This window comes from Phyllobates terribilis, unplaced genomic scaffold, assembly GCF_046119375.1.
Source record: "Phyllobates terribilis strain yellow unplaced genomic scaffold, ASM4611937v1 Scaffold_5__5_contigs__length_657084704, whole genome shotgun sequence".
In the NCBI taxonomy this organism is placed as follows: Eukaryota; Metazoa; Chordata; class Amphibia; order Anura; family Dendrobatidae; genus Phyllobates; species Phyllobates terribilis.
Window position 1 is genome coordinate 179,724,887 of NW_027362765.1, and position 114,029 is coordinate 179,838,915.

The following is a 114,029-nucleotide window of genomic DNA, read 5'->3' on the forward strand; positions in this document are numbered from 1 at the left end:
TTGAAACAGACAATACGGAACTGCAGGATCCCAACGTACTACATTGCTTCTTGATTATTTGTAATAAGGGAGCCTGTCTCTGATTCCTTCTGCCCATGGTATAGGCAGCATGAATCGCATATACCTGCGCACCCTGTGAAGATATTGAGAAGGTGATCACTTCTCTATAATAAGCACATACAGACGTAAGAACACCCAATTTATACAAATATCATTTACAAATATGTTAATAGACATCCATAATCAACATGTTAGAAAAAGAATGCATTCGCAATAATTGTCCCATGATGAACTGACTTTTTTTTTTTAAGGCTGAGTTCACACGATGCGTTTTTCATGCGTTTCCGCGGCGTTTTTGCAGTTGCGTAAACGCCGCGGAAACGCATGAAAAACGCATGGTAGAAGGGCAGCAATGTTCCCCAATGGAAATCCGCATGTGCTGTGCCCATGATGCGGATTTTTCCGCAGCGTAAACGCTGCGGTCAAAAATCCGCAGCATGTCAATTAATTTTGCGGAAACGCTGCTCTTTTGCCGCCATTGACTTGCATTAGACCGCATGGAATCCGCATCACTGTATATGTTGATGCGCTTTTCATGCGGTCTAATGTGCGGATGGTACCCGGGTGTGGATGAGAGGACTCTCATCCAGACCCAGGTACCATTAAAAAAAAAAGAATAAAATAAAAAATACATATATTCTCACCTTCTGACGGCCCGCGCTGTGTCCTGCCGGCTTCCCGCGCACTTCGCGGTTGAATGAAGGACCTTCGCTGACGTCAGAGTCATGTGACTGGTCACGTGACGCTGACGTCGGAAGGTCCTACAGTCTTCACTGCCGGCAGCCGGGACCGATGAAGCAGGACACCGGGGGCCATCAGAGGGTAAAGTATAGATTTATTTTTTATTTTTTGACATCACACACTATATAAATCCATGCCGGCTGCATGGATTTATATAGTGTGAAGTTGACAAGCACTTTCCAAGTGATGCTAAAATCGCTTGGGAAGCGCTTGTCAACCCGCATGCGGAAATGAAAGTGAAGACCGCTTCATTTCCGCATGTCCCTGGCAGGAAACCGCATGTACAATCCGCATGCGTTTTTTCCTGCCAGAGAGATGCAGAAACGCTCAGGAAAAAATCCTGAGCATTTCTGCATCGTGTGCACATACCCTTACAGTTGTCCAACCCTAAATCTTGAGGGAAATCGTTCCATCAAGGTGGTATCAGACATTACTTAATACTGACAGATATATGTAAGGGTATGTGCACACGATGCAGAAATGCTCAGGATTTTTTCCTGAGCGTCTCTGCATCTCTCTGGCAGGAAAAAACGCATGCGGATTGTACATGCGGTTTCCTGCCAGGGACATGCGGAAATGAAGCGGTCTTCACTTTCATTTCCGCATGCGGGTTGACAAGCGCTTCCCAAGCGATTTTAGCATCACTTGGAAAGTGCTTGTCAACTTCACACTATATAAATCCATGCAACCGGCATGGATTTATATAGTGTGTGATGTCAAAAAATAAAAAATAAATCTATACTTTACCCTCTGATGGCCCCCGGTGTCCTGCTTCATCGGTCCCGGCTGCCGGCAGTGAAGACTGTAGGACCTTCCGACGTCAGCGTCACGTGACCCGTCACATGACTCTGACGTCAGCGAAGGTCCTTCATTCAACCCCGAAGTGCGCGGGAAGCCGGCAGGATGCAGCGTGGGCCGTCAGAAGGTGAGAATATATATATTTTTTATTTTATTCTTTTTTTTTTAATGGTACCTGGGTCTGGATGAGAGTCCTCTCCTCCACACCCGGGTACCATCCGCACATTAGACCGCATGAAAAGCGCATCAACATATACAGTGATGCGGATTCCATGCGGTCTAATGCAAGTCAATGGCGGCAAAAGAGCAGCGTTTCCGCAAAATTAATTGACATGCTGCGGATTTTTGACCGCAGCGTTTACGCTGCGGAAAAATCCGCATCATGGGCACAGCACATGCGGATTTCCATTGGGGAACATTGCTGCCCTTCTACCATGCGTTTTTCATGCGTTTCCGCAACTGCAAAAACGCCGCGGAAACGCATGAAAAACGCATCGTGTGAACTCAGCCTTACAAGAGATTTTATCTGTTGTAAGACTGGACTATGTAACATTGAGTCGTCATACTAGTGTATTAACCTCTTCCCAACATGGAAGTTTTCTGTTTTGTTTTGTTTTTTTTTTGCACTTTAATTTCTTCCTTATCCTCTTCCAAGAGCCATAAGTTTTCCATCAACAGGTAGAAAATTCCAAGTTCGGTGAAATTGAGAAAAAAAATGCAATTCCACAATTGTTTTTTGGGTTTTGTTTTGACAGTATTTATTTATTTATTTTACTCACTTATATAGCGCCATTAATTCCACAGCGCTTTACATTCATTATCATCACTGTCCCCATAGGGGCTCACAATCTAAGTTCCCTATCAGTATGTCTTGGGCGCATGGGAGGAAACCGGAGAACCCGGAGGAAACCCACACAAACACGGGGAGAACATACAAACTCCTTGCAGATGTTGTCCTTGGTGTATTCATGGTTTTTGGTCCTGGTGGAAGTTTGGGTACTGTTCTGGTACCCGAACCAAACTTTCTCAAAAGAAGTTCAGGACATGTACCAGAACCCGAACTTCCAGCGGTTCGCCCATCTCTACTTGTAACATATTAATTTTTATATTGATGGAGCTATGTGAGGGCTCGAAATACCATTGATACCATTTTTGGGTAGATATGATGTTTTCACCATTTTTTATTCTGGAGTTTCATTTTTTTTTTACCACGTTTACTGACCCTGTTCATTAATTTTATATTTTAATCAGACTTTTACAAATGTGGAGATACCAAATATGTTTAGTTTATCTATTTATTTAATTGGGGAAAAACGGGAGTCGGAAATGCTGGGTGCAAGGAACAGCACGGTTCCCGGCATTTAAATGCTGCTGTCAGAGATTGACAGTGGCATTTAAGGGGTTAGCAGATGTGTCTGGAACTCAGCTCAGCTCTTTGCTGTTAGATGCAGATGATGGCTGTGTAACACAGCCTATATCTGACTGGAATGATGCAAACTCAGCTCCTGAGCATGCATCAAAGACGGGGACCCGACAGTGATGAATAGTATGTCATATGTCGGGAAGGGGTTAAAGTAACCATATTTTCACTTTGGTGAATCCATGAAAATACAGGAGAAAAACAAATTAAGCTCTGTTCACAAATCCAAGAGGTATTTCTGTTTTTGGATCCATTTTAATATAATAATAACGGAAATAAAACATTTCAGAATAGGATACATTATTTGAATAGGAATGGAAGTGTTATAAAATGTCTTATAAAAATCATTTTTTTTTAGCTGGATCAAAATATATAAGCCCAATTCATCAAGACCAGCGATTTTCACCCTGGTCTGGATGAGGGAACGTGGTGGAGTCAGAGGCGAATCATAAACGAATCATAATGGATGATCATTCATTATTTCATCCATTAACGGATCAAGCCCAAATGCAATGCGGCCAGAACAGTAGAGGTGTTAGGCTATGTTCACCTCTGTATATCTATTCTACATGGAGTAGACAAATGGAACAGATAAACAGAGTTTTTCTTAACATAAACAACAAACAGAAAGGAGACAGAGCCCAAATAAATCAATGGGGGTCCTCTGCTTCCATTGGACACAGGAATGCACAGGATGCTAATTATGTTTATCTGTTCCATTTGTCTGTTCTATAAGGAATAGACAAACATAAAAGATATATGGACATGTGAACACAGCCTTGGAGGAAGAGATACCTCTAGTTAAAATAAATCAAATGCAAACAGACGAATAAGCAGAGAATGGTAAACAAACTGATTTTAAACACATCTTGTTTGTTCATCCATTAACACACAATGACATACAGGTATGACCAGTGCTCCTGGCGCAGGGTTCATTCATCAACTCCCTGCTCCGTTGTGCTGTAATATGGCGCGGGGCGGTAGCCATGGGCGAGGTACTCATCTCTTTCGCCCCGGCACGTTACACGAATGTGGGGGTCCTGGCAGGCTGTGTGAACTTGTGCTGTGAGGGCGCTACGCCCTTGCAGGCCGCATGTGACCAATGACTTTGGTTTGCCAGGTCCAGATGTTTAACAGTTCAATGAGGGAGACCACCAGTCAAAAATTAACTTTTTACTCAATGATAACTTGGAGTTGATTGTATACAGTAGAAAACAGGTGCATCATTTAATGAATGTTTCCTTCACAATACTGAGCATTTTCCACACACAGTTCCAATTCCTTCCTCTTTACTCTCTTTTCCTCGGTCTTCACCGTTCCTTTCTACTTCACCACAGCCCAGCTCAGTACTACAGTCCAGTTAGCAAGAGTCCTATTCTCAACCCGTGGTTCCGCGTCTTCCTTCCTCTCTAGGGGACTATATTGCGAGTATGACCAGTACTTATCTTCTCTAATGCTGATGCTCTGGATCTCCAGTCCGGGGCACTCTCTTCATCTCACGTACTCTTTCCCGTCTGGGCCCGTAACCTTTATGAGTTATAAACTATGGGCTGTATTGCAAGACGTCCTGACTCAGGATCGGTCTCCTATCAGTCACTCCGTTCTTTCGGTCACTTTTCTCTCTTTCTCTCCATTAGGATCTCACTATCCTCTCTCTGTCTCACCTCTCCTTTGGGACACCCACGCTATGCGACACTGCTTACATCAGACCTTTAGGTTTTCTTTCTATGCTTTATGGACCCTTTTTGACGTTCTGACAGGAAACCGCCTCTGTCCCTTCAGTTTAGCCCTTCCCACTCTGGGATAGTCCCAACCATTAACTCTCACTTTCCCTTTTAACTACCTGTTGCTGGGCAGAATGCAGATTATTACACATACAAACATCATTAACGTATATCACTATTCACATTACACATAACATTACACTTGTTCTTCAAAGGGGAACCTGGGCAAAATGTCCATCTCCTTACAGTGCAGCAGGATAATGAATTCAGCTCATCTTGCTGCTGATGACACTGATGCACTGCAGTACGCTGCTGGGGCCACATACAGTTGACAGAGCTGTGCGGTGTAGCTACGCAACTGAGCAGTTCTGGCTGCTGCTGTCACAGCTGATTGGTGTGGGTGCCAGATGTCACACCCCCACCGATCAAACTTTGATGACCTATCCTAAGGCTGTGTGCCCACTATGCATTTTTCAAGCGTTTTTGATGTGGCATTTCCGCAGCAGAAACGCTTTAAAAACGCTTGGTAATCCGTGCCCCATAATCCCCAATGAAAATCTGCATGTTCTGTGCCCATGCTGCGGAGTTTCCGCAGCGGATTTTCCTTGCGGAAAAATCCGCAGCATGTCCATTATTTGTGCGTTTCCGCATGCGGATTTGAGGTCCCAATGCACTTGAAAAACGCAAGTCAAATCCGCATGTAAAAACGCGTCAAAAACGCGTGTAAAATCTGCAAGTATTTTTGACTGCCAAGACAATGCAGAAACGCTGCAGAAATTTTCTGCTTCATTTCTGCATCGTGGCCACATAGCCTAAGAATAAGCCATAAATATTAATCCCTTCACAATGGGACCAATTTTTGTTCTTGCATTTTCATTTTTTTCCTGCCCTTCTTCCCAGAGCCATAACTCTTATTTTTCTGTCCACATACACATATGAGGGCTTGTTTTTATGCAGGACGAGTTGTACATTTGAATGACACCACTTATTTTACCATGTAGAGCACTGGAAAATGAGAAAAACATTCCAAGTGGGGAGAAATTGGGAAAAAAAAAAACGTAATTCTGACATTGTTTTTTGGGAATTGTTTTTAAGGTGTATATTTTGTGGTAAAAATGACTTCGCAACACGATTCTCTTCATCATTGTGATTACCAAACATGTCCAGTTTTCTTATTATTTTGGTGGTGAAAAAAAAATCTGAAATTTTAGGTCGTGTCGCCATTTTCCGAGACCCGTAACGTTTTATTTTTTGGTTGATGGAGCTGTGCGATGGCTTATTTTTTGCTGGGAGAGAAAACGTTTTTATTGATACCATTTTAGGATAGATGTGACATTTTGATCACTTTTTATAGCATTTTTTATAGAAATGCAGAGAGTAATTTTGATGTTCTTGAATTTTTTTTAATTTGCAAAGTTTACAGAATGGGTTAATTATTTTGATAGATTGGACTTTTCTGAATGCGGTTATACCACATTTGTGTAATTTTTTTTTAAATTATTATCTTTAATGGGGGAAAAGGGGTGAGTGATTTGAACTTGCATGTTTTTTTTTTATTTCTTTCATATTTTTTAAAACATTTTTTTTTTACTTTTCACTGTTTTCGTTAGTCCAAATAGGGGACTTGTAGCTGCGATTGTCTGACATATTGACTATATCGCTGAAATCACGGTCTCCTTTGAAGCCCAGTAACGGGATGTCATAGCAACTCATCGGTGACCCGCGATCACATCATGGGCACGCCAGTGGGAGTATGGAATGACGTGCCCCCATGCCGGTGCGTGTTAAATTCTGCTGTCAGAGATTGACAACGGCATTTAACAGGTTAACAAAAGTGGGCAGAGCTCCGCGCCACCCGCGATTGTTAAAAGCACAGCCATGATCTGCCAAGTATGGGTCAAGCTCACCCCATGAGCCCACCTCATACACCCACTTCTGATTTGCACCGTACATGTATGGTGAATGTCGGTAAGGGAGTCCCGGACAACTCTTTTAATCTCAAGAGATCATGGTATACTACCTTGCACACAGGATTTGAAATAGGAGTGCTGCCATCCTTCATTGTTTTATTTTATAGTCCAGTGGTCCAGACTTTGTGGCTTGCACCCACACTTTTTGATTGGTGTGGCTTTAATCCCCTTTTTCTAGTTAGATAGAACACATACGTGGATGCGGCTAGTAGTGCTAACGTCACAGGTGGCAAAGCTATTGTAGATTTATAATTCAGAATAGAGCACGGTACAATACAATTGTGAACCTATTCATAGGGTACATTAATTTACACGAACCGACCGGCAACGCTAAATGACCACCGACCGGTACATTTCTCCTGTTCGGCGGTCGTTTCTAAGCCTGTTTAATATACAAGGAGACCACGGTGAATGAATGACACTGAATAATCTGCAATGGACCGTTCAGTGCACATAGCCTGCCATTGTTCTCCGCAGCGGGAGTCCTGTTTACATAGGACAATGCGCTTCCGAGAAGTTTTTTATTTCACCACCAGATAGGTATCAGCAATGTATGTTCCCTGTGTATAGTAAAAATACTTACCTGCGGCCATCTTCTACTGTTTCCAGTGCTGCTCCAGTCCGGCTCCGTCATCTTGTGATTACAGATCTGACAAGTCACTGCTAAGAGTTACTATCTATCTCTATATAAGTGTATGAGAGCCTCGTTCTAAGGCCTTGTTCACACATTCAGTATTTGGTCCGTATTTTACATCTGCATTTTTCACCCACTCCTCATTTTAGCTTATAAATATGGAAGTGGTGAGGTGTTTCTATTATGCTTTTCCTCTGATTGTGGCTTACAAATACTGAGGTAAAATACTGAATGTGTGAACGTGGCTTAAATCTCATAGACCTCCAGTCCACCCATCAAACACTGGAGTAATCTGGTCAAGTGGTGCAGAAGATGATAGGAGAGGCGCTGAGAACAGCAGAAGATGGTGAGTGACCGGTAAGTATTTTACAATAGCAGGGAAGTGTACACAGGTGTGACATCAGCCCAACCAGAAACAATAGAGTAGAACTGCCTACTCAGCTAATGTAGGGATCTTTTTGGGTGTAGTTTCCCTTTAAGATCAGCTGTACACACTCCTTTTAGCATAATGTGGGCAGCACTGTGATGTCACCAGACTCCTCCTAGACACAAGGAAGTGTATGACAGTCTTCTCAGCTGCTGTGAGAGGTAAATGGAAGCTTTTCTATCAGATTTGCAGAGCCGGACATGTACTATGGTTATTGGTAGAGGGATGTCATCCTGTGAAACGGATTAATTAATAATGCTATTGAGCCCGCATACATTGTAGCTGCATCACTGCTTGTTTCCTGCAGAACTACACACATTCTGTATCCACATGCACTATGTTGTGTTACAGCGACGACACCATAACTGTTTCTGGTCCATTTACACTACTGATTTCAGGCGGAAACCATTCAGTGATTATGGTAAAAGGGCCATTAGGTTCCATGTATACGGTCCATATGGTTACACATGGAGTCCGTGCACGACTATTATTGTCATTTATTTTTAAAGCCGCATTAATCCCAGGGTGCTGTACATGTGAAAAGGGTTACATACATATAACATAAGGTAGACAAACTGAGGACTGGTACGGAGGGGAGAGGACTGCATGACTATAGGCAGTATTATACAAATATTCACAATTGTAGAGTTCTTTGATTAAAGTAAAGTATGGGTCCCATAGACTTTGCAGTTCCGACGTATTTTAAGGTCTGTGTAAGTCCTCATTCAGACGTCAGTACTGGTGTTTTTTGGATCCATATGTCATCAGTATTTCTTGCACATTCTCTCTTCAGAAAGGAAGAGGACTAGAACTCTAATGCCACCTATTGGTAGTAGCAATCCTAAAAGTCACTATCAACCCTCTAATGAGCCTTGCAACATGACTTACAATAAAAGCCAAACCAGGAATCTCAATTTGCAGAAACTGTGTTTCGGGGTATTGCCCCTCGTCATTGCAAAGTGTGAGATCTGGTTTGGCTGGGTGAGAGGCGTCTGACCGGGATCCAAGCGGTAATGTTTCTCCTTGTGGAGAGTGACATGTCAAGCCTGACATGCGAAGGTGAGGAGACTTTTAAGCTGTTCAATGCGCCCCTGTGTTTCATTGGGGGACTTAGCAATCATGGCTTAACATGCTGACAATAAGAATACATGTTAGAAAAAAAGCTGATGGACAGGTCTGGTCACATGCTCCTCCACCAGCAGCCATTGTATTATTGTTATTATTATCTATTATTATTATAGCGCCATTTATTCCATGGCGCTTTACATGTGAAAAGGGGTATACATAATAAAAACAAGTACAATAATCTTAAACAAGTCGCTGACTGGTACAGGAGGAGCGAGGACCCTGCCCGCAAGGGCTCAGTCTACAAGGGATGGGTGAGGATACAGTAGGTGAGGGTAGAGCTGGTCGTGCAGAGGTGGTTACTGCAGGTTGTATGCTTGTCGGAGGAGATAGGTCTTCAGGTTCCTTTTGAAGGTTTCCACTCTAAGTGATAGTCTGATATTTTGGGGTAGTTCCAGAGGAGATAAGAGAGGAGTAGAGAAGGAGATCTAGTGAGGACCGGAGGTTGAGTGCATTTAAGTACCAGTAGACTAGGTCACAGATGTATGGAGGAGACAGGTTATGGATGACTTTGCATGCCAGGGTTAGGGTTTGGAACTGGAGTCTCTGGGTAATGGGAAGCCAGTGCATTAATTGACAGAGGGGAGAGGCCGGGGAATAGCGGGGGACAGGTGGATTAGTCGGGCAGCAGAGTGTAGGATAGATTGGAGGGGTGCGAGAGTGTTAGAAGGGAGGCCACAGAGCAGGAGGTTACAGTGGTCAGGTGGGAGATGATGAGTTCATGGACTAGGGTTTTTGCAGATTCTTGATTAAGGTATGTACGGATCGGGGAAATATTTTTGAGTTGGACAGAAGTGCTGGTCAGTGTGTGAAGAAATCTGCGCTAACCAGAGAAAGTGGCCGACCTCTTACCCTGAGACTCTGCCAGTGAGCTCGTTCTAACAGCGTCCAGGGTTGCAGAGCGGCATTGGAAGAAAACACATTCGCAAGGTGACTTTACTGCATTCAAACAGGCAACACTCGCATTCAAATCAGCCCTCACCTCTGTTAAACAGGCCTACTTCACAACACTCATATCTTCCTTATCCTACAACCCCAAACAGTTATTCAACACTTTAAACTCTTTCCTACACCATCCACTGCCCCCTCCGACTTCCGTCATCTCTGCTGAGGAGTTTGCCACACACTTCAAAAACAAGATTGACCAAACAAGGCAAGTCTTTACTGTCCGACCACCACAACCCCTTTGTTTTCCAGACCATTGCCCCCCCCATAACCTCCCTTTCCAACATTACTGAAGGAGACCTTACTCATCACCTCACCACTTGTGGACTCGACCCCATCCCATCCCACCTCCTCCCTAACCTCACCCCCACACTTATCCCATGCCTAACCCATCACTAACTTCTGGTACCTTTCCCTCTGCCTTCAAACATGCCACAATCACGCCAATCCTCAAAAAGCCATCCTTCGACCCAACCGCCTTGTCCAGCTACCGCCCCATATCGCTGCTCCCATTTGCCTCCAAACTCCTTGAGCAACACGTTCACGCTGAACTTTCCTCTCACTCTCTCTTTGACAACCGACAATCTGGCTTCCGCCCCCACCACTCCACCGAATCTGCCCTTCCCAAAATTACTAATGACTTACAGCCAAAGCTAACAGACAATTCGCTGTACTCCTTCTTCTTGACCTGTCCTCTGCCTTCGACACAGATCCTCTCTTCCTTTGACGTCAAAAACCTTGCCCTATCCTGGATCTCCTCATACCTTTTTAACCGCACATAAGCATCTCCCACTCCCACACTGTCTCCTCATCCTGCCCTCTCTCTGTTGGAGTCCCTCAAGGCTCTGTCCTAGGACCCCTACTCTTCTCAATCTATAACATTGGCCTGGGACAGCTCATAAAATCCCATGGCTTCCAGTACCATCTGTACGCTGATGACACCCAGATCTACCTCTCTGGCCCAGATATCACCTCTCTGCTGTCTAGAATCCTAGCATGTCTATCAGCCATATCCTCCTTCTTCTCCTCTCGCTTCCTCAAGCTCAATGTGGACAAATCTGAATTCATCATTTTTCCTCCATCTCTTGTATCTTCCCCACCTGATCCTTTTTTTCACAATAAATGACATCACGCTTTACCCTGTACCGGCGATCCGCTGCCTCGGAGTAACCCTTGACTCTGCCCTGTCCTTCACACCACACATCCAAGCTCTCGCCTCTTCCTGTTGCCTCCAGCTCAAAAATATTTCCAGAATCTGTCCTTTCCTCAACCCTCAATCTACTAAACTGCTTGTGCATGCCCTCATCATCTCCCGCCTCGACTACTGCAACATCCTCCTCTGTGGCCTACCTGCTAACACTCTCGCACCCCTCCAGTCCAGGCTTAACTCTGCTGCGCGACTAGTTCCCTTCACTGGCTCCCAATTGCCCACTGTATCCAGTTCAAACTATTAACACAGACCTACAAAGCCACCCATAACCTTTCTCCTCCGTACATCTCTGAACTAATCTCCCGATATATTCCCTTAGGTAATCTCCGGTCCTCCCAAAACCTCCTTCTCTCCTCCACACTTATTCGTTCCTCACCCATTCGCCTCCAAAATTTCTCCCGAATATCCCCCATCCTCTGGAATTCTGTGCCTCAGCACGTCCGATTAGCCTCCACATTTGGATCCTTCAGACGAAACCTGAAAACCCATCTCTTCAAACATGCTTACAGCCTGCCATGACCTTGCTTGCTGCCACCTCAACAACACCGGAGCTACTGCAATCCCCCCAACCTACTGTCTCCTTCCCCATTCCTGTAGAATGTAAGCCCGCAAGAGCAGAGTCCTCTTCCCTCTGTACCAATCTATCATTGTTAGCTTTCTGTAAGTGGTATCTGTATTTGGTATGTAACCCCTTCTCCTGTATAGCACCATGGAATCAATGGCGCTATACAAATAAATAATAATAATAATAATAGGAAAGTTTGTAACTTTTTTTTATCTTTTCCTAAGTTCCTCTCAGCTGATATATGACCACAGACCGCATTAAAGTTGAATGTGCAGAAAAAAAAGAGCCTGTAAAAGCAAAGTTATAAAACTTGTAATCAAACCCTATTTCAAAAATGACTTTTAGCCCAAAATAGTTGCATTTAAGTAAAAGGGAAAAAAATCCACCAAAGATGGCCAACCCCTTTAAGGCAGTGTTCACCTACTGGTGTAATTAACTACATGAGTTTGCAGACAACGCATCAGTGTAAAGCCCCCGTCTCACATAGCGAGATCGCTGCTGTGTCACGGTTTTGGTGACACAACAGCGACCTCACCAGCGATGTCGCTATGTGTGACACTTTGCAACGATCAGGCCCCTGCTGTGAGGTCGCTGATCGCTGCAAAGTATCCTGGACCATTTTTTGGTCGTTGCTCTCCCGCTGGTCAGCACACATCGCTGTGTGTGACCAGCGGGAGCAGCGATCAGGCTGGTAACTATGGTAAACATCTGGTTACTAGGGGCACACGCGTTTTTGACCCCTGGCGTTTTACTTTAGTGTTTTGTGTTTTTCCAGCGTTTTCTTTTTTGTTTTTGTTTTTTTTTTGACAGGCATTTTCTGTATGTCTTGTAATTCCATTTAATAATGGAGAAATTACTACAGGCAAAAGTGGTGGCAAAATGCTCCCAGGAGTCTTTAGAGCCTTCTCATTGACTTGTATTGTAAAGTATAAGAGCATCTTACGAGCGGTAAAGCCTGAAGTTACACTTTTTTAACTGCTTGGTGTCTTTGGAAATCTGCAATTAAGGCTAAGTGCCCACGATGCAGAAATGCTGCGGAGCGTATCTGCCAGGTAGAAGCGTTTGTGAAGCGTTTTAACATGCGATTTCGCATGTGTTTTATCAAGCGCTTTTCCAAGCGATTTTAGCATCACTTGGAAAGTGCTTGAAAACTTGGTCACACTATATAAATTCATGCAACCATGGATTTATATAGTGTGACCAAGTTACGATGCTGCAAATGCAGCATCAATGGTAAAAAAATAAAAAAGAAAAATGGTGAAAAAGAAAAAAAAAACATTATACTCACCTTCCGATGGCCCCCGGTCTCCTTTTCCGGTGCGTCCGGTGTCTTCGGCGGCTCGCGGTGGTGTAAAAGGACCTTCCATGGCATCATTTAGTCATGTGACAGGTCACGCGACCGCCAACGTCAGCGGAAGGTCCTTTTACACCACTGCGAGCAGCCGAAGAGCCAGCAGCGCTGCCAGGAGCAGACTGGGCCATCAGAAGGTAAGTATATGTTTTATTTTTTATTTTAATTCTTTTTTAACTACAGGTACTATGGTACCTGGGTCTGGAAGAGAGTCTCCTCTTCTCCAGACTTGGGTACCATCCGCGCATTGAATCGCATAATATCCGCATGGGCACATGTAGTCATGCGGATATTATGCGGTCCAATGCAAGTCAATGGCGGCTAAAACGCAGCGATTTCGCAAAATAAATGGTTGTGCTGCAGATTATCATTGGGAAAGATGGCAGACAACTTAACATGCGTTTTTAATGCGTTTTCGCGGCGGAAATGGTGCTGCAGAAACGCATTAAATCCGCATTGTGGCCACGCTGCCTAAAAGTCCCTCAAAAAGACTGAACACCTGAACAGCTAGTCGTTCATACATAAAATTGCATATGTCCATTCTTTTGAGCGGTTAGCGCTTTGTCAGGAGGGTTCTGGAGCATGGCAGCCTAAAAAAAAAAAAAAGAAAAGAAAAAAAAAGACGTGTGCACATACCCCTATAGCTGCTGCATGAGTTTGCTAAAGTGTGGAATCTCAGCCTTAGACCAGGTCCAAGTTCCATATTTCATACACGCAGTGCAATTCCAGAGCTGACTGTGGGTCTCCTGACCTGCACTTTCCATCTCATATGTTGCCAAAAGGCTGTAACTTCTGGTCAGGAGACTCACGGTCATTCGGGGCATTGCGTTCTGTATACGGATCTTGAAATACGTCCATCTGAATCCATCCTTTTACAGTAAGCTAAACACTTGCAATTGAACTTTGCTGCAACTTTTATGCAATGGCTGCATGGTCGCCACGTGCTAGCAGCTTTTGAACCAATTTGTTGGGGCCCAGCCTTAGCCCATAATTATATGTCAGTACTTTGTTCAAGTTTTGTAATCCGAAATCAGCACATGGGACCTTTACAGACTTAATTGCTTATGTAACCAATAATTTTTTGCCAATCTTAATTAATACTGACAATGGCCACCAAGGTATTTTTCCTACCTGAAATGTGCAAATTGTCTCTTCAGCGAGGAAGAGGACTTGAACTCTGTCGCCACCTATAGGAAGTAGAAATCCTAAAAGTCAATATCGATCCTTTTACAAGCCTTGCCACATGACTTGGGATAAAAGCCAAACCAGAATCTCAATTTCAAGTCACATGTTTCAAGGTGTTGCTCCTGCTCAGCGCAAAGCTTGATTTGGCTGTATGAAAGGCCTCTGGCTGGGGTCTAAAGGGTGGTGTCTCTCCTTGTGGATATGTTGGCGCTATATAAAGATTATTATTATTGTGGAGAGCATAGCATGGCTTATAAGTCTCCTAACCCTGGTATGTCAGACATGTCACTCTCCACAAGGAAAGGTACTACACCATAGTCCCCAGTCAAAGACCTCTCATACAGCCAAATCAGATCTCATGCTTTGCACCAAGAAGGGGCAGCATCCCAAAACAAGTGTCTGCAAATTTAGATTCTGGTTTGGCTTTTATCCTAAATTATGTGGCAAGAGTCGATATTTACTTTTAGGATTGCCACTTCTAATCTGTGGCACTAGAGTTCAAGTCCTCTTCCTTTCTGAAAAAGCAATTAGCATATTTAATTTTCCAGAGGAGCATGCATGGCTAATAAGTCTCCTTACACTGGCATTTCGCACTCCACAAGGAGAAATGTTATCCTTCCCGAAATTGTGATGCATCACTCCATGAGAAACTCTTTACTTGGGTTGTTCTAATTATTTCTATATGTGGCTTTGTACTCGCTTACAGATAATGGAGAATGATAAAGATCTGAATCAGACAGGGAAAACCAGGCCAAAGTCAACTGATGAAAAAAATAAAGGTGATGCTGCAAAAACGGCCAACACCCAGATCCCTCCCAGAATAGAAGAAAAAGAGAGTGCCCCCCATGTACAACTAGGAAACAGAAAAGTGGACGATATGAGATTTATGATCAGCTGCACCAACTGGTACTGACTAAGGATTTTCTGTGCAGCAAGTAAGGGACAATCTTCCAGCAGATTTATTGGTCAAACTCCCTTTTTTTCAATATATATGTTCCAATTATTGCTTCAGTTCATGTGTTTAGTTCCATGTGTGCTGTTGTCCACTCCGGCATCCACTGCACAACTCTGCACACAAGGTATTCAGCTAAAGCTTATTATATAATAAACCAAATATTCTTATTTTATGTGAAGCATTAAATTATTCATCTGTGAACACGCCTATTTCATCAATGGCATAACTTGAAGTTCATGGACCCCAATGCAAAAATTCCAACAAGTCTTTTCATATAGGCCAAAGGGACATTTTGAGCCCCTTAGGATCCAGGGCCCGGGTGCGACTGCAACCCCTGCACCTACTCTAGTTACGCCCCTGTATTTCATTGCTAAAGTGTGTAAAGCCATGTATAAGCCTGAAAACCATTCCAGACTGACTTGGCTTTGGGGCTCGCATTACACAATGTTTTTTTTTTTTTATGCCAAGGCCACCATTTCCAAACAAATGTTAGCTTTTTTTTTCTCTTTAATCCTATTTGGAATATCAAAGGCGAGAGACCTTCACATGACTCGCCAAGGATTACAGAGTCCTCTGGACCACTGGGTGTTGCAAAGGCACTGGATCACGAGGCATCATAAGGACACACTGGATCATTTCAGCAAGTGCACTATTGTAGAAATAATAGTATGTATTTTAATTGCTCATTAATGGTGATTAATTAAGTGATTAATTAAAGCCTAATTTTTCAAAACTTTTGATACTTTGTCCTGCTGTTGCCCATTTTTCCCACAGATCACTTCGTATGCATGTCCTGACCTCCTTGTCGCCAGCTGTTCATGTTGCTGTGTATTGGTGGCTACACTGTCTGTGCAGGTAGTAGCCACAATATGTTAGAAAAGAAAATATGCAAACCCCTTCAAGCACCACTCCGGTGTTTTTTGATTATTATTGCTTCGCTGGAGTGGTGCTGCTAATCTAAGTTGCCTGCCTCTAGTCTTCTAGTTACCAGCCGCCGTCTTCATCTGTTATCGGTCGATGTTCAGCAGTTTATGACCTGTCGGATCTCTCCAGTGTTTGCTGGGCGAGCCGGAAGTCACATCTCAATGTAAGTCTATGAGACCAGAATTAAGTTCCCATAGACTTACATCGAGAGCTTGTGAACCTTACCTCTGACTTCCGGTCAGTCAGAAGTCGTCGACACAAGATGAGGGCGCTGGAAGAGCTGATGACTGTGGTTTGTGATTATTATACTAGAGGCAGGGAACTTAGATTAGTAGCACCACTCCACCGCTGGAGTGGTGCTTTATAGCTTCATGACAAAGTGATGCAGTTGACAGATTTGCTTGGCGCTACTTGTAAAGCCAAGCAGAACAGTTTATGGGCTCAAAGAGCAGTAATTCATTATTACTTGTGCACCTTTTTCTTGTCTAGTTTAGTTTTTGCTGTTTTTTGCCTATTTATTAATTTACACCTTATTCCTCTTCTAATTTTAACTTTAAGTCTATTCTATGAACTTTTTTTTTTTTTTTAATAATAATATTCATATTGTGGCCAGGGTTTAGCGGTTTCAGTTGTTTTCGGCTGATTCATCAACTGTGACTTTTTAAAAAGTTGTGTAATTTTTGTGCAAATGTACTCCAGTCTTCCCCAGGAGTGGTGTATAATATAATATATATATATATATATATATATATATATATATATATATATATATATATATATATATATATATATATATATATATATATATATATATATATATATATATATATATATATATATATATACACACACAGTACAGACCAAAAGTTTGGACACACCTTCTCATTTAAAGATTTTTCTGTATTTTCATGACTATGAAAATTGTACATTCACACTGAAGGCATCAAAACTATGAATTAACACATGTGGAAATAGATACTTAACAAAAAAAGTGTGAAGCAACTGAAAATATGTCTTATATTCTAGGTTCTTCAAAGTAGCCACCTTTTGCTTTGATGACTGCTTTGCACACTCTTGGCATTCTCTTGATGAGCTTCAAGAGGTAGTCACCGGAAATGGTTTTCACTTCACAGGTGTGCCCTGTCAGGTTTAATAAGTGGGATTTCTTGCCTTATAAATGGGGTTGGGACCATCAGATGTGTTGTGCAGAAGTCTGGTGGATACATAGCTGATAGTCCTACTGAATACATTGTTAGGATTTGTATTATAGCAAGAAAAAAGCAGCTAAGTAAAGAAAAACAAAGTGGCCATCATTACTTTAAGAAATGAAGGTCAGTCAGTCCGAAAAATTGGGCAAACTTTGAAAGTGTCCCCAAGTGCAGCTGCAAAAACCATCAAACGCTACAAAGAAACTGGCTCACATGAGGACCGCCCCAGGAAAGGAAGACCTAGAGTCACCTCTGCTTCTGAGGATAAGTTTATCCGAGTCACCAGCCTCAGAAATCGCAGGTTAACAGCAGCTCAGATTAGAGACCAGGTCAATGCCACACAGAGTTCTAGCAGCAGACACATCTCTTCAACAACTGTTAAGAGGAGACTTTGTGCAGCAGGCCTTCATGGTAAAATAGATGCTAGGAAACCACTGCTAAGGACAGGCAACAAGCAGAAGAGACTTGTTTGGGCTAAAGAACACAAGGAATGGACATTAGACCAGTGGAAATCTGGGCTTTGGTCGGATGAGTCCAAATTTGAGATCTTTGATTCCAACCACCGTGTCTTTGTGCGACGCAGAAAAGGTGAACGGATGGACTCTACATGCCTGGTTCCCACCGTGAAGCATGGAGGAGGAGGTGTGATGGTGTGGGGGTGCTTTGCTGGTGACACTGTTGGGGATTTTTTCAAAATTGAAGGCATACTGAACCAGCATGGCTGCCACAGAATCTTGCAGCGGCATGCTATTCCATCCGGTTTGCGCTTAGTTCGACCATCATTTATTTTTCAACAGGACAATGACCCCAAACACACCTCCAGGCTGTGTAAGGGCTATTTTACCAAAAAGGAGAGTGATGGGGTGCTATGCCAGATGACCTGGCCTCCACAGTCACCAGACCTGAATCCAATCGAGATGGTTTGGGGTGAGCTGGACTGCAGAGTGAAGGCAAAAGGGCCAACAAGTACTAAGCATCTCTGGAAACTCCTTCAAGAATGTTGGAAGACCATTTCCGGTGACTACCACTTGAAGCTCATCAAGAGAATGCCAAAAGTGTGCAAAGCAGTCATTAAAGCAAAAGGTGGCTACTTTGAAGAACCTAGAATATAAGACATTTTCAGTTGTTTCACAATTTTTTGTTAAGTATATAATTCCACATGTGTTAATTTCTCGTTTTGATGCCTTCAGTGTGAATGTACAATTTTCAGAGTCATGAAAATACAGAAAAATCTTTAAATGAGAAGGTATGTCCAAACTTTTGGTCTGTACTGTATATAATTTTTTTTTTTTTACAAATTTTGTGACTTTTTAACTTCTTTACACCCCAAGCCTGTTTTCACCTTCATGACCAGGCCAAATTATACATTTCTAACCAGTGTCACTTTATGTGGTAATAACTCTGGAACGCTTCAACGGATCCCACTGATTCTAAGATTGTTTTTTCGTGACATATTGTACTTCATGATAGTGGTAAAATTTCTTCGATATCGCTTGCGTTTATTTGTGAAAAAAAAATTAAAATTTGGCGAAAATGTGGAAAATTTTGCAATTTTCAAACTTTTAGTTTTCATGTCCTTAAATCAGAGAGGTCACACAAAATAGTTAACAAATAACATTTCCCACATGTCTACTTTACATCAGCACAATTTTGGAAACAGAATTTGTTTTTGTTAGGAAGTTTTTTTAAGGAACCACATCACATTTGAAGTGACCTTGAGGAGCTTATATGACAAAAAATACCCAAAAGTGATACTATTCTAAAAACTGCACCCCTCAAGATGTTCAAAACCACATTCAAGAAGTTTATTAACCCTTCAGGTGCTTCACAGGAATTAATGGAATGTGGAAGGAAAAAAATGAACATTTAACTTTTTTTCACAAAAATTTTACTTTAGACTCAAATGTTACTATTTTCACAAGGGTAACAAGAAAAAATGGACTCCAAAATTTGCTGTGCAAGTTCTCCTGAGTATGAGGTACCCCATATGTGAGGGAAAACTACTGTCTGGGTGCACGGCAGAGCTCTGAAGGGAAGGAGCGCCATTTGACTTTTTGAATGTAAAATTTACTGGAATTAGAGGACGCCATGTCGCGTTTGGACAGCCCGTGATGTGCCTAAACAGTGACCCTATTTTTGGTAACTAAACCCCTCAAGGAATGTATCTAGAGGTATGGTGAGCACCTTGAACCCACAGATGCTTCACAGAATTGATCTAGGAAAATTAAAAATATATTTTTTTCCCATAAAAATGTTGTTTTAGGCCGAATTTTTTTTTTTTTTTTTTTTTTTTACAAAGATAGCAGGAGAAAATGGACCCCAAAACCCAAAATTTGTTGTGCAATTTCTCCTGAGTACGCAGATACACAATATGTGGTCAAAAACTACTTTGAGGCACAGTGCAAAGCTCTGAAGGGAAGAGGAGTTAAGATTTTGCTGGAATGGTTTGAATGGTCTGCCATGTCACTTTAGCAGAGGTGCCAGAACAGCAGAACCCCCCCCCCCCCCCCATAAGTGACCCCAATTTACAAACTACAACTCTTAATGAATTCATCTAGGGGTGCAGTGATCATATTGACACCACTGGTGGGTCACAAAATGTTATACCATTAGGCAGTCAAGATCAAAATAATTACACTTAACACGATTTTGTTTTAGCCCCAAATTTTACATTTTCATACTGGGAAATGGGTAAAATGGCACCAAAATTTGTTCCACAATTTCTGCTGAATGTAGAAATAACCCATATGTGGCTGTACAGTACTACTTAGTCACACAGAGAGACTCGGGAGGGACGGAGCGCTATTTGCCTCCTGGAGAGCAGATTTTCCTAGAATAGTTTGCAGACTCCATATACAGAGCCCCTAAGTAGTAGGAGAGCACAATCCCCCTCAAGTGACCTAATTTTGGAAATTATACCCCTTTGGGAATTTATCTGCAGGTGTAATGACGATTTTGACTTCAGAGGTGTTTTCCTGAAACAAGCAGCAGTGGATGTTTCTGAGTGAAAATTGCAAACTGCCGTTGTAGTGCCCAGTACGTTACTGACCAGCTCATGCTTCTGGAGACATGCACCTGTAAATTAGGCAGGCTCTCATTGCTACAGAAATGCCAAACATGTGGACGCTAAATATGGTTTAGGCACACTGGGGCTCAGAAGGGAGGGGAGCATTTGGATTTGGGAGCGCAGAATTCATTAGATTTCTTTTGTGGGGCGAGGAGCCATTTCGCTTTTCCAGAGCCTTTGTACTACTAGTAATGTGGAAGCTCCCAATACTTCTATTGACAGATGATGGACCTGAGTGGAGTTTTTTTTTGTGGATTTGAAGATTTTGTTAGGAACATTTTGCATAACATTTTTGATCACATTTATCCGGCGCTCTACGCTGAGTACTTACATCAGGGTTTCCATCTAAATCTCCGAGTGATGTGATTTAGATGAAACCCCCGAGGGAACCATTCACTATAATGAGGCAGCAGAGTTACTCTGGGCTCCATCTGGTCTCTGTTTAGCGGTGTCCTTCTTTTCAGAGGTGCACAAAACTGTGACTGACGGCACTTTTATGCATGCCTAAAAAGACGGACACCGCTGGATCACAGTGTCCCCATCTGCCTCATTATAGGGAATATTCTGCCGCGGGTTCCGTCTGAATCATGTGTTTCAGAGATATATTTGGAAACCCCGGTGTAAGCGCTCAGCATAGAGCGCAGGATAAATGTGACCCGAGCCTTACTGCAATCTTTGAGAGGCAGAATGAACAAATCAACAGCAGGTGAAAAATTGTTTTTTTTTTTTTTTTATGCCGTTCCTTGTGTGGTATAAGTGATTACCTTTTTGCCATATTTTGAGAGCTATAACTATTCCACATTTCTGCCGACAGAGTCATGTCAGTGCTTATTTCTTGCGGGACGAGTTGATGTTTTTATTGGTACCATTTTCGGGCACATGACCTTTTTTGATCGCTTTCTATTCCAATTTTAAGGAGGCTGCATAAACAAAAAAACACAATAAGCAAAGCCACAATAAGAAGAATTAAATTTCCCTCAAGATTCAAGAAAAAAACACAGCAAAAAAGCAGTAGTATTTACCTGCTCAGTTGTTCAGACCTAATGCACTACCAGGATGCAGCAAACCCATATAGCAAAAATGGCGACTATACAGGTGCAAACTACTGATGAGACAACCACTCACAACCTACCATTTCATGGAGGAGGTGATTGCTTAGTATTATGATTGCACACAAAGTGGCTTGTATAGGGCGCTGTTCACACCTGGGTAGTGCACAGTATCCGGCTTACAGCCTTTTAGTTACGCCCCTACTATTAGATTAGGCGGGCCGCCCGGTACTATCTAAGTGCACCCCATGAGAACAGACACCCTAGTTTACAATGCCAGCACTAATGGGCTTGGCTGCACGTTGGAATAAAAAAGTGCAAAACTGCATATATAATATATGAGGTATTGGTCGATATTTTGGCCAAAATACGCAAGCTCGTAACCCACGTCAAGGGTCCTCATGCTTACGAGTCACTACGCTAAACACAAAAAGCAAAGCCACAATAAGAAGAATTAAAATTCCCCCAATGGGGTGCACTTAGATAGTACTGGACGGCCCGCCTAATCTAATTGTAGGGGCGTAACTAATAGGCTGCAAACCGGTATATAAATTTGTGATTGAGGATAATGTCACATTTGTATGTAGCTGAAAAGTGGGGCCCTGGAGTTGGTTACTGGTGGGCCCTTGGCACCCCAGTCCGACACTGCATCCAAGTGTGGTCCAATTTTCACGAACTGTTACACTGGAGAAGGTGGAGAAACACTTTTTTTTTTTCTCCATGTAAGAGATGAACTGATGACACTCAAAATATTCGTTCTGTTTTTTATCGTACGGGAGAAAATCAGACGTCTGAATGAGGCCTAAGGGATTTTATATTCTATTTCTATTATGCTATGTTCACACGCAGCCTTTTTTATTTTATCTTTTTTTACCTGCAGAAAAAAAGCTGCTTTTTAAAGTACCAGCAAAATCTCTGAGATTTCAGAAATCTCATGCACGCGCCTGTTTTTTTTTTCCCTGACTGAATTTGAGCACAGCAGCGATTCTGAAATCTGCAGCATGTCGCTTCTTTCAACGTTTTTCACCCATAGAAAGCAATGAGAGAGTGCAAAAAAATGCAGCGATCTAATTTTGGTTACTTACGTTTTTATGTCTTCTTTTTTACTGTGCATTTTTTTCTCGTGTGGTGTTTCATGCTTTAAATCTGCTTTCTTTATGACCCTTTCCTGGTATTCGGCTCTGACAACTTTACTGCTATACTTAGGTGCAGATTACATGGGTTTTGATGCATTTCCGCCTCTGAAACATACTAAAAAACGCATGTGCGGATTTTTCCTCTGCAAATTTATGGGGAAAATCTGCAGAGAAAACTCAGCGTACCTAAAAGAGAAGCTGACCTGTTGCAGATGGGAAAAACGCATCGCAGGTCAGTTTACGCTGCGTAAAAAGAAAGCACAGCGGGCATGAGATTTCTATAGATCCCATCCACTTTGCTGGAACTGTAAGACACAGCAGACATACACAGCGTCAAAAAAGCACCAAAAGCTCATTGTGGGAACGTAGCCTAAAATTACCTTTATTAAACATGTTCTGTAGACAAATCACACATGTAATCCGCAGCTAAAAAAAACACTGCAAAAAATGCAGAACTTGAGTTTTGAGCTTATTTTTTCTTTCATGAGAACAGGTTTTGGCTGCAGAGAAAAATGCTACAAAAAATGCTGCATGTGAACATAGAGATGTGCACGTTTTTCCTGTGTTGCTTTGGCTAGGATACACACAGTGTGCTCTTTTTTTTGTAATTGGCTTCACCCGCCATTTTTTGTACGAGTGGTGACGGTTTCCACACGTACCGGAGACAATGACACATGCAGACCCATTCAAATCTATGGGTCCGCGCACGTCAGTGTGTTTTTACAGACCGTGTGCTCCACACGGAAACAAGTCAGTTTTTTTGCGGATACACGTGACACGTACCGTCGCATGGGTATCAGTGTACAGTTAGCGCTGTTCCCAAGCAGCGGGTGCTGAACACCAGGGACAATGATGAGGGTAGTAGTAGTAGTCTGATCCCGGTGTCCACCTGTGTAAAAATAAGAATAAAATAATAAAATCCATGTACTTACCTCTCCTAGGCGTCCCCCGCATTAATCCATGCGACCGCTGCTGTGAGGAGAATGAGCCGCCCCAGAGCTGCAGCTCAGGAGCGATGTCCTGTCACTCACTGAGCGCAGCTCCAGAGCGGCTCATTCTCCTCAGCAAATCAGCAGCGGCGGTCAGAGGATTACAGCGGGGGGGACACCTTGGACAGGTGAGTACATGGACTTTGTTTTTTTATTCTTATTTTTACACAGGTGGACACCGGAAGCAAACTACCACTACCCTCATCATTGTCCCTGCTGGTGCTGATCGCAGCGCCGGCAGGGAACCATGATGAGTGGAGAGTCCAGCACTGGCGCTTAGGATCAGCGCTACCTGTACACTGATTCCCAGGCGCCGGTACGTGTGATCCTCATGCGGCACACTGTTGCTACACATGTGACACACTCGGACACACGGGACACGGATATCTCCGGTACCGGAGATATGCGGACGTGTGAAACCTGCCTTATTGTAACTGTTCGGGTGATATATGAGCCACTGTCGCTCGCTAAAAGAGGCAAATGGATGTCTCTAAGGGGCCACTGCGGTGGTAACGTTTTATTCCAGGCCGCTTACAGAACAGACCGGACATTGGTTGTTACACGGGACTCGCAGGCTGCTCGGGGACGCGCATGTGCACTGTACACAGCACATCAGCGCCTTTCTAACCTGTGGCCTCTCCCCAGGATTACAGCGAGCACTAACCCCGCCCCTCCTCATGAATTGCATGTTCTCCATTGGCTAACAATAATTCATTAGACACGTGATGGATGTTTCCTTGTTGCCAGGTAACGTGTACGCTGCTACCAACACTTACCAACAACAGCAGTTTCCTGTGCACAGGTCCGGGTGGCAGCGACGGCAGAATGGCGGAGGAGGCGGATGGAGAGCTGGGACCACCCCGCAGCAACTTCACCATCTACATGGCGGAGGGGGAGCAGCTCTACCAGAAGGGGGAGTACCACAAAGCCAAAGAGAGCTTCAGTAATGTAAGAGGGGGCATGGGGAAATGAAGGAATACCAGAGAACTGCATAAATAGTAATCCCATAATGTTATGATGGCACAGGAGCATTGGAAGATCCTGGCAGAACATAAGCACCATGTACAGCGGCTTGTACTCTGTGGTTGTCACATCAGCAGCAACAGCCTGTACTCTGTGGCTATCGCACATCAGCAGCAGCCTGTACTCTGTGGCTGTCGCACATCAGCAGCAACAGCCTGTACTCTGTGGCTATCGCACATCAGCAGCAGCCTGTACTCTGTGGCTGTCGCACATCAGCAGCAACAGCCTGTACTCTGTGGCTGTCGCACATCAGCAGCAGCAGCCTGTACTCTGTGGCTGTTGCACATCAGCAGCAGCCTGTACTCTGTGGCTGTTGCACATCAGCAGCAACAGCCTGTACTCTGTGGCTGTCGCACATCAGCAGCAACAGCCTGTACTCTGTGGCTGTCGCACATCAGCAGCAGCAGCCTGTACTCTGTGGCTGTTGCACATCAGCAGCAGCCTGTACTCTGTGGTTGTCATAGCAGCAGCGGCCTGTACTCTGTGGTTGTCACATCAGCAGCAGCCTGTATTCTGTGGCTGTCGCACATCAGCAGCAGCAGCCTGTACTCTGTGGCTGTCGCACATCAGCAGCAGCAGCAGCCTGTACTCTGTGGCTGTCGCACACCAGTAGCAGCCTGTACTCTGTGGCTATCGCACACCAGTAGCCGCCTGTACTCTGTGGCTGTCGCACATCAGCAGCGGCGGCCTGTACTCTGTGGCTGTCGCACACCAGTAGCAGCCTGCACTCTGTGGCTATCGCACACCAGTAGCAGCCTGTACTCTGTGGCTATCGCACACCAGTAGCAGCCTGTGCTCTGTGGCTGTTGCACATCAGCAGCAGCTTGTACTCTGTGGTTGTCACATCAGCAGCAGCAGCCTGTACTCTGTGGCTGTCACACACCAGCAGCAGTAGCTTGTACTCTGTGGCTGTTGCGCAGCAGCCTGTACTCTGTGACTGTTGCGCAGCAGCCTGTACTTTGTGACTGTTGCACACCAGCAGCTGCCTATTATACAGGCACTGTACACTTCGAGGTCATTACGATAACGCGACCCTGGATGACGGTGGTAATTCCTGGCACTGTGAGGCCATGTGTTGTACACGCTGCTGGATAAGGCTACATTCACATGTTGTGAAAAATGCTGGAGATTTCCTACTACGTATTCGCTTGCAGAAAATCCACTGCTTTTTGTAGTGCTGGTATAATGTACGAGAATTCAGGAAATCTCATGCACATGATGTGAATAAAATCCTCAGCATAAATTGATAAGAACTGTGTGTATAAGATTCACAGCGTGTCAATTTATACTGCGGATGTAGGTGCGAGCGTCATTGTTTGTTATGCAGAGTGTAATGTGCGGTTCCGGCTCCTTTTTCGAATTCAGTAATTACATTCCTAGGGAACGAAGCCTTAAAGGAATCTGTCAGCAGGTGTTTGCTTTGTAATCTGATAGCAGCCTGATGTAGGAGCAGAGACCCTGATTCCAGCAATATTGGAGTGCTTGGTGCAGTTTTGATAAAATTCCTGTTTTCTCTGCCGTTGATATAGCAGCGCTATGACTGCTGAGCTCTGTATAGCCCTGCTCACAGCCATGATTAGCAGCTTCCTGTGTACACTATACATGGTCAGCAAACTGCCAATCAGTGGTGGGGGCGGGGTTACATAATTAGCTGGACTGCTGTGCACATGACGCCTAGTCCTGCAGTGATAATCTCCTGCTGATAAAACACTGATTGTATTGAAACAGCACACTGCTGAGCAAGTGACACAACCCTGCAATCAGGCTCACTGCCCCTACATTTTGGTGCTCTCCAAATAAATAGCAAGAACCTGCTGACAGATTACCTTTAATTGATGATCTATCCATTTAGTCCCTGACAACCCCACTAGGCCAGGGTTACATGACAACTTGTCTGTGATGTGGATTTTCTGCAGCAAAATCTGTATGCGTCATGTGTGGATTTAGTTTCGGATCTGCTGTGGATTTTAGTCTCTTGCTTTGTAAACTTACACCTGCAGAATTTCCACAACGTGTTGATGAGATTTTTATAGATTCCCGTTAGCCGCTTCTGTATTATGCCGCAGATTTTCTGCTTGCAAAATCCGCCCCAAATACAGCATTTTGTGCATTTAGCCTAATACTATGTGTGATGGAGAAAAACAGAACTATGTCGTCCTTCATCTGAAATTTGGGGCACAGAGAGGTACAGTACAGTCTAGGCCTATAGAATAAGCAGCCACTTACAGCTTGGTACTTCACAGATCTGTAATGCCACCGTGTGCATGAGGCAAAAAGTTGCCCATAAGAAACGGTTGAGGAGAGATTTGATGGATTGGTAGACGTCGCTATTAATTTATTACTTTTCTTATTAATCCTTTTTGTAGGCTCTGGACCTACAGACGACTGAGAAACACTGCCTGGTAGCACGGTCTAAATGTTTCCTAAAGCTTGGGGACCCGGAAGCAGCTTTAAGGGATGCAGAGGCCTCTCTACAGGAAGAGAAGGATTTCTTTAGGGTAATTTTATATACCAGTTGCACCGTCATATACTATTTTACTACTATGTCCTATATCAGGCGGCTACAGGTGAAGGTCACCATGCTGGATCTGTTTGCTCTTGTAGGGTAAATTTGTCACCTAAATTGTGATAGTGTCGTCACTTCTACCTCTGTATTTTGCAGAAAAAGATGGTAGCCAGTCCCCAGTGCTGATGTGGGGTCTGTTTGTGGCGTAGGGAACACCACAGCTCATCATGAATTAGACGAGATGTTGCACCACGCCTCTGTCCCATGATACCTCCACCCATTTTGGCAGACCTGGGAGAAATTGCCTAAAGTCTAAATTTTTCCATAACTCCGAGATGTGCAAAAATATGGGGATTTTTCAAAGCTATTTACTGCAAAATTCTGGTGAAACTGCTCTAGTGAATTGTGACCATTCTGGCAGGTTTTCACCGGGTCCTAGCAGCAGAATACCCAAGGATCAACTCATTTTATCTGAAGGTTTCAAAGTGGACTGCTCCTTTAATAATTTTTATCAATGTGATGTGGGAGCCGGTCCGGTGGTAGGTGTGGAGGCTGCTTTCTTTCTTCCGGATCATTGATCCTCTGTTCTCACAACTTCTACAGCAATGTTGTTGATGAGGGGGCAGAGACGTGTAAATTATATGTGCTTCAGGCTATTCAGGTTAATAGGAGCCCTTCATAAGGACATAGGGGTCAGTACATCTCACTGTGGGTGTAGACAAAGATAGATTTTTTTCAGGAGTTAGTGTCAAATGTAGGATTGACACACTCTTACACAATGAAGGCTTATTAAAGGGGTTGTCCACTTTATTACAACAAATATATTGGGGACAGGATTCTGTATACAGTACAGACCAAAAGTTTGGACACACCTTCTCATTTAAATTTTTTTCTGTATTTTCATGACTATGAAAATTGTACATTCACACTGAAGGCATCAAAACTATGTGGAATTATATACTTAACAAAAAAGTGTGAAACAACTGAAAATATGTCTTATATTCTAGGTTCTTCAAAGTAGCCACCTTTTGCTTTGATGACTGCTTTGCACACTCTTGGCATTCTCTTGTTGAGCTTCAAGAGGTAGTCACCGGAAATGGTCTTCCAACAATCTTGAAGGAGTTCCCAGAGATGCTTAGCACTTGTTGGCCCTTTTGCCTTCACTCTGCGGTCCAGCTCACCCCAAACCATCTCGATTGGGTTCAGGTCTGGTGACTGTGCAGGCCAGGTCTTCTGGCGTAGCACCCCATCACTCTCCGTCTTGGTCAAATAGCCCTTACACAGCCTGGAGGTGTGTTTGGGGTCATTGTCCTGTTGAAAAATAAATGATGGTCCAACTAAAAGCAAACCGGATGGAATAGCATGCCACTGGAAGATGCTGTGGTAGCCATGCTGGTTCAGTATGCCTTCAATTTTGAATAAATCCCCAACAGTATCACCAGCAAAGCACCCCCACACCATCACACCTCCTCCTCCATGCTTCACGGTGGGAACCAGGCATGTAGAGTCCATCCGTTCACCTTTTCTGCGTCGCACAAAGACACGGTGGTTGGAACCAAAGATCTCCTATTTGGACTCATCAGACCAAAGCACAGATTTCCACTGGTCTAATGTCCATTCCTTGTGTTCTTTATCCCAAACAAGTCTCTTCTGCTTGTTGCCTGTCCTTAGCAGTGGTTTCCTAGCAGCTATTTTACCATGGAGGCCTGCTGCACAAAGTCTCCTCTTAACAGTTGTTGTAGAGATGTGTCTGCTGCTAGAACTCTGTGTGGCATTGACCTGGTCTCTAATCTGAGCTGCTGTTAACCTGTGATTTCTGAGGCTGGTGACTCGGATAAACTTATCCTCAGAAGCAGAGGTGACTCTTGGTCTTCCTTTCCTGGGGCGGTCCTCATGTGAGCCAGTTTCATTGTAGCGCTTGATGGTTTTTGCAACTGCACTTGGGGATACTTTCAAAGTTTTCCCAATTTTTCGGACTGACTGACCTTCATTTCTTAAAGTAATGATGGCCACTCATTTTTCTTTACTTAGCTGCTTTTTTCTTGCCATAATACAAATTCTAACAGTCTATTCAGTAGAACTATCAGCTGTGTATCCACCAGACTTCTGCACAACACAACTGATGGTCCCAACCCCATTTATAAGGCAAGAAATCCCACTTATTAAACCTGACAGGGCACACCTGTGAAGTGAAAACCATTTCCGGTGACTACCTCTTGAAGCTCATCAAGAGAATGCCAAGAGTGTGCAAAGCAGTCATCAAAGCAAAAGGTGGCTACTTTGAAGAACCTAGAATATAAGACATATTTTCAGTTGTTTCACACTTTTTTGTTAAGTATATAATTCCACGTGTTAATTCATAGTTTTGATGCCTTCAGTGTGAATGTACGATTTTCATAGTCATTAAAATACAGAAAAATCTTTAAATGAGAAGGTGCGTCCAAACTTTTGGTCTGTACTGTATATCTGTATTTTATATTTCCACCCTTTATGTGGTCTTCCTCACAGACTGCACAGCTCTGCTGTTCTCATGATAGCCGCTGGTGGAGAAGCATGTGAGCAGAACCGTCCATCAGTCTCCTCCAAATGAAAAACTGCACATGGAAAAGCTGTTTTTCTATTAGAGGAGGCTGATGGCCCGGCCTGGTCACCTGCTTCTCCGTAGGCCGCCATTATGAGAACAGCAGAGCTGTGCAGTCTGTGAGGAAGGTTGTATTAACAGGAGGGAGCAGAACCTGTAATACTCACATATTGGTGTCAGAAAATCAGGTCCACAACCCATCTGTTAAAGTAAACATATAGTAGCCAACCCCTTTAAATACGACTGTCAGATAACTTGACCTGATCAGCAGTTAGTAATGTATAACGAGAGCTGCACTTCGGTTCTTACTAGTATAATGTTTAGGACCTGTACAGTATTCTCAGATGTTCCTTTCTTCGCCTTACAGGGTCTTTACCAGAAAGCAGAAGCTCTCTATGCTATGGGTGACTTTGAATTTGCCCTTGTGTTCTACCATAGAGGGTACAAATTACGCCCTGAACTACAGGAATTTCGTTTAGGAATCCAGAAGGCACAAGAAGCTATTGAAAACTCTGTGGGAAGTGAGTATCTTGGTTCTAAATTGTAATTGTCTGTGAAGAGGATTATTTGTGTTGTAATTGGCACCACTAGAGGGAGTACAGCTATTTAAAGGGAATCTGTCATTAGGATCAACCTAACTAAGCCACCTATATGGTCATGCAGGTCATAGGAAGCTGAATAAAATGATACCTTAATATTTGCAATCCAATGTTTTATTACAGAGAGATCCGTGTTTATCTTATATGTAAATGAGTTGTTCAGGACTTTGGGCCGGACACTGATCTGCATGAGAATCTGCCTACAGGGATTATTTAAAATAAAAGGGGGCATTACCAGTGTGATATGTAATGGTTACCAGTGTGAGGTGTAATGGCCGCTCTCTGCTCTCCTGATCTCACTGCAGAGCTGTGTGTGATTATACCTGACACATCTGCAGGTTCCTCTCAGCTTCAGCCTCCAGCTCACAGGCAGACAGGGCGGCAATACAGCAGAGCTGTGACAGCTGCAACTGCTAACATGTTTTTAAGAAGACAAAGTTCAGTTCTGTGTTAGTTACATGTCTCACACTGGTAACTCCCCCTTTAATTTAAAATACTCTGTGGTGGCAGATTCCCAGGGAGATCTTTGTCCGGCCCATAGCCCTGAACAGCTCATTTACATGTAAGAAAACCGTGGATTTCTCTGGAATAAGACATCCGATCGCAGATATCAAGGTATCATTTTATTCAGCTTCCTATGACCTACATGGCCATATAGATGGTTTAGGATTGTTGATCCTACTGACAGATTCTCTTTAATGCGGTGACACATTCAGGTGGTCTATGGAGTCACTTAAAGCTCTCCCCATCGCCAGACTTCTGTAAATAGCCTGTAAATGTCCCTATGAATTTGTGTCTATGGGATGGTGACTTTTCCTGTCAAGTTATTTTTCACACACATTGGATATTTATAAGAAAAGGAAGAGGAACTCCAGCTTCATAGCCAATAGATTTTTATTATTTCATCTAAAAGTTCATGATCCACAGGGTTCAGGTAAAAAAATTCATGCAATTTAGCTACGCCTTTCAAACGCTATGCTTTCTTTGTCCAGCTACATGTGAAATGACTCCCCAGGTATTTAAACATGATTACCCCCAATGATAGTCATTTCCCCAATCACATGATGAATACAAAATGAATATGTAAATACAAAACATGAAAAAAACACACACCCACATTACTGAGAAATCCCATAAAAATATATGCTGAAAAAAAAAAATACTAAAAATGATATGAAAATATGTGCAACACAATGTCCACCTCACTGAGGAAGTCCAAACTATTAAACATATTCAGTAGTGGAAAATGACTTCACGCCGTGCATTGAGGCCAGATGGATGGCAAGTTCCAAGGCAGAACATCCAGAACGCCTCTCTGGTTAGAAGTCTTCTTTTAATGTCTCCTCCCCTCGCTGGTTTCATCACCTTTTCAATCCCAAGGAGCCTGAAGGCTGAAGTACGTCTCGCATGATGATTTATAAAATGCTTGGAAGCATGATACACAGACCGATTAGAACTAGAAGAGGTAATTTTATCAGTTAGATGTTCAGATATTCTCACTTTTAATTTCCTGGTAGTGCAACTTACATACGATACATTACATTTAGTGATGAGTGAGTATGCCTCATTAACCCTTTCGGCGAGCACGCTCGGGTGCTCACCGAGTATTTTGGCGTGCTCGGCATTTCATTGATTGTCGCCGCACCTGCAAGTGTCACAGCTGTTAGATAGCTGTGACACATGCAGAGATAGCCTGGTGAACAGAAAGGGTTAATGACGCATACTCGCTCACTACTAATTACATTCTATACAGCGAATCATGTATACTATATTACATGAATTACAGTTTATAAATTGTTTGATTCTGTACTGCTCATTATCCATGGGGTAATTGGGGGTAATCATGTTTAAATACCTGGGGAGTCATTTCACATGTAGCTGGACAAAGAACGCAGAGCGTTTGAAACGCGTAGCTATATTGCATGAATTTTTTTTTTTTTACCTGAACCCTGTGGATCATGAACTTTTAGATGAAATAATAAAAATCAATTTTTTATGGAGCTGGAGTCCCTCTTTTTTTCCTGTGATTCCCGCACATGTGGCCGCACATTCTCCGGGCCCCAACACGCTGAGAGCTGCTGCATGTGAGCTGCCATATCTTTTTTTATGGACTACTATTGGATAATTATCACAATCATTTCCCTCTCCTGCTATTGTTGTAATATGATTAAATATATGGAGATCATGAAGATTTGGTAGCGAATATAACACGATCTGTGAATTTTCTTACTTTAGCTCCAGCCTCTGTGAAGCTAGAGAATAAGGAAGGTATGGTATTTCTTAGCAAGCAAGAAGAGGTAAGTACCTGGGGTATTAATTACTTGGCAGGTATGTTGATCGTAGATATCTGAGCAATCTGCTTTTTTTTCCACTTATGAGCCACTTCTTCCCCTGCTGCCCGAACTGACCATCCACTTTAAAAAAAAAACCTCAGTTCTAATCCCTCTTAGTCAAAGCAAACTGGACTCCTAGCACAGTAAGGTGTAAAGCCATACAACCCATTAAATTCCATACAGGCGCATCCAGACTGCTTATTTTGAAAAGTTATGTGAAATGGCAGGTATACTTTAATTCTAAGATCCTTAGTTTTTACCTAATATCTGTGTATTTGCAGATTATCCTTATTAGAGCAAAATATATCTAATATCTTTCACCTAAAAATGAACTCTTATTTTTAATAGCTAAAAATATATTTCCCTATCTCTCTAATCAAAACCCCAAAGACTAAGCTGCCATAACAAAGCTTTTACAATATACAGTGAAATCGCTATACGGTGATAATAACTAATACCAATGGTGGTCTGATTTGCAAGCAGCTTAATAAATGTTGGTTAAAAGATTGTGAAACTATTGACCACCCCCAACATGTTTCGCTGATAGATCAGCGTCATCAGGGGCAGAAGGGCCATGGCCATACAGTATATCACCCATCAGAGATGATGTATGCTTCCTGTTTGTCATGTTTGGGGTATAATTTCTGCTCCAAGAGTGGAAATGAGCTGTGATATAATTAAGGAAAAATGTAGAAATCCAGCAAAGGGATCCTTAAAATGACATCTTCACTGAAGATCCATTAAAAATCCAATGTGGAATAGCATATGTTTCTGACACAACATTCTTAATCATTGCATAATTTGGTGTTGGGTATATAATGAATAAGGACGATGTGTCAGAAACACGTATGCTATTCCACATTGGATTTTAAATGGATCTTCCAAAAAGATGTTATTTTAAGGACCTCTTTGCTAGATTTCTACATTTTTCCTGCATGTGAACTCTTTATTCGCGTATCAGGGATCCTTGTTCCGTGAGTGAGATGATTTTTTTTTCTTTTATTGCTACGGTCATATAATTAACCCTTATAGTATTATGCTATACGTGACATTTATGAACTCCACATAACCAGGGCTTTGGAGTCTTTAAGCCAAACCTCCGACTCCTCAATTTCCCTGACTTCCGACTTCACAACTCCGACTGCACAGCACTGCCTCACTACTGAGCATGTACATAAAGTGCAGCACAGATTCATCTCACTGCCTCACTACTGAGCGCGTACATAAAGTGCAGCACAGATTCATCTCACTGCCTCACTACTGAGCGTGTACATAAAGTGCAGCACAGATTCATCTCACTCCCTCACTACTGAGCATGTACATAAAGTGCAGCACAGATTCATCTCACTGCCTCACTACTGAGCATGTACATAAAGTGCAGCACAGATTCATCTCACTGCCTCACTACTGAGCGTGTACATAAAGTGCAGCACAGATTCATCTCACTCCCTCACTACTGAGCATGTACATAAAGTGCAGCACAGATTCATCTCACTGCCTCACTACTGAGCGTGTACATAAAGTGCAGCACAGATTCATCTCACTGCCTCACTACTGAGCATGTACATAAAGTGCAGCACAGATTCATCTCACTGCCTCACTACTGAGCATGTACATAAAGTGCAGCACAGATTCATCTCACTGCCTCACTACTGAGCGTGTACATAAAGTGCAGCACAGATTCATCTCACTGCCTCATTACTGAGCGTGTACATAAAGTGTGTAACGGGTCCGGGAGGCGGAACCTCTGAGCTACTATACAAGGGGGCGGCCCTTGTAAGGGAGCGGGTGGCAGTCTCTGGGTGAACGGACAGGGAGTTACGGCAAGTGATCAGGGCAGTCTCTGGGTAAGGGGTAGGTACGACCTGTGATGGCAGAGCCTCCGGGTAGGCTAGCAGGCAGATGGTAGATGTGTGCTCCCAGGTGAGCAAGCGAGAGTCTCTGGAATAGCAGGTGGTCACGGCACGTGACGGCGGAACCTCCGGGCTGGCAGGCAGGTAGGTAACGGAGAAGCGCTCCCAGGTGAGCGGGCAAGAGTCTCTGGAATAGCTGGTGGTCACCGCACGTGACAACGGGACCTCCGGGCTGGCAAGCAGGCAGGTAACGGAGATGCGCTCCCAGGTGAGCGGGCAAGAGTCTCTGAGATAGCTGGTGGTCACAGCACGTGACAACGGAGCCTCCGGGCTGGCAAGCAGGTAGATAACGGAGAAGCGCTCCCAGGTGAGCGGGCAAGCTGGTCCATAGACAGACTGACCGGAGTAGTAAGGCAGACCGTCGGACCTCAGGCAAGCAGGCAGGTAGCTGATATGCGCTCCCAGGTGAGCGGGCAGGCTGGTCCTTTAGACAGACTGACAGGAGTAGTAAGGCAGACCGTCGGACCTCAGACTGGCAGACAGGTAACAAGTATTCAGGCAGGAATCAGGCAGGTAACTGGCAGGTAACTAGCAGGAAACTGGCAGGAAACTGGCAGGTAACTGGCAACGGGACCTGAGGGCTGAAGCACAGGTGAGACACAGGTGCAAACAACATTGCTCGGGCACCTCCATTTTGGAGGAGGTGCCTTATATATGATGAAGTCCTCCGGCCATTGGCCGGGGACTTCTTAGGACGGCGCGCGCGGCCCCTTTAAGAGGAGGGGAGCGCGCGCGCCCTAAGCACAGGGGCCGGGAAGGAGCGCGCGCTGAGAGCAGAGCGGGAGGAGGACGCCGGGAAGGAGCGCGCGCTGACAGCAGAGCGGGGAGAGGACGCCGGGCACGGAGCAGAGCGGTGAGGGGAGCAGCGTCCCTGCCTAGCAGAGGGCAGGGACGCCAGCGCTACAGTACCCCCCCCTTTAGGCCCCCCCTTTTTTAGGCCAGACAGAAATTTAGCTAGGATGAGAGGGGCATGGATGTTCTCCCGGGGCTCCCACGTTCTCTCCTCAGGACCAAACCCCTTCCAATCTACCAGAAAAAAGGTCTTTCCTCTTACCCTTTTGGTGGCAAGAATGTTCTCTACCTCAAACTCGTCCTCAGCAGAAACCGGAGCAGGAGGCGTACCTGTAGACTTGGAAAAAGAGTTAAGCACCACAGGTTTGAGGAGAGACACATGGAAGGAGTTAGGGATCCGTAAGTTGGCCGGGAGTTTCAATTTATAGGCCACCGGGTTGATCTGACTGATGACCTCCAGTGGGCCGATGAACCGAGGCCCTAACTTATAGGAAGGGATCTTGAGCCGGACATATTTGGACGAGAGCCAGACTTTATCCCCAGGGCGGAATTGAGGAGGGTCCAGACGTTTTTTGTCAGCGTGTCTTTTCATACGCTCGGATGACAGAAGGAGTGCGGACCGGGTACTCTCCCATATGGAGGAAAATTTGTTAACAAGAGATTCCGCAGCCGGATTGTCCGCCGAGGTGGAGACGGGAAACGGGATCCGAGGATGCTGATCGTAGACTACAAAAAACGGGGATTTGGAGGAAGACTCGCTCTCGTGATTGTTGTACGAGAATTCGGCCCATGGCAGGAGATCCACCCAGTCAGAATGGTGGGCATTAACGAAGTGCCGAAGGTAACTGGTCAGGTTCTGATTGATCCGCTCCACTTGACCATTAGACTGTGGGTGGTAAGCGGAGGAGAAGTCCAGGGTGACGTCCAGCAATTTACAAGTGGCTCTCCAGAAACGGGAAGTGAACTGTACCCCACGATCCGACACGATGTGACGGGGCAGGCCATGAAGACGGAAGATGTGGCGGATAAAGTCTTTAGCCAGCTCGGGTGCAGACGGAAGACCTGGCAGTGGAATGAAGTGAGCCATCTTGGAGAAGCGGTCAGCGACCACCCAAATGACCGTACAACCGGCAGAGACGGGCAGATCAGTAATGAAGTCCATCGCTATATGCTGCCAGGGGGCAGCAGGTACTGGCAGAGGTAGGAGGCGGCCGGCCGGCAGGTGTCTCGGAACTTTGTTGCGGGCGCAGGACACACAGGCAGAAACAAAGTCTATTACATCCTTGTGCAGGTTAGGCCACCAGTAGTGCCGGGTAATAAGCTGGAGGGTCTTTTTCTGACCGGCGTGGCCAGCTAGTTTAGACGAATGACCCCAGTGTAGGATCTTCTCCCGATCAGGTACTGGTACGAACGTCTTACCAGGAGGAAGACGATTTAGACTCACGGGAGCCACCTGCATTACTCTGGCGGGATCGATGATATGTTTCGGATCCTCCTCGAGATCAGACACCAGAAAGGACCGAGACAAGGCGTCCGCCTTGACGTTTTTGTCAGCCGGGCGAAAATGAAGGACAAAATCAAAACGAGCAAAAAACAAGGACCACCGGGCTTGGCGCGGGTTAAGTCTCTGGGCATGCTGGAGGTAAGCCAAGTTCTTGTGGTCAGTGTAAATTATTACCGGGTGAAGAGCCCCCTCGAGCAGGTAACGCCACTCCTCCAATGCCAGTTTGATGGCCAATAACTCTCGGTCTCCTATGGAATAGTTGCGCTCAGAGGAGGAGAAGAGTTTAGAGAAGAAGCCACAAGTTACCATCCTCCCGGAAGATGATTTTTGAGTAAGTACCGCTCCGGCTCCAGAGGAGGAGGCGTCAACTTCCAGGAAGAACTGCTTGTTGCCATCTGGGCGATGTAGCACCGGGGCGGAAGAGAAGGCCTGTTTAAGGGAAAGAAAGGCCTCCTCTGCTTCGGGTGGCCACTCTTTGGGATTAGTACCTTTACGGGTGAGCGCAGAAATTGGGGCCGTCCGGGAAGAGAAGTGTGGTATGAAGAGGCGGTAGTAGTTGGCGAAGCCCAGGAATCGCTGAATGGCCTTCAACCCCTCCGGTCGGGGCCATTTCTCGATGGCAGACAGTTTCTCAGGATCCATTTGTAGGCCGGTCTGAGAGATAATGTAGCCCAGAAACGGAAGCGAGGTCTGCTCAAAGAGGCACTTCTCAAATTTAGCGTAGAGATGGTTCTGCCTTAGCCTGAGCAGGACCTGACGAACGTCCCTCCGGTGAGTCTGGAGATCCGGAGAGAAGACCAAGATGTCGTCCAGGTACACCACTACGCAGGAGTAGAGAAGGTCCCGGAAGATGTCATTGACCAACTCTTGAAAGACGGCAGGAGCGTTACAGAGACCAAAGGGCATTACCAGGTATTCATAGTGGCCGTCCCGGGTGTTGAATGCCGTCTTCCATTCATCCCCCTGACGAATACGAACCAGGTTGTACGCCCCACGAAGGTCCAGTTTGGTGAAGATCCTAGCCCCCCTCAGACGATCAAATAATTCTGGAATGAGCGGAAGGGGGTACTTATTCTTCACCGTGATCAGGTTTAGGCCTCTATAGTCTATACAGGGACGGAGAGAGCCGTCCTTCTTTTTGACGAAAAAGAAGCCTGCTCCCGCCGGGGAGGTAGATTTCCGGATGAATCCTCTGGCCAGATTCTCCTCAATATATTCGGACATTGACCGGGTCTCAGCAGCGGATAAAGGATAGATACGCCCACGGGGAGGAGTAGTACCGGGTAGCAGATCGATGGGACAGTCGTATGGTCTATGTGGTGGTAATGTCTCTGCCTCCTTTTTATTAAAGACATCTGCATAAGACCAATAAGGAATGGGAAGTCCAGGTAGATTAGCTGGGGTAGGAGAGGGACGGACGGGATGGACGGGAACCAGGCAGGTTTTATGACAGTCTTGTCCCCAGCGAAGGACCTCTCCGGTTTGCCAGTCTAACACGGGTGCATGTCTCTGGAGCCAGGGCAGACCTAACAAGAGGGCGTGAGAGAGTCCAGGCAGAACATGAAAGGAGATACTTTCAGAATGCAGCATTCCCACCTGCAGGGTAATGGATTCAGTGATGAGTTGAATGGGGCGAGGTAAGAGGCCCCCATCCACGGCAGCGACAGACAAGGGTACAGCCAGAGGTTTGGTGGGGATGCGGTATTTCTCAACCAGGGACTGTGAAATAAGGTTCCCGGCTGCTCCAGAGTCAAGTTGGGCTAGTTCGAAATAACGGTTCTCCCCGTAGATGATCGAAACAGACAACAGCAGGGATGGAGAGGATTTATTCTTGTCTAGGTGGACCTCTCTGAGCGAACCTAGACACAGGCGTTTCCCGACCTCTCCGGGCAGGCACGGATCCGGTGCTCCTTACTGCCACAGTAGAAGCAGCTCCCCTCGGCACGGCGTGAGTCCTGACGGGTTTTGACCATCTTGGTCTGGTCGACCTGCATAGGCTCAGGAGAGTGTACCTGGGGAGAGATGGAGGGAATGACGGGTTTCTGGAAAGTAGGAGCTAAACGTGGAATCCTTCTCTCACGGGTGACCTCTTTGGCACGCTCCTGGAACCGTAGGTCAATCCGGGTGGCAAGGGTTATTAGATCATCGAGAGAGGTAGGAATGTCCCGACCAGCAAGTTCATCTTTAATACGACCGGACAGACCCTCCCAGAAGACGGATACCAGAGCGTCGTTATCCCAGGCCAGCTCCGAGGCAAGGGTGCGGAACCGTATGGCATATTGGCCCACGGTGAGACCCTCCTGACGGAGGCGTAGCAGAGAGGATGCGGATGAGGTCTTCCGTCCGGGTTCGTCGAAGACTTTCCGGAAAGCCGAGAGAAAAGCAGGCAAGTTGGACACCAGGGGGTCTCCTCTCTCCCATAGAGGATTTAGCCAGGCCAGGGCCTCCCCGGTGAGATGGGACATGATAAAGGCAATTTTGGCCCGGTCGGAATTAAACTGATGGGACAAAAGTTCAAAGTGCAGGGTGCACTGATTTATGAAGCCCCGAGCCTGGACGGAGTCGCCTCCGAAGCGAGGAGGTGCAGACAGCCGGGGACCGGGATAGGTTACCATGGTATTAGTGGGTAGCGGAGCTGCCGGGTTGCGAGTCATGGTACTGGCAGTGGCTGCAGGTGGTGCAGTCAGAGTGTCCAGGCGAGTATTGACATTCCGCAGGTGACCCAGGATGGACTCCTGTTGGGACCTTTGACGGGACAGTTCATGACACAGGTCCGTGAGCGAGGGAGCTTGGGTGCCACCGGGTTCCATGGCCCGAGCAAACTGTAACGGGTCCGGGAGGCGGAACCTCTGAGCTACTATACAAGGGGGCGGCCCTTGTAAGGGAGCGGGTGGCAGTCTCTGGGTGAACGGACAGGGAGTTACGGCAAGTGATCAGGGCAGTCTCTGGGTAAGGGGTAGGTACGACCTGTGATGGCAGAGCCTCCGGGTAGGCTAGCAGGCAGATGGTAGATGTGTGCTCCCAGGTGAGCAAGCGAGAGTCTCTGGAATAGCAGGTGGTCACGGCACGTGACGGCGGAACCTCCGGGCTGGCAGGCAGGTAGGTAACGGAGAAGCGCTCCCAGGTGAGCGGGCAAGAGTCTCTGGAATAGCTGGTGGTCACCGCACGTGACAACGGGACCTCCGGGCTGGCAAGCAGGCAGGTAACGGAGATGCGCTCCCAGGTGAGCGGGCAAGAGTCTCTGAGATAGCTGGTGGTCACAGCACGTGACAACGGAGCCTCCGGGCTGGCAAGCAGGTAGATAACGGAGAAGCGCTCCCAGGTGAGCGGGCAAGCTGGTCCATAGACAGACTGACCGGAGTAGTAAGGCAGACCGTCGGACCTCAGGCAAGCAGGCAGGTAGCTGATATGCGCTCCCAGGTGAGCGGGCAGGCTGGTCCTTTAGACAGACTGACAGGAGTAGTAAGGCAGACCGTCGGACCTCAGACTGGCAGACAGGTAACAAGTATTCAGGCAGGAATCAGGCAGGTAACTGGCAGGTAACTAGCAGGAAACTGGCAGGAAACTGGCAGGTAACTGGCAACGGGACCTGAGGGCTGAAGCACAGGTGAGACACAGGTGCAAACAACATTGCTCGGGCACCTCCATTTTGGAGGAGGTGCCTTATATATGATGAAGTCCTCCGGCCATTGGCCGGGGACTTCTTAGGACGGCGCGCGCGGCCCCTTTAAGAGGAGGGGAGCGCGCGCGCGCGCGCCCTAAGCACAGGGGCCGGGAAGGAGCGCGCGCTGAGAGCAGAGCGGGAGGAGGACGCCGGGAAGGAGCGCGCGCTGACAGCAGAGCGGGGAGAGGACGCCGGGCACGGAGCAGAGCGGTGAGGGGAGCAGCGTCCCTGCCTAGCAGAGGGCAGGGACGCCAGCGCTACAAAGTGCAGCACAGATTCATCTCACTGCCTCACTACTAAGCATATACATAAAGTGCAGCACAGATTCATCTCACTGCCTCACTACTGAGCATGTACATAAAGTGCAGCACAGATTCATCTCACTGCCTCACTGCTGAGCATGTACATAAAGTGCAGCACAGATTCATCTCACTGCCTCACTACTGAGCATGTACATAAAGTGCAGCACAGATTCATCTCACTGCCTCACTACTGAGCATGTACATAAAGTGCAGCACAGATTCATCTCACTGCCTCACTACTGAGCATGTACATAAAGAGCAGCACAGATTCATCTCACTGCCTCACTACTGAGCATGTACATAAAGTGCAGCACAGATTCATCTCACTGCCTCACTACTGAGCGTGTGCATAAAGTGCAGCACAGATTCATCTCACTACTGAGCGTGTACATAAAGTGCAGCACAGATTCATCTCACTGCCTCACTACTGAGCATGTACATAAAGTGCAGCACAGATTCATCTCACTGCCTCACTACTGAGCATGTACATAAAGTGCAGCACAGATTCATCTCACTGCCTCACTACTGAGCGTGTACATAAAGTGCAGCACAGATTCATCTCACTGCCTCACTACTGAGCATGTACATAAAGTGCAGCACAGATTCATCTCACTGCCTCACTACTGAGCATGTACATAAAGAGCAGCACAGATTCATCTCACTGCCTCACTACTGAGCGTGTACATAAAGTGCAGCACAGATTCATCTCACTGCCTCACTACTGAGCGTGTGCATAAAGTGCAGCACAGATTCATCTCACTACTGAGCGTGTACATAAAGTGCAGCACAGATTCATCTCACTGCCTCACTACTGAGCATGTACATAAAGTGCAGCACAGATTCATCTCACTGCCTCACTACTGAGCGTGTACATAAACTGCAGCACAGATTCATCTCACTACTGAGCGTGTACATAAAGTGCAGCACAGATTCATCTCACTGCCTCACTACTGAGCATGTACATAAAGTGCAGCACAGATTCATCTCACTACTGAGTGTGTACATAAAGTGCAGCACAGATTCATCTCACTGCCTCAATACTGAGCGTGTACATAAAGTGCAGCACAGATTCATCTCACTGCCTCACTACTGAGTGTGTACATAAAGTGCAGCACAGATTCATCTCACTACTGAGCGTGTACATAAAGTGCAGCACAGATTCATCTCACTGCCTCACTACTGAGCATGTACATCAAGTGCAGCACAGATTCATCTCACTACTGAGCGTGTACATAAAGTGCAGCACAGATTCATCTCACTGCCTCACTACTGAGCATGTACATAAAGTGCAGCACAGATTCATCTCACTACTGAGTGTGTACATAAAGTGCAGCACAGATTCATCTCACTGCCTCAATACTGAGCGTGGACATAAAGTGCAGCACAGATTCATCTCACTGCCTCACTACTGAGCATGTACATAAAGTGCAGCACAGATTCATCTCACTGCCTCACTACTGAGCGTGTACATAAAGTGCAGCACAGATTCATCTCACTGCCTCACTACTGAGCATGTACATAAAGTGCAGCACAGATTCATCTCACTGCCTCACTACTGAGCATGTACATAAAGTGCAGCACAGATTCATCTCACTGCCTCACTACTGAGCGTGTACATAAAGTGCAGCACAGATTCATCTCACTGCCTCAATACTAAGCGTGGACATAAAGTGCAGCACAGATTCATCTCACTGCCTCACTACTGAGCATGTACATAAAGTGCAGCACAGATTCATCTCACTGCCTCACTACTGAGCGTGTACATAAAGTGCAGCACAGATTCATCTCACTGCCTCACTACTGAGCATGTGCATAAAGTGCAGCACAGATTCATCTCACTGCCTCACTACTGAGCGTGTACATAAACTGCAGCACAGATTCATCTCACTGCCTCACTACTGAGCGTGTACATAAAGTGCAGCACAGATTCATCTCACTACTGAGCATGTACATAAAGTGCAGCACAGATTCATCTCACTGCCTCACTACTGAGCATGTACATAAAGTGCAGCACAGATTCATCTCACTGCCTCACTACTGAGCATGTACATAAAGTGCAGCACAGATTCATCTCACTGCCTCACTACTGAGCATGTACATAAAGTGCAGCACAGATTCATCTCACTGCCTCACTACTGAGCGTGTACATAAAGTGCAGCACAGATTCATCTCACTGCCTCACTACTGAGCGTGTACATAAAGTGCAGCACAGATTCATCTCACTACTGAGCGTGTACATAAAGTGCAGCACAGATTCATCTCACTGCCTCACTACTGAGCGTGTACATAAAGTGCAGCACAGATTCATCTCACTGCCTCACTACTGAGCGTGTACATAAAGTGCAGCACAGATTCATCTCACTGCCTCACTACTGAGCGTGTACATAAAGTGCAGCACAGATTCATCTCACTGCCTCACTACTAAGCATATACATAAAGTGCAGCACAGATTCATCTCACTGCCTCACTACTGAGCATGTACATAAAGTGCAGCACAGATTCATCTCACTGCCTCACTGCTGAGCATGTACATAAAGTGCAGCACAGATTCATCTCACTGCCTCACTACTGAGCATGTACATAAAGTGCAGCACAGATTCATCTCACTGCCTCACTACTGAGCATGTACATAAAGTGCAGCACAGATTCATCTCACTGCCTCACTACTGAGCATGTACATAAAGAGCAGCACAGATTCATCTCACTGCCTCACTACTGAGCATGTACATAAAGTGCAGCACAGATTCATCTCACTGCCTCACTACTGAGCGTGTGCATAAAGTGCAGCACAGATTCATCTCACTACTGAGCGTGTACATAAAGTGCAGCACAGATTCATCTCACTGCCTCACTACTGAGCATGTACATAAAGTGCAGCACAGATTCATCTCACTGCCTCACTACTGAGCATGTACATAAAGTGCAGCACAGATTCATCTCACTGCCTCACTACTGAGCGTGTACATAAACTGCAGCACAGATTCATCTCACTGCCTCACTACTGAGCGTGTACATAAAGTGCAGCACAGATTCATCTCACTACTGAGCATGTACATAAAGTGCAGCACAGATTCATCTCACTGCCTCACTACTGAGCATGTACATAAAGTGCAGCACAGATTCATCTCACTGCCTCACTACTGAGCATGTACATAAAGTGCAGCACAGATTCATCTCACTGCCTCACTACTGAGCATGTACATAAAGTGCAGCACAGATTCATCTCACTGCCTCACTACTGAGCATGTACATAAAGAGCAGCACAGATTCATCTCACTGCCTCACTACTGAGCGTGTACATAAAGTGCAGCACAGATTCATCTCACTGCCTCACTACTGAGCGTGTGCATAAAGTGCAGCACAGATTCATCTCACTACTGAGCGTGTACATAAAGTGCAGCACAGATTCATCTCACTGCCTCACTACTGAGCATGTACATAAAGTGCAGCACAGATTCATCTCACTGCCTCACTACTGAGCGTGTACATAAACTGCAGCACAGATTCATCTCACTACTGAGCGTGTACATAAAGTGCAGCACAGATTCATCTCACTGCCTCACTACTGAGCATGTACATAAAGTGCAGCACAGATTCATCTCACTACTGAGTGTGTACATAAAGTGCAGCACAGATTCATCTCACTGCCTCAATACTGAGCGTGTACATAAAGTGCAGCACAGATTCATCTCACTGCCTCACTACTGAGTGTGTACATAAAGTGCAGCACAGATTCATCTCACTACTGAGCGTGTACATAAAGTGCAGCACAGATTCATCTCACTGCCTCACTACTGAGCATGTACATAAAGTGCAGCACAGATTCATCTCACTACTGAGCGTGTACATAAAGTGCAGCACAGATTCATCTCACTGCCTCACTACTGAGCATGTACATAAAGTGCAGCACAGATTCATCTCACTACTGAGTGTGTACATAAAGTGCAGCACAGATTCATCTCACTGCCTCAATACTGAGCGTGGACATAAAGTGCAGCACAGATTCATCTCACTGCCTCACTACTGAGCATGTACATAAAGTGCAGCACAGATTCATCTCACTGCCTCACTACTGAGCGTGTACATAAAGTGCAGCACAGATTCATCTCACTGCCTCACTACTGAGCATGTACATAAAGTGCAGCACAGATTCATCTCACTGCCTCACTACTGAGCATGTACATAAAGTGCAGCACAGATTCATCTCACTGCCTCACTACTGAGCGTGTACATAAAGTGCAGCACAGATTCATCTCACTGCCTCAATACTAAGCGTGGACATAAAGTGCAGCACAGATTCATCTCACTGCCTCACTACTGAGCATGTACATAAAGTGCAGCACAGATTCATCTCACTGCCTCACTACTGAGCGTGTACATAAAGTGCAGCACAGATTCATCTCACTGCCTCACTACTGAGCATGTGCATAAAGTGCAGCACAGATTCATCTCACTGCCTCACTACTGAGCGTGTACATAAACTGCAGCACAGATTCATCTCACTGCCTCACTACTGAGCGTGTACATAAAGTGCAGCACAGATTCATCTCACTACTGAGCATGTACATAAAGTGCAGCACAGATTCATCTCACTGCCTCACTACTGAGCATGTACATAAAGTGCAGCACAGATTCATCTCACTGCCTCACTACTGAGCATGTACATAAAGTGCAGCACAGATTCATCTCACTGCCTCACTACTGAGCATGTACATAAAGTGCAGCACAGATTCATCTCACTGCCTCACTACTGAGCGTGTACATAAAGTGCAGCACAGATTCATCTCACTGCCTCACTACTGAGCGTGTACATAAAGTGCAGCACAGATTCATCTCACTACTGAGCGTGTACATAAAGTGCAGCACAGATTCATCTCACTGCCTCACTACTGAGCGTGTACATAAAGTGCAGCACAGATTCATCTCACTGCCTCACTACTGAGCGTGTACATAAAGTGCAGCACAGATTCATCTCACTGCCTCACTACTGAGCGTGTACATAAAGTGCAGCACAGATTCATCTCACTGCCTCACTACTAAGCATATACATAAAGTGCAGCACAGATTCATCTCACTGCCTCACTACTGAGCATGTACATAAAGTGCAGCACAGATTCATCTCACTGCCTCACTACTGAGCATGTACATAAAGTGCAGCACAGATTCATCTCACTGCCTCACTACTGAGCATGTACATAAAGTGCAGCACAGATTCATCTCACTGCCTCACTACTGAGCATGTACATAAAGTGCAGCACAGATTCATCTCACTGCCTCACTACTGAGCATGTACATAAAGAGCAGCACAGATTCATCTCACTGCCTCACTACTGAGCGTGTACATAAAGTGCAGCACAGATTCATCTCACTGCCTCACTACTGAGCGTGTGCATAAAGTGCAGCACAGATTCATCTCACTACTGAGCGTGTACATAAAGTGCAGCACAGATTCATCTCACTGCCTCACTACTGAGCATGTACATAAAGTGCAGCACAGATTCATCTCACTGCCTCACTACTGAGCATGTACATAAAGTGCAGCACAGATTCATCTCACTGCCTCACTACTGAGCGTGTACATAAAGTGCAGCACAGATTCATCTCACTGCCTCACTACTGAGCATGTACATAAAGTGCAGCACAGATTCATCTCACTGCCTCACTACTGAGCATGTACATAAAGAGCAGCACAGATTCATCTCACTGCCTCACTACTGAGCGTGTACATAAAGTGCAGCACAGATTCATCTCACTGCCTCACTACTGAGCGTGTGCATAAAGTGCAGCACAGATTCATCTCACTACTGAGCGTGTACATAAAGTGCAGCACAGATTCATCTCACTGCCTCACTACTGAGCATGTACATAAAGTGCAGCACAGATTCATCTCACTGCCTCACTACTGAGCGTGTACATAAAGTGCAGCACAGATTCATCTCACTACTGAGCGTGTACATAAAGTGCAGCACAGATTCATCTCACTGCCTCACTACTGAGCATGTACATAAAGTGCAGCACAGATTCATCTCACTACTGAGTGTGTACATAAAGTGCAGCACAGATTCATCTCACTGCCTCAATACTGAGCGTGTACATAAAGTGCAGCACAGATTCATCTCACTGCCTCACTACTGCGTGTGTACATAAAGTGCAGCACAGATTCATCTCACTACTGAGCGTGTACATAAAGTGCAGCACAGATTCATCTCACTGCCTCACTACTGAGCATGTACATAAAGTGCAGCACAGATTCATCTCACTACTGAGCGTGTACATAAAGTGCAGCACAGATTCATCTCACTGCCTCACTACTGAGCATGTACATAAAGTGCAGCACAGATTCATCTCACTACTGAGTGTGTACATAAAGTGCAGCACAGATTCATCTCACTGCCTCAATACTGAGCGTGGACATAAAGTGCAGCACAGATTCATCTCACTGCCTCACTACTGAGCATGTACATAAAGTGCAGCACAGATTCATCTCACTGCCTCACTACTGAGCGTGTACATAAAGTGCAGCACAGATTCATCTCACTGCCTCACTACTGAGCATGTACATAAAGTGCAGCACAGATTCATCTCACTGCCTCACTACTGAGCATGTACATAAAGTGCAGCACAGATTCATCTCACTGCCTCACTACTGAGCGTGTACATAAAGTGCAGCACAGATTCATCTCACTGCCTCAATACTAAGCGTGGACATAAAGTGCAGCACAGATTCATCTCACTGCCTCACTACTGAGCATGTACATAAAGTGCAGCACAGATTCATCTCACTGCCTCACTACTGAGCGTGTACATAAAGTGCAGCACAGATTCATCTCACTGCCTCACTACTGAGCATGTGCATAAAGTGCAGCACAGATTCATCTCACTGCCTCACTACTGAGCGTGTACATAAAGTGCAGCACAGATTCATCTCACTGCCTCACTACTGAGCGTGTACATAAACTGCAGCACAGATTCATCTCACTACTGAGCGTGTACATAAAGTGCAGCACAGATTCATCTCACTACTGAGCATGTACATAAAGTGCAGCACAGATTCATCTCACTGCCTCACTACTGAGCATGTACATAAAGTGCAGCACAGATTCATCTCACTGCCTCACTACTGAGCATGTACATAAAGTGCAGCACAGATTCATCTCACTGCCTCACTACTGAGCGTGTACATAAAATGCAGCACAGATTCATCTCACTGCCTCACTACTGAGCATGTACATAAAGTGCAGCACAGATTCATCTCACTACTGAGCATGTACATAAAGTGCAGCACAGATTCATCTCACTGCCTCACTACTGAGCGTGTACATAAAGTGCAGCACAGATTCATCTCACTACTGAGCATGTACATAAAGTGCAGCACAGATTCATCTCACTGCCTCACTACTGAGCATGTACATAAAGTGCAGCACAGATTCATCTCACTGCCTCACTACTGAGCGTGTACATAAAGTGCAGCACAGATTCATCTCACTGCCTCACTACTGAGCATGTACATAAAGTGCAGCACAGATTCATCTCACTACTGAGTGTGTACATAAAGTGCAGCACAGATTCATCTCACTGCCTCACTACTGAGCATGTACATAAAGTGCAGCACAGATTCATCTCACGGCCTCACTACTGAGCATGTACATAAAGTGCAGCACAGATTCATCTCACTGCCTCACTACTGAGCGTGTACATAAAGTGCAGCACAGATTCATCTCACTGCCTCACTACTGAGCGTGTACATAAAGTGCAGCACAGATTCATCTCACTGCCTCACTACTGAGCATGTACATAAAGTGCAGCATAGATTCATCTCACGGCCTCACTACTGAGCATGTACATAAAGTGCAGCACAGATTCATCTCACTGCCTCACTACTGAGCATGTACATAAAGTGCAGCACAGATTCATCTCACTGCCTCACTACTGAGCGTGTACATAAAGTGCAGCACAGATTCATCTCACTGCCTCACTACTGAGCATGTACATAAAGTGCAGCATAGATTCATCTCACGGCCTCACTACTGAGCATGTACATAAAGTGCAGCACAGATTCATCTCACTGTCTCACTACTGAGCATGTACATAAAGTGCAGCACAGATTCATCTCACTGCCTCACTACTGAGCGTGTACATAAAGTGCAGCACAGATTCATCTCACTACTGAGCATGTACATAAAGTGCAGCACAGATTCATCTCACTGCCTCACTACTGAGCGTGTACATAAAGTGCAGCACAGATTCATCTCACTGCCTCACTACTGAGCGTGTACATGAAGTGCAGCACAGATTCATCTCACTGCCTCACTACTGTGCGTGTACATAAAGTGCAGCACAGATTCATCTCACTGCCTCACTACTGAGCATGTACATAAAGTGCAGCACAGATTCATCTCACTGCCTCACTACTGAGCATGTACATAAAGTGCAGCACAGATTCATCTCACTGCCTCACTACTGAGTGTGTACATAAAATGCAGCACAGATTCATCTCACTGCCTCACTACTGAGCATGTACATAAAGTGCAGCACAGATTCATCTCACTGCCTCACTACTGAGCGTGTACATAAAGTGCAGCACAGATTCATCTCACTGCCTCACTACTGAGCATGTACATAAAGTGCAGCATGGATTCATCTCACGGCCTCACTACTGATCATGTACATAAAGTGCAGCACAGATTCATCTCACTACTGAGCGTGTACATAAAGTGCAGCACAGATTCATCTCACTACTGAGCATGTACATAAAGTGCAGCACAGATTCATCTCACTGCCTCACTACTGAGAGTGTACATAAAGTGCAGCACAGATTCATCTCACTGCCTCACTACTTAGCGTGTACATAAAGTGCAGCACAGATTCATCTCACTGCCTCACTACTGAGCATGTACATAAAGTGCAGCACAGATTCATCTCACTGCCTCACTACTGAGCGTGTACATAAAGTGCAGCACAGATTCATCTCACTGCCTCACTACTGAGCATGTACATAAAGTGCAGCATAGATTCATCTCACGGCCTCACTACTGAGCATGTACATAAAGTGCAGCACAGATTCATCTCACTGTCTCACTACTGAGCATGTACATAAAGTGCAGCACAGATTCATCTCACTGCCTCACTACTGAGCGTGTACATAAAGTGCAGCACAGATTCATCTCACTACTGAGCATGTACATAAAGTGCAGCACAGATTCATCTCACTGCCTCACTACTGAGCGTGTACATAAAGTGCAGCACAGATTCATCTCACTGCCTCACTACTGAGCGTGTACATGAAGTGCAGCACAGATTCATCTCACTGCCTCACTACTGTGCGTGTACATAAAGTGCAGCACAGATTCATCTCACTGCCTCACTACTGAGCATGTACATAAAGTGCAGCACAGATTCATCTCACTGCCTCACTACTGAGCATGTACATAAAGTGCAGCACAGATTCATCTCACTGCCTCACTACTGAGTGTGTACATAAAATGCAGCACAGATTCATCTCACTGCCTCACTACTGAGCATGTACATAAAGTGCAGCACAGATTCATCTCACTGCCTCACTACTGAGCGTGTACATAAAGTGCAGCACAGATTCATCTCACTGCCTCACTACTGAGCATGTACATAAAGTGCAGCATGGATTCATCTCACGGCCTCACTACTGATCATGTACATAAAGTGCAGCACAGATTCATCTCACTACTGAGCGTGTACATAAAGTGCAGCACAGATTCATCTCACTACTGAGCATGTACATAAAGTGCAGCACAGATTCATCTCACTGCCTCACTACTGAGAGTGTACATAAAGTGCAGCACAGATTCCTCTCACTGCCTCACTACTGAGCGTGTACATAAAGTGCAGCACAGATTCCTCTCACTGCCTCACTACTGAGCGTGTACATAAAGTGCAGCACAGATTCATCTCACTGCCTCACTACTGAGCGTGTACATAAAGTGCAGCACAGATTCATCTCACTGCCTCACTACTGAGCATGTACATAAAGTGCAGCACAGATTCATCTCACTGCCTCACTACTGAGCGTGTACATAAAGTGCAGCACAGATTCCTCTCACTGCCTCACTACTCAGCGTGTACATAAAGTGCAGCACAGATTCCTCTCACTGCCTCACTACTGAGCGTGTACATAAAGTGCAGCACAGATTCATCTCACTGCCTCACTACTGAGCGTGTACATAAAGTGCAGCACAGATTCATCTCACTGCCTCACTACTGAGCATGTACATAAAGTGCAGCACAGATTCATCTCACTGCCTCACTACTGAGCATGTACATAAAGTGCAGCACAGATTCATCTCACTGCCTCACTACTGAGCATGTACATAAAGTGCAGCACAGATTCATCTCACGGCCTCACTACTGAGCATGTACATAAAGTGCAGCACAGATTCATCTCACTGCCTCACTACTGAGCGTGTACATAAAGTGCAGCACAGATTCATCTCACTGCCTCACTACTGAGCATGTACATAAAGTGCAGCATAGATTCATCTCACGGCCTCACTACTGATCATGTACATAAAGTGCAGCACAGATTCATCTCACTGCCTCACTACTGAGCATGTACATAAAGTGCAGCACAGATTCATCTCACTGCCTCAATACTGAGCGTGTACATAAAGTGTAGCACAGATTCATCTCACTGCCTCACTACTGAGCGTGTACATAAAGTGCAGCACAGATTCATCTCAGTGCCCCACTACTGAGCGTGTACATAAAGTGCAGCACAGATTAATCTCACTGCCTCACTACTGAGCATGTACATAAAATGCAGCACAGATTCATCTCACTGCCTCACTACTGAGCGTGTACATAAAGTGCAGCACAGATTCATCTCACTGCCTCACTACTGAGCATGTACATGAAGTGCAGCACAGATTCATCTCACTGCCTCACTACTGAGCGTGTACATAAAGTGCAGCACAGATTCATCTCACTGCCTCACTACTGAGCGTGTACATAAAGTGCAGCACAGATTCATCTCACTGCCTCACTACTGAGCGTGTACATAAAGTGCAGCACAGATTCATCTCACTGCCTCACTACTGAGCATGTACATAAAGTGCAGCACAGATTTATCTCACTGCCTCACTACTGAGCGTGTACATAAAGTGCAGCACAGATTCACCTCACTGCCTCACTACTGAGCATGTACATAAAGTGCAGCACAGATTCATCTCACTGCCTCACTACTGAGCGTGTACGTAAAGTGCAGAACAGATTCACCTCACTGCCTCACTGCTGAGCATGTACATAAAGTGCAGCACAGATTCATCTCACTGCCTCACTACTGAGCGTGTACATAAAGTGCAGCACAGATTCATCTCACTGCCTCACTACTGAGCATGTAAATAAAGTGCAGCACAGATTCACCTCACTGCCTCACTACTGAGCATGTACATAAAGTGCAGCACAGATTCATCTGACTGCCTCACTACTGAGCATGTACATAAAGTGCAGCACAGATTCATCTCACTGCCTCACTACTGAGCATGTACATAAAGTGCAGCACAGATTCATCTCACTGCCTCACTACTGAGCATGTACATAAAGTGCAGCACAGATTCATCTCACTGCCTCACTACTGAGCATGTACATAAAGTGCAGCACAGATTCATCTCACGGCCTCACTACTGAGCATGTACATAAAGTGCAGCACAGATTCATCTCACTGCCTCACTACTGAGCATGTACATAAAGTGCAGCATAGATTCATCTCACGGCCTCACTACTGATCATGTACATAAAGTGCAGCACAGATTCATCTCACTGCCTCACTACTGAGCATGTACATAAAGTGCAGCACAGATTCATCTCACTGCCTCACTACTGAGCGTGTACATAAAGTGTAGCACAGATTCATCTCAGTGCCTCACTACTGAGCGTGTACATAAAGTGCAGCACAGATTCATCTCACTGCCTCACTACTGAACGTGTACATAAAGTGCAGCACAGATTCATTTCACTGCCTCACTACCGAGCGTGTACATAAAGTGCAGCACAGATTCATCTCACTGCCTCACTACTGAGCGTGTACATAAAGTGTAGCACAGATTCATCTCACTGCCTCACTACTGAGCATGTACATAAAGTGCAGCACAGATTCAACTCATGCCTCACTACTGAGCATGTACATAAAGTGCAGCACAGATTCATCTCACTGCCTCACTACTGAGCATGTACATAAAGTGCAGCACAGATTCATCTCACTGCCTCACTACTGAGCATGTACATAAAGTGCAGCACAGATTCATCTCACTGCCTCACTACTGAGCATGTACATAAAATGCAGCACAGATTCATCTCACTGCCTCACTACTGAGCGTGTACATAAAGTGCAGCACAGATTCATCTCACTGCCTCACTACTGAGCGTGTACATAAAGTGTAGCACAGATTCATCTCACTGCCTCACTACTGAGCGTGTACATAAAGTGCAGCACAGATTCATCTCACTGCCTCACTACTGAGCATGTACATAAAGTGCAGCATAGATTCATCTCACGGCCTCACTACTGATCATGTACATAAAGTGCAGCACAGATTCATCTCACTGCCTCACTACTGAGCATGTACATAAAGTGCAGCACAGATTCATCTCACTGCCTCACTACTGAGCGTGTACATAAAGTGTAGCACAGATTCATCTCACTGCCTCACTACTGAGCGTGTACATAAAGTGCAGCACAGATTCATCTCAGTGCCCCACTACTGAGCGTGTACATAAAGTGCAGCACAGATTCATCTCACTGCCTCACTACTGAACGTGTACATAAAGTGCAGCACAGATTCATTTCACTGCCTCACTACCGAGCGTGTACATAAAGTGCAGCACAGATTCATCTCACTGCCTCACTACTGAGCGTGTACATAAAGTGTAGCACAGATTCATCTCACTGCCTCACTACTGAGCATGTACATAAAGTGCAGCACAGATTCATCTCATGCCTCACTACTGAGCATGTACATAAAGTGCAGCACAGATTCATCTCACTGCCTCACTACTGAGCATGTACATAAAGTGCAGCACAGATTCATCTCACTGCCTCACTACTGAGCATGTACATAAAGTGCAGCATAGATTCATCTCACGGCCTCACTACTGATCATGTACATAAAGTGCAGCACAGATTCATCTCACTGCCTCACTACTGAGCATGTACATAAAGTGCAGCACAGATTCATCTCACTGCCTCACTACTGAGCGTGTACATAAAGTGTAGCACAGATTCATCTCACTGCCTCACTACTGAGCGTGTACATAAAGTGCAGCACAGATTCATCTCAGTGCCCCACTACTGAGCGTGTACATAAAGTGTAGCACAGATTCATCTCACTGCCTCACTACTGAGCATGTACATAAAGTGCAGCACAGATTCATCTCATGCCTCACTACTGAGCATGTACATAAAGTGCAGCACAGATTCATCTCACTGCCTCACTACTGAGCATGTACATAAAGTGCAGCACAGATTCATCTCACTGCCTCACTACTGAGCATGTACATAAAGTGCAGCACAGATTCATCTCACTGCCTCACTACTGAGCATGTACATAAAATGCAGCACAGATTCATCTCACTGCCTCACTACTGAGCGTGTACATAAAGTGCAGCACAGATTCATCTCACTGCCTCACTACTGAGCGTGTACATAAAGTGTAGCACAGATTCATCTCACTGCCTCACTACTGAGCGTGTACATAAAGTGCAGCACAGATTCATCTCACTACTGAGCATGTACATAAAGTGCAGCATAGATTCATCTCACGGCCTCACTACTGATCATGTACATAAAGTGCAGCACAGATTCATCTCACTGCCTCACTACTGAGCATGTACATAAAGTGCAGCACAGATTCATCTCACTGCCTCACTACTGAGCGTGTACATAAAGTGCAGCACAGATTCATCTCACTGCCTCACTACTGAGCGTGTACATAAAGTGTAGCACAGATTCATCTCACTGCCTCACTACCGAGCGTGTACATAAAGTGCAGCACAGATTCATCTCACTGCCTCACTACTGAGCGTGTACATAAAGTGTAGCACAGATTCATCTCACTGCCTCACTACTGAGCATGTACATAAAGTGCAGCACAGATTCATCTCATGCCTCACTACTGAGCATGTACATAAAGTGCAGCACAGATTCATCTCACTGCCTCACTACTGAGCATGTACATAAAGTGCAGCACAGATTCATCTCACTGCCTCACTACTGAGCATGTACATAAAGTGCAGCACAGATTCATCTCACTACTGAGCGTGTACATAAAGTGCAGCACAGATTCATCTCACTGCCTCACTACTGAGCATGTACATAAAGTGCAGCACAGATTCATCTCACTACTGAGTGTGTACATAAAGTGCAGCACAGATTCATCTCACTGCCTCAATACTGAGCGTGGACATAAAGTGCAGCACAGATTCATCTCACTGCCTCACTACTGAGCATGTACATAAAGTGCAGCACAGATTCATCTCACTGCCTCACTACTGAGCGTGTACATAAAGTGCAGCACAGATTCATCTCACTGCCTCACTACTGAGCATGTACATAAAGTGCAGCACAGATTCATCTCACTGCCTCACTACTGAGCATGTACATAAAGTGCAGCACAGATTCATCTCACTGCCTCACTACTGAGCGTGTACATAAAGTGCAGCACAGATTCATCTCACTGCCTCAATACTAAGCGTGGACATAAAGTGCAGCACAGATTCATCTCACTGCCTCACTACTCAGCATGTACATAAAGTGCAGCACAGATTCATCTCACTGCCTCACTACTGAGCGTGTACATAAAGTGCAGCACAGATTCATCTCACTGCCTCACTACTGAGCATGTGCATAAAGTGCAGCACAGATTCATCTCACTGCCTCACTACTGAGCGTGTACATAAAGTGCAGCACAGATTCATCTCACTGCCTCACTACTGAGCGTGTACATAAACTGCAGCACAGATTCATCTCACTACTGAGCGTGTACATAAAGTGCAGCACAGATTCATCTCACTACTGAGCATGTACATAAAGTGCAGCACAGATTCATCTCACTGCCTCACTACTGAGCATGTACATAAAGTGCAGCACAGATTCATCTCACTGCCTCACTACTGAGCATGTACATAAAGTGCAGCACAGATTCATCTCACTGCCTCACTACTGAGCGTGTACATAAAATGCAGCACAGATTCATCTCACTGCCTCACTACTGAGCATGTACATAAAGTGCAGCACAGATTCATCTCACTACTGAGCATGTACATAAAGTGCAGCACAGATTCATCTCACTGCCTCACTACTGAGCGTGTACATAAAGTGCAGCACAGATTCATCTCACTACTGAGCATGTACATAAAGTGCAGCACAGATTCATCTCACTGCCTCACTACTGAGCATGTACATAAAGTGCAGCACAGATTCATCTCACTGCCTCACTACTGAGCGTGTACATAAAGTGCAGCACAGATTCATCTCACTGCCTCACTACTGAGCATGTACATAAAGTGCAGCACAGATTCATCTCACTACTGAGTGTGTACATAAAGTGCAGCACAGATTCATCTCACTGCCTCACTACTGAGCATGTACATAAAGTGCAGCACAGATTCATCTCACGGCCTCACTACTGAGCATGTACATAAAGTGCAGCACAGATTCATCTCACTGCCTCACTACTGAGCGTGTACATAAAGTGCAGCACAGATTCATCTCACTGCCTCACTACTGAGCGTGTACATAAAGTGCAGCACAGATTCATCTCACTGCCTCACTACTGAGCATGTACATAAAGTGCAGCATAGATTCATCTCACGGCCTCACTACTGAGCATGTACATAAAGTGCAGCACAGATTCATCTCACTGCCTCACTACTGAGCATGTACATAAAGTGCAGCACAGATTCATCTCACTGCCTCACTACTGAGCGTGTACATAAAGTGCAGCACAGATTCATCTCACTGCCTCACTACTGAGCATGTACATAAAGTGCAGCATAGATTCATCTCACGGCCTCACTACTGAGCATGTACATAAAGTGCAGCACAGATTCATCTCACTGTCTCACTACTGAGCATGTACATAAAGTGCAGCACAGATTCATCTCACTGCCTCACTACTGAGCGTGTACATAAAGTGCAGCACAGATTCATCTCACTACTGAGCATGTACATAAAGTGCAGCACAGATTCATCTCACTGCCTCACTACTGAGCGTGTACATAAAGTGCAGCACAGATTCATCTCACTGCCTCACTACTGAGCGTGTACATGAAGTGCAGCACAGATTCATCTCACTGCCTCACTACTGTGCGTGTACATAAAGTGCAGCACAGATTCATCTCACTGCCTCACTACTGAGCATGTACATAAAGTGCAGCACAGATTCATCTCACTGCCTCACTACTGAGCATGTACATAAAGTGCAGCACAGATTCATCTCACTGCCTCACTACTGAGTGTGTACATAAAATGCAGCACAGATTCATCTCACTGCCTCACTACTGAGCATGTACATAAAGTGCAGCACAGATTCATCTCACTGCCTCACTACTGAGCGTGTACATAAAGTGCAGCACAGATTCATCTCACTGCCTCACTACTGAGCATGTACATAAAGTGCAGCATGGATTCATCTCACGGCCTCACTACTGATCATGTACATAAAGTGCAGCACAGATTCATCTCACTACTGAGCGTGTACATAAAGTGCAGCACAGATTCATCTCACTACTGAGCATGTACATAAAGTGCAGCACAGATTCATCTCACTGCCTCACTACTGAGAGTGTACATAAAGTGCAGCACAGATTCATCTCACTGCCTCACTACTGAGCGTGTACATAAAGTGCAGCACAGATTCATCTCACTGCCTCACTACTGAGCATGTACATAAAGTGCAGCACAGATTCATCTCACTGCCTCACTACTGAGCGTGTACATAAAGTGCAGCACAGATTCATCTCACTGCCTCACTACTGAGCATGTACATAAAGTGCAGCATAGATTCATCTCACGGCCTCACTACTGAGCATGTACATAAAGTGCAGCACAGATTCATCTCACTGTCTCACTACTGAGCATGTACATAAAGTGCAGCACAGATTCATCTCACTGCCTCACTACTGAGCGTGTACATAAAGTGCAGCACAGATTCATCTCACTACTGAGCATGTACATAAAGTGCAGCACAGATTCATCTCACTGCCTCACTACTGAGCGTGTACATAAAGTGCAGCACAGATTCATCTCACTGCCTCACTACTGAGCGTGTACATGAAGTGCAGCACAGATTCATCTCACTGCCTCACTACTGTGCGTGTACATAAAGTGCAGCACAGATTCATCTCACTGCCTCACTACTGAGCATGTACATAAAGTGCAGCACAGATTCATCTCACTGCCTCACTACTGAGCATGTACATAAAGTGCAGCACAGATTCATCTCACTGCCTCACTACTGAGTGTGTACATAAAATGCAGCACAGATTCATCTCACTGCCTCACTACTGAGCATGTACATAAAGTGCAGCACAGATTCATCTCACTGCCTCACTACTGAGCGTGTACATAAAGTGCAGCACAGATTCATCTCACTGCCTCACTACTGAGCATGTACATAAAGTGCAGCATGGATTCATCTCACGGCCTCACTACTGATCATGTACATAAAGTGCAGCACAGATTCATCTCACTACTGAGCGTGTACATAAAGTGCAGCACAGATTCATCTCACTACTGAGCATGTACATAAAGTGCAGCACAGATTCATCTCACTGCCTCACTACTGAGAGTGTACATAAAGTGCAGCACAGATTCCTCTCACTGCCTCACTACTGAGCGTGTACATAAAGTGCAGCACAGATTCCTCTCACTGCCTCACTACTGAGCGTGTACATAAAGTGCAGCACAGATTCATCTCACTGCCTCACTACTGAGCGTGTACATAAAGTGCAGCACAGATTCATCTCACTGCCTCACTACTGAGCATGTACATAAAGTGCAGCACAGATTCATCTCACTGCCTCACTACTGAGCGTGTACATAAAGTGCAGCACAGATTCCTCTCACTGCCTCACTACTCAGCGTGTACATAAAGTGCAGCACAGATTCCTCTCACTGCCTCACTACTGAGCGTGTACATAAAGTGCAGCACAGATTCATCTCACTGCCTCACTACTGAGCGTGTACATAAAGTGCAGCACAGATTCATCTCACTGCCTCACTACTGAGCATGTACATAAAGTGCAGCACAGATTCATCTCACTGCCTCACTACTGAGCATGTACATAAAGTGCAGCACAGATTCATCTCACTGCCTCACTACTGAGCATGTACATAAAGTGCAGCACAGATTCATCTCACGGCCTCACTACTGAGCATGTACATAAAGTGCAGCACAGATTCATCTCACTGCCTCACTACTGAGCGTGTACATAAAGTGCAGCACAGATTCATCTCACTGCCTCACTACTGAGCATGTACATAAAGTGCAGCATAGATTCATCTCACGGCCTCACTACTGATCATGTACATAAAGTGCAGCACAGATTCATCTCACTGCCTCACTACTGAGCATGTACATAAAGTGCAGCACAGATTCATCTCACTGCCTCACTACTGAGCGTGTACATAAAGTGTAGCACAGATTCATCTCACTGCCTCACTACTGAGCGTGTACATAAAGTGCAGCACAGATTCATCTCAGTGCCCCACTACTGAGCGTGTACATAAAGTGCAGCACAGATTAATCTCACTGCCTCACTACTGAGCATGTACATAAAATGCAGCACAGATTCATCTCACTGCCTCACTACTGAGCGTGTACATAAAGTGCAGCACAGATTCATCTCACTGCCTCACTACTGAGCATGTACATGAAGTGCAGCACAGATTCATCTCACTGCCTCACTACTGAGCGTGTACATAAAGTGCAGCACAGATTCATCTCACTGCCTCACTACTGAGCGTGTACATAAAGTGCAGCACAGATTCATCTCACTGCCTCACTACTGAGCGTGTACATAAAGTGCAGCACAGATTCATCTCACTGCCTCACTACTGAGCATGTACATAAAGTGCAGCACAGATTTATCTCACTGCCTCACTACTGAGCGTGTACATAAAGTGCAGCACAGATTCACCTCACTGCCTCACTACTGAGCATGTACATAAAGTGCAGCACAGATTCATCTCACTGCCTCACTACTGAGCGTGTACATAAAGTGCAGAACAGATTCACCTCACTGCCTCACTGCTGAGCATGTACATAAAGTGCAGCACAGATTCATCTCACTGCCTCACTACTGAGCGTGTACATAAAGTGCAGCACAGATTCATCTCACTGCCTCACTACTGAGCATGTACATAAAGTGCAGCACAGATTCACCTCACTGCCTCACTACTGAGCATGTACATAAAGTGCAGCACAGATTCATCTGACTGCCTCACTACTGAGCATGTACATAAAGTGCAGCACAGATTCATCTCACTGCCTCACTACTGAGCATGTACATAAAGTGCAGCACAGATTCATCTCACTGCCTCACTACTGAGCATGTACATAAAGTGCAGCACAGATTCATCTCACTGCCTCACTACTGAGCATGTACATAAAGTGCAGCACAGATTCATCTCACGGCCTCACTACTGAGCATGTACATAAAGTGCAGCACAGATTCATCTCACTGCCTCACTACTGAGCATGTACATAAAGTGCAGCATAGATTCATCTCACGGCCTCACTACTGATCATGTACATAAAGTGCAGCACAGATTCATCTCACTGCCTCACTACTGAGCATGTACATAAAGTGCAGCACAGATTCATCTCACTGCCTCACTACTGAGCGTGTACATAAAGTGTAGCACAGATTCATCTCAGTGCCTCACTACTGAGCGTGTACATAAAGTGCAGCACAGATTCATCTCACTGCCTCACTACTGAACGTGTACATAAAGTGCAGCACAGATTCATTTCACTGCCTCACTACCGAGCGTGTACATAAAGTGCAGCACAGATTCATCTCACTGCCTCACTACTGAGCGTGTACATAAAGTGTAGCACAGATTCATCTCACTGCCTCACTACTGAGCATGTACATAAAGTGCAGCACAGATTCAACTCATGCCTCACTACTGAGCATGTACATAAAGTGCAGCACAGATTCATCTCACTGCCTCACTACTGAGCATGTACATAAAGTGCAGCACAGATTCATCTCACTGCCTCACTACTGAGCATGTACATAAAGTGCAGCACAGATTCATCTCACTGCCTCACTACTGAGCATGTACATAAAATGCAGCACAGATTCATCTCACTGCCTCACTACTGAGCGTGTACATAAAGTGCAGCACAGATTCATCTCACTGCCTCACTACTGAGCGTGTACATAAAGTGTAGCACAGATTCATCTCACTGCCTCACTACTGAGCGTGTACATAAAGTGCAGCACAGATTCATCTCACTGCCTCACTACTGAGCATGTACATAAAGTGCAGCATAGATTCATCTCACGGCCTCACTACTGATCATGTACATAAAGTGCAGCACAGATTCATCTCACTGCCTCACTACTGAGCATGTACATAAAGTGCAGCACAGATTCATCTCACTGCCTCACTACTGAGCGTGTACATAAAGTGTAGCACAGATTCATCTCACTGCCTCACTACTGAGCGTGTACATAAAGTGCAGCACAGATTCATCTCAGTGCCCCACTACTGAGCGTGTACATAAAGTGCAGCACAGATTCATCTCACTGCCTCACTACTGAACGTGTGCATAAAGTGCAGCACAGATTCATTTCACTGCCTCACTACCGAGCGTGTACATAAAGTGCAGCACAGATTCATCTCACTGCCTCACTACTGAGCGTGTACATAAAGTGTAGCACAGATTCATCTCACTGCCTCACTACTGAGCATGTACATAAAGTGCAGCACAGATTCATCTCATGCCTCACTACTGAGCATGTACATAAAGTGCAGCACAGATTCATCTCACTGCCTCACTACTGAGCATGTACATAAAGTGCAGCACAGATTCATCTCACTGCCTCACTACTGAGCATGTACATAAAGTGCAGCATAGATTCATCTCACGGCCTCACTACTGATCATGTACATAAAGTGCAGCACAGATTCATCTCACTGCCTCACTACTGAGCATGTACATAAAGTGCAGCACAGATTCATCTCACTGCCTCACTACTGAGCGTGTACATAAAGTGTAGCACAGATTCATCTCACTGCCTCACTACTGAGCGTGTACATAAAGTGCAGCACAGATTCATCTCAGTGCCCCACTACTGAGCGTGTACATAAAGTGTAGCACAGATTCATCTCACTGCCTCACTACTGAGCATGTACATAAAGTGCAGCACAGATTCATCTCATGCCTCACTACTGAGCATGTACATAAAGTGCAGCACAGATTCATCTCACTGCCTCACTACTGAGCATGTACATAAAGTGCAGCACAGATTCATCTCACTGCCTCACTACTGAGCATGTACATAAAGTGCAGCACAGATTCATCTCACTGCCTCACTACTGAGCATGTACATAAAATGCAGCACAGATTCATCTCACTGCCTCACTACTGAGCGTGTACATAAAGTGCAGCACAGATTCATCTCACTGCCTCACTACTGAGCGTGTACATAAAGTGTAGCACAGATTCATCTCACTGCCTCACTACTGAGCGTGTACATAAAGTGCAGCACAGATTCATCTCACTACTGAGCATGTACATAAAGTGCAGCATAGATTCATCTCACGGCCTCACTACTGATCATGTACATAAAGTGCAGCACAGATTCATCTCACTGCCTCACTACTGAGCATGTACATAAAGTGCAGCACAGATTCATCTCACTGCCTCACTACTGAGCGTGTACATAAAGTGCAGCACAGATTCATCTCACTGCCTCACTACTGAGCGTGTACATAAAGTGTAGCACAGATTCATCTCACTGCCTCACTACCGAGCGTGTACATAAAGTGCAGCACAGATTCATCTCACTGCCTCACTACTGAGCGTGTACATAAAGTGTAGCACAGATTCATCTCACTGCCTCACTACTGAGCATGTACATAAAGTGCAGCACAGATTCATCTCATGCCTCACTACTGAGCATGTACATAAAGTGCAGCACAGATTCATCTCACTGCCTCACTACTGAGCATGTACATAAAGTGCAGCACAGATTCATCTCACTGCCTCACTACTGAGCATGTACATAAAGTGCAGCACAGATTCATCTCACTGCCTCACTACTGAGCGTGTACATAAAATGCAGCACAGATTCATCTCACTGCCTCACTACTGAGCGTGTACATAAAGTGCAGCACAGATTCATCTCACTGCCTCACTACTGAGCATGTACATGAAGTGCAGCACAGATTCATCTCACTGCCTCACTACTGAGCGTGTACATAAAGTGCAGCACAGATTCATCTCACTGCCTCACTACTGAGCGTGTACATAAAGTGCAGCACAGATTCATCTCAATGCCTCACTACTGAGCGTGTACATAAAGTGCAGCACAGATTCATCTCACTGCCTCACTACTGAGCATGTACATAAAGTGCAGCACAGATTCATCTCACTGCCTCACTACTGAGCGTGTACATAAAGTGTAGCACAGATTCATCTCAGTGCCTCACTACTGAGCGTGTACATAAAGTGCAGCACAGATTCATCTCACTGCCTCACTACTGAACGTGTACATAAAGTGCAGCACAGATTCATTTCACTGCCTCACTACCGAGCGTGTACATAAAGTGCAGCACAGATTCATCTCACTGCCTCACTACTGAGCGTGTACATAAAGTGTAGCACAGATTCATCTCACTGCCTCACTACTGAGCATGTACATAAAGTGCAGCACAGATTCATCTCATGCCTCACTACTGAGCATGTACATAAAGTGCAGCACAGATTCATCTCACTGCCTCACTACTGAGCATGTACATAAAGTGCAGCACAGATTCATCTCACTGCCTCACTACTGAGCATGTACATAAAGTGCAGCACAGATTCATCTCACTGCCTCACTACTGAGCATGTACATAAAATGCAGCACAGATTCATCTCACTGCCTCACTACTGAGCGTGTACATAAAGTGCAGCACAGATTCATCTCACTGCCTCACTACTGAGCGTGTACATAAAGTGTAGCACAGATTCATCTCACTGCCTCACTACTGAGCGTGTACATAAAGTGCAGCACAGATTCATCTCACTGCCTCACTACTGAGCATGTACATAAAGTGCAGCATAGATTCATCTCACGGCCTCACTACTGATCATGTACATAAAGTGCAGCACAGATTCATCTCACTGCCTCACTACTGAGCATGTACATAAAGTGCAGCACAGATTCATCTCACTGCCTCACTACTGAGCGTGTACATAAAGTGTAGCACAGATTCATCTCACTGCCTCACTACTGAGCGTGTACATAAAGTGCAGCACAGATTCATCTCAGTGCCCCACTACTGAGCGTGTACATAAAGTGCAGCACAGATTCATCTCACTGCCTCACTACTGAACGTGTACATAAAGTGCAGCACAGATTCATTTCACTGCCTCACTACCGAGCGTGTACATAAAGTGCAGCACAGATTCATCTCACTGCCTCACTACTGAGCGTGTACATAAAGTGTAGCACAGATTCATCTCACTGCCTCACTACTGAGCATGTACATAAAGTGCAGCACAGATTCATCTCATGCCTCACTACTGAGCATGTACATAAAGTGCAGCACAGATTCATCTCACTGCCTCACTACTGAGCATGTACATAAAGTGCAGCACAGATTCATCTCACTGCCTCACTACTGAGCATGTACATAAAGTGCAGCACAGATTCATCTCACTGCCTCACTACTGAGCATGTACATAAAATGCAGCACAGATTCATCTCACTGCCTCACTACTGAGCGTGTACATAAAGTGCAGCACAGATTCATCTCACTGCCTCACTACTGAGCGTGTACATAAAGTGTAGCACAGATTCATCTCACTGCCTCACTACTGAGCGTGTACATAAAGTGCAGCACAGATTCATCTCACTACTGAGCATGTACATAAAGTGCAGCATAGATTCATCTCACGGCCTCACTACTGATCATGTACATAAAGTGCAGCACAGATTCATCTCACTGCCTCACTACTGAGCATGTACATAAAGTGCAGCACAGATTCATCTCACTGCCTCACTACTGAGCGTGTACATAAAGTGTAGCACAGATTCATCTCACTGCCTCACTACTGAGCGTGTACATAAAGTGCAGCACAGATTCATCTCAGTGCCCCTCTACTGAGCGTGTACATAAAGTGCAGCACAGATTCATCTCACTGCCTCACTACTGAACGTGTACATAAAGTGCAGCACAGATTCATTTCACTGCCTCACTACCGAGCGTGTACATAAAGTGCAGCACAGATTCATCTCACTGCCTCACTACTGAGCGTGTACATAAAGTGTAGCACAGATTCATCTCACTGCCTCACTACTGAGCATGTACATAAAGTGCAGCACAGATTCATCTCATGCCTCACTACTGAGCATGTACATAAAGTGCAGCACAGATTCATCTCACTGCCTCACTACTGAGCATGTACATAAAGTGCAGCACAGATTCATCTCACTGCCTCACTACTGAGCATGTACATAAAGTGCAGCACAGATTCATCTCACTGCCTCACTACTGAGCGTGTACATAAAATGCAGCACAGATTCATCTCACTGCCTCACTACTGAGCGTGTACATAAAGTGCAGCACAGATTCATCTCACTGCCTCACTACTGAGCATGTACATGAAGTGCAGCACAGATTCATCTCACTGCCTCACTACTGAGCGTGTACATAAAGTGCAGCACAGATTCATCTCACTGCCTCACTACTGAGCGTGTACATAAAGTGCAGCACAGATTCATCTCAATGCCTCACTACTGAGCGTGTACATAAAGTGCAGCACAGATTCATCTCACTGCCTCACTACTGAGCATGTACATAAAGTGCAGCACAGATTTATCTCACTGCCTCACTACTGAGCGTGTACATAAAGTGCAGCACAGATTCACCTCACTGCCTCACTACTGAGCATGTACATAAAGTGCAGCACAGATTCATCTCACTGCCTCACTACTGAGCGTGTACATAAAGTGCAGCACAGATTCACCTCACTGCTGAGCATGTACATAAAGTGCAGCACAGATTCATCTCACTGCCTCACTACTGAGCGTGTTCATAAAGTGCAGCACAGATTCATCTCACTGCCTCACTACTGAGCATGTACATAAAGTGCAGCACAGATTCACCTCACTGCCTCACTACTGAGCATGTACATAAAGTGCAGCACAGATTCATCTGACTGCCTCACTACTGAGCATGTACATAAAGTGCAGCACAGATTCATCTCACTACTGAGCGTGTACATAAAGTGCAGCACAGATTCATCTCACTGCCTCACTACTGAGCATGTACATAAAGTGCAGCACAGATTCATCTCACTACTGAGCATGTACATAAAGTGCAGCACAGATTCATCTCACTGCCTCACTACTGAGCATGTACGTAAAGTGCAGCACAGATTCATCTCACTGCCTCACTACTGAGCATGTACATAAAGTGCAGCACAGATTCATCTCACTGCCTCACTACTGAGCATGTACATAAAGTGCAGCACAGATTCATCTCACTGCCTCACTACTGAGCATGTACATAAAGTGCAGCACAAAATTCATCTCACTGCCTCACTACTGAGCATTTACATAAAGTGCAGCACAGATTCATCTCACTGCCTCACTACTGAGCATGTACATAAAGTGCAGCACAGATTCATCTCACTGCCTCACTACTGAGCATGTACATAAAGTGCAGCACAGATTCATCTCACTGCCTCACTACTGAGCATGTACATAAAGTGCAGCACAGATTCACCTCACTGCCTCACTACTGAGCATGTACATAAAGTGCAGCACAGATTCATCTCACTGCCTCACTACTGAGCATGTACATAAAGTGCAGCACAGATTCATCTCACTGCCTCACTACTGAGCATGTACATAAAGTGCAGCACAGATTCATCTCACTGCCTCACTACTGAGCATGTACATAAAGTGCAGCACAGATTCATCTCACTGCCTCACTACTGAGCATGTACATAAAGTGCAGCACAGATTCATCTCACTGCCTCACTACTGAGCATGTACAGTACAGACCAAAAGTTTGGACACACCTTCTCATTTAAAGATTTTTCTGTATTTTCATGACTTTGAAAATTGTATATTCACACTGAAGGCATCAAAACTATGAATTAACACATGTGGAATTATATACTTAACAAAAAAGTGTGAAACAACTGAAAATATGTTTTATATTCTAGGTTCTTCAAAGTAGCCACCTTTTGCTTTGATGACTGCTTTGCACACTCTTGGCATTCTCTTGATGAGCTTCAAGAGGTAGTCACCGGAAATGGGCTTCCAACAATCTTGAAGGCGTTCCCAGAGATGCTTAGCACTTCTTGGCCCTTTTCCTTCACTCTGCTGTCCAGCTCACTCCAAACCATCTCGATTGAGTTCAGGTCTGGTGACTGTGGAGGCCAGGTCATCTGGCGTAGCACCCCATCACTCTCCCTCTTGGTCAAATAGCCCTTACACAGCCTGGAGGTGTGTTTGGGGTCATTGTCCTGTTGAAAAATAAATGATGGTCCAACTAAACGTAAACCGGATGGAATAGCATGCCGCTGCAAGATGCTGTGGTAGCCATGCTGGTTCAGTATGCCTTCAATTTTGAATAAATCCCCAACAGTGTCACCAGCAAAGCACCCCAACACCATCACACCTCCTCCTCCGTGCTTCACGGTGGGAACCAGGCATGTAGAGTCCATCCGTACACCTTTTCTGCGTCGCACAAAGACACGGTGGTTGGAACTTAAGATCTCAAATTTGGACTCATAAGACCAAAGCACAGATTTCCACTGGTCTAATGTCCATTCCTTGTGTTCTTTAGCCTAAACAAGTCTCTTCTGCTTGTTGCCTGTCCTTAGCAGTGGTTTCCTAGCAGCTATTTTACTATGAAGGCCTGCTGCACAAAGTCTCCTCTTAACAGTTGTTGTAGAGATGTGTCTGCTGCTAGAACTCTGTGTGGCATTGACCTGGTCTCTAATCTGAGCTGCTGTTAACCTGCGATTTCTGAGACTGGTGACTCAGATAAACTTATCCTCAGAAGCAGAGGTGACTCTTGGTCTTCCTTTCCTGGGGCAGTCCTCATGTGAGCCAGTTTCTTTGTAGCGCTTGATGATTTTTGCAACTGCACTTGGGGACACATTCAAAGTGTGCCCAATTTTTTCGCCTGACTGACCTTCATTTCTTAAAGTAATGATGGCCACTCGTTTTTCTTTACTTAGCTGCTTTTTTCTTGCCATAATACAAATTCTAACAGTCTATTCAGTAGGACTATCTACTGTTATCCACGAGACTTCTGCACAACACAACTGATGGTCCCAACCCCATTTATAAGGCAAGAAATCCCACTTATTAAACCTGACAGAGCACATCTGTGAAGTGAAAACCATTTCCGGTGACTACCTCTTGAAGCTCATCAAGAGAATGCCAAGAGTGTGCAAAGTAGTCATCAAAGCAAAAGGTGGCTACTTTGAAGAACCTAGAATATAAGACATATTTTCAATTTTTTCACACTTTTTGGTTAACTATATGATTCCACATGTGTTAATTCATAGTTTTGATGCCTTCAGTGTGAATGTACAATTTTCAAAGTCATGAAAATACAGAAAAATCTTTAAATGAGAAGGTGTGTCCAAACTTTTGGTCTGTACTGTACATAAAGTGCAGCACAGATTCATCTCACTGCCTCACTACTGAGCATGTACATAAAGTGCAGCACAGATTCATCTCACTGCCTCACTACTGAGCATGTACATAAAGTGCAGCACAGATTCATCTCACTGCCTCACTACTGAGCATGTACATAAAGTGCAGCACAGATTCATCTCACTGCCTCACTACTGAGCATGTACATAAAGTGCAGCACAGATTCATCTCACTGCCTCACTACTGAGCGTGTACATAAAGTGCAGCACAGATTCATCTCACTGCCTCACTACTGAGCATGTACATAAAGTGCAGCACAGATTCATCTCACTGCCTCACTACTGAGCATGTACATAAAGTGCAGCACAGATTCATCTCACTGCCTCACTACTGAGCATGTACATAAAGTGCAGCACAGATTCATCTCACTGCCTCACTACTGAGCGTGTACATAAAGTGCAGCACAGATTCATCTCACTGCCTCACTACTGAGCATGTACATAAAGTGCAGCACAGATTCATCTCACTGCCTCACTACTGAGCCTGTACATAAAGTGCAGCACAGATTCATCTCACTGCCTCACTACTGAGCATGTACATAAAGTGCAGCACAGATTCATCTCACTGCCTCACTACTGAGCGTGTACATAAAGTGCAGCACAGATTCATCTTACTGCCTCACTACTGAGCATGTACATAAAGTGCAGCACAGATTCATCTCACTGCCTCACTACTGAGCGTGTACATAAAGTGCAGCACAGATTCATCTCACTGCCTCACTACTGAGCGTGTACATAAAGTGCAGCACAGATTCATCTCACTGCCTCACTACTGAGCATGTACATAAAGTGCAGCACAGATTCATCTCACTGCCTCACTACTGAGCGTGTACATAAAGTGCAGCACAGATTCATCTCACTGCCTCACTACTGAGCATGTACATAAAGTGCAGCACAGATTCACCTCACTGCCTCACTACTGAGCGTGTACATAAAGTGCAGCACAGATTCATCTCACTGCCTCACTACTGAGCGTGTACATAAAGTGCAGCACAGATTCATCTCACTGCCTCACTACTGAGCATGTACATAAAGTGCAGCACAGATTCACCTCACTGCCTCACTACTGAGCATGTACATAAAGTGCAGCACAGATTCATCTCACTGCCTCACTACTGAGCATGTACATAAAGTGCAGCACAGATTCATCTCACTGCCTCACTACGGAGCATGTACATAAAGTGCAGCACAGATTCATCTCACTGCCTCACTACTGAGCATGTACATAAAGTGCAGCACAGATTCATCTCACTGCCTCACTACTGAGCATGTACATAAAGTGCAGCACAGATTCATCTCACTGCCTCACTACTGAGCGTGTACATAAAGTGCAGCACAGATTCATCTCACTGCCTCACTACTGAGCATGTACATAAAGTGCAGCACAGATTCACCTCACTGCCTCACTACTGAGCATGTACATAAAGTGCAGCACAGATTCATCTCACTGCCTCACTACTGAGCATGTACATAAAGTGCAGCACAGATTCATCTCACTGCCTCACTACGGAGCATGTACATAAAGTGCAGCACAGATTCATCTCACTGCCTCACTACTGAGCATGTACATAAAGTGCAGCACAGATTCATCTCACTGCCTCACTACTGAGCGTGTACATAAAGTGCAGCACAGATTCATCTCACTGCCTCACTACTGAGCATGTACATAAAGTGCAGCACAGATTCATCTCACTGCCTCACTACTGAGCATGTACATAAAGTGCAGCACAGATTCATCTCACTGCCTCACTACTGAGCGTGTACATAAAGTGCAGCACAGATTCATCTCACTGCCTCACTACTGAGCGTGTACATAAAGTGCAGCACAGATTCATCTCACTGCCTCACTACTGAGCGTGTACATAAAGTGCAGCACAGATTCATCTCACTGCCTCACTACTGAGCATGTACATAAAGTGCAGCACAGATTCATCTCACTGCCTCACTACTGAGCGTGTACATAAAGTGCAGCACAGATTCATCTCACTGCCTCACTACTGAGCATGTACATAAAGTGCAGCACAGATTCACCTCACTGCCTCACTACTGAGCGTGTACATAAAGTGCAGCACAGATTCATCTCACTGCCTCACTACTGAGCGTGTACATAAAGTGCAGCACAGATTCATCTCACTGCCTCACTACTGAGCATGTACATAAAGTGCAGCACAGATTCACCTCACTGCCTCACTACTGAGCATGTACATAAAGTGCAGCACAGATTCATCTCACTGCCTCACTACTGAGCATGTACATAAAGTGCAGCACAGATTCATCTCACTGCCTCACTACGGAGCATGTACATAAAGTGCAGCACAGATTCATCTCACTGCCTCACTACTGAGCATGTACATAAAGTGCAGCACAGATTCATCTCACTGCCTCACTACTGAGCATGTACATAAAGTGCAGCACAGATTCATCTCACTGCCTCACTACTGAGCGTGTACATAAAGTGCAGCACAGATTCATCTCACTGCCTCACTACTGAGCGTGTACATAAAGTGCAGCACAGATTCATCTCACTGCCTCACTACTGAGCGTGTACATAAAGTGCAGCACAGATTCATCTCACTGCCTCACTACTGAGCATGTACATAAAGTGCAGCACAGATTCATCTCACTGCCTCACTACTGAGCGTGTACATAAAGTGCAGCACAGATTCATCTCACTGCCTCACTACTGAGCATGTACATAAAGTGCAGCACAGATTCACCTCACTGCCTCACTACTGAGCGTGTACATAAAGTGCAGCACAGATTCATCTCACTGCCTCACTACTGAGCGTGTACATAAAGTGCAGCACAGATTCATCTCACTGCCTCACTACTGAGCATGTACATAAAGTGCAGCACAGATTCACCTCACTGCCTCACTACTGAGCATGTACATAAAGTGCAGCACAGATTCATCTCACTGCCTCACTACTGAGCATGTACATAAAGTGCAGCACAGATTCATCTCACTGCCTCACTACGGAGCATGTACATAAAGTGCAGCACAGATTCATCTCACTGCCTCACTACTGAGCATGTACATAAAGTGCAGCACAGATTCATCTCACTGCCTCACTACTGAGCATGTACATAAAGTGCAGCACAGATTCATCTCACTGCCTCACTACTGAGCGTGTACATAAAGTGCAGCACAGATTCATCTCACTGCCTCACTACTGAGCATGTACATAAAGTGCAGCACAGATTCACCTCACTGCCTCACTACTGAGCATGTACATAAAGTGCAGCACAGATTCATGTCACTGCCTCACTACTGAGCATGTACATAAAGTGCAGCACAGATTCATCTCACTGCCTCACTACGGAGCATGTACATAAAGTGCAGCACAGATTCATCTCACTGCCTCACTACTGAGCATGTACATAAAGTGCAGCACAGATTCATCTCACTGCCTCACTACTGAGCATGTACATAAAGTGCAGCACAGATTCATCTCAACTAAAAGCAGAGATCCTTAGATCAGGAACAGAACAGACATTTATAGGACGTTTCATAACTTTCCCAAATTCTTATGAAAACATTTACAGCACATCCTGCATTGTACTACTGTACCAATTCGTTATATATTTTAGTAGTCGGAGTTTGTCCATTTTATACCGACTCCGACTCCACCAAAATGGACACCGACTCAGACTCCACAGCCCTGCACATAACCTCTACTTTTATGTTTAGAAGTTACAAGTCTCCTTTTAGCTATGTGTAAGTAGAAAGAGGTTAAACAATTTTATTCAGAATATTAAAATTCATAGGTAGAACACCTAAAGTGCGAACAAATGAATTCAACCGACACATAGATAAAAATAACGTATAAGGGGTATAGCCAGTATTCACCACAAATGAATAAGGCAGGTAGGCCCCTATATTAGTTTTTTTGTGCAGTATCAGACAATTCATAAACCTGTGAGGGCCTGTATGTCCCAGAGAAGACACCAAGGAGATAGTGAGATAAGAAAAAAATCTCCATAAATATGTGCGTCCTAAATAGTTCATCAATGGTGGGACTTAACGCACAGACCTTAAAGTATTAACAATACCCTAGAAAAACTGTATTCACCTGTATAAACAGAGTCAGAGAATATTCTGACAATCCTCAAAAGCCTCTGATATAATGGCGATAATGGAAAAGGTATGTTAATACATAAAGGATACCATAATGTATAAATTGGAATCACAGAGGTCCTGTAAATCTCACAGAGTATGACACATCTCATTAATCAGCCATCCCTATAATAAAGGATAACTCTATGCTATCATAAGTGTTAGCTAAAAGCCTTCAAAAATACTAATATGATATGCGGAGGTACAAGAAAAAGCCGGGACCTTCACACCAAGAAAAATCATAGGGAATTTTTTTGCAGTTAGCTTTTATCCCTCATTGGTGGCAGTGTTCCCATATGGCAGGCTCCCGACGTGTTTCCCTTAGTTCATCAGGGGAGTATATTGCCAGACATTATCAGCTCTTGTTCCATTGCGGTTTGGGGAGGCTGGTGTGGTCACTATTTGCGACCGCTGAATTTTGAGTCAGCGTGCAGTCCACTTCCGGTCCCGGTTTGACGTATTTCCGGTGCACGGAGCATCCAGAGCCAAACGTGATCCTTCATCCGGGCTGTGCACCGCATGGTGGAATGCAGTGGCTAGTGCGCATGCGCAGAGGTGCTCAGCACACTTTCCATCCGAAATGACACAAAGAAGCAACATGCAAATGAATCATTACAGACAGTGTCTACCAATGAAAAGGGGAAAAGGGGAGGGGCGCTACAGAGAATCTGAGCAGATCCAGTTCCCAATATATGAGACAGCACAAACTTAGGATGGGCCAATTTAGTCTCGGCTCATATATGAATACCACTGAGTGAAGTACAGTAGGGCGGCACGGTGGCGCAATGGTTAGCAGCGCTGGGGTCCTGGGTTCAAATCCCACCAAGGACAACATCTGCAAGGAGTTTGTATGTTCTCCCCGTGTTTGCATGGGTTTCCCCCGGGTTCTCCGTTTTCCTCCCACACTCCAAAGACATACTGATAGGGAATCTAGATTGTGAGCCCCGATGGGGACAGCGACGATAATGTATGTAAAGCGCTGCGGAATATGTTAGCGCTATATAAAAAATAAAGATTATAGATTACAGTCAACCAGTCACAGGAATAAATTGAACCTAACAGAGTGAATATATTTTATTGAAGCCAAAAGGAGGACCTACAGAACACCAGATAGGATATAGAGTATGTTGAATGTACTATACAGGGGTCGTGAACTGATACTTTTTTTTTATACAGTTTTTCACATTTGTAGAATATAAAGGCGCCAGTGAGTGTAAATTGATTGGTAGCATATTCACAATGTGCAAGGTGTCTACTTTTTGAACATATGTGGGTATAGGGGAATAATATGTATTGGGTTTGTCGTTTAGTTTTATTTTATAATTCAGTGTTTGTTTTTGTTTTTTTGTCAGAAGTGTGAAACGTGTCCAAAGGTGTTAATGGTCTCTGTATGTTTAACTTTTGTTAATAGAGTAAAAAAGCGAAACAAAAAGCACCAGCAAAAGTACCCAAAAAAGATTCAAAGCAGCAGAAGAAGGTAGATCCTCTGAAAAGCCAAAAGACTGCACGCCAGCTGCTGGGAGAGCTCTACAGTGACATGGAGTATCTGGAGACACTGCTGAAGGATGAAGGTGGTTAGCAGAAAGTTCTTATTATTGTATTGGCATGTTCTGTGCAGATTTGGAATACATTTGGACTGACCTTTTTTATCTTTCTGAGCCAAGGTCAATATGACCTTTCCCTTTAGAATAGTTGTCCACTTTACCACATTAGGACTAATATTAAAATTTACTAATATAATCCTGTGTATAGGTCTGTGCCTTTTTTAAGCCACCCTGTCTTATTTTGCAAGATTTCCATGCCTTTCGCATTGCATTCTTGGCCATAATATGGCAGCAGTTAGAGAGGCATGAGACCAGATTTGTCACTTAGCCTCCTCCATTAAAACACTGTGTGCCTTATCACTCCATGGTTTGGATGATAGTGACACGTGAACTTGGCATGGCTTAAAACCGTTTAAACCTACAGCTAGGAGTATATTAGTGAGGACATATTGTACATATTACATTTTAGTATTAGTCCTGAATAGTGATGAGCACAAGTTAGACTGCCACAAAACATGTGGGGATTGCCTATGTATTTCAGGCAATCGCCCGCATGTTTTGTGGCTAACAGCCGCAAAACATGCGGCCATGGGGTCTCAAACATGTCACTCGAGCACCCGCGATACTCGGTACATACCTGAGCACCCTAGGCAAACCCCAGTAACAAGCACTTGCGCTCATCACTAGTCCTGAATGTCTCCGCCAGTCTGTTTCCTCTGCTACGGTAATCTCATGCCGTACATCCACATGCCACTGCAGCTAAGCGCTTGCTTCAGCTTTCTGTTGCCATACATACAGGTCATCAAATTATTTCCCCATTTGCTAAGTTCCAGCACCTACAATTTGTGCTGCAGTTTATATAATGAATACAGATTGGTAATTTGCTTAACTTTACTTTGGAACAGGGTTGGTGAAGGGAAACACTAGAAGTGGGTTAAAGCTGCAGGACCTGATCTTGAATGCAATCACCTATCTGGACACAAGGACTGAGTTCTGGAGGCAGCAGAAGCCGATCTATGCCCGAGAAAGGGACCGCAGAATCATGCAACAGAAGTGGAACCGGGATCGGAGTAAACCTGATCGGAATCAGTACATCCTCAAGAGCATGGAAGAGATTGATATGTGTATGTAGTCATCTTTTTAATGGTCGGGTTATTTTCATGAGGATAGATGTGTATCTTGTTTATATTGTTTTTTGTTTTTTCTACTAATTTTAATGAATGACAAAAAACATTATGGTTATTTTAAGCAAAATAATTACCTATCTACATATAAAAAGACATCTGGTAAATAGTAGTGCCTTTAATTCTCCTTCCAGGTGCCTTATTCCTAATTTCTGAGCTTTGATTCTTCAACCATGCAACGTGCTTAGCATTCTGGTTACCCAGTTTGACCAGTATGGTCCAGAAGTCAGTCTGATCTATTCCGTTCGATGTGATCCTCAGTGAGTCTCATAGAGAAACTGGCAGAAGAATATGCAGTAATTCAACTCCCTATCTGAAGTTATGTGGATGCATAAAGGCAGAGGGCTATGCTGATATGTAGAGTAATTTACAGAGAGACAGTCCAGCATCCATGAATAAATTAGAAAAAAAATCTCACTTTATTTCAATACTTTAAAAGCAGTCTGTCGGCACAAAATGACTGTTCAAACCAAGTACAGGAGCTTGGTGCACCCTTGGAGTGGACAAACCGTTTAGTGCCCCTTCCCACCTACTTGCTTTCATCTATTTCTGAACTCCTATGGTTCCTTCTAAAGCCAGAGCTATCAAACAAGGAAAAATATTATGGAGGTAGATGGAAAAACAAGTAAATGGGAAGGTGCTCTAAACTGTTTGTAGAGTCCACTTCAAGTATGCATAAAACTCTTGTGCTTGGTTTGAACAGTCATTTTGTGCTGACAGACACACAGAAGATGCTATGCTATCTGGGTAGTCAGATTGCTGGTCATGTGGCTGAGGACCGGAATAGAGGCTCAGAATTTAGGAATAAAGCACTCAATAAAAGAATAAAAGCCACTACTATTTATTGGATGTCTATTGCTATTGGACCAAAAGAAGAAACATTTCTTGGAGGGCTTCTTACCATCCCTTCCCCACCAAGTGATATTTGTTTTGTTTTTTGTTGTTGTTTGTTTCTGCTTTGCAATTTATTTTTTTCCTCCTATTCCTCCAAAAGTCTCTACATTTTTATTTTTCCTTCTACATAGCCATATGAGGGATTGTTTTTTCTTTTGCTGCAAGAGTTGTGGTTTTGAATGACACCATTCATTTTGCCATATAACTTATTAAATAACTGGAAAAAATTCCTAATGTGGTGAAATAGTGCAAAAATGCAATTACCTAGTAACATTATTCTTCAGATCTATGATTGCATCAATGCCAAACTTCTATAGTTTTTTTATACTATAATGATTGAAGAAATTTTGATTGTCTTTTATTGCATTTTTGTCAAGAAGTGTGGAAAAGGAAATACTGTAAGCTTGTTTTTTTTTTTTTTGCTTTACCGCATTTAAAGAGGACCTGTCAGAAGTGGGTTTTTTTTTTATTTGCCATATGATTTTGGAGATATGGGCCTTTTTGTTTAGTGCTAATTTTTATGGTCTTTACTAAGGGGGTCTGGCTCCCAGTATTCTCTGGGGGGCCTGTCTTTAGACTGCTCTGCATTATTATCCTGTAAGCCTTGCCCCTGTGTAAAGATCATAAAAATTAGCACTAACTCAAATGACACATATCTCTGGAAATATATGGCAGTTTAAAAATATATATATATATATATCATGCTCGCGGACAGCGGGAATAAAAGAAATGCAAAAATTGCCCACTTTTCATCTGGGGACAGGTCGTTTTTGACATATGGGCTAATTGATTTTATATTTTGATAGAGCTGACGTTTGCAGCCACAACAATGCAAATATATATTTGTGTCTGAAAAAGTCAGCGCTATCAAAATATAAAATTGATGAGCCCATATGTGTTATATTTATTTATTTTTTTCATTTCTTAAATTTTGAATTGGGAAGATGAGGATTATTTCATAGGGGATTTAAACCTGCAGTTGTTTGATGCTTCTAATAAATACTGAAAATTACTGACCATTTTATAATTGCACAGACTGGTCTTCATAGGGGTACTAAGATGGTGGTGACCTGGTCCGTTAGTAGGCCCTCATTGGCTGCTGTCAGTATCAGCATCGAAAAGAAACCCATTAAGAAAATCCTAGTTTTCTTTTATTCCAAATTTCAAGGTGGATGAATTTGAATATGGTAAATCTGACCATGGCGGATTTTTTTTTTACAATTTTTGCAAGATTGTTATTGAAATAATAAGGTTCAGTCAAAAGTGCCAGTGATGCTGTATTTCACCGTAACCTGTTGCTTTTGCTGTGTCTTACCACTACTGCGGTATTTTTCAATTATTGTAGTTCTCTCCAATGGAAATGCAGAAGAGAGCTACAAGAAAGCTCGCAAAGTGTTAAAGAACATCCAGACTTGGAAAGATGACACCCCAAATAAACAGGATTTGATAGGTAACCTGCACAGCTGCATTGGCAATGCCCTTATGGACATGGGGCAGATGGAAGAGGCACTACAGAGTCATCAGAAGGACCTCAAAATCGCAAATGAAAGGTTTGTTGACTAACCTCTTATAAGTATTGATCACGTCTACCCAAAGTATTCTGCTGCTATACATTATATCTGTTGTATTAGTTCTTACAACTCTGGTAATAAAGTCATGAAATAAATTCAAAGTTGTTTTTCAGCAATTTACCAGAAGCTAAATCCCGAGCTCTGGACAATATAGGACGGGTCTATGCACGGATCGGGAAGTTTAAAGAAGCTATAAAAGTGTAAGTGTTTTGTTTATAAAGGTTTAAGTAGAAGACTGCAGACCCAAGTGTCTCAATGGCTGGCTCCACAAGCAGGAATTTTTTTGTAATATCCTTCCTCCCTCCTTTATCTTTATAACTAAAGGTGGGAGGAGAAGATTCCTATGGCAGCTTCAAGCTTAGAAAAGACTTGGCTCTTCCATGAAATCGGTAGATGCTATCTGGAGCTGGAATTGTTGGAAGAAGCTAGAGACTATGGCGTGAGATCTCAACATGAAGCAGAGGAGGCTGGGGATGTTGAGTGGCAGCTCAATGCTAGTGTTCTAGTGGCACAGGCTCAAGGTAAACCATCTAATATGTAAGAACACAAAACATATCTATTTTTTTCAAATGGAACTGTATTTTCAGTAAACTTTACATGAATCAATATTATATGTGAATATAGGTAACTTTGTCGCACATCTTATCAGAGTTTTGCTTCTTTCTCCACTTATGAGACACTTCTTTCTTTACCCCAGCCTCCTGAATTCACCGTACACTCTAGAAACACAACTCAACTTCCAAGACACAGTAAGATGTTCGTTTACACTTCCTGTTGTACTTTAGGGAGAGGCGAGGAGTATAGACGAGCAGAAGGAGACACAGAAAGATTTTGCTCTGCTTTCTAACAAGCCGTGTACCTCACCCCAGAGCTGGATTCATACCTACACTGCTCAGTACTGCTGTGTAATTTCTTCCATACTCCTGCTGTTTGTGCTAAATAAGGAATAAAGAACAGGAATCCCTCTCGATGTATTGTGTATATGAGGCATCATTGCAGCTACTCTCCTCCCATATGCTTGCAGAGGGGAAAATTGGTGAAAATGCAGGATATAAGACATATAGTGGCCTGAAATAGTGTTATTCCTCCTGTACACACCCAGGACAGGATATTCTGAAAGGTTATATGAAAGTACATTTATTTTAAAAAGGAAGATTTAATAGTACACATTATAATTGCAAAAAAAGGCAAAAACTTTAGCATACACTGTGAAGGATAACATTTTTCATTAGGCACAGGAAGCTCAATGTCCATAGACTGCTTTGCTGGAAACAACCCCTTTGGTAAGCAGTGTTTTGGGGTCCTGTTTTTGAATCTTAGAAGAATAATAAGAATAATAGATTGTGAGCCCTATTGGGACAATCTCTGTGCGGTACTGTGGAATACACTATAAGGGCAAAATTGTTGGTTCACCCCTCTTAATGATTGAATTCAGGTTTTTCATGCCATCCCACTGCCACATGTGTATAAAATCCAGCCCCTCGCCATGTCGTCTGCTTTTACTAATATTTGTAAATGAATGGGTTATTCTAAAGAGCTCACTGACACCAGCGTGGTCCTGTAATAAGCATTGTAACAAGTCCGTTCATGAAATTTCATCCTTCATGAATATTCCCTCAGGCACACTCCATAATCTTGTAGAAAGCCTTCCCAGAAGAGCGTAATCTGTTTAGCAGGAAACGGGGTAACCAACTCCACATTAATGTCTATTGACATGAACACAGCTACCGCTGCCACCAATTTTTCATGAACACCACACGCTCATGACACATGTGCCTCGGATGCGACTGTAAAGAGGGACTCTGCTTTCCACTCCGTCATCCACTCTCCTATCTTAATAGAACAGCAAAGAGCTACTCGCACCCCACAGACGGTCCCCAGATCCATACCACACTTTACGCTGCCACCACTCGACGTTTTACAAGCCCTGCGAGACTCCTGCAAACTGGGTAACACACTGATACACATGTACGTGTACACCCAGCTTTCCCAAGCTCCTGAATGGTTCACTACTTGCACGCTGGCTACATGATAACACAACCAAAGTATTTTCTCTCCTCAAAATCATTGGTACATTAGAGCAATGAAGGAAAAAGTTAGTAAATTTTTTATTTAATATACAAAAAGAGTAAAGTACTTATAAATGTTAGAAAAAGGATAAATAACTAAGACCTGTATACAGGCAAAAACAGTACACAATAAAAGGACTAAAATACAGAATTGGATCCGTGAGAGTTTGTGGTAACATAGTAACATAGTTTTTAAGGTTGAAGGAAGACTAAGTCCATCTAGTTCAACCCATAGCCTAACATGTTGATCCAGAGGAAGGCAAAAAACCCATGTGGCAAACATTAAGATCCACATTGGGGAAAAAAATTCCCTCCCGACTCCATACGACAATCAGACTAGTTCCCTGGATCAACGCCCTATCAAGGAATCTAGTATATATAACCTGTAATATTATACTGTTCAAGAAAGGCATCCATGCCCTTCTTAAATTTTAGTAGCGATGTCGCTATGTGTGACACTTTGCAACGATCAGGCCCCTGCTGTGAGGTCGCTGATCGCTGCAAAGTGTCCTGGACTACTTTTTGGTTGTTGCTCTCCCGCTGGTCAGCACACATCGCTGTGTGTGACCAGCGGGAGCAGCGATCAGGCTGGTAACTATGGTAAACATCGGGTTACTAGGGGCACACGCGATCCTAGTAACCCGTTGTTTATCATGGTTACGAGCCTGCTAAAGTGAGCGGTAACCTCCCGCTCACTGTAGCAGAGTGGTAACCATGATAAACAACGGGTTACTAGGTGCGCGTGTGCCCCTAGTAACCCGATGTTTATCATGGTTACCAGCCTGCTCCTGCTTCAGCAGGCTCGTAACCAGGAGCAGGACATCGTGGAAAGATTCTTTCCACGATGTCGCTGCTCCCCTGATCGTTGGTGAGCCTGCCTGCTTGACAGCTCACCAGCGACCACATAGCGACGCAGCAACGATCCCTGACAGGTTGTATCGTTGTCGGGATCGTTGCAGCGTCGCTAAGTGTGACGGGGCCTTTACAGTAAAGAATCCGCGTCTGTGATTATGATTAAACCTTCTTTCCTCCAGACATAGAAGATGCCCCCTTGTCCTCGTCTCAGGCCTCAGAGTAAAAAGATCAGTAGAAAGGTCTTTGTACTGTCCCCTCATATACTTGTACATAGTAATAAGATCACCCCTAAGCCTTCGTTTTTCCAAAGTAAATAACCCCAAGTGTAATAACCTGTCTTGGTATTGCAGACCCCCCAGTCCTCTAATAACCTTGGTCGCTCTTCTCTGCACCCGCTCTAGTTCAGCCATGTCTCTCTTATACACCGGAGACCAGAACTGTACACAGTATTCTAAGTGTGGTCGCATTAATGACTTGTATAGAGGTAAAATTATGTTCTCCTCATGGGCATCTATGCCTCTTTTAATGCATCCCATTATTTTATTTGCCTTTGCAGCAGCTGCCTGACACTGGCCACTAAACGGGAGCTTATCGTCCACCAATACACCCAGGTCTTTTTCAGTGACAGTTTTGCCCAGTGTTTTACAATTAAGCATATAATTATACATTTTATTTCCTCTGCCCAAGTGCATTACCTTACATTTATCCCCATTAAAGCTCATTTGCCATTTATCAGCCCAAGCTTCTAGTTTACATAGATCCTCCTGTAATATAAAATTGTCCTCCTCTGTATTGATTACCCTGCTGAGTTTAGTGTCATCTGCAAATATTGAAATACTACTCTGTATGCCCCCTACAAGTCATTAATAAATATGTTAAAAAGAAGCAGGCCCAATACTGACCCCTGTGGTACCCCACTGTTAACTGAGACCCAGTCTGAGTGTGTTCCATTAATAACCACCCTTTGTTTCCTATCACTGAGCCAATTCTTAACCCACATACATATATTTTCCCCTATCCCCATTGTTCTCATTTTATGTATCAACCTTTTGTGTGGAACCATATCAAAAGCTTTTGAAAAGTCCATATACACAACATCCACTGCATTTCCTTGGTCCAGTCCAGAACTTACCTCTTCATAAAAACTGATCAGATTAGTTTGACAGGAACGGTCCCTCGTAAACCCATGTTGGTATTGGGTCATGAGGTTATTCTTCTTCAAATACACTAGTATAGCATCTCTTAGGAAACCCTCCAGGATTTTACCCACAGTAGAGGTTAAGCTTACTGGCCTATAATTTCCAAGTTCGGTTTTTGTCCCCTTTTTGAATATTGGCACCACATTTGCTATACGCCAGTCCTGTGGTATAGACCCTGTTATTATGGTGGAGGAGAATGCCGAAGGAAATATGGACAGATCTGCAATACATGTTACTGCTCCCGGGGTCTGACATGGATATTAGATGACATGTTATAAAGGGTCTCACCAGACCCCTCACTCCTTTCTTCACTAAAGCCCCCTTCTCACATAGCGAGATCGCTAGCGAGATCGCTGCTGTGTCACGGTTTTGGTGACGCAACAGCGACCTCACCAGCGATGTCGCTATGTGTGACACTTTGCAACGATCAGGCCCCTGCTGTGAGGTCGCTGATCGCTGCAAAGTGTCCTGGACCATTTTTTGGTCGTTGCTCTCCCGCTGGTCAGCACACATCGCTGTGTGTGACCAGCGGGAGCAGCGATCAGGCTGGTAACTATGGTAAACATCGGGTTACTAGGGGCACACACGCATTTAGTAACCCGCTGTTTATCATGGTTACGAGCCTGCTAAAGTGAGCGGTAACCTCCCGCTCACCGTAGCAGAGTGGTAACCATGATAAACAGCGGGTTACTAGGAGTGCGTGTGCCCCTAGTAACCCGATGTTTACCATTGTTACCAGCCTGCTCCTGCTTCAGCAGGCTGGTAACCAGGAGCAGGACATCGTGGAAAGATTCTTTCCACGATGGCGCTGCTCCCCTGATCGTTGGTGAGCCTGCCTGCTTGACAGCTCACCAGCGACCACATAGCGACGCAGCAACGATCCCTGACAGGTCGTATCGTTGTCGGGATCGCTGCAGCGTCGCTAAGTGTGACGGGGCCTTAACATAAGAGGGGGACGACTGATTAGATTAGATTCTAATCCAGTGTCAGCCCTCATTTCTGCTCTGGGTCCTATTTTCCCCCTGAAACGTCCTAGAGAAACAACATGGCCGTCATCTTACTGAACAACCTTCAAGCATTCTATACATACCACACATGAATATGATATATCCATAATTCAGGGAGATATTTCACTCATGTGGGCTGCCAATTCCAAAACTTTTGCAATTTTACCCACAGATGCAAATATGCTTCCCGAACATGGATATATCCATGGATTCTGTAAAGATAGATTAGAATTCAAAAAACCTTAAAATATTGTTTGACCTTGTGCTGTCCATGAAGTACAGACGGAGCAGCTACACAAGGTGAAAGCATTGAGGCTTCGGTGGTTCACACCTGTGCATCAGTGGAGGCATGCAGAACACATCTGCTGGCCAAGATCGTAATCCAGCATTGACAGCTACCTGTTAATTACTCTGTATATATACTCCATGCCTGCTTTTCATCAGATAGCCTGCATTAAAAATACCTGTTTACAGCGGGAAGGGTAAGGTGGGGTGCAGGCAGTGATCCAATGCCCCCAGCCTTTTTTGTATAACTCATAACTCCACTTAAGACACCTATAGATTTAGAATGGGATATCCTAAAAGCTCCTGTAAGTGTAATGTGTAGGTGTCCCAATACTTGTGTCCATCAAGTGTTTGTTGCCGCTATAAAAGCAAAAATGGAAAAAATAAATATTAAGCTGCTGTGATTGCACAGGCCCAGGTTTTCTAATCCCCAGTGTGTCCTATCTACATGCCCTCTTACTGCAAAAACATGTCATAGAGGGGATGGGGTGGCTTCCCAGGGGTCCCTTGTATGACCCAATCTAACTGGCTCCACCATCCAAGTATGGATATTTCATTTACTTGGTGGCAATACAACGTCACATCACTCTGGCCGGATGTGGCTTTCCCTGATGAGAGAGAAGCCTGACCGCTAACATCCACCCCATCTTTCATTAAAAAAAGTTCTTCTCCATGAGACAGCCCCTCTAATCTGGGCCTGTATAAGGCAATTTCTCTTAAAATTCTTAGAGTAACCAGTATGCCCCCATCCCCAAGCCTGTTCTCCCTTACACTATGCTACCATTGATTATAATACTCACTAATAGCATAAAACCAATTCAAGATCATTTGCTCTGTAACACAAATAAGGCAGAGAGACACATTTATTAAATCATTGATTAACTGTAGAGCATCATTAATTCATTGTAACGGAATCACACGACCATAGGAAAGATTGATGTTACTTTACTGAATGGTTCTGTAACCAGGAGACATTAGCCATGGCTATGGTTCATGGCACTGGGCAGAGGTGGCATATTGACCTGCTATGTTCACAAGTCGTCTTTATTTTCTTATAGCAAAATTAAAGGATTATCAGTCTGCTGTGATCAACTTCGAGAAAGCCTTAGAGAAAGCAAGAATGGTAGACAATAAGGATGCAGAGCAGGCAATCATTACTGTGAGTATACTTAACCCCCTGTTGTCTAGTATAGCTCTTATGTCGCTCTTCCCTCAGGGGGATTCATTGAAGCCCCCTGCATAGGCTAATAAGCCTAGAAGGGTAAGGTCAAGCTGAGGACCAGGGCGCAGCCAGTAGCTTGTAGGGCTGTAGTCTGGTGACCTGGTCCTCATCCTTTGTGTCTTTTTCAGACTTTGTGATTAATCTTCTATTATATTGTCTCATCTGCTTCTAACTGGATCAAGTGAGACTAGCAGAGCTTAGGAGATCAATGAAGACAGGCTACAGTGCAGCTGGATTATGCCCTAATTGATAAGAAATCTGTCACCAGGTTTACACAGCTGGACCTGAGAAGTAGGGAGAGAGACCCTGATTCTAATGCGGGATCATTTACTGGGCTTCTTGCTGTAGTTTTAATAAAAACACAGTTTTATCTGCTGCTACTCTTCTTGTCCTCAGTGATGATCTCCTGCTATGCTGTCCTTGTTATTCACAAGCGCGGTTTATTTCCCCCACCATTGACAGCTTTCTGCCTATGCACAGTGTAAAGTATAAGTATAATGTGAATTATTGCAGCAATATAATAAATTTGATATGTTTGTACTTTTGTCTAAGGCTCTTGAAAATGCAAAAAGTGGAGCTACTGGGGAGAACAAATCAGAAGACAGCGAGAGGGAAGATGGTCCACATGGTAGGTGCTCAGAAAAAGAGGGTTAGGCTATGTTTACATATTGCATTTTTGCAGCGTTTTTTTGCTGCATTATTTTTAATGCTGCGTTTTACAGTACCGGCAAAGTCTATGAGACTTCAGAAATCTCATGCACACACCTTGGTTTTTTTCCTGACTGTTTTGTCAAAGTTCTACTTTTTTACAAAATGCAGCATGCCACTTCTTTCAGCATTTTTGCAGCGTTTTTCACCCATTGAAAGCCATGGATAGTGCAAATAAAGGCAGGTATCAGGTTTTGCTGCTTTTTTGGTGCCAAAACCTGAGGAAGTTGAATCAAGTTATTTTTTTATGTACTAAACTTTATCAGCATGCACAAGAGATAAATATATCCTGAGAAAACGCAGCAAAAAATCATCAAAACCTGCTTTTTTGAAGTTGCTTTTTTAATGCCAAGAGAGTAGGTTTTGCCATCTGAAGAAAAACGCAACATGTGAACATAACCTTATACTGCTGTAAAAACATTAGGGGAGCGCTCTAGACAAAACTGATACTATGTTTTGCCAAATACGTGACACGGAAAATAAAAGAACATAATGAAGCAGATTTATCAATACTCTCAGACAGTGTAAACTGTGGCAAGACCGTTTTAAAATGTACCAGATTTATCATAATCACTGATGTATTAGTGTTTCTTTTGGGTTATCACTTTACCATGATACACGATAACTGCATTCATTTTCTTTGTTTTCCAGAGGAGGAATGAAGAGGAAGAATCCTGACACATCTGAAATGTGAGGACTACAGTTACAGTTACATTTTAACTGCAGAACTTGTTGCCACTTATTTAATTAATGAGCAATAAAATATTTGCTTCTCAATTTCTGGCTATTTATTTCACTTTCCTTCATTTATAATACTGTCATTTTGACATTAGTATGCCGATAGGATCTCATGATGATACACAACTTAGCTAGTGCTATTTGGTTCTATATAGGTGGAGTTTAACATTAGTTATAACTGTTGTACTAAAGAAAAATAATGGCTGCAACAAAAAAAAGGAAGAGAAATATATGCAACCACAACATTTCATTTCTAAAGTGGGCAAAGGGCAGGGAATGGTATAAAATAAAGAAATAAGCATTAGGCTACATTCACACATCCATGTGTTGTCCAGTTTTTCTTAGATAGTAAGTACACTAACCCTTAGAGTTTCATTCAGCCATTCAAACATTCATTTTAAAACGAATCCAATATGTCCGATCTGTGAGACTTTGAGCATGTCCTATTTTGCAGATCATACTCCGCCATCAAAGTTTATGGGAATCAGTTTGACAGAGATGAAAACTGGAAGATGTACTTTTTACTTCAGTGTTTCATCCCTTTTTCACTGATCCATTGTTAAAGGGGTTTTCCATGAATTTAATAAAATGGCCCCCCGTCACCTAATTCAAATGTCTTCCCGTTTTAGCCACGTATTAGGACAGGCCGTGGACTGAAGAAACACAACTAACAAGACCTGTCTCAACTGATATACAAGGTTTATTGCAAATACACTTATCGGTGACTTGCGAAAGAACAACTGTGACAGGAGAAGAAATAAATCTCGACTGACTGCGTGCACACAAATGAGACTGGTGAAAAAAAATATTTGTGCTCAGTCAGCCGAGGAAAGGATTTATTACTTCTACTGTCACAGCCTTTCTCCACTTGCTCACCAATATGTGTTCTTACATTAAAGCTCCTCTGTCAGTTAAGACACAGGTCTTTGGAGCTGCATTTCTTCAAATTGAAGCCTCTACTGACAAGTGACTAGGCTGCCATTTGAATTACGTGACAGGGACCATTTTATTACATTCTTGGAGAACATCTTTAAGAGTTCTTGGATAAATAAACGTTCATACGGTCTACGTCCTTCAGTTTTAAAATGGGATGAGAAAAAAACAGATGCAACAAGGATAACATTTGAGAAATCATTCAGTTTCTCTCAGATGGTAACACAGATGCAGCCTTGGCCAGATTCACACATCCATGTTTCACAGTCCAAGGATGGATGGATCTCCTGACCTGAACTTGACAGCCACATATATGCCTATAAGCAAAACACGGATGTGTGTGTCCATGGTCGTTGCTTTTGAGGTCAAAAGTGCAGTCAATCACTGGTGTTGGTAGCGGTTATGTGCCATACATGCAGACATCACCACTTAGCTCCATTATTGACTGTTGTGATGATGTAGATAATGGACTAGACATCATCACTTCAGAACCACCAGAACAGCAGTACTACTATATACATATCCTGGCAAATCACTTTAAATTATGCAAAATATGCCCTAATAGACATAGATTATACCAACACTGAGGTAGACATAGGAACTTTTCTTCTGCTGGTTTATTTAAATCACAGCATAAACCAGTGCAGGGTTCAACAAAATAAACATGGCCTTTCTGGCAAAACCGGGAAACCAAAAAGATAATGTATAGCAGAGTCCATATGCCTGCAGGAATCTGCCCGCTCAGGGTACAATCATTAGAGTCCAGCACCGTTGCACATAAATACTTGTCTTGAGGTCTCTTGCCTCCAGACACACAGACCGCAAAAAAACCTCAGTGGCTGGACATTTAACTTGTCAAACCACACCCTTGGGGTGAAGCTATGGTGAGTAGCCGTCCCGCCCATTTCTTACAGCTATTCACAAAAAAGCCCAACCCTGTCATGGCCGATTAACCCCCTCAGCACATAACATGCTGGAGAGAAACTTCTGAGTTTTCACATCACGGAAGATAGAAATCCTCGTGATACTTATCTCCCCTCACTTGCATTGCCAATGACCCTGTAACAGTGTGTTGATAGTAACCTAAACAAGTTATCTATTGTCTTCACACCTTTGTGACCTATTATCCCCAATAGGGTACTTCTCTATTTTGCATTCATAGCATAGCCACAGGATAGAAAATTAGTGGATGCCAATGGGACTTGCCTCCGTCTCGACAAGAAGGAACCAACGCACACTGCTTTCAATGGAGAGGCGGGCGGAATTGACAGAGGGGCACATCAAGTCTCCATTTTTGAGATAGATGGAGGACCCATTGGTAAGAGCCCCATCTATTATGTATTCATTGCAAATCTCGATGAGTGAAAGAAAAAAAATTTCAATTTCTTTCTGGTGATAACATCTTTGTCCACTAGAGAGTGCCATAGTATAAAGAACAGTTCTGCTGAAATAGTTATGTCTGCCATTTTTTCTTCATACTATGTGAACGTACCAGAGCTAACACCTTATATTCTCAGAGAAAAAAAATTGATGAAACGCTGATGAAATTCACTGATGAAACTCAGTATGTTTTTATCACACGTCAAAAAAACTGACATCTGAATGAGGCCTAAGGTATTTTTCCATATTCAGGTTCTTAATGCAATTTTTGAAGTCAAAAGTTCGTATTAAGATCCTTATGATAGTTTCCTGGCTTTGGCGTTAAAAAAAAAAATACTGCTTAAAAAACATACATCGGCTCAAAAAAAACTTTGTGTGCACCGACCCTAAGAGTAACTGAGTGGCAGGAGCGCTGCAAACGGGGTCCACAGGGGAAATCACCTGCTCCCATGTGGGCCAGTCCGAGCCTGGTCCATAGTTCAGTTACTTTGCTGCCTGGCCCTACGCTTAGCTCTGTTTCACACCGACCATGTGAAACACGGACCATGTTCTCATTGCAACACTTGGGCTGACCGCCGGATCTACTCCCCTCAGATAACTACCTCATAGGTATACATTTGGCAGTTTCTGAAGTTCAGGTCAGGAGACCTAGCAATCAGTCCTGGTTCTGTGATTTGAGCATGGTCCATGTCTCCCAGACATGTGGGACCAGTTTAAGGTCTCATTCAGACATCCATTTTTCTCTTATATGTAAAAAATCGGTCCTATTTCATCAGTGTTTGGTCAATGTGCCTGTTTTTACCCTCAGTGATTTTCTTGTATATTAACAAATGCAGCAAAGTTTCTCCTACTTATTACAATGTTAAAAAAGAACAGCACAGATTGCAAAGTGATGACATCTTTTTTGTCTCTGATTTTCATGGATCTGTAGACTGGAATAGGAGAGTTTGATCCTTTGACTTGTTTGAAAAACGGACATGTCTCCACTTGGCCTTCAAAAAACATGGCCATGTATACTGAAATATAGACCAGGCTCGGACTGGCCCACATGAGAGCAGGTGATTTCCCCTGTGGGCCCTTGTGCAGCTGTTGGCCCCCAACCGTAGGCTTGGCTTTGTTCACTTTATGAACTATATGCAGACAAAGGCAGTGTACATCTTCCCATCATTTATTAAACATACTACTCATTTTATTATCACATAGAATCATATCACCCAACTGTCTCGTGTGTCCTTCTTCCTTATCATTCAGTTGGGAGGTATGTAGATTCATAGGTTGACTGGGATGACACAAATGAACAGTAGTAGACCACTCATTATTCACCTTCCCGTGGTCCAGTCTTCTCAACATCTACAAGACAGGCTATGAATATCAGTCTAACATTTGACAACCTCACCAATCAGATTACCATGTCCTCCGGTGGCTGCAGGTTCACAGTCTACGGAGACGGAACATGACAGCTCTGCACACTGTGTAGTGGACGTGCCCCTGTCCCCTCCACACACAACAGTACAATGGCCCTCCAGAGTCCCCCACCCCTCCCTGCAAGAATAAACTGACAAAATGCAAAAAAAAAAAAAAAACTGCTCACCTAACTCTATTCTCCCAGTGCACTGCTCTGGTCTGTGCAGTGTGTGGACTGAGGCTCTGGGCAGCAGGCACAATCTAGTGATGTCATTGTGCCTGCTGCGCTGAGACTCAGATGCACAGGCTGAATGGTGGAGCAGGGAGCCTGAAGCTCCCTGTTATGCCATTATATTCAGCTGTATCTGCATCCTGAGGAGATCATTGAAATCCACACAACTGGCATGGGGGGCAATGCCCATTAACTCATGGCCACATGGCAGCCACAGGATCTGCCGCTAATAGCAGTACTACACTGGATGGTAAATACAGACACGTTTGGTTCTTCTGTTGGTATTTACCATCCATGTAATGGCACGCAGCTCCTGCACTTCTTAGTGATTCGGACAAGTGCACAGAGCGGCACACAGACCCGGTCAATTTGTGACAAAACAATTGGAAGGGCACAACTCCGTATTCAAAACTAAGAATAACATGAGGTGCACTAATTCCCCAGAAAGGAACAATTCAAAGGCAAAGGGATACTATACACACTCATAATAAATGTTATTGGCACACATATACTGCACATATGGCATCCCCTGCCTTCTCTGGTTTTTGTTTTTAGCCAGTCAATCAGCGGACATGGTTGGCTCGATAATTGAAACTTTGGCCTGGACCTGGACTAATAGTTGGATGGAATAAATGTATTAAATAGTAATTTTGAAGCCTACAGAAGTACTAGCAGCAATGGAAGAATAGGAAGAGAACCTGGGAATTAAATAAACATTACAGCAAAGTAATATAGATGCAAATTTATTAATTAGCAATTCAGAAATTGCACCAGTCATGCAGGATCAGGCAAAACCAGGGGCGGCTCCAAAACACAGAACAGGTTTGAAACTTTTAATTAAGCCGCATTGATACATCCGTTTGACATGTCTGCGTGCTACTTTTATCTCGGACAGCTCATAGATCTATACACACATACAAAACACTGATCCATGTGTGAGATCCGTGAGGCTCAGAGCATGTTCTATTCTGATCTATGTTTGCAGATCAGAGTTGTTCATTCAAGGTTTTGGGGATCAGTGAGATACAGAGGCAAATCAGAATGGTTCCAATTTCCTTCCGTTTCCAATAGATGTCACTAAGTGATTAATTTAAATAAAAACGTATGACCTTCCAGTGGTCTTTTTATTGGCTTCAAAGTGAGTACACCTCTTCAGTGAGAGAATAAAACAGATGCCACATGGAAGGATGACACCTGAGAAGAAATATATATGTTTGGACACCACACAATTCATCAAAAGAGCATTAACCCCTTCGTGCTCAATGCGGCAGGTAAGGGTGTATTGAGCGCAGTGGCATACCGCCAATGGCAACAGATCATGCGGCGGCTATTGGGGCCCATGAGTCGGGGGGGGCCCGGTGCCAGTGCCCCCCCCCAGCATTGTGCTTTCAACTGTACAATGATGGGAAAAGGAGCCATCAGCTGACGCTCCCTCTTCCATCATTCCCCCTCTGCTTCTGAGCTCTGTGACATCTCAGCACAGAGGGCGCAATGACGTCACTACAGCGCACCCTCTGTGCTGAGCAGTGCAGAGGGTCAGAATATGCCGAGGAGACCGGAGCAGTGGGGGAACGGGAGAGGTCAGCATTTTTGGGGGTTTTTTTATGTGGGGCCCATTATACTGTATGGAGGCATATATGGGGCCCATAATACTGTATGAAGGACTATGTGGGGCCCATTATACTGTATGGAGGACTATGTTGGGCCCATAATACTGTATGGAGGACTATGTGGGGCCCATTATACTGTATGGATGACTATGTTGGGCCCATAATACTGTATGGAGGACTATGTGGGGCCCATTATACTGTATGGAGGACTATATGGGACCCATAATACTGTATGGAGGATTATGTGGGGCCCATTATACTGTATGGAGGACAATGTGGGGCCCATTATTCTCTATGGAGGACTATGTGGGGCCCATAATACTGTATGGAGGACTATCTGGGGCCCATTATACTGTTTATACTGTACTAGCTATTGAACTCATTCTACGCCCGGGTGGCGAGCATTTTTATTGGTATATGGTCTCCCATGCTGGTATGTGCTGACCCCCTCCTGGTATTTGTGCTGCCCCAATCCTGTCCCCACCATCCTATCCTGGTATGCATGGCACCCATCATCCCTATCCTGGTATGCATGGCACCCCTCACCCCCAATCCTGGTATGCATGGCACCCCTCACCCCCAATCCTGGTATGCATGGCACCCCTCAACCCCAATCCTGGAAGGCATGGCACCCCTCACCCCCAATCCAGGTATGCATAGCACCCCTCATCCCCAATTCTGGTGTGCATGGTACTCCTCATCCCTATACTGGTATGTGTAGTATCCCTCATCCTGGTATGCATGGCACCCCTCACCCCCAATCCCCATATGTATGGCACCCCTCATCCCCAATTCCAGTATCCATGGCACCCCTCATCCCCAATCCCGGTATGCATGGCACCCCTCTTCCCCAATCCTGGTATGCATGGCTTCCTCATCCTCAATCCTGGTATGCATGGCTCCCTCATCTCCAATCCTGGTATTCATGGTACCCCTCATCCCCAATCCTGGTATGCATGGCACCCCTCATCCCCAATCCTGGTATGCATGGCACTCCTCATTCCAATCCTGGTATGCATGGCACCCCTCATCCCCAATCCTGGTTTGCATGGCTCCCTCATCCCCAATCCTGGTACGCATGGCTCCCTCATCCCCAATCCTGGTATACATGGCACCCCTCATCCCCAATCCTGGTATACATGGCACCCCTCATCTCCAATCCTGGTATGCATGGCACCCCTCATCCCCAATCCTGGTATGCATGGCTCTCTCATCCCCAATCCTGGTATACATGGCACCCCTCATCCCCAATCCTGGTATGCATGGCACCCCTCATCCCCAATCCTGGTATGCATGGCACCCCTCATCTCCAATCCTGGTATGCATGGCTCTCTCATCCCCAATCCTGGTATACATGGCACCCCTCATCCCCAATCCTGGTATGCATGGCACCCCTCATCCCCAATCCTGGTATGCATGGCACCCCTCATCCCCAATCCTGGTATGCATGGCACCCCTCATCCCCAATCCTGGTATGAATGGCTCTGTCATTCCCAATCCTGGTATGTATGGCTCCCTCACCCTGATCCTGGTATACATGGTACCCCTCATCCCTATCCTGGTATGTATGGTACCCCTCATCCTGGTATGCATGGCACCACTCATCCCAATTCTGGTATGTATGACCTTCTCATCCCAGAAACTTGTTATGCATGGCACCTAATCCCTCATCCTAGTATGCATGGCACCCCTCATCCTTATCCTGGTATGCATGGTACCCCTCATCCTGGTATGCATAGCACCCCATCCCTCATCCTGGTATGCATGGTAGCCCTCATCCCTATTCTGGTATGCATGGCACCCCTCACCCCCCAATCCTGGTATGCATGGTCCCCTCACCCCCCAATCCTGGTATGAATGGTACCCCTCATCCTGATATGCATGGTACCCTTCACCCCCCTATCCTGGTATGTGTGGCACCCCTCATCCCACAATCCTGGTATGTGTGGCCCCCTCATCCCTTTCACGCTGTACACACATACAAAAAAATAAACACTTATACTCACTTTTCTTCCCTGTGCTCCAGCGCTGCGGTGTCCTGTTCTGCCGGAGGCCGGGGGAGGAGTGCGGCGCCGAAGCACCGCGCTGTCCGGCGCCATTTTGCTGAAGACACACTCCTCTTACCTGTAACGGCTCCATGCGTGCTTCTGTCTGGAGCCAGACTGCGCATCGCGCATGCGCAGTCTATAAAGGCTTCAGACAGAGATATGCATCCCCGGTTATATTATAGATGGAGGAATATGTGGGTCCCATAATACTGTATGGAGGAATATGTGGAACCAATTATACTGTATGGAGAACAATGTGGGGGCCATTATACTATTTGGAGGATTATGTGGGGGCCAATATACCATTTGTGGGGTTGTGTGGGGGCATTATACTGTATGTAAGCAACTATACAGTGTGAAGGTGGGGTCCATCATACTGTGTAGAGGGCTGTGTAGGAGCCAGTATGCTGTTTGGAGGGCTGGGTGGAGACCATAATACTGTTTGGTGTGCTAGTGGGGGTCATTATACAGTGTGGACGGTTGTGTTGGGGCCATCATACTGAGTGGAGGGGTGTTTGGGGCCATTATACTTCATGGAGGCCCATTATATTGTGTGGAGGGCTGTGTGGTGATCACAGTTGGGGCATTATACTGTGTTGGGGTCACCATACTTTGCTGGAAGAGGATTGAGGGGGAGGGGTGTATAGTAGGGTCATCATACCGTGTCTGTGGAGGGTACTGTTGTAGAATTCACTGTGGGGGTATCATAATGTGTTTCGGGGGGACACTATTGTTGGCATCATACTCCATGGGGACAATGAAAGGGCATTCTAGGGACTTCAATAGGAGGAAATTCACTTTGTAATAGCTGCAGAGTTGTCAGATATGCTCTTCTGTGACCGCGCCAAATATTAAGTTGTTTTTTTGGGGGAGGTGGGGGTGCCCAATTGGAACTTCTGCTATGGGGCCCCATCATTTCTATGTATGCCCCTGATTGAAACATGTTGACTTTGTAACCTCATCAATAAACAATTCTTTTATGAATTCATCGTCTTACAAGGTTCTCCTTATGAGTACATCAGCAACGCAGGAAAACCACATTTTATCCGGACAGCATTTCCTTCTGGTCTGATGATCCGTGTCCTGCAGCAGATGATTTCATGCTTGAATTGTTGCAATTTGTAACAGCACCAGGTGAGCGTGCATTCATTTCTATGATCTTGCTTTTAATCGGTTAAAACCCTATTCGCCCTCTCTTTGCTCCCCAGCATTTCTCCTTCGTACTATATACTGTAGTACTGGAGTATTGCAGTATATGGTACAAGCTATCAAGCAGGTGCATGTTCAAAAACATAAAATTAGAATTAGAAGAAGAAATATATAAGAAAAACAAAAAACAAATCTATACATTTGAATTCCCCCATTAATTCCCTTCAAAGAATAAATAAAAACAAAAAATCAAAAGGAAGCAAATTTAGTATTGAAACGTCTGTAAAAGTCCAATGTATGAAAATGTAAAATTAATTAACACTTGAAATATTGTAAAGAAAAAAATCAAAACAACAGACTTGCAGTTTATTGGTCGCCGCCTTGTGATCAGACCACGTTATGTACCTCCTAATAGTACCAATAATAACCACAACAAGCCCTCATACAGCTCCATCGATGGAAAAATAAAAAAGTAATGGGTCTCGGAAACTGGCAACAGAAACCGTGTAATAAAAAAGTAATTAAAAAATATATGTTTCATATTGTTGTAATCGTATTGACCTGGACAATCATGTCGTCAGATCATTTTTACTCTGCAATGAACACTGTAAAAACTGACCCCCTTTCCTTACCCCCCAACATAGGGTGGAAATGCTTTTTTTTCACTATTTTACCAAACATGATTTTCTTTCCTATTTTTCAGTCCATTATATTGTAATAATCCATGGCATCTCTCTATCCCTATGTATGCACAGTATATATGTATGGATCTCTCCTATGTCTTATGTAACACTATGGCAGCTCTTGTTACCACACTCTGTAGTGATGTAGTGTATGAAGATGATAAGCAGCACATTGTGTGCCCAGTACAATGCCCAGTGTATGGGCTGTGGAGGGGGCGTGGATGGTGGCAGTAGAGGAGTGCCCATACAGGAGGGAGGAGCAGGACACGCCATGGCGTCCTCCCTGCAGCTCTTCACTGGCCCTCGCTTGCTGTGCCCATCATTTGGACTTCACAACACGCTGTGGCAGCTGACTGGGGGCACCTGCTGGAAGGTAGGGGCTGTGTGGTGCCCGGTGGTCGTGCAGTGCTGGCTGCAGCTTTTGTTGTATCAATAAGAAAGTGAAAGCTTCATGTGTGTGAGGAAGAGGCTGGTAGTGGCGGCTGATCACCAGCAGGGATGAAGGGGGCAGCTGATGCCTGTCTGACGGGAAGGTGGCAGAGAATGCATAGGGTATTAGAAGTCTGGCACCTCCCTGGTGTCTGTGTATTAGGGGAAGACTGGCACCTGCCCTGGTGTCTGTGTATTAGGGGAAGACTGGCACATGCCCTGGTGTCTGTGTATTAGGGGAAGACTGGCACATGCCCTGGCGTCTGTGTATTAGGGGAAGACTGGAACATGCCCTGGTGTCTGTGTATTAGAAGACTGGCACATGCCCTGGTGTCTGTGTATTAGGGGAAGACTGGCACCTGCCCTGGCGTCTGTGTATTAGGGGAAGACTGGCACCTTCCCTGGCGTCTGTGTATTAGGGGAAGACTGGCACCTTCCCTGGCGTCTGTGTATTAGGGGAAGACTGGCACCTTCCCTGGCGTCTGTGTATTAGGGGAAGACTGGCCCCTGCCCTGGCGTCTGTGTATTAGGGGAAGACTGGCCCCTGCCCTTGCGTCTGTGTATTAGGGGAAGACTGGCACATGCCCTGGCGTCTGTGTATTAGGGGAAGACTGGCACCTGCCCTGGCGTCTGTGTATTAGGGGAAGTCTGGCACCAGCCCTGGTGTCTGTGTATTAGGGGAAGACTGGCACATGCCCTGGTGTCTGTGTATTAGGGGAAGACTGGCACATGCCCTGGTGTCTGTGTATTAGGGGAAGACTGGAACATGCCCTGGTGTCTGTGTATTAGGGGAAGACTGGAACATGCCCTGGTGTCTGTGTATTAGGAGAAGACTGGCACATGCCCTGGTGTCTGTGTATTAGGGGAAGACTGGAACATGCCCTGGTGTCTGTGTATTAGGGGAAGACTGGCACCAGCCCTGGTGTCTGTGTATTAGGGGAAGTCTGGCACCAGCCCTGGTGTCTGTGTATTAGGGGAAGACTGGCACATGCCCTGGTGTCTGTGTATTAGGGGAAGACTGGCACATGCCCTGGTGTCTGTGTATTAGGGGAAGACTGGAACATGCCCTGGTGTCTGTGTATTAGGGGAAGACTGGAACATGCCCTGGTGTCTGTGTATTAGGAGAAGACTGGCACATGCCCTGGTGTCTGTGTATTAGGGGAAGACTGGAACATGCCCTGGTGTCTGTGTATTAGGGGAAGACTGGCACCTGCCCTGGCGTCTGTGTATTAGGGGAAGACTGGAACATGCCCTGGTGTCTGTGTATTAGAAGACTGGCACATGCCCTGGTGTCTGTGTATTAGGGGAAGACTGGAACATGCCCTGGTGTCTGTGTATTAGGAGAAGACTGGCACATGCCCTGGTGTCTGTGTATTAGGGGAAGACTGGCACATGCCCTGGCGTCTGTGTATTAGGGGAAGACTGGCACCTGCCCTGGCGTCTGTGTATTAGGGGAAGACTGGCACCTGCCCTGGCGTCTGTGTATTAGGGGAAGACTGGCACCTGCCCTGGCGTCTGTGTATTGGGGGAAGACTGGCACCTTCCCTGGCGTCTGTGTATTGGGGGAAGACTGGCACCTGCCCTGGTGTCTGTGTATTAGGGGAAGACTGGCACCTGCCCTGGTGTCTGTGTATTAGGGGAAGACTGGCACCTGCCCTGGTGTCTGTGTATTAGGGGAAGACTGGCACATGCCCCGGTGTCTGTGTATTAGGGGAAGACTGGCACCTGCCCCGGTGTCTGTGTATTAGGGGAAGACTGGCACCTGCCCTGGCGTCTGTGTATTAGGGGAAGACTGGCACCTGCCCTGGCGTCTGTGTATTAGGGGAAGACTGGCACCTGCCCTGGCGTCTGTGTATTAGGGGAAGACTGGCACCTTCCCTGGCGTCTGTGTATTAGGGGAAGACTGGCACCTTCCCTGGCGTCTGTGTATTAGGGGAAGACTGGCCCCTGCCCTGGCGTCTGTGTATTAGGGGAAGACTGGCCCCTGCCCTTGCGTCTGTGTATTAGGGGAAGACTGGCACATGCCCTGGCGTCTGTGTATTAGGGGAAGACTGGCACATGCCCTGGCGTCTGTGTATTAGGGGAAGACTGGCACATGCCCTGGCGTCTTTGTATTAGGGGAAGACTGGCACATGCCCTGGCGTCTGTGTATTAGGGGAAGACTGGCACATGCCCTGGCGTCTGTGTATTAGGGGAAGACTGGCACATGCCCTGGCGTCTGTGTATTAGGGGAAGACTGGCACATGCCCTGGCGTCTGTGTATTAGGGGAAGACTGGCACATGCCCTGGCGTCTGTGTATTAGGGGAAGACTGGCACATGCCCTGGCGTCTGTGTATTAGGGGAAGACTGGCACCTGCCCTGGCGTCTGTGTATTAGGGGAAGACTGGCACCTGCCCTGGCGTCTGTGTATTAGGGGAAGACTGGCACCTGCCCTGGCGTCTGTGTATTAAGGGAAGACTGGCACCTGCCCTGGCGTCTGTGTATTAAGGGAAGACTGGCACCTGCCCTGGCGTCTGTGTATTAAGGGAAGACTGGCACCTGCCCTGGCGTCTGTGTATTAGGGGAAGACTGGCACCTTCCCTGGCGTCTGTGTATTAGGTGAAGACTGGCACCTTCCCTGGCGTCTGTGTATTAGGGGAAGACTGGCACCTGCCCTGGCGTCTGTGTATTAGGGGAAGACTGGCACCTGCCCTGGTGTGTGTGTATGCCCGGATGCCTGTGTTTAGGGTTCTGGTGTGGTAAATGCCCTGTTTGTGTTGTATTAGAAGACGGGCACTTGTACGGATGTCTGTTGTTCCTCCTGCACTAACTGTGTATTAGGTGCAGACTGACAAATCTAATATACATGAGGCAAATTCTATATAATCCAGTGTTTTATTGCAATGATATAAAGTATGATATGGTGTCATCCGTCACAATTTTATTTCCATTAATCTCATATATTGGGGTCAGATAAACCATAGACATCCTGGTAATCCCTTACTTTCCAACCTGGTGAATATTAGGGTTGATGATTTATTTTAGCCCATGTTTGTTGCATAATCTTATATGAGAGAGGATTTAATTTTGGGGAAAGTCCAGATTATTGTTATTCTCTAGTCATAATTTTGGGATGAGTCTTGTAGACTTGGGTTCTTTCCCATCTTCTCAACAGGAAGGTAAAGTGTTAATTCTCCTGACAATGGGCAGCCTGTTGGTCTATGTGGAGATGTCAGTGGGTAGCAGTGAATGGTATTGACCATTGTGTGGCTTACACACTACACTCATGTTTTGTTTATAGGGGGAGCTATTGGTTGGGTTATTGGGCTGAACAATGGCCACTTTACTAAGCAGAACTGATAACATTCCTCTGCCTCCAAAAAAGAATCCAAGATTATATTCATATAGTGGTCGGGAGCTAAAAATGTGTTTGGTCAAATTAGAAATATATAGTGTAATAATTGTATTGTAAACTTACAACACTTCCTGTATCGTTCTCATTAGGTTGGATCCATTTTGAATAGGTTTATACCAGAAACAGTCAAGGTTCTCCACCGCAGGATGTCCTCACAAGCCTCAAAAGATCATCCAGACGGCCAGAAGCCCCCACTTCTAGTGGATGACCACACCGTGGCTACAATTAGAGATTCCAAAATCTTAGTTCTCTTGAGGGGTCTTCCCGGGAGTGGTAAATCCACCCTAGCAAGAGATATTGAACAAAAATACAAGGACACCTCTCGACTGATCTCTGCTGACCGATATGAAATCAAGCCGACAGTGAGGAGCTCTGGCGGAGATTACTCTAAACTAGATGATGAGCTGTCAACTTGCTTTGATAAACGTGAGGCTAATTTGGTCATCCTGGATGACACTCACCATGACCGGGAACGACTTGATAAGCTGTTTGATATGGCCAACACCTATCATTTTGCAGTGGTTGTCCTGGAACCTAAGACACCATGGAGACTGGACTGTGCTCAACTGAAAGACCGGAACCAGTGGAAGCTATCATTGGAGGAGTTGAAGAACTTGAGGCCCACACTGGAGAAGGAGCTCCTCCCTCTGTACTTTGGTTGGTTCCTTGCAAAGAGGGATGAGGATTTCCTGAGAAAGACCAGCCATGATTTCTTGGAGCAGCTGGGAAACCTTAAGGCATTCAAGAAGCGTCTGCCAGCATGTATGTGTTACTTTTATACTGTTGCAATCAGGTGGTTGTTGTTGTTTTTTCTTTCTTCTGGTGTGTATGGTTACAATAACAAGTTATGACGTGATGTAGTAACTGCGTCATTATCTGGACTGTGATTCCAGAGCTTTCAACGTTTCATTGAATATCTGTGAAGGGGCTTGGACTGGTGGCCAAAACTTTCCTGTAAAAGTAGATAGCTGGAAAAATAGTATGTTCGTAGTTTGGACTTGTCATAACAAGTCAACATTTATACTATTTGTACTTTTTTATGCTGTGATCTCTCTGCTTAAGAGTACTTAATTTTGTTTCCAACCTAGAAAACTAGTGCTCTTATTCATTAAGCAATTGCACAAAATTTTTGGGCAACTTGTTGATGCTTAAAAAGTTAACGATTTTTGATGATATGCTAGCTCCACCAACTTTTTTGGAAACTCCTTAGTTGGTAGGGTACATGGTCGAGTTCGGCTGACAAATTCATCAAAATTTACTCCCCCAAAAAAATATTGATAATTATGACAGAAATATACAGATGAAAGATTCGCCAAAGTCATTAAGAGGACATGCCTCTTAATGAATGTGGTATATCTTACTCCTGCGCACCCTTCATCAAGTGCACAAAATACCAGTCTTGGTGAATTGGGGCCTAAGTCTGTCGATACTTCTGAACCCTGAAATGAAACTCATGAATCCAAAAAATTGTGAAATAGGTCCTCCTTTATTAAAGGTTGGAGAGAATGTGTTTCTAGAAATGACAACCACTACTCTTTTTTGTAGAAATGTGCTCTGGTTAGTTGTGTTCCTTTCGGCCACCCAAACAGAAGTAATGAAAACTGTAATCTTTCTAGTTGGGCAGGAGATATAGGAGATGTTTAATATCAGTGCACGCCATATTGCCACATGGTTTCCACCTCGTTAATTTAATTTAGCTTGAATAAGATCATCTATAGCTAAAATTGGCTTTATAGGGCTGTTTTGCCCTGCACATGTACTGAAAATCAATGCAAGCGTATCTGATTGGGACTAGTGACATCTTCACATTTTGCTCTGCTACTTATTGTCTGATGTCTGTAGAGGTAATGTAGACTGTATCACAACCTATAGCACATGGTGATGAGTCCATCCTGCATATTATATTTAGCACAACTATAAAACTTGAATGGAACTCAAGAACAAGAGGGCCCCATTCTTAGGAGAGACGGACGTGCAGACATCACTCTCCATTGCAGAATGGGAGTTATGGAAACCTTCATAGAGAACAGTAATATTTTAACTGTCTTATCCTAAAGAAATAACAGGTTCTTCATCTGCCCCCTTCTCATACAGTTGGCATACAATAGCACAAGGATGTGTAGAAGAGATCTGGTTTGTTTTTGTGCATATTCTTATTTTTTATACTTTTTCTCTTCCAGTTGGCTATGAAGACAAGCAAAAATTGGATCTTCTGAAGCATTTTGCCAAATCTCCCAACATTCTACACTGCACTGCCAAATTCTGTGATTATGGGAAGGCTGTGGGGTCAGAAGAATACGCACAACAAGAGGTGAGTGGTTATTGGATCGGTGGCAACTGATAACATATTTTTGGACATAAGCATGACTGGTTGCATCAGAGATGTCAGCTCTCGTATGCAAAATTTTTCAATTTCAAGGTAAACCGTGAAAAACGCTGCTGATTATCAGGAAAAGGCATTAGTTCAAACTTATAAAACTATTTTTTTAAAATAAAAACTGGTATGTGCCAAGCAGAATACAGGAGTCAGGAATGATACTTCTGACAACTATCTGATGTTTGTTGAAAGTTTTAAAATGTAGCAGTTCTTTTTATTTATTTTTTCATAAATCAATAGTACTCGTGGAGCTAAGAATCTTTTGTAATACCGTAATTCTTATTAGGGAAATCTGCTTCTTTCTCCTCCTGGACTGATCTTTCATTCTCAAAATTCTCGATTTTCAGATAAAATCTATCTTCAGTGAATACAGATTTTCCCATTTCTGAGATAGGAGATGGCAGTTGTTCTGTTTCAGGAGAACGTCTGTGTGCCTCTAGCTCTTCCCCCTCATATGAAATAGTAGTTGGTGCTGTTAAAACTTTATCTCTGTTATGTGAAAATCTATCTTCACTGAATACAGATTTTACAAATTTTACCCATGAATTGAGAATGAATGATCAATACAGAAGAATAAAGAAGCATATTTCTCTGATAAAATATATTAAAAAGTTGCTTATTTTTATGTGTACTACTGATTTATGAAATGAAAATTAAAAAGGTTATTCTTTAAAGGGAACCAGACAGCTTATACCTGCTGCTCGATTCACAGGCCGCATGTATCGGGCATTGGCTGTATGATCTCAGCCAAGTGTCTTTGACTCTTAAACGCTGTGGCATATCAGAGAAAGACATACTTTAAAAGCCGCAGGAGACTAGTCGGGCAGGTGGGTCCCCAACAGCTTCTTCCCATTTGCTACCCTGGAGTGATTGGTCTCTCCCTATACACTTACGCAGGGAGAAGCCGCCATGGTCCCGACTGTCCGACTAGTCTCCTATACGGCTTGATCCATGGCAACTTCTGAAGTATGTTTTTCTTTAAAACGCCGCAGCATTTCAGAGTCAAACATACCTGGCTGAGATCATGCAGCCAGTGCCTGATACATGCTGCTCGAGCCACAGGAGCAGGTATCAGCTGTCAGGTTCACCTTATTCTAATGTTAGACATTAGATCAATGTCTTCAATATTTGCCAAAGCTGCTGATCTTGGGGGAATGACCAAAGATTTAATGTGTTTGGAGGCCTCCAATAGTCCCCTGATGGCTGGTGCTGATGTAAAGGAATCCTTCTTCTCTTTGGAACTGACATAAATACTTGGGTGTGTGCACATTTATGGGGAGGTCAAAGGGTGTAGCTGTTGGCTGATTACCTTTTTGATCATCGCCTTTGCTTCCATGATTTGGCTCTGGTAATTCTGCAGCGATGACATCATGGCCTCATCACGTGACTGCTGGGCCAGTGATTGGCTGCAGCTTCAATGTGACCTATGGACGTGAGTGACATCATCACTGCTAGAGCAGAGGATGTCAAACAGATAAGTAAAGTTTTTGGCAACTTTTTTTTAACACTTTAGTAACCCATCAGTCCTGATTGGAGACATTCAGCCTTTCCTAGTCAGGAATTGTTTCCTGGTTCATTCAAGAACTTAAAATGTTTAATCCTGATTTTGTGCCACCTGTACAACTAAGTCTGGTGTATTCTACGTTCTCTTCACAGGCCGTGAAGAAGGCTTACTCCAGGGGTTATACTCTGCACATCTCCACTTTATTCGCCACCCCCAGAACAGTCGGAGCACAAGTAGAACTCTCAGCAGACCAGCTGCTGGTATGGCCTCTAGATGCTGAGAAAGAAGTGATGCCCAGGGATAACTTACCTAGGGGAAGCCGTGCCCATATCACTCTGGGCACCGCAGCAGAGGTGCAGGATGTTCAAACTGGTATTGACCTTTTGGAGTTTGTAAAATTGCAGCAATCAGGGAGCGATGGGGAAAATCTGGGAGAGCTGACCGGACCGGTCGCTGGTAAAGTCTCTTACTATGATAATGCGATGTGGATGCTGAACCTGTCTAGAAAGATTGAAGTGAAATCCATCTATTCAGGTTACTATGGAAAACCTGGTGTTAATGTCCCTTTACGGGGCAGCAAAAAGGGTATTTTAAATCAATGTCAAATTATGTAAGTGATGACAACAAAATAGTTGGTCCAAACTTTGTCTTTTTTTTTTTTTTTAACTTTTCAAAGTGGCACTTATTTTTCTAACCTGTATTTAAATCCTCCATCTTGTGAAAATGAAAATGATGGCACAATTAAATAGTGTTTTTGGACTTGCTTTCTCATATAGTACTTAAAACCTAACAGCAGTAACTGCTTTACACATAGATTATGTAGTATTAAGTCCCTTCCAGGGGCATAACTATAGTAGGTACAGGGGTTGCAATCACACCCGGCCCCTCGAGCTTAGGGGGGCCCAAAGGTCCCTTTAACCAATATGAAAAGACTATTCCTATTAATGACCTGTGATAGTTTGGGGCCCTGTTGGAGGTTACGCATCAGCGCCATGAGCTTCAAGTAATGCAACTGGTCCCTTTAGTGACTAGCTTGTCTAGCAGGCACATGGCTTCTTGTCTTCACTTGTAGTACTCAAGTAGTAAAGAAAGTTTTATTTGCTATATAATACACTATACTTCATCATGCTCCACAGACTTATTTTCCACACTCGCCTTCATTCAAGTGGAAACAAAAGGAGATAGCACAATGAATCATGAGGCTTCAGGATGGTAACAAATGGAAAATGTGTAATAATAGGAAAGATTCTAGGTAATTTGCCTTTTTTTTTTTTTTTTTTAAACTATTATTGAGTTTTGGAGGGGATATTTGTGCAAATGAAAATGGGCTTTAAATGTGTAATGTTAGAGTTGTTATAAATGGCCACATTGAGTTCAGTAGGAGTAGTACCAAGTTAAATATCTTGGTTGGTTACAGCATTTAATTCTAGTGTTTCTTTTTTTCGATGAGGTCATGTAGAACTGTTCACATCGAACATTTACAAAACTATGAAAGGCTTTCTGCATTGACAACATATATTTAGTTAGGTTCATTAGACTATGTTCAGACAAGTTTTTTGAGCGAATCCACTAAGAGCAGCATCTATTTTACTGGAGGCTGCAGTTCTAATTAAAAACTGTTTCATCTGCTGCAGATTTACCAGTTCTCTGAATAATCCCCACCCACACCACTGATTGGTTGCATTCTGTGTATACTGTGCATAGGCAGAAAACTGCCAATCAGTGGTGTGGGCGTGATTCAACTACCTAGCAGCACGCCATGAAATCCTCTAGTGATATCTCCTGCTGATATAACAATGATTTAAAACCAAAAACTACAGCAAGCAACCCATTAGGTGACACATTGCTGGAATCATGGTCTCTGCACATTATGCTACTCTCAAAAATCTGGTGTCAGATTCCCTGTAAAATCGCTTAGAAAATTAGATTCAATTGAATTTCTATATTCATTTTTTTTTCCTTCATTTTCAGGGATGCCTGAAGAAAGATAATTGCATGTCAATTCTTTCAGGCAAAATTTGCTTTAAATGTGACTTATCAAGTGAAAAAGCTGCAAAAATTATAAACCTCATCAAAGACCACATCAGGAAGATAAAATCCCCCCCCCCCCCCAAAAAAAAGAATTTTTTGTACAGTGGCTTTAGCGTAAAAAAACTTTTGAACTCCTGAAATAACTCCGTCTGACTATAGCTTGATGATTATCATGAGCTCATCATATCTATCCCATATATTTTAAGTGGTCATGTTAAAAGTTTTCTCACTATTTATCTGTAAAGTCTTACAAGCTATTTCTGGCGGTACATACATTATAAAGCCCATGGGGCTGGAAAGTTTTGCACTACTTTCTATAGAGAAAACTGGTTCATACCAGACAAGAAATAATGTTTTGCTATTTATTATTTTTGATCATCTTGTATTACTTTTTTTGCTTTGTATGCTAGTAATTTATTACAAACATTAATTTACTTCTACAGTTGCCATCTCCTCATTTTTGTGCCTTAGAAACAAAAGCAATGCAAAAAGCTATTTACGTCGATCACTTCTACCTGAACAATTGTTTAAGTTTTCATTGAATAGTTTGGTGTTGTCAGCCATCATCCGTGCACAATGTGGAGGAGGGTTGCAGCGCTCCTACATGTTACAGTCCTTCTATTCCGGAATCGGAATGTGAGCAATGTAAATGCCTGGGAAGAAGGATTTACTGAGTTGCAGTACTTACCCTAAACTTATACATTAACTTGGACATGACTATTTATAATGTGCCCATTTCATACACAGTTGGGCAGGCAGTTTGTTTTAGGCGTAGCGAAAAGAAAATTGTAACCTTTTGGGGCAATAGATGAAGCTGATTCACAGGAGACAAGCTTTGCTCACTAATGGATCAACTAATAATAGTGTCCATACACATAAGAACGAGCTTGGCCAAACCCCCCTCCGATATAATGTGTATTTTTGCCAACAAAACCTCTCCCGACTATAAATATAAAGGGAAAAAATCCTCTAACTAGGTAGAGTACCGCTCCAGCAGATTTTTTTCGTTATTTCCTCCTCTGTTAGCAATCAGTACTGAGTGCATTAAAATGCTTACAGATTGCTGTCTTCTGCCGTTCCCAGCCTTTCTCCCGTCCTCTCCTTCAACATGCGACTAGCATCTTCTGTGTAGACCGGAAGCTACTTTCTCAATGTAAGTCTATGAGGATCTCATAGGCTTACACTAAGAAAGGAACTAACGGTCCACGGAGTAGCCAATAAAAGAGAGCTGCGATCACAGATGCAGGATAGGACTGGAGCAGCGCTGGAAACGGCAGAAGACAGCAATTGGTAAGCATTTCATTACACACACATAACTGATTGCGAACAGAGGGGGCAATCAAAAACCGCTGGAGTGGTCCTTGAAATATAAACATACCCAATCCCTTGTTCTCACTGGAATTGTCTGGGAATGGCTTATTGCTTTCTCCTCATTAATGGAACTTGCAAGAGAGACTTGGGAATAACTGGCTAACTGAGCTTGTTCCGTAGATGGATATTTAATGTGTATGACCACCATTGATAGCACTCCAAAACTGGGATTTATCCATTGGGAGTAAAACACATCTATACATTAAATGAACCTATTTTTCTTAACCACAAATAGATATTGTGGTGATTTTCTAGGACTAAGACTTGTTTCAATCCTTTATGCTCGTCTTGTTTTCGCTTTTTTTTTTGTCTTTAAAGGGAACCTGCGATTGGGTTTTCAGAGAGCAATCTCCCATCTATGTTATGATCCTTGATCAAACCTGTATAAAAAAAAAAAACGTTCCTGTTAGAAGGTGCAATCTTATACAATTTCTTTTTATATAAATTGCTCATCAAGAATCATCTGGACGGTGTAAAGAGTCATTGTGGCGAAAAAGGCAGAATGGATGTGCTGACAGCAAGGACACTGCCTCCTCCATCACCGCAGTACCGCCATGATGACTCTCGGGGAGCTATTCATGCACCGTGCACACTATTGTATAACTTCTTGCATAGTGAACTGTCTGATTACAAAATGGACATGTTTAGAAAGGACCAAGCACTATAACATTGTGGCGTTGGTTTGCACCAGGAAACACTAGTGACAGGTTCCCTTTTAACTTATTGTTTAGTTTATGGCTTATGACTGTTAAATAACTGTTAATGCTAATGTATGTCAAACAAAAAATGTAAATTAAACATGTCTTATAAATATTACCAAATTGTTTAATAAAAAAAAAAAAGTTATTGTGTGAAGAAATTTTGTGAGTACCAAAGGAATATATACAAGGATGCACAATAAAATGAAAAAAAAAACTTACTAAAAAAATATTTAGTATATGCTTTAATATGGAGGTAAAGATGGGGTAGTGGCCAAAAATACAGTCACATCTTTGAATCTTCTAACTACATATTTTCAGCCATGCATGTGAGTGATGGTGGAGATGTAGGCACAAAGGCCATGTATCCCTACTTTTGGCTTTCCAACTACATCCCTGGCAGGTGCTGATAACCAAATGTAGTTTTTACAGTAGTGGGACCCCCACTTGTTAGAGACCACCGGACTACAAGCACTGACTGGAGGAAGAGCAGCTTCACAGGAACAACTCAGTGAACTCAAAACTTGCAAGAACGTTAGAAAAAGCAGATCTTGGAGATTGGGTCAATGCAGAAATCAACCAACATCATTGGTGCAACTTTGGCCCTCTCTACATACTTCTAGAATGGTGGACACATATTTACCATGTTAATTTTACGAATGAAGAACAAAACCTGGCACTCCGACAGAATGGTAAGAAACCATTTAAAACCTAGATGTATGGGTGACAGCAGAAGTGAAACCATTTGGGAACAATAAATTACAAGCGTTTGAGTCATTGGTAAGTACCTCTATATAGCTATGGTTGTAGGCAGAAACTGGCAGATTGTACAGCTGCCCGTCGCTGAGAGACACTAAATCCGGCTTCAGGACATGGAGTGAAGCTGTCACGGTCACTAAACATATCATTTTCCAGTCTAATATTTATCACACCCCTCCCACCACCCCCAAGGGGGAAAACACAACTAAATACAGATTACAAAAATGGCAGCTGCTGCATACTGAGTGGCTAATGTGGCCACTTAAAGAAAAGGCTCAGTGTTTTTGGAGATGACTAAAGCCTAACTGCCTGCAGATGTCGGGGTAACATGCAGGTAAATAGTGTGTCCTGTTTGCCAGGATTACTTCATTTTCTCATGACTGTAGAAAATCTCAGACCAGACAGATTGGTGACTTCTGAGTCAAAGGCTATCACTCTCGTGAGGCTGAGCAGCAGTTTTAATCCCAACCCATGGACAGGGATAGTGCAGTTTTTAGAAACTTCCATAACTTCTCACTGGGCAGCCCCTTTATCACCTATACAGAAGAGAAGTTCGTGTCCTTTCTGTAAGCGCGTCCATTTTGCCTTTTTTCAACATGATGAAACATCACCACATCCACAGGGTCCAGATCAATCCCGATGAGTAAATCACATACAAAAATGTCACAGCAGGTCAGATGCCCAACTACCGCTCCATTCATTCTCTATGGGCATGTATTAATAATCCTGTACAACCACTTCTCAATCTGGCACACATGTACAGTACAGACCAAAAGTTTGGACACACCTCATTTAAAGATTTTTCTGTATTTTCATGACTATGAAAATTGTACATTCACACTAAAGGCATCAAAACTATGAATTAACACATGTGGAATTATATACTTAACAAAAAAGTGTGAAACAACTGAAAATATGTCTTATATTCTAGGTTCTTCAAAGTAGCCACCTTTTGCTTTGATGACTGCTTTGCACACACTCTTGGCATTCTCTTGATGAGCTTCAAGAGGTAGCCACCGGAAATGGTTTTCACTTCACAGGTGTGCCCTGTCAGGTTTAATAAGTGGGATTTCTTGCCTTATAAATGGGGTTGGGACCATCAGTTGTGTTGTGCAGAAGTCAGGTGGATACACAGCTGATAGTCCTACTGAATAGACTGTTAGAATTTGTATTATGGCAAGAAAAAAGCAGCTAAGTAAAGAAAAACAAGTGGCCATCATTACTTTAGGAAATGAAGGTCAGTCAGTGCGAAAAATTGGGAAAACTTTGAAAGTGTCCCCAAGTGCAGTTGCAAAAACCATCAAGCGCTACAAAGAAACTGGCTAACATGAGGACCGCCCCAGGAGAGGAACACCAAGAGTCACCTCTGCTTCTGAGGATAAGTTTATCCGAGTCACCAGCCTCAGAAATCGCAGGTTAACAGCAGCTCAGATTAGAGACCATGTCAATGCCACACAGAGTTCTAGCAGCAGACACATCTCTTCAACAACTGTTAAGAGGAGACTTTGTGCAGCAGGCCTTCATGGTAAAATAGCTGCTAGGAAACCACTGCTAAGGACAGGCAACAAGCAGAAGAGACTTGTTTGGGCTAAAGAACACAAGGAATGGACATTAGACCAGTGGAAATCTGTGCTTTGGTCTGAGGAGTCCAAATTTGAGATCTTTGGTTCCAACCACCGTGTCTTTGTGCGACGCAGAAAAGGTGAACGGATGGACTCTACATGCCTGGTTCCCACCGTGAAGCATGGAGGAGGTGTGATGGTGTGGGGGTGCTTTGCTCGTGACACTGTTGGGGATTTATTCAAAATTGAAGGCATACTGAACCAGCATGGCTACCACAGCATCTTGCAGCGGCATGCTATTCCATCCGGTTTGCGTTTAGTTGGACCATCATTTATTTTTCAACAGGACAATGACCCCAAACACACCTCCAGGCTGTGTAAGGGCTATTTGACCAAGAAGGAGAGTGATGGGGTGCTACACCAGATGACCTGGCCTCCACAGTCACCAGACCTGAACCCAATCGAGATGGTTTGGGGTGAGATGGACCGCAGAGTGAAGGCAAAAGGGCCAACAAGTGCTAAGCATCTCTGGGAACTCCTTCAAGATTGTTGGAAGACCATTTCTGGTGACTACCTCTTGAAGTTCATGAAGAGAATGCCAAGAGTGTGCAAAGCAGTCATCAAAGCAAAAGGTGGCTACTTTGAAGAACCTAGAATATAAGACATATTTTCAGTTGTTTCACACTTTTTTGTTAAGTATATAATTCCACATGTGTTTATTCATAGTTTTGATGCCTTCAGTGTGAATGTACAATTTTCATAGTCATGAAAATACAGAAAAATCTTTAAATGAGGTGTGTCCAAACTTTTGGTCTGTACTGTACATCTTCAGGCACACATGTAGGCTTCATAGAAGATCACTTTAAAGGGGCTGTCCAGGTCTGGCACGAAAGTCTGCAGTCACTGTATGTGACTGCAGACTTGTGAATCCTCAGTGCGCACTGTCCGAATTCTCCGGTGCCAGGAGCAGGCGATCATGTGACTAAGTAAGCGATTTTCCAGGCCACATTTCAGCTAGACGTTCACAAACTCATTCAATACAAGTGAATTTGGCGAGGCCACGCACGTCTAATTGGAATGTGGATGGAAGTGAGGATTAACAAATCTGCATTCACATAGAATGACTGCAAACTTTCACGGCAAACCTTGAACATTTAAGTTCCATGAGGGGCCAAAAATATATATATTTTTTAATTTGTAACAATTACATTTAGTCTTACTAGTACCAGTCATATACACTAAATATTGGAAGGGCATAATAGTAGATTGAATTAAGTCCATGAAACCATTTATTTGATAGTTTAACCATAAATCACTCAACTTCTCAATGTAAGGCCAAGTTCACACCAGCGCATAAAAAATATCGACATTTCATACAGAGAACTCAGACGATTTTCATTCATAGTTATCCGTATGAAATCCCTGTGCCACCCGTGTGTCTGTTTTTTATGTCTGTGTTACATCTGTTTCTGGATATTATCTTAAAATATACATAATCAAATACAGTTATGTAAAAAGTGTCGTCTGGTCTTCAACTACAAGTCTGCAGTCACTCTATGAAACTGCAGATTTGTGAGTCCTCACATCAGGCACCCTGCGCACTGTAATGATTCCCCAGTGCCAACAGTCATGTGAACAACAACTATGCACTATGAATACTCCAGGCCACATTCCAACTAGATGGGCACAGTCTTGGTCAATGCGAGTGTATTAAGTGAGGCTGGAAACAGTCTAGTCGGAATGTGGCCGGGAGTATGCATATCACTTACTTGCGGTCACGTGACCGCCGTTCCCGACACAAACACCGGGGGATGTGAGGATTTACAAGTCAGCAGCCACATAAATATTGCCATTAAGACTGGCAACGGATCTGTAAAATCGGATGCTACACAGATGATCCGTATGGGATCTGATTTTTTTTTGCACACCCATAAATTTGAAAAGGCGATTCTCATACAGAAGAAACTAATGATTGCTGCAATTCCCCACCCAATGAGATTCAGTCCGTAAAAAACAAAATACTCATGTGAACAGCCCAATTGCATAACATTGGTCCTAGAGAGCCCATGCAATGTCAGTTGTTTCCCGGACAGAAATAAGGTCATGTGAACGTAGCCTTATATGAGAGCAGTAAGGGAAGAAACGTGCCAGCACAGGATTCTACATGTACTCCACCCATTGCTTTCTTTGCCAACATACCAGACTTATTTCTGCGAGGAAACGAAACTGAAGCAAAGACAGAAACAGAACAGCAGGTGTGACTCACTAAGAGGAAAGCAATGAAGCATGTCAGCAACAAGCATCTAGAGGTGGACAAACTCTGTAAGGAAGACCCTTCAACAGCAAACCAATTGGCCTGCCGTTGGTATACCCCATAAAATCTACATATTTGAATCCTAGAAGCCCCCCACACACAAGACAAAGATGGTCCGCAACAGTCTATTTTTCTTTCCCCACCATATCAGGCCACAAAGGCTGCGTTTGATTTTCTTTTTGGCCAATGAGGCTTGTGGAGATCGGTCCAAAAAAGTCAACATACTCAGTGGTTTGGCAATCAATCATCAGTCAGGCATTGGTCATAGCAAATAATCATTAGGAAACATCAGACAATCGTTCATTAAGGTGGATATCAGCCATGTAAGACTTCTCTTAGAGTTTGGTAACAGATACTGTTATGACCCCCTCTATAAACATAACTGTAGCAGCAATTTTGTGGGAGAAGTTGACATCTTGACCTGGCACAATATGCCGCAACCTTTTCTCGTTTCTGGCTTCAAAATGACTCCTGTTAATAGACTTCCACAATTACAAATCATCTTCTTCACCTTTATAAATCAGCATTTTATGTGCGAAATGTAAAAAAAAAAAACAACCTAGAATAGCGGAATATTTTATGCACTACATGTAAGGCAAAGCTGTGGTTTAAAATGCTTTTTATTGAAATCCTTCATATTTACAATGGTAACTTTGCAGTGAATGTTCAATGGATACAAATAATGGCCCACATTGACCAAAAATGGTGTTATTTGCGCCAAATCTTCAGTTTCAACTCTGCCACTCCATATTTATCAAGTGTGGCCCTTTAAAGATAAGTTGGAGCCAGTTATGCCAGTGCAACTTTGTAAGCATGGTAGTATACTTCCCAATGTTACAGTACGTGGCAAATTTCGCACATCTATGCTGAAATTGTGAAGATTGCATATTTTTTTTTTAAATATGTTAAAATAATACAATTCTCAATGGTAAAAGAAAAAAAGCTGGAGACCAATGTGTCAGCTGTCGCACGTTACTATATAAAAATCACAAACAAGTCACAAATTGCAATTTTGAACGAGTGTTAAAAATAGTTGCAATAAATGTATTTGTTTCACACCTTTTTTAAAGACTGCTATGCACGTTCTAGAATGTGACTTTTTTGCAACTTTTATGCAGAAATGCAACCATAGACCTGTCGCATTTCTCACCAAAACTTTTTCTAATCATTTTCAAGCTTTGGCATAAGTACTGAAAAAATAAAGTAATAAATGGCATAAAAATTGATAATTTAGGTTAGGCATTTATGACAATGAACTGTCAGTTTGTTCAAAATTTTTGAGCAAATGCAATGATAAATGTACCACTAAAAGTTCATTTATTTATTAAAGCAGCACTCCAGGATTTTTCTGCACATATAATACATACTCATTAGCATCCAATACACCACCTCAAGACCGGTGTGAACAATGCTAGTCCCACCATGTTCAGTTTCCCTGTATGTCCTTTCATGCAGCTAACAAAATAATTTTTGCCATATAAAAGGGAAGTGATAAAGTAAAGGCGTTTCTACAGTGATTAGCTGCAGCTCCCCTGATACATATACTGTACAGTTAATATCTGTGAATACTGTGTGAAGAATCTTTTTCCCTGCCTCCAGCTTGTTTGAGCTGACAGAGAGAAACTTATCACAAGCAGTTGACAGGGGAGACAGACTAAAGGTGCATTATACAGAGACTCTGCAGAGATGGGGGACAACAGTTTTAGGTTACTGACCTATAACTTACTGCTCTTAGATAGTACTCAGAGTAGAGCAAGTGCAGTGATTAGATACCAGCAGCTGCAAAGCCAGCGGCATCAGGCAAAGAGTAGTTTGCATTAGGGGGAACCACATCAGAGGAAGAGAATGGGTCAACATGTCAGACAAAAATAGACTGGAGTGCTGCTTTAAGTAGAACATTTTTTTTGTAGACCATCTACTACTTCTTCCAGATTTGGGCCTTATCTACTGATACACTACCCAAGTGATGGCATTTCAAAGTACAAAGAAACGTGCAGTTATTTTAAAGTGTTTTTTCTTGCAGCCCACATACTTATGTTCAATTTTATACATAGAACACGAAAAAAAAAAAATCTAAGCCGAATAAAACATTGAAGGAGTCCAGGTTGGTTTACTTATCACTGTC

At 44.3% G+C, this 114,029-nt stretch overlaps 2 protein-coding genes across 4 annotated transcripts; both read left to right on the top strand.

The window, feature by feature from the left end:
* Nucleotides 1-7,864: 7,864 nt before the first annotated feature.
* Nucleotides 7,865-86,045, top strand: ODAD4 (outer dynein arm docking complex subunit 4). Of its 3 annotated transcripts, XM_073683548.1 has the most exons (14): nucleotides 14,905-14,934; nucleotides 15,642-15,776; nucleotides 24,231-24,431; nucleotides 26,873-27,004; nucleotides 29,961-30,114; nucleotides 32,428-32,489; nucleotides 74,161-74,320; nucleotides 75,199-75,417; nucleotides 77,717-77,921; nucleotides 78,056-78,142; nucleotides 78,267-78,463; nucleotides 84,416-84,516; nucleotides 85,132-85,207; nucleotides 85,939-86,045. In XM_073683548.1, the coding sequence occupies exons 1-14, from the start codon at nucleotides 14,920-14,922 to the stop codon at nucleotides 85,947-85,949; spliced, it is 1,755 nt and encodes a 584-aa protein (XP_073539649.1). In that variant the 5' UTR covers nucleotides 14,905-14,919; the 3' UTR covers nucleotides 85,950-86,045. The 3 variants fall into 3 exon arrangements, with proteins under 3 accessions (XP_073539651.1, XP_073539649.1, XP_073539650.1); XM_073683550.1 differs by lacking the exons at nucleotides 14,905-14,934; nucleotides 15,642-15,776 and adding an exon at nucleotides 7,865-7,935 and having other exon boundaries at nucleotides 85,939-86,040; XM_073683549.1 differs by lacking the exon at nucleotides 15,642-15,776 and having other exon boundaries at nucleotides 85,939-86,042.
* A 9,648-nt stretch (nucleotides 86,046-95,693) lies between these two features.
* On the top strand, nucleotides 95,694-104,493 carry CNP (2'',3''-cyclic nucleotide 3'' phosphodiesterase). Its single transcript, XM_073683543.1, has 4 exons — nucleotides 95,694-95,837; nucleotides 99,378-100,050; nucleotides 101,469-101,599; nucleotides 103,322-104,493. The coding sequence occupies exons 1-4, from the start codon at nucleotides 95,736-95,738 to the stop codon at nucleotides 103,781-103,783; spliced, it is 1,368 nt and encodes a 455-aa protein (XP_073539644.1). The 5' UTR covers nucleotides 95,694-95,735; the 3' UTR covers nucleotides 103,784-104,493.
* Nucleotides 104,494-114,029: the final 9,536 nt, after the last annotated feature.

Bases quoted from the DNA above. Each gene is read 5' to 3' on its own strand.
- ODAD4 (XM_073683548.1), top strand. The intron at 24,432-26,872 runs GTAAGAGGGGGC...TCCTTTTTGTAG, and splicing joins CCAAAGAGAGCTTCAGTAAT to GCTCTGGACCTACAGACGAC. The intron at 32,490-74,160 runs GTAAGTACCTGG...TTTTGTTAATAG, and splicing joins TTCTTAGCAAGCAAGAAGAG to AGTAAAAAAGCGAAACAAAA.
- CNP (XM_073683543.1), top strand. From the start codon at position 95,736: ATGGCGTCCTCCCTGCAGCTCTTCACTGGCCCTCGCTTGCTGTGCCCA. The intron at 95,838-99,377 runs GTAGGGGCTGTG...CGTTCTCATTAG, and splicing joins CTGGGGGCACCTGCTGGAAG to GTTGGATCCATTTTGAATAG. The intron at 101,600-103,321 runs GTGAGTGGTTAT...TTCTCTTCACAG, and splicing joins AAGAATACGCACAACAAGAG to GCCGTGAAGAAGGCTTACTC.